Source organism: Xenopus laevis, chromosome 2L (assembly GCF_017654675.1).
Source record: "Xenopus laevis strain J_2021 chromosome 2L, Xenopus_laevis_v10.1, whole genome shotgun sequence".
In the NCBI taxonomy this organism is placed as follows: Eukaryota; Metazoa; Chordata; class Amphibia; order Anura; family Pipidae; genus Xenopus; species Xenopus laevis.
The window spans coordinates 65,403,547-65,547,725 of record NC_054373.1 but is presented as its reverse complement, the minus strand read 5'-3'; positions in this window follow the sequence as shown (position 1 = coordinate 65,547,725).

The following is a 144,179-nucleotide window of genomic DNA, read 5'->3' as shown; positions in this document are numbered from 1 at the left end:
ATTATAATTGTTACTTGAAGTTCCTTAACCTGACTGTTTGCCAAGCTGACTGTCCCTTCTTAACCTGTCAGTTAGAGATTCTAATGCTTACAGACTACTACTGCACAAATAAGGCAGCCCCCTTGTGAATGTGAAAACATCAGGCAAATACTTATGGCAAAAATATAAACAGCATGCAACAACAATGTTATGGTTTAATTTCTGGTGTCAGTATCCCTTTTAGTATTGATCATCCCTTGTATCCACACAAATAATACCATTATACAAATGAGGTATTCTTGTATGTTTCAGAATTAATGGAAATTAATGGAACTACATAATGTGCTTTGAGGTAGTTTCCCTTAAAGGAGAACTAAAGCTTAACTAAATAAGTAGGCTAGAAATGTTCTACATTATGTTTTGGGCTTCTATACTGGCCCAAGGCAACCACAGGCTTTTAACAGTAAAGATCCGTGTATCCAAAAATGCCCCAGTAGCTCCCCATCTTCTTTTCTGCTGATTCACTGCACATGCTCTGTGCTGCTGTCAGTTACTGAGCTTGGGGACCAACTCAAAATATACAGTACACATAGGGGCACATTTACTAAGGGTCGAAGTGAATTCGAAGTGAATTTTCGAATTCAAAAACTTTGAATTTCGAAGTAATTTTTGGGTTTGGGTACTTCGACCATCGAATAGGCCAAATTCGATTTTGATTCGAATTGAAAAACTTTGAATATTCGACCATTTGAAAATCGAAGTACTGTCTTTTTAAAAAAACTTTGACTTCGACACTTCGCCAACTTAAACCTGCTGAATTGCTATGTTAGCCTATGGGCACCTCCTAGAACCTATAGCCAACATTTTTAGAAGTCAAAGGTTTTTTTTGAAAATCGTTCGAATCGAAGGCTTTATTCGATCGATCAAACGATTTTACTTCAATCGCATATTCAATCAAAAAAACTTCGACTTCGAATATCGAACTATTGCAAATCAATGGTCGAATTTCGACGTTTTTTTCACTTCGATATTCAACCCTTAGTAAATGTGCCCCATAGAATATAAATATCACAATGTAAGACTGTAATTAGTAATTAATACAGATAATTACTACATGGCAGCTCAGCACCAGTGCAACTAGCATCAGAATTTAATAATCAGCCATGTAGCATCAGCTTATATTACAGGCCAACCTCATTTTCTGCTTGATAATTTGCTATGACCCCAAGCTTAGCTTCTCAATAGCTGCTTAGAGCCCACTGAGCATGTGAGTGTCGCAGACACTTTCCAAGATGGTGACCCCCTGTGACAAGTTTAAAGCCCTGGATCATTGCTGCTATTGAGAAGCTAAAACTTTAGTCTGGTGCAATAAGTTCAGTATATAAAATATGGAATTTCAAGACATATTCATTTTTAGGGTTTAGTTCTCCTTTAATAGATGTAGAGGTACAGCCAATGACAGGTTACTATAACATCTCTCTGAATGTTGCAGCTCTTATTTGTACAAGTGTAGAAATATTGAAATATCCATAACGTGTTCTTAGTTCTTCACAACTGTAAAGATTGTTGCAGCAGTTAAAGGAAAACTATACCCCCCAAACAATGTAGGTCTCTATTAAAAGATACTGAGTAAAACAGCTCATGTGTAAAACCCTGCTTCATGTAAATGAACCATTATCATAATAATATACTTTTTTAGTAGTATGTGCCATTGGGTAATCATAAATAGAATATTGCCATTTTAAAAAATAAGGGCCGCCCCCTGAGATCGTAAGATTCACTGTGCACACATACAAACCACATGTAAGGTCACATGAGCCAATTAACAGACAGAGTTGTGTCTTTTGCTTCCTCACTTCTTCCTGTTACAGTTAGTGTTGTAGTATTTCTGGTCAGGTGATCTCTGAGGCAGCACAGATAGAGTCACGAAATGGTGGTTCAAGGCAAGAGGTGTAAAAGGGCAATATTTATGTAAATATATATTCCAGTTTGGTAAGATTCTTTAATATGTCATTCAATTTGATATAAACTATCTGTTGCTTAAGTATTCATTTTGGGGGTATAGTTTTCCTTTAAATGGGGCTTAAATGAGGCTGAGGAATGTTTGCACAGATTTGCTATCTTTTAATTATAAATGTAATTTTTGTGTCACCTCTGAGTTATTGTGTTTTTTGGATATATAATGAATAAGCATTCCTTACATTTACAAAGTTGTTACACCACTGGAAGACTGAATTTACTTGTGTTTTTTGTTTAAACTGAAGATAATAAAAAGTATTTTTCTTTAGTTTATAAAATCTATATATAAGTTCAGGGCTTGTTGCCTTATGCTACATTCACTTGTAACAGGGGCAAATATCACTGGTGCCTTACCTGTTGTTAACTCTTGATATAACACGACTTTTTGTGTGGGGGAACCCTTGAGTGAAACACACCAGGCAGAGAGTTGCAGTTCAAACACGTTCTCTCTATTGCCACGGCCTTCATTTAAGCAGTATCACATTCACATTGCTCAATCTCCTAGCTTTTCACATATGACACTTTCGGTAACGGCATTGCCAGGGTGGATGCATGCTCACAAGCACCCCTCCTGGTCGGCTTTCTTTCCGGACCTACCATTTCCTCTCATGCCCTGGCTGGCGGGATTCTCGCTGGGAACACTATGCCCACTAACTCCTAGTTGGGGCCATAGCTGCCCATGCAAGTTACTTCTCTCATTTACACTCCCTAGAGCATACTATTACACCACCAAGCCTCACACTACCTAGACCTCTTCCAAGAGATGACTATACTGTTGCAGTGCCCTCTGCTCATCTTTCTTCCCATGATGCATCTCTAAAAATCACTTCCTGAAACCTTTCCTTATATAACTTATTATTCTCCACCCGCTAGGGCCTTTCCCTTACAACTGTTATCCTCTAGCACCCCTAGTGGCCAACCTAAATATATATATTAACCTTTACTTTAACATTTATATTAAACCATTAACATTTTATCCTATTACATCTCACCCTCCTGAAAACCAGACACGTCCCTGTGTCTGCCAATTAAACTTACTCTACATCTTCACATACTAGGACAAGCTAGGAAGAGGAAATCTCTATATTATGATTATACAGATGTTTTAGGTTGATGTACTGTATCTCTAAGGAAGTTCCAGGATTGCTTTTTCAATTAACATGGAAAACCGAAGAGATTGAACTTCTCCCACTGGATTTTACAGTGCAGTCAGGGAAGTATGCTGACTGCAAGTTGGGAACATGATTAGCATACTGCCCTGGCTGTGCTTCAAAACCCAGTGGGTGAGGTACAGTCTTTAAGGTATTCCACTTTAAATGGAGCTATCCTGGGGCTTCTTTTGTACAATTCCTTCTGCTTTGTTTATACTGTAAGTGACAGATTGCCTCTCTGTGAATCTTTGTAACAATCTTGTAACAATTGTAGAAAAGGTATTATAAAATTATGAACTATGTTCTTACTTATCAAAAATGTACGTGTCTAGTATCACTGTCATATTATCTAACATGAGTACATTCCTACGTGAAGTGTAAATAGCATTTAGGAATTAAAATATTATTTTATGTTATTAGTATTTTGAGGGCTATAATATTGTATGCTTCTGACAGTTTGCATTGTCATCAGTGTAAAGTGACACATTATAATATATATAATGGAGATCAAATCACCTAGTGAGTCATAGTTTTTATAGTAGTAGTATAGTCAGCATAGACTGATTTGGTGCTAAGGTTTGTCATGAACAAATGCAATGTCATTTATCTGAGGAACAAAATTAAATTACTACTTGCATGGGAAATTCTAATTTTACATAAAGGAGGAAAGCATGTGATTGAAAATGCAATTAAATTCCACTTCCCTGCTGAGATAACAAGACAATTCATTGTACATTAAATGAGGTCATTGCTATTACCTGTACCATTCTTAGGTAAGACTCTTACAACATGTAATAATTTTTCAGGCCACAGGTGACAAAAAAAACCCCCCAAAACTTTATGTAGCAAGGAAAAGAATTGTTAAATCAAAAGGGATAAAGTATGTTAGTTATAAAGAAAGCTCACCAAATGTGAAATATTCTAACAGGATAGAAAGGGTCAAAATATGATCTTACTATTATATACCATATTCAGCACAGAGAGCCACCGTGTTGGTGTTAAGTCCCTCTCTATGACTTTACTAGGGTGTTCTCCTAACTCCAGGGTACTTTTTTTTATTTAATGCCTATTGTGCCTTATGTTCCTGGCATCATCCACCTTAGCAAAATCAGTCAGGTAACCTATGAACTGCAGTTTACTAATCATATCCTTCCCAGGCTATATTTACATTACATTTAGCCCCAAACCAGGTGCAGGGAGTTCACCACAGTTAGCGCCGTGCTAACTAAATGAGCTCAAAACAAACTCTATAACCCATTTTGGGAATTAGTGACTCACATAAAATGTTTTTTCATGCTAAGAAGCATGACTGCATATTTTGGCTAGTAAATATGTCTTACTACATTCGGGTTTAGTCATGTGCTCCTTTGTAGTAGCAGGGTAATCAAAACAAAACAGAGAATGTGTCAAAGCTTGTTTCAATTTCAATTCTAACTATTAGTATTCCCTTTCTTTCTTTCTTTCTTTCTTTCTTTCTTTCTTTCTTTCTTTCTTTCTTTCTTTCTTTCTTTCTTTCTTTCTTTCTTTCTTTCTTTCTTTCCTTTCTACTTATCGGTCTCATTCTCTGTCTTTCCACTATCTACTCTTGTGAGATATATTTTACACTTCTCTATAACATGGTCTGTGCTGTCCCTTTTTCACTTTCCATTATGTGGAGCTCAGATACAAATTAGGGAATCACAGTTACTGCTCTCTGCTTACTCATTTACAACTTTTTTTCTGATGTAAGTTTTACATGTAAATAAAAGAGAATGAAATAAAATGAATTCTACTTTTGAATGTACAACTACAACAGCTATTCCTAATCAGATTCTGCAATATCATTTTAGAAACTGAATTGAATGATGGAAATCATTAATTGCTTTATGAAAGAAATCTGATAATCATACAAAGCACTCTAATAAACCAACATTTTAGAAAACTACAGTTTACTAAATATAAAACCTATTTGTCAAAAAGAATTATTAAGCAACCAATACAGTTTAGTGGATTGTTTACTGTTCCTCTTCAATCTATATTAATCATACTGCCTAGATATCTGCCACATATCAGAGACCAGTTATTAAACTAAGAGCTTATTAAATAGAAAATCTCTCAATATGCACCAGAGAAGATCATTGAAATGGGAAGTTCTCCACTGGGTCATTGGTGGCATCTACCTGTCAGTTCACACACAGGGAAGAATTCACCCTGAAAATTCATACTTAATGGATTAGCAATCTCTTTCCTGGCAAAGACGTGGCAGTGGAGAAAAAAGGCTCATGTAACATAGTCATAAAGCTGGCCATATACAAGCAGATATTGACTGCTGACTCTTCACTGTGTTGGGAGCATATTGACCTTAGTATAGAGCCACCACTGATAAATAATCAGGGATTAATCAGACCTGATTTCATCATCAACACAAGGAATGATTTAGTAAGAACAATCGGAATGACCAACTGTGATTAGATGAGATTTTAAACAAATTTTGAATGAATAAATACAGCCATGTCACTGCTGTAAACCTACAGGATTAGCTGACCAAAACTGCCAGTGTATGGGTATTTTATCTATGTACTTTTTAGAAGTTAAAGTTAAAAGCCTTAAGCTACCTGACCTCTTAAAAGAACATATCCCATCTTTTTTAGAACTTTTTTACTTGGGTAGCTGACCATCCATATTAGGGCTAAACCTGGGCAAAGTTAAATGGTATATGGTATTTATTAACCAGGTGCACTGGGTAAGTCAAAATGTCAAAGATTTTTCTTAGAAGAAACCACTTTTGGGATAGGAATGTAGCCCATGGTTTTGGGACCATGCAATGAAATGCAATCAATCCCCCAATACCATTTTCATGGTTATCTGAGATGTGAAATCTGTAGGCAAGTGCAGTTATTTAAAGCAAAACACTCTTCAAGTCTTTACAATTATCAACAGTAATTTATTTTCAGATAGCTAAATATGTTCTTTTTCTCAACAGTGATTCTTGAATGTATGTGTTTCTTTTTGTCTATGCTGAATTTCAACACTACGGGGGCAGTAGGAGGGTTATTTATCAAAGTCCGAATTTATCTCAATATTTTCTGCTACAAACTCCGATCAAATACGCTCTGGGTTTTTCCGATTATTTATTATTAAATTTTACAGAGGATTTACTTTGCAGGAAAAAATCTGATTTCCGTGATTTTTTCTGATATTTTATCCAATTTTCACGATTTTTTTGGATTTTTCATCCGATTTTCATGAATGTTTCTGACTTTTCACCCAAAAACTTCGGGGTATTGCACGGAACCCAGCGCACATCAAAAAATCATTGAGACTTCTCCCATTGACTTATATGCAACCTCGACAGGTCTGAGATGCCGGATTTTCAGATTCAGACTTTTCCATCCTCGGGTTTTAATAAATTCCGAAAAATTCATAATTTTTTTTAAATAAAATCTGACTTTTAAAGAATCACAAATTTTTCGTGATTTTTGCATTCGAAGTTTAGTAAATAACCCCCTAGGAATTCTTTGTTAGTGCAATTTTATTTTTCAAACTACATAAACATATTAATAACTAAACCAGCTAGAACCCAGACTTGAGGAACTCTCAGGATTAACCATAGGTTTATGATAAATTCATTCATTTCTGTTGCTCATAAACGAAGCAAAGAGGTGTTAAAACCTATTTTTTTTTAAAAAAAACCTTTTCGAGTTTCAGAATGTAAGTCAGACTGCAAGCTCTTTAGGCCTAATATTCTAGTTTCTATCATCTTATTTTCCAAACATACAGTGTAACAAAGTACACCGTAGTTAAGGCTCAAAGGATTATTAGGAATACGTTAAAAGTGATACACATTTTGTTTAAGAAAAAAGTATTACAAAATACATACCAAACAACTTAACACTCATCTCCCAGAGATGTATGAACCACATACCCTAAAGGCAGTCGAGACCTGGGTGCTCATGCATAAGTAGCAAGTACAATGTGTAAAGTGATGGCACTTTATACAAAAACAGACAAAAATGTCAAAAAGAAAAAAGGTTTATTCATTATATATATATATATATTCAATAATATGTTCAATAAGTTTAATCATTGCATAGCACCCTTACAAAAAGAAATGCATCCTGCCTGAACTATTCACACTAATCTAAAGTTTCCTGCCTTCCCAAGCCCAGCCCCTCTATAAGGAACTGCCAGCAAAGCAACTGTGTTCAGAATCAAATGAATGTCTCCTCCAAGTGGTAATTTTTCTAAGGCAAATGTGTGAATCTTTCACTAGTTTGGGAGTCTGTGCATGTGTGTGAGAATGACAAACTGTAAGTGTTAATGTTTGTGTGTTTGTGTAAATGCAAGTGTGTTGCGTCTGGAGGTGTGAGAGAACCTGACAACCTCATGTTATGCATGTGTGTGTATGACAAAGGTCAACTTCCTCTAGATCAGTGATCCCCAACCATTGGCTTGTGAGCAACATGTTGCTTCCAGTGGCCTCAAAGCAGGTGCTTATTTTTGAATTCCTGGCTTGGAGGCAAGTTTGGAGGCAAGTTTGGTGTACTGCCAAACAGAGCCTCGTGTAAGCTGCCCATCCACATAGGGGCTACCAAATAATCACAGCCCATAATTGGCACCCCAGGAACTTTCTGCATGCTTGTGTTTTTTAAATTTGAATGAGGCTCTCGGGTAAAAAAGGTGGGGATCGCTGCTCTAGATGATATTTTCCATTTAACAGATTGGCCCATATTATTAACTACATAACAACATCTATATGAATGCAAATTCAAATATGACATTGTTATGCTACTCAATGTTGCTACTAGATTTCCTCATGGGGTATCAGTTGAAATCTCTAATACAGACAAAGCAAAATTCCATTACCCAAGGTGAAAAAGCAATACCTGGATCCAATGAATCTATGGATGGTACCTTTCCTTGCAACCTACACCATACATACTTTACCATCATCACTCTTTGGGATGAGTCCCATGGACCAATCCCATGGGCATGTCGGTCCTACTTTAGGAAATTTTAATTTCTCAGTTGTTGTTGTGATAAATATTAACATGTCATGATTCTGCTAGACCAGAGTTGCTGTGACACTGGCCTTGTCACTTTGTCTGATGCATTCATTTTAGAAGTAACTGGCATGGTAAAGTGGTTTGCAGAATTTCAGAGAGAACAAAATGCCAAAAAATATAGAGATCTGTTTAAACATTACATATATTTGAATATCCATCTCACACAATATAAAGCCTGCAATGTCTACAGCTATTACAGTTCAACAAAGTCCAAGTCTGTCTAGGGATTTTATGCTCAGCCTTTGGAGCAAGGTAAAAACCTATGTGGAGTTGCCACAGCTGTTATGGCTTCATTTGCTGCTTCTGAGAATTCATGATATGCTCTTATTTGACTAGTAGAAAAGAATTATAGCATTATGGTATGTAAAGCTGTTGTGGGGTCTTAGAAATTGCCTCCAACATTTCCATTTTGATTGTTTATCAGTTAGAAATGGAAGGTCCCAATTTCTGATAAATGGGTGCTGCACACTCCAGTGAATCATACAGGCTGTTCACTGTTTATAGTACATCTGTTTGATGTTTAATGATTTATCTGTGGTGGTAACCTGAGTCAAATGTGTCACTTAAAATAGAATTCAACCCTGTGGGAAAAAACCCCATACCCTCCACCCCAGGTAGACCTCCCTCCCTACTCCTCCAAGGCTAACTGCCCCCCCCTGGGGAAATGCCCCATACTTTATACTTACCCCTCAGCGCAGATTCTGCCATCTCCGTCAATTTCAGCACATGCGCAGTTGTCTAAAACCAGCAAATTAATTTTAATTATTTTGTCTTATACTTTTGTCTTTTTATCCCTGTCAGCTGGGGGTCACTTACCCCAGCAGCCAAAAATGATTGCTCGGTAAGTTTATGATTGTATTATTATTGTTTATTACTGTATATTATTACTGCTAGTAGGTCAAGCCCTTGCTGTGTTATTGCATGAGGCAACGTTTCGGGGAGAACCCATTTGTCAAGCACGGTTCTTCTGAAATGTTGTGGTGTTTTTCTCACCATTCATGGTTGGTTTAGAGGTAACCGGTTCCTCTCTCACTGGGCACCAGGTAGTTCCTACTCTGGAGGGCCAGGGTGTGCGAGGAAGACTTTTCGTTTCTACCAGACTCTACCCCTCCCCCTACAGCAGACCCACTAGCTGTAGGGGGAGGGGTAGAGGAGGACTATGGGGATCTGCTTCCTTAGTACTTGCCCAAGAGTTTGACAGCAAGGGGATCACTGGTGAGTCACAATTTCAATCCTGCTGTTGGCCACCCTGGATTGGGAAAAAAGCTTTCACAGGGGGCCTAGGCCTCCAAAGTGACACCCATGAAATTATTCCTTTACTACTTCCATTATGGAAAAGGACATTGGAGTCCTTGTAGATGATAAACTTGGCTGTAGCAAGCAATGGCAGTCAGCAGCATCAAGGGCAAATAAGGTCTTGAGCTGTATTTAAAGGGGCATAGATTCAAGGGAGGAGGGGGTCATTCTTCCACTTTATAGAGCTGGTAAGGCCCCATCTCGTATATACTGTACAGTTTTGGTCTCCAATGCTCAAACAGGACTGAATTAGAGAGGGAACAGAGAAGGGCAACTGGTATAAGGTATGGAAAATCTTAGCCATGGGGAAAGACTGGCCAAATTGAGGTTGTTCACACTGGAGAAGAGGAGCTTAAGGGGTGATATGATAACTATGTATATAAGGGGATCATATAATAATCTCTATAATGCTTTATTTACCAGTAGGTCTTTCCAGCTGACACAAGGTCACCCATTCCGATTAGATGAAAAGAGGTTCCGCCTAAAAATTCAGAAGGGGTTCTTTGCAGCGAGAGCAAGATGTGGAATTCTCTCCCTGAATCAGTTGTACAAGCGGATACATTAGATAGCTTTAAAAATGGGTTGGATGGCTTTTTAGCAAGTGAGGGAATACAGGGTTATGAAAGATAGCTCATACTACAAGTTGATCCAGGGACTAGTCCGATTTTGGAGTCAGGAAGAATCTTGGAGTCAGGAAGAATCTTTTTCCCCCTCTGAGGCAAATTGGAGAGGCTTCAGATGGGGGTTTTTTGACTTCCTCTGGATCAACTAGCAGTTAGGCAGGTTAAAAAAAAAGTTAAAACGTTGAACTTGATGGATGTGTGTCTTTTTTCAACCTAACTTACTATCTTACTATGTTACTTATATTTAATTTACTAAAACAAGCTATATAAAATTAAGTCACAACAAGCAATAATTCAGCCTTGTGGCCTAATGCTTTTACATTTAATTATACTAATTCTGACTCAGCATTTCTCTTGGATATTATAAGGCATGAATATGCAAACTGTATTTTCCAGATTTTTAAAAACCTTTATAACATACCCTTTATTCATTTTCATGGAGAAGGAATACAATTTTACATTTGGGGTGCCAAAAGTTAGGTAACCCCAAGAACACAGGGCCAGTGTCGTTTTCTGCTGAAAGGAGCACAGGCCCGGGGTGTCAGGTAAGTAAAAGTAATCACTTGGGGGTGCCTAACTTTTGGCACCCCCAAGTAGAAAATGATATTCCTTCTCCTTTAATATTTTCTACTCTGTAATTGTAATATGACGTATTTATAGTCAAAGAAAACTTATCAAATGTAACATATTCCTTTTTTAAAAGGGAATCAGACTTTGCATTTTCATATTATTTTCCAGTATGTTGCAACTAAAAGATTCTGCATTTCCTTGTCCCAGACATTAAGGCAAAATGTTGCAACTCTGGTGCCAAACTTGGGTGATGCCTTTATTTTAAAGGAGAACTAAACCCTAAAAAGGGTCACCATCTTGGAAAGTGTTTGCAACAGTCACATGTTCAATGGGCTCTGAGCAGCTGTTGAGAAACAATTAAGGATAAACAAACCAGACTGTATAAAGCTTCAAATTTATTGCACACGTCTTCTCTGTGTCATTAGCCATTATAAACTAAAGTGAATAAATGGGTTGGAATGGATGCCTTATGCCATAAAAATGCATTTTTTTGTATAGTAATTTTTCAAACAAGTACTTTTTTGTCTTCTACTTATTTTTGCCATTAGCGCCCTCTGTAGCAAATGTTAGGTAGGATTGCAATGGGCTGAGTTTGTTAGATTATTACAATTCAAGAAAATATGCTCTGGAGCAGTGGTCCCCAACCAGTAGCTCGTGAGCAACATGTTGCTCTCCAACCCCTTGGATGTTGCTCCCAGTGGCCTCAAAGCAGGTGCTTATTTTTGAATTCCAGGCTTGGAGGAAAGTTTTGGTTGTATAAAAACAAGTGTACTGCCAAACAGAGCCTCAATGTAGGTTGACAATCTACATAGGGGCTGCCAAATGGCCAATCACAGCCCTCATTTGGCAACCCAAGAATATTTTTCATGCTAGTGTTGCACCCCAACTCCTTTTGCTTATGAATGTTGCTCACGGGTTCAAAAGGTTGGGGATCCCTGCTCTGGAGTGTCCAGATGGTTATTTAATCCATTAAAAGAATAGGATCCCAGCATTCAGCCTCTCTTTTAATTTCACTTGGATGTCGGAGAATGGTACTGAATGATATAAGGCAGGGGGCCTCAGTAGGAGGGGGCGAGGGTTTATACGCTGGGGCTAAACTAATGATGATTGAGTAATGCATCTGGCTGTATCTAATGCCCTTTCTAAGTTTGTAAAATTTAGTGATGGGCGAATTTGGGGCGTTTCGCAGAAAAATGTGCAAATATTTCGCCATTTCGTGGTGCAAATTCGCTGGCGAAAATGCCGGCGTACATTTGTTTTTGATGCCGCCGAATTTCGCTGCCAAATTTTCGTGGCGGTTTCGCAAATTTATTTGCTGGCGGGGAATCGCGGGAATTCGCCTGGCGAATAAATTCGCCCATCACTAGTAACATTTCAAGATCTGTGAAACTATTTGAAAGAACATGTTGATGACAGGTAATCAGTAATAAAGCAATGGTTTTGAGAGCCACTGGTACCTAAGTTATTGGATCTGTGATATGTGCGTGAATATCAGTTTGGAAACCATTTACTCCAGTTGTGTATAATATGTGGTCTGCCTGAAACAATAGGGATCCTGCTCTAAATAGTGTTTTTGTTAATTAGTTATCTCGTATATGTTCATAAAATACTTAAATGCAAATAGTTCAGTCCTCAAGGTTTTAGAAAAAGTATAGCAAAGATGCCTTTGTAAGGCACTAGAAAATACTGTCAGACTTTCCTGTGGTTCTTGAAAAATTATTTATTCCTTTGATCAACTCTCTCATTTTACTGAACGAGTAAAAAAAAAGTTTGTTTTTGAGATGTTTTTTAGTTCATAGCAACACAATTCAAATTCCTTTCTTAATGTAACATTGTTTTGTGTTAGAACTTTTGTTAGAACTTTGACTTTTTCTCCATCTTGGCCCATCTGGCCAAAAAAAACATGTTCCACATTGTAACTAGGTCACACCTATGTGTTTTTACATGGGTCTTTGTTTGTTCAGGACCATTTCCAGGCAGTCATTGTATGTGAAATGTGTATGTGAAACAGAGTGGTTTGTAATAAAGTTCCAACACAGAATACACAATCTCAATTTAGAATGCTCCTTTCATTTGAAAATGAAAGCACATCACCTAATTACGTTGATGAGTTGAACATTTAACCATTTTTCCTTGACGTGTCAACCTCACATTAAAAAATTATGATGGACTTTCACCTTGATTTGCTAGATTATTTGCATTGGATGTTATTTTGTAAATGAGTAACTGCCTACAATACCAACTGATGGAAACCTGCTAAAAAGGTAACAAATGGAAAAAAGAAATTTGCATGCGTTATGGTAGTAAAACAAAAAGTTCTGTAATATTTAATAAAATTGCCTTCACAGCTAAATGTGTAATAACCACAAATCTCTTCCAGGAACTGTAAGCTGAAAATTACTTCAATTAGCACACACAAGCTGACAGTTTTGAAATTTGTTTAAAATTAATGTAATTTGCAGCTGTATTTTTATCCAGTAGTTTGTAGACTAATGTTATTTGAGTCACACCGGTTTATTTAGGATAAGTGGACTTGCATTTATCATGGGCTTTTCCCATTTCACTAATTTCACACCCCATTAGAGAAACAGACTTAAAGGAGTGCAGAATTCAGCTGGAGCAGCACTATTAACCAATGTTTTCCAGTGACAGAATCTATTTAAAGGAGAATTCAGCCATGTGGGAAAAAACCCCATACCACCACCCCAGGTAGAATAGTAAAAATCCATGCCCACTAGAAGTTGGAGAAGCAATATCTTAACTGAAAACAGGTTGCCTGCACACCAATATTACAACTAAAAAAACAATATACTTGGATCAAGAATAATATTTTGTATGGTAGAGTGAACTATTTGCAGTGTAAACAATGTAATTTAGAAAACATGACAGAATTCCTTTGATCAGAATGCTGAATGGGGCTAAATTTAATCCCAGTACTAAGTATCCCTTGAACTCCAAGAAAGAGTTTTATTCAACAGTAATGATTAATTATCATGTATGCCCTTTCATTGAGCAGAACTGCTTGCCAGTATGATTAATAATGATCTGAACCAATTGCCATATTTATAAGGGCTCATTTACAACTGCAAGTGCAGTGGGCAACTTCCACATTTCCCCTGCTGCACATAAAACCACTTTCATGAAAGGTGCTATTTGCACTCCCATATAGTTGTGCTCATCATCGCTCATCGCCTTCCATTTGTGTCCAGGTAAAACCTGGAGCTACCGCCACTTCCTGACCAGTTGGTTGCCCCAGGATTTCCACAGCATATAAAGTCAATCACCACATGCAGTTGCTCCAAAACAAGAAGGAGCACACATCACTCGCATGACAAACACTGGAAATGATGTCAGACAGACTTTGAAAACATTCACCGATTTGTACTTGTTATTGAATAAATCTATTGAATTGTCTGTCTTATTAATTGCTGTGTCCAATCTTGCCAATCACAATGTCCTTCTGCACTGATATTTCATTTATGAGGTTATGCTTAATCTACTTCAATATTAACTGAATTTTTCTTCAAGAGGTCAGTTCAAAAGTTTAATACTCAGCAAATAAACATGCACAGTTGGCAATTTGCAATTTGAGTTCATACATTTATTTATAGGTGATTTAAATACGAAAATATTTAAAAGAATTACAATGCATGACAGTGCTCTAATTATGCACTTCTAATTAATCTGAATACAGTATAAAGTAGTATAACAATTTGTTTTACATTCAGTCTCAGAAACCAAATGACAATCATATTGCAGTGAAGTTTTAGTCATTGAAAGACAATTTATCTTGTGAAGCTTCACCCTATTTATTGGAAAGGTTGGTAGAAAAGTCAAATTTCTCAGTGTTCTCATAAAGATCAAGAATCACACTTAATGGAAAGCAGCAGAATGAGTCAGACCTGTGGTTTATTAGCAATTAAGACAATATTTCTCTGCTGACAATTGAGGAAATGAATTTGCCACTGACACATTGCCATCATTTCTTAAGTGTGGTCTTGATATCAGTGTGAGAAACCCACCTGTAGATAAAGAAAGCAACAGGCTTTTATCTAATCATAAATAAATTCTGTGACTGCTGCTTATAATTTATTTAAACAACTTACACTATGCAGATGATTCCCTCCCATCAACTCCTCCACATAGCTTCACTGACAAGCATGGCATCAGCCTGTGTGCATTTTCAGGCTGAAATCCGCTCCGTGGAGCTACACAAAAGATCAGATCCTTTTTAATTTAACCTGCATACAAAATGTGGACAAAATAAAATTGATTATCTGCATAGTAAGCCATTAGCCTTAAAGTTAAAGCTAGTCAATAGGTACTAAAGCACCAAAGCAGCTCCAGTGCATGTAGGCCAAACAAGTTATTTTAAATGCCTGAGCTTTGCTGTAAGGATATAACAAGGCTCGGTTCCACAGCAGTAAAAAAAAGTGATGATTTCAAGAAAAGGGAATTGTATAGTACACACACAACTAAAAAGTGTGTTAAATGTGGGATAACATCACAACATAAATGTATCAGTCATTTAAGGTCTGTTTTATAAATAATAGCTCGCTTCTGAGGTTTATTGAGAAATCTAGGAAAAGTTTTATAAGATGTTAAATTGCTCAATCCAAATGACCTAAGAAAACCTTGAAAAAGCCCAAATTTTGTCTATAGGGCAAAGATATATGGGGAGGCTCATTAATCAAATTTCGAATTTATCTCACTATTTTCTGAAAAATACTCCCATATTAATCAATACGTTTTCCTGAAAATTTCATGATCGGGAAAAAAATGAATTTTTCACCCGAAGACTCTTTTTGCCCAAAAACCACGAAATCTTCGGTTTATTGCACAACCCAGCACAGATCAAGATAGCTTCAGGACTTTTCCCATTGACTTATATGCAACCTCGGCAGTTCTGAGATGCCAGATTTTTGGATTCTGACTTTTCCATCCTCGGGTGTAATAAATCCAAAAAATGTGAGTTTTTTCTAAAAATTCATATTTTATAGTTAAAAAACAAATTTTTTTCTGTTTTTTGGTATTCAGACTTTAATAAATAACCCCCTTAGTGTACTTCCCCCAAGTGGCCACTTGAAAAATGTTTACTCCACCACTATGCTCAAATTTAGGGATGTCTAATTATTATGACCATAAAATATAAAGGTTTTTTCCATATAGAAAATGATGTTAAGAAAATCTTGTCACCCACCCAGGGTTGGCCCGATGACACCCTAGGCACCAGACCTAAACTATATTTATATATATATATTTGTATATGTATTGCTATTGAAGGCAATGTTTGTCTGCCCCTTTCTATTATCTGCTGTGGTGGCAATTTTAGGCAATGTATGACAAGGCAGCTGATTAACAGACCTGTCTTTGCTGGGTAACTAAGATGTTTGTTTAAAAAGTAAAAAAGGCATTGAACAGTTCAATGGCAATTGTTTTTACAAATCACTTTAAAAGCACTGTAATAAATGTATATTGAACTCCATACAGACATTCCCCATTTTAATGCTGAAGACTTAGAACAGCTTAATAGGGTGATATCAGCTGAGGAAGTTCTCTCAACCTTGAAACACCTACCTAACGGAAAGGCCCCTGGCCCTGATGGCCTACCCTATAGTTATTACAAGTTATACAAACATATTCTGGTACCATATTTAGTCCCTTTGTTCAATAGCTATTTGCAGGGACTGCCAATACCCACTACCGACCTTACTTCGTATCTTACTTTACTCCCCAAAGACGGCAAAGATGCTCAGTTTTGCTCTAATTACCGACCTATTGCTTTGCTTAATTCCGATTTGAAGCTTTTTTCAAAATTATTGGCAAATCGGTTGGCCCCGATCCTCCCTAGAATTATTCATAATGATCAGGTGGGTTTCATACAAGGTCGGCAGGCGGGAGATAACATTCACAGGACGGTTGACCTTATTGAAATTGCCAATAAATGTAAGGATCAAATGCTTGTGTTGAGTTTAGATGCCGAGAAGGCGTTTGATCGACTGAGATGGCCTTACCTTTTTTCTCTGCTGCGGCATCTTAATTTATCCGGCCCCTTTCTGACGGCTCTTACAAGCCTATATAGCTTCCCAACGACTTACCTGAAATTTCCTGGCCAGACTGATAAACCTATTTCGATCAAAAATGGGACCCGACAGGGTTGCCCTTTGTCTCCCCTGCTTTATGCAATCAGCATTGAGCCGTTGGCCAGCTATATTAGAAACAGTCCGGATGTTATGGGAGTCTCTGTCAAAAACTGTGACTATAAAATTGCGTTATTCGCTGATGATGTATTACTAACGCTGACCCGGCCTGTCATTTCCCTTCCAAATTTATACACAATATTGGAGAAATATGGGGCGCTCTCGGGCCATAAATTAAATTTGAGTAAAACTGAGGCTTTGCCCTTGAATATCCCACCAGTCGGCTTGAATACTCTGAAGGCAGATTTTCATTTCAACTGGAGGACGTCTTCCATAACGTACTTAGGAACTCAGATAACTCCACATTACAAAGATTTATTTAAACATAATTATGCTCCTTTGATACTTCAGACTAAGAAATTGTTGACGAAATGGGCTGGTCACTCCCTATCCTGGTTTGGTAAAATTGCTTCTATTAAAATGTGTATCTTGCCCAAATTCTTGTATTTGTTTGAGACCTTGCCAATAGCAGTTCCCTATGGTGTTCTCAAAGAAATTCAGACTATCTGCCACCAATATATCTGGAATTACCGTAGACACCGGATATCGCAATCAGTAATGCTTTCGCCGACCGATAGGGGAGGCCTGGGAGTTCCATCTTTTGCCAAATACTATGAGGCCTCACAATTAAGGCAACTCTTGGCATGGTCACATTGGGTACCCTATACCACCTGGGGGCAAATCGAAAACCAGTGGCATGATAGAGGACATTTAAATGCGTTTATATGGAACCCGACTGGGTCTACCCCATCCATGCAGGACTTCCTTTCCTCTACAAAGCTAACTCTGCAGATATGGGAAAGGCTTAGATGGAAATTTAAACTCTCCTCCGATCGGCCCCTAGGCACGATATATCTCAATAATGCCTTTTTTCCACCCAGCCGTTCAGTGGACTTTTGTTCTAGATGGTCTGAAACTCGTATACATACTGTCCATGATTTATTGAACTCAAAAACTAAACGGATTCTACCCTTGGCTGATCTCACTAGGAGAGCTCCCCACATTCGTTTGCATCTATTTGAATATTTCCAGGTCAGACATTTTGTTGCCCCGTATGGTACCAGTGCACAACATACCGCCCTGACCGAATTTGAGAAAGTGGCCAGGGCCGGCCTCCCCCAAAAGGGTTTGATATCTAGGATATATATAATGCTACAAATGAGCCCGACTCGCCACTCTTATGTGCTGAAATGGGACAATATATAACCTCAACCATTGACTGAAGCAGAACGGTTCGCTATCTGGCAAAATGCTAAAAGTATGGTAACATGTGTTAAACAGAGAGAGAATATCTACAAGACATTGATGTTCTGGTACCATACCCCGCAACAACTAAACAAATTTTTCCCTGATCATCTGGATGTTTGCTGGAGAGGATGTGGGGAGGTAGGCTCGCTCCAACATATTTTTTGGTCTTGTCCTATTTTACAACATTTTTGGGAAGAGGTGATGAAGCTATTGAGCTTGGTATTAGGCCAGCCAGTTATGAAGGACATTTCTACTTTTTTACTTGGGAAACCACTCCCCAACATACGACGGAAGGTTCAGAAATTAGTAAACCTGGCAGCTCGCCAGGCAATTGCAGCGAAATGGAAGATGTTTCAACCACCTACCCTGGCTGAAGTGCTTACTAGAGTGGAATCAAATAGGACTTTCGAATCTAGGATTGCTTACATCCGGAACACTATGACACAATTTCTGGAAATATGGTCTCTTTGGGACCTGCGGAATGTAACTTAGTTGTAGAGTCATTTGTTCATTATTGAAAACCAAACCAGGCGAGGGAGTCCTGGTCTATGACCCCACCCCTGTTTCTTGACTGGTCTGCTTCTTCAATTTGGTCATCGTGTTGGCTACCCTTTTGTACCCTATGTGTAAACACTGACTGGCACGATTATATATATACTTATGTATGTATGTATTTCATATGTCTTTTCGTATATCTTATTTTATATATTGCTGACCCACTCATTTTCTTTTCCTTTTTTTGTTTTTTTTTTCTTTTCTTTTCTTTGAATGTTTTTCTTCTTTGTTTTTTTTTTTTTTGATGAAAAATTTCAATAAAACTATAAGTTACAAAAAAAAAATAAATGTATATTGAAAAGTTGTTTGAATTATGTTATCTTTTATCAGGCAAATGTTTATTTTGGGGTTGACTTGCCCTTTAAAAAGGCTGCTCTAAATATTCCAACTATCTCTGAATGATACAACAATGTTTTCATCTGTAACCTGGTTTGGATTGAAAGAGTCTGGAAAACCTGTAAACTAGCAACAAAATATTTAACAAAACTCCAGAGCAGTTGTTAAAGCTTTGCTTAGCAAAAATGCACAATGTAATATTTGCCAGTGACTGATTTTACATTGCGAGCAGTGTTCAACATTCACAAATTTTAAATAGCACTAACAACTTTTAATTACATTCCCGCTTAAGAGTCCACTGGGAGAACGAGTAGGCTAGTATAAGCAAGATGTTCGGCCAGTGTGGTCATCTCAGAATGCATGCAACTATTTCTAAAACCCCTACACTAATTTCATATTTTTGTGACGTTCAGCATTGTAGAATATAGGGAGAATAAAACCAAATGCTATCTTTTGTTCAGAGGAATGCATAGAGTTCAGAATTTAGCAGCGAAACGCCCTATAAAACATCAAGGGTGTTGATGCTGGGAAAGGTACAGACTCCCATGTGGTTATGTCTCAAGATTAGTAAATATTGCAATGATGACTAGAATAGTAAAATGCTATTGCTAAAATTACTGGTGTAAATTTGCAGTACAAGTATGCATCTACTAGAATCATGTGAAGAATGTGTGGGTGGCATCGAGACACCCACATTCAGTTTGCATGTCTTTTCTATGCCAGGAAACAAAGTATAATTAACTACCTTCACTTAAGATATCCCAGTTTACTTAACATGTATTAAAGGGGTGGGTCTCCTTTAAGTTAACTTTTACTATGTTATAGAATGCACAATTCTAAGCAACTTTTCAATTAGCCTTAATTTTTTCTTTTTTTTTATAGTTTTTGAATTATTTGCCTTCTTCTGACTCTTTCCAGTTTTCAAATGAGGGTCACTGACCCCATCTAAAAACAAATTCTCTTTAAGGCTACGTGTGTATTTTTATTCCTACTTTTTATTACTCATCTTTCTATTCAGGCCCTCTCCTATTCATATCAATGTGTGGTTTATAGGGTAATCTGGTCCCTATCAACTGGATTTCTGAAAATGCAAACTTCAGAGCTGCAGAATAAAAAAAGCTAAATAACTCAAAAAACACAAATAATAAAAATTGAAAACAAATTGGAAATTGTCTCAAAATATAACTCTCTGCATCATAATAAATGTTAATTTAAAGGTGAAAAGTCCCTTTACACACCTCAAGATCTAAACCATTTATTTTGTATGTTATTTCCCTGGATAGACAACAATGCAATATTGTGTTTATAGTTTCATTATGGTGACATTAAAGGCTCATTCATTAACCAATACTTGTGTCCAGTGGAACATGACACTCTATATGGCACTGAATATTATGAATATTATGAAAAGCTGTTTATTTTTATGGGTTGTATTCCCATATTACAGACTAAGTAACTCGTATAATTTTTATAGATAGGCAGATATATGCATTAATCTATAGCAATTTATCATTATTAGTATGCAACGTAGTAGTACAGGTATGGGATCCGTTATCCGGAAACCCGTTATCCAGAAAGTTCCGAATTATGGAAACGATGTCTCCCATAGACTCAATTACAACCAAATAACTATTATATAATAATAATTTTCTATAATAATAAAACAGTCCCTTGTACTTGATCCAAACTAATATAGAATTATTCCTTTTTGAAAGCAGAACCAGCCTACTGGGTAAATTTATGTTTACATGATTTTCTAGCAGACTTAAGGTATGAAGATCCAGATTACGGAAAGATCCGTTATCCAAAAAAACCCTAGTCCCGAGCATTCTGGATAACACGTCCCATACCTGTTTTTATAAAAGGCCAACATATTTTGCAGCAAACAATAACCTAGGGGTGCCCAAACTTTTTGCAACTAGGGCCAGATTTGGTGAGGTGAAAATGTGTGGGGGCCGAATATTCAGCCTTACATTCTTTGAACCATTAACATCATTGAACTCATTTAAACAAGGAATTGTGTAGCCGTAACAGTAATATTTGGGTAAATTAGTGAAATTATCTACCACTTGGTCTATACTTCAGCCTGTGTGCTGAAGATGTTGGCAATAGAAGCATACTGGCACGTAGTGATGAGTCGCTCTCACATACTTCTTTAGTATACTGTACTGGCACGTCGATATGTCTATTGACACCTTCAGCCCTAAAGAGTCAATACGTACTTCCGTGCCAGTAAGTGTCTATTGCTAACACCTTCAGCACACAGGCAGCAGTATAGACCAAGTGGCAGATTATTTCACTAATTTGCCCAAATATTACTGCTACGGCTACGCGATTCCTGATTGCTCTATGATGGCGGGCCGCATTATTATTAATTTCATGATGGAGGCTGAGGGCCGGTGTAAATTTGAAAATGGGCCGCAATTGGCCCCCGGGCCTGACTTTGGACATACCTGCAATAAGCAAAACAATAGATGAAGACAGCCCTGTCCAAAACTTCTTACAATCTAATCTAAGATCCAATTAGCAGTTCATTTTGATCAATCTACCACATTTAGAAAATAAAAGTAACAAGCTAATTAAGTACTATGGGTAATTGCACTGGCGCAAACACAAAACAGAATATTAGCATGGATTTAGATAATTTCAATATATATGTCTGTCAATACTACAAATGGATCTTGATATGTTTACAAAGGTTTTTAAGAAATTCTACTCTATAATGTTAGCAACACAAGATAATTAAAGGTTAACTAAAGAATAGTCTAGACATTATGTTTTGGGCTTCTATACCAGCTCAAGGCAACCACAGCCTTTTAGCGGTAAAGATCTGTGTCTCCAAAATGCCCCAGTAGCTCCCCATCGTCTTTTCTTCTGATTCACTGCACATGCTCTGTGCTGCTGTCAGTTACTGAGCTTAGGGACCAGCTCAAAATATACAGTACACATAGAATATAAATGTTACAAAAAAAGGCTGATACAAAATAAGGCTTACTAGCATCAGAATTTAATAATGAGCCCTCTAATATCAGCTTATATTACAGGCCAACCTAAGTTTGTGCTTGATCATTTGTGATGACCCCTAAGCTTAGCTTCTCAACAGCTGATCAAAGTACACTGAGAATGTGAGTGTCACAGACACTTCCCAAGATGGTGACCCCCAGTGACAAGTTTAAAGTCCTGGATCATTGCTGCTATTGACAAGCTGAAACTTTAGTTGGTGTAGTAAGTTCTGTATGTAAAATATGGCATTTTTAGCCATAATAATTTTTAGGGTTTAGTTCTCCTCTAAAGCATTAGGGTAGACAAGGTCAATATATAGATAAATATCGTAATCAAAATTGATTTATGTGCCATATTTAAAATGAACACCAGATGGCATTGTAGAGAACACTGTGTATACTGTATGTCTAACATTATGACCATACATTTCTTTTCTGTTATTTATATACCACTGAGCAGCACCTCCATCAGGGGGGAGTGGGGCCCAGCTGCATTGCGAAGGTTACACAATTTGAGCATAAACTATAGCTAAGCTTATGCAATTTAAGTAACACACAAAAAACAGCGTGACGGGCAGGTAGCTTTTTTTTTCTAAAACTGTTTTATTGTTTTTTTTAAAGAGCAATATAAAAAAAAGGTTCAAGACAGAGTACAAATTTTTGTACACATTTTTGTGATACATAATTTAGTTATGTTCAGAAATTACCATTATACACCACTAGTATTTATGCATCAATGTTGCATATTTTGTAAGTGATGTTTACTAGGTTTGCCGCAGTCAGATTATCATCAAACAATATAATAATAAAAAAACAAAAAAAGAAAGAAAAAATTGAGAAATAAGTAGGAAAAAATGGAAGAGGAGAAATTATGAAGCGGAGGAAGAGAGCGGAAAGAGAGTATCACCATTTACAGATATTGGTAAGTAATATCAAACAATTACCTTAGTGGAGGAGGTGAGGTTATTGATATTTCTTTGTCTCTCCTCTGAGAGAAGCTTCTGCCCACCATTTAGTATATCAGAAGGGGGCTAATAATTTATTTTGTTTTTGTCTTTCAATTATGTTTAATCAAGTATTAATTCCAGATATCATAAAATAAGGAACCTTTAGATTTTTTACCCTGTAGTGCCAAACCCATTGTAGTTGCGTCGTGTACAGTAATTTACTTTCCCATATCTGTTTTGGTGGTAGTCTTGTATCAGTCCAGAATTCCAAAACTATGACCCCCAAACAATGTAGGTCTCTATAAAAAGATATTGCATAAAACAGCTCATATGTAAAACCCTGCTTCATGTGAATAAATCATTTAAGTAGTATGTTCCATTGGTTAATCATAAATAGAAAATTGCCATTTTAAAAAATAAGGGCAGTCCCCTGGGATCGATAGGATTCACGGTGCACACAAACAAACCAAACAAACCATATGACCACCGATGAGCTCTCTTTCTCAGGGGTAAGCCCTCGCAGCGGGGTGGAGGCAAGGGTGTAGTGTAACTGAACCAAGAACAGTATTTATTGAACAATAGCACAGAGATCATTTAGCACATTGATCCACAATGGAGTATAGAACATACACAGCAGCATAAAGGAAGCATATACTCACAGCACTTATAGGCTGAATCCCCACAGGCTAGGGAATATACAGCAGAGAGTAAGTTGACAGCATGTGATGGGTATTGCCCGGTTTTCAGGATATCTTCCAGTGGCAGACTAGGGGAACTCCTGATATCCCTATCTCAACACTTGGTTCCTTACTCTGGGTCAGTAATACCCTGGGATCTTAATCCCTCTAATCTCCTCGGCGGAGCCTTGAGCTGCTCAACTATTTAACCTCTCTATCACTCCTAGAGCGATCTATAAAACGAGTATAGCTGTCTAATTACTAGGGCCAAGGCGCCTAGGGTCAGCACTACCCATTCCCTTCCAGCCTGCTTGGTTGGGCTAAAGCAATGGACCCAGAGCACATGGTTCCTAAACCTTTTATACTCTGGCACAGTGCCACTAGTGTACACTGTGTGAACTGCAGGGGTTACATAAGCACAAGGTCCCCATAAGGACCCACTGAGGTGTCCATATTACTAGGGATGTGCCTGTCTGTAATGTGTAAGGGTGTCTAAGATTTTCACATCCCTACATTTGTTATCCCATTGGCTACACTTTGGCACTGAGGAGAATAGGGGCTGGGCCAGGAGATATTATATATAGTTGTTCTGTCCCGCCAAAGTGCGCAGTTGATGGAGACTGGACAGAGAGGACGTGCATCATGCACAGCAGAGCTCAGGACAGTGGTGATGACTGTGTGCAGCAACATAGGTGAGCATGGTGAGACAAGTCTGACGACTACTGCGGTTACCCGCTTCTTTTCCCTCTGGTCTGCCCACAGTCTGCTCTGCTTTATGTTCTGCCTGCGCCTGCGGTGCGGTCCGGTTGATTATCTCGACAGGGAGATAGGATAGGGCTAGGCAGAGTAGGGGTAAGAGGAGCAGCTGCCTGTGGCATTGGCAGGCTGTGTGTGTGCATGGGGCACCTGGGTTGGGACTGGGACTGGGACTAGGTCCTGACCTGGCTTACTCATTCTGCCTCTGCCTGGCCCTGCAGCAGCGCATGCGGTCTGGAGTCCGAATCTGATCTCTGTGTGTCAGAAGGGAGATAGGGCCACGCAGGGTGGCGGGGGGGGAGAAGAGGAGCAGGCGCAGGCTCTGTAGCTGACTGCACGGTGCACGGGTGCACACTGCACCTGCTTTACTTCACTCTGAGGAGAGGGAGAGTCAAGAACAGTAACTAACTGCTCTACTGCAGGCTCTACCGCAGACAGTGGCGTAACTACCGGGGGAGCAGGGGTGCGATTGGGCCAGGGCCCGCACCCCCTCAGGGCCCCCGGCAGCTCACACGCCACGAATTCCAGGCTGATTCCCGGGCGGTTCCGGGTGTACGGAGGGGGGCGGGGGGCCCGGCTGCGTGTCCCGCGCCAGGGCCCGCCCCCTCTAGTTGCGTCACTGACTGCAGGCACTGCAATTGGTGTGGCCACTGCATTCCAATTATGCTAGCTAGAGCATGGTATGTCAGTTTAGTTATGTTTTAGTATGGCTAATTATAAGCAAATAAAAAACTATAAAAAAGAAAAACAATTAAAAAGTTGCTTAGCAACCTTTCTATTGGTCTTCCATTTTTTTATAGTTTTTTTATTTGCATTATTCTGACTCTTTCCAGCTTTTAAAGAGGGTCACTGTCCCCATCTAAAAACAAATGCTCTGTGTAAGGTGACAAATGTTATTGCTACTTTTTATTATTCATCTTTTCAGGCCTCTTTTCCTATTCATATTCCAGTCTCTTATTCAAATCAATTCATGGTTCCTAGAGTAATTTGGACCTAGGTTGAAATTGCAACCTGGAGAGATGCTGAATAAAAAGCTAAATAACTCAAAAACCACAAATAATGAAAAATGAAAACCAATTGCAAATTGTCTCAGAATATCCCTCTCTCTCTACATCATACTAACAGTTCATTTAAAGGGTACCAACTCCTTTAATAGAGCCAGTGATCTACACCTGTGTGTATATAAAGCTGCTGCAGCTGCAGTGCATTGGAGTTTTAGGCAGAGGTGTGTATATATAAAGGGTTAATATCTGTAACAGGCCATATAGCTTCTAAAAAACATAAAAGGGCACAGCTGTCCCAAGCTGGTACTTCAAAACACTTTTTTTAAAAAAAAATTGTTACCTAATAAAAGTGATGACTATGAAGATTTTCATTCATCCAGGTCATAGTATATCTAGTATAGGTCAGAACACTTCACACATCCATTCATGCAACTCTCACAAGTAACACCTGTATCTAGGAGTTGCATGACACATTGGATAATCCTATCACAACTACACAGAATCAACACCTCTGTGAGTTTCTTCAGATGTCACCTCTTTGAAGAGTTACAATGTGCCATTGTAAATGGATTAGTGGAAGAGTTTATATGCCGAGAATTTCCCACACCAGTCAGTTGAACTGAAGAAGCTGCTCGGATGAGTAGTGAAACGTCTTCATTGATTACTCAGCAAGTCCAGTTGTTTTTAGATTGACCTATACTAGATACTGATAAAAGTGAGTTACACTTGGCACTTCGAGAAGGAACATATGCATTCCATACAATAAAGCATCATCATAGTTTTAGGTCAATGGACCGTTCTTCACATTTAATTAAGAAATGAGAGCAAATTTAGTTGTTCTAGAACAAAATGTGAACTAATTGTAACTAATGTGATGACTAGGTGGGCAACTGAAATGGTTAATCAAGATTTAGAGAAAACTTATTACTGAAATATGCTTCAAACCATAGCCATATAAAACTTTTTTCTGTACTGTTGAGATATGTCCTTGTAGGTAATGAGTCACAGGGTAGTGGTCAAGTGCAGATACACACTAAATTGGTTGACTTTTTTGAGCTTGAAGGAGAAACTGCTGAGAGAAAACCCTCCAGGTTATTAGTAGTTTGCATATAGAAAACAAAGTAATTGGCATTTCTGCTGATAACACTAACACTAGGTCCATATTTGGCCAAATTCGAATCATATGAATCGACGGAACATTGCATTCAATCGAATTTGATTCAAAGTTTTTCCCAAAGAAAGTACACAATAAATAGCTTGAAAATTCAAATTTTTTTCATTCAAAAATTCACCTCGACCTTTGATAAATCTGCCCCTTAGAGTTGAACTCCTCAAAGAATTTTGTGATTTTGTTGGGCAAGAGTGGAAGGAAGTTCTTAGCTCCAGCAACATCAGATGGTTATCTTTGTTGACCTTTACCCAGCATTAAAATCTTTTTTCTTATCTGAAGACAAATGTCCACTTGTCTTAAAGAGATGGTGCTCTGATCCTTGCACTGCGCTTTGGCTACAGTTTTCTAAAGCAACCCTACTTCTTTTTCATGATGCTATTAAGAAGGTTGAAACACAAGAAGAAACTGCTGTTGAGTCTTCATTGATTGTAAATTAGTTCAAAGGATGACTGCACGAAGAGATGAGAATATTATCCCATCTGTGGTTAAAGCCACACTGACTTGTCTTGAAGAAGATGACTTGTATACCAAAGCTGACTGCCTTCATGTTTCTAATGAATTTTACAATACAGGCGTAGATTACTTGAATGCTTGGTGTGCTCATTTTGATCACATTGATAAAACTTAGTGTGTTTTACTAAAAAATGTACCTGCAGTCCTTTGAGCAGGCTGTTCACTTTTTTAAGATTAAGTCAGATCTATTAGAAATAAAGGAGGATGATTTGTTTGATGAAATTAGCTGTTTAAAATGTTTTACAACAGATACAAAATTGCAGGAATGGAACTCTGATAATCTGTCAACTTGTGAGAGGTGGAGTCTGATGTTTTCCCATTTTAAACAAAAGAAGGTTCCTTGTCTGGAGTTACAAAAATTGATACAGATAACACTTTGTTTGCCTGGAAGCAATGCACCTGTGGAGAGAGTATATTTCTGCTATGAACATGATGTGGACCTCCAATCCATCACGTTTAAGTATACAGTCTGTTAATTCGATGCTTACAGTATTGGTAAACTTTCCAATGACATACCCGGAATTTGCTGTTGAATTAGCAAGTAGAAAAGGCATTCTTGAAAAGATACCTAAATGTTAGGTATTATGACTTTGTCAGAGGAATCCTTTTACTAAGCAAACACAATGTATACAGGGCTATGCCTAAATGGTATATTCAAATTTTATTCTGGTTGTAAGCATCTTGGTCTACCTCAACAGCTGAACTTGTGTATTTAAGCTGTTTTCTAAGTATCTTCACATTCTCAAGCATTTGATATGTGAATGTGTATTCAGGCTCTATAGCCAGGCAGCAGAAACACTGGTGTATGTATCTGTTTTCTAATTCAAAGTTTTCTCAGGTTCAGCTTCTTTAAAGGACCAGTAACATAAAAAAAAAAATGTTTAAAAATTCGTTAGACCACAACAAAAAATTAACACCAAGACAAATGAAACTTTTAAATAGCAAAGACTTTATTAAGAAATAACTTACAGAAAGTCCACTTCCTGTCCTCTTCAGAAAAGGCGACCATCCACACTGCAGCGATCGATTTATCCTCCCTGGCCATTCACTGACATCTTCCTACCGGCATCCAGCAGCAGCAGTGTCTGTCACAGGCTCTTCTCTCCTTCACCGTAGATCGGCTTCCCTCCTCCGCTCCGCTCTCCTCACCTCCCTCTTACAAAAGACGTCTGAAGAACCATCAGAAGTGGCGCCTGCTGAGGGATCCTGATCAGTTAGCAGCGATAGGGTTAATCCCAGGCCAGTTCCCATGTGGGAGTGGAGGGCACAGACAAGGATCGCTCACTGCTCTCGTGGGCTGCTTGCTCACATTTGGAATATTCCTGCGTATGAAAGGCCTTTGCTGAAGAGTTTACCCGAGTTATAAAACTTGCCCATGTCACGGAGGAGGGAAGCTGATGCACGGTAAAGGAGAGCCTCTGACAATGCTGCTGGCTGCTGGACGCCTGTAAGTAACCTGCGGCTTTCTGTTCTGCCTATAACTGGAATGTAACCAGGCGCCGCATGTCTCTCTCTGAGAGTAGGCGAGCAGGAGGGAGGTGAAGGAGAGAAGAGCCTGTGACAGACACTGCTTCTGCTGGACGCCGGGAGGAAGACGTCCGTGAATAGCCAGGGAGGAAAAATCGATCGCTGCAGTGTGGATGGTCGCCTTTTCGCCGTTTCTGAAGAGGACAGGAAGTGGACTTTCTGTAAGTTATTTCTTAATAAAGTCTTTCCTATTTAAAAGTTTCATTTGTCTCTGTGTTCATTTTTTGTTGTGCTCTAACAAATTTTTAAACTTTTTTTTTTATGTTACTGGTCCTTTAAGCTTCTTTAAGTATTTGAAATGTGAATATTTATCCAGGCTCAAGTGCCATAGCCAGGCAGCAGAAACACTGGTGTATGTAACTGTTTTAACTATAATTCTAAGTATCTTCAAGTCTAATTCTAAGTATCTTCAAGTTCAGCTTCTTTAAATATTTGAAATGTGAATATTTATCCAGGCTCCGGGGCCATGGCCAGGCAGTAGAAACACTGGTGTATGTAACTGTTTTCTAATTCTAAGAATGTTCAAGTTTTGCTTCTTTAAGCTTCTTTAAGTATTTGAAATGTGAATATGTATCCAGGCTCCATGACCATGGCCAGGCAGGAGAAACACTGGTGTATGTAACTGTTTTCTAATTCTAAGTATCTTCAAGTTCAGCTTCTTTAAACATCAACTGGCAGATAGGTAGTTAATAAAAAAAAAAAACGGTTGAACTCGATGGACATGTGTCTTTTTCAACCTTACTTACTATGTTACTATGAAATGTGAATATTTATCCAGGCTCCAGGACCATGGCCAGGCAGCAGAAACACTGGTGTGTGTAACTGTTTTCTAATTCTAAGTATCTTCAAGTTTAGCTTCTTTAAGCATCTTTAAGTATTTGAAATGTGAATATTTATCCAAGCTCCATGGCCATGGCCAGGCAGCAGAAACACCGGTTTATGTAACTGTTTTCTAATTCTAAGTATCTTCAAGTTCAGCTTCTTTAAACATTTGAAATGTGAAATTGTAACAGAGCCTGTTTTCCATGCTTATTGTAAGTGCTGCAGCTTTTGATGACAAAAGTTAATAAAAATTGGAAAAGGAATTACATTACTTGAATGGACTCGTGTTTCTTATATATTGATGTAGCCCAGCTAGCTAACTTTATTTTTCTAATTCTAAGTAGCTTCAAGTTCAGCTTCTTTAAACATTTGAAATGTGAATATTTATCCAGGATTCTGTGTCGTTACTCAGTTCCTTAAGTGATCCAGACTCTGGGCCTCAAATCCACACAATTCCGGGAGCAGTTACAGTTCTTACTTCCACAGACTCCTTAGGATGTTTTTATTGATCTTATGAGTGTAACTTTTTATTTGGGGATTGTACAAAAACAAACTAAACTACTACAGCTGGAAAGACCAACTGGTAAATAAAGCATTAGAGAGATTATTATATGATCCCCTTATAAATTTAAACATAGCTATCCTATCACCCCTTAACCATCTCTTCTCCAGCATGAACATCTCCAATTTGTCCAGTCTTTCCTCGTAGCTAAGATTTTCCATACTTTTTACCAGCTTAGTTGCCCTTCTCTTTACCCTCTCTAATACAATAATGTCCTGTATGAGCACTGAAGACCAAAACTGTATGGCATATTTAAGATGGGGCCTTACCAGTGCTCTATACAGTGGAAAATGACTCCTTCCTGCCATGAATTAATGCCCCTTTAATACAGCTCAAGACCTTATTTGCCCTTGATGCTGCTGACTGGCATTGCTTGCTACAGCCAAGTTTATCATCTAAAAGGACACCAAGGTTATTTTCCATAATGATTTGCCTAGTGCAGTCCCATTAAGGGTATAAGTGGGTTGGATATTTTTACATCCCAGGTGCATGACTTTACATTTATCAACATTGAATCTCTATTTCACTGCCCACAGATTGCCGGTTTGTCAAGATCCTGTTGCACGGATGCCACGTCCTGAATGGAATTAATTGGGCTGGATAGTTTTGTGTCATCTGCAAACACTGATAACTTAACTACAGTACCCACCCCTAAGTCATTAATGAACAAGTTAAATAAAAGTGGACCCAATACTGAGCCCTGAGGGACCCCACTAAGAACCTTACTCCAAGTAAAGACCACCCTCTATAACTGATCCTGTAGCCAATTTCCTATCCATGTACGATCCAAACGACTTTATTAAGACCAACAGACCAGATTGCTGTTTTACAACATTTATTATAGTGTTTATATTGATTACATGCAGCTTCTGTCCCAACAGACTTGTAGTTTTTAAATGCCTTTCTCTCCTTTCCTATTAACTTCTTTAATTTTTAGTGTGTCTACATGTACTCCTTAAGGGAATACATTGAGAATAGTAATGATTTAATATTTTAAATGACAACTGTTTCTGTTCTGTTTTTTTTTGCTGAAAACATAATGCCCCAATAAATGCTCTGAAGGGCAGCCCTCAAATTACTAAAATGATCTTTTTTGAAATTCATGATTTTGTTGCCCCAGTGTATAATTGTTTTTGCACCAGACATTAAATGATATAACATTATGGTCACTATTACCAATGGGTTCAATGACTTAAGTTCTGGGTCATTAGAGATCACTAGATCCAGTATAGCATTTTTTCTGGTTGGCTCCTCAACAACCTGTGCCATAAAATTGTCATGAAAAAGTATATAAACTTGTTCCCATTAACTGATCTGGCAGTACTGTTGCTCCAGTCAATATCTGGGTAATTAAAATCCCCCATTATCATTATTTTACCCAAACTAGCAGCCTTTTCTATTTGCCTCCTCCTCCTCATTTACATTAGGGCAGGGGTGCCCAGGACGTAGATCACGGTCAACCAGTAGATCCCCGGCATAGGTAGACAGCGACCTAGGGCCCGATGTTAGAGGCAAGATGGTTGGCTGGGCTTAGTGGAGAAGAGCGGGCTCAGAGGAGAAGGGCGGAAGGGCGGGCTCAGAGCAGTACATGCAAATATGAAGGAAAGAGAAGGTGACATCATTAGAAAGGGACGGACGAGCAGTGTTAGTTGTGTTCGCTTCATCAGCACAAAATGAGCAGACTAGTTGTAGCATGCAGAGAAGAGCAAAGAGCTGCAGGACATCTATTATCTGGTCAGACTGTGGCATGTAACCCCAACAGTGAGTCATCTGTAATACAAATACTGCTTGCTTCTAAACAAAAGGGGAGCTTCACCGAAAATCTTCCTTTCGCATAATGAAAGAGTAGATGTGAATCCAATCAACTTTGCCATATCCGTTCCATTACTCTTTTTTTTTTTCATTTTAAAGGTCAAGTATAGCATCATTTCTTTTTTAATTGTGAAGGTTTATCTCTTTATGCACCACCTTCAAATAACCTATTTCTTGATATATAATGTCCTGTTTTATTTGTTATAAAAGAAGGTATGTTATGGTTACTTTGTTACAGTAGTGATGTATGTCACCCAGATTAGGGCCAACTGATTGCAGTTGGGATACGGGCAGATTCTCCGCCATGCCATCCTTACAAACCCAGACCAACCATCTTGCCTCTTTTAGGCGCTCCTGCCCTGTTGCATAAATGAGGTGGGTGAGGGAAGAGACTGTGATGGTGGGCCAGGTTGGGCCCACCACTTATCGCTAATGTACAAGGGTGTTGGTGGAGACCAGTGTATTCACGGGTCCTATAACTCATTCTCTGCAAACAATGTAATATCTGAATTAATAACAGTAAAAAGAGTGCTGGCATCATAGATGGTGTGCTTCTGAAAAGTAATTGTGGACTGTGTTCGACAACCTACACATGATTCATTTAAGCACGGACACAGAGGGGAAGGCTGCAATAAGCATGGACACCGAGGGGATGGAAGGGAGGGCTGCAACAAGCACGGACACAGAGGAGAAGGGAGGGCAGGCTACAGGCATGGACACTGAGGGGAAGGGAGGGAGGGCAGGCTACAGGCATGGACATGGAGGGGAAGGAGGGCTGAGAGCAGCAAGCACGGAGGGGAAGGAAGTGTGTTCAAACTTTCATAACCTGCCAAATTTTGTAAAATGAACATTGTAATTAGGGGGTGTGGGAAAAAATGGGCGTGGTTAAAGAATTGCGTTCGCAAGGTAGATCTCATGATGGGGGCCAGGTGTCGAGAGTAGATCCCAGTGTAACAAAGTCTGGGCACCCTTGCATTAGGGGGTCTGTAGCATACTACAATTAATTTGCTGGACTCTTTACAGTTGATGAAGAACTCCATCCATAAGACTTCTGCCCCCTCATTTTCTAACATGACCTCCTCCTTTATAAAAGCTTTTTAAATCCTGCATAACAAATAGATATACCCCTCCTCCTTTTCTATTGCCTCTGTCCCTCTGAAACAAAGTATAGCTGCTGATATTAACTGCCCAGTCATGCGACTCATTCAGCCATGTTTCGGCTACACCAATAACATCAGATGGAAACATGTTACACATATAAGAATCACCTGATTAAACAGGTGTCCAGGTGCCCAGAGGCCCCGGACCGGCACTAGAGGAGGGGAACCAAAAATCCTGGTATTTAGAAAAAGTTTGCTCATCTGAAACAGTACTGAATATGAAGTAGTTCTTTAAGTTACTTAGATAGAGCAATATAAATTACCTAGAAAGACAGGTGTCCGGGTGCCTATGGCCTCGGACCGAAGCTTGTGTGAGGGAGACAGGTTCCCAATAGAGAGAAAGAAATCTCCCAGTAGTGTTGTAAGCGCTCACCTGTACAGTTCAGTGTCCGGGTGCAGTGGGCCAAGGACCTGTCGCTTTTGGTAGCTTGCCCTCAGGGGCAATCCTGGCCCCTCTGCTGCCTGAGGTGAGGCAACAGCAGTTGCTGCTGCCCCCCCTTCCCTGGAAATTCGCTCTTAAAGTACCAGGAGCAGCATTTTTGCTGCCCCTGGTACCTAGTGGGGCGCTGCCGCCTGAGGCGACAGCCTCAACACGCCTCATTGGCGGAGCACCCCTGCTTGCCCTTCAGGTGATAGTATGTGGAGGTACTGCACGGCTGCTTGTTTCAATTCACAGGCGGAATGAGCCTCACGTATCAAAGGATGTGTCCTCCTCATCTGATTGTTGTTGTGGTTGTCATGGATTCTTGCACAGGTGCAGATTTGTCCAGTTATGAATATAGCATCATCATTGATCACTTTAAAGGGGTGGTTCACCTTTAAATTAGCTTCTAGTATGTTAAATAATGGCTAATTCTAAGCAAACTTTTCAATTGGTGTTCAGTTTTTCCTTTTTATAGTTGAATTATTTTCCTTCTGTTTCTTTGCAACTTTCAAATGGGGGTCACTGACCCACTGACCTAATCTTAAAAAACAAAAGCTCTGCAAGGATAAACATTTACTGTTATTACTACTTTGTATTACTCATCTTTCTGTTCAGGCCCTCTCATATTCATATTCCAGTATCTTATTCAAATCAAATCAATGCATAGTTTATATTCAAATCAATGTCTGGTTGCTAGGGTAATCTGGGCCCTAGCAATCAGATTGCAAAATTGCAAATGGAAGAGTAGCTAAAGAAATAGCCAAATAACTCAAAAACCACAAATAATAAAAAATGAAAACCAATTTCAAGTTGTCTCAGAATATCACTCTCAACCTCATATTAAAACTTAATTTAAAGGTGAACAACCCCTATAATACTGCTACATAACGTAAAGACTGGATCAGCTTTGAATTAACTTTTAGTATATTGTACGCAGTTATATGCTAAAACTATTTGTAATTGGTCTTCATGTTTTGTGATTTTTGAATTAATGAAAGTTATGTTTAGCAGCTTTCTGCTTGATAAGGGTCATATGTATCCTAGTAACCAAACAGTAGCTTGAGTGAAAGACTACATTTTTGATGAAAAGTTTATATACCTGAAGTACAATAAATTGAAAAAAGTTGTGCATTTATAGTATTACCAGTAAGTATTACCATTTCACTATTTTGCTCTTCTCAATAAAACCAAAGTATACATTTTTAAAATGATTATTTTTGTTTTACTGTACCATATGATTATTTGAAATAGGATGAACTTAACTATTGTTTGTCTTTGTCTTTACTCTCTTTCTACTGTAGGTCTATACTTACTAGCACCTGTTCAGTAACAAGCAGTTTAATAGTCAAAGTAAAACAAAATACTTGGTGTTCACAGTGTAACTAAATGGACAGTGGATGAACTCATTGAAAAGAGGTTCTTAACCGACATATAAAAAGAATGCCTTTAATGCCTTTAATTTGAAGCAACATTTCAATATATTTGAATGATTTTAAAATTGCACTACTGGTTGGGACAATATTTACCATTGAAACAATGTTACAGTATTACAGTATTACATATAGGTGGATTTATCTGGGGTTTTTTGGGGGTTCAGTTGCAAAAAACATGCAATTTGTGCCAAGAGTTATTATTTATTCCCTTCTAACCGTACTTCACTGCAATGCAAAAATAATTTTGCTTACTCATTGGTCCTGAGCAGCAATGGGAAACACTCATCACTGCAAATTTGATATATGTCCTCCTGTGCCACACACCTGCCGCTGTTTAACTTTTCAGGAAATGCGTGTTTGTGGTGAGAAGTGTGAGTCAGGTGAGGGTATATGACTCAACTGGGTCTGTTTTGTTTGTTTTCAGTGTTCCACACAACAAGAAACTTCCTGTAAAGCAATTTCATATGTGCACCCATTGGCAACATTCAGTTCAATGTCTTAAGTTTTAAGTAAACAAGGCTATAATATATATATATATAGTTACATAAACTAAATAATAATTGCCATTAGACACTTTGTATAATCTTTATAATATTGCAAACAAACCTATTTCAAATTAATGAAATAACTACCCAACAAAATCAAATCAAAAACTTTTAAAACAGCAGTATATGAGAGGGCGTATTTGCTAACACTGTATATGTGCTAAATGTTTCCATTGCAGGTAGCTTATATTGCTAAATTGTTATTTGCAACTGCACTTAAAGGAATTCTCTCATGAGAAAAGTTTTTTCAAAAAGCATCAGTTAATAGTGTTGCTTCCGCAGATGTCTGCACTGAAATCACTTTTTCAAAAGAGCAAAAAGATTTTCTTATATTCAAATTGGAAATATGACATGGAGGTAGACATGCTGTCAGTTTCCCAGGTTCCCTCAGTTATGAGTTATGTCACTTGTGTTCTGATAAACTTCAGTCACTCTTTATTGCTGCACTACAACTTGGAGTGATATCATCCCACGACCCACCCCCCCAGCAACCTATCCACAGAGCAAAAGAAATGCAACAATATAACAGCTCCCTGACACAAGTTAAAGTTCCCTGGCAGATGTGAGATTAGCACTCAATGGTAAAAGTCCCACTACAACTCCTTGTTTGAGAAACAATTGCTTATCTGAAAGCAGTCCCGTCATGAAGTGCTAGCTCTTTCTGAAAGCACAGGATCAGACACAATTCACTAACTTGGCTGCTTCCACACCAAAAAATACACTTGTTGGTTCAGGAATAACATTGATATGGAAAAGTGAATTATAGGCAGTGTAAACAGTGTAATTTAGAAATTAAAACTATATATATATAGTCAGCTATAGTCAGATGATCTCGCTGGCGTCTAATAAAAGGGCAGCCAAGTTTGGGAGTTTTACTTTAAAAGCAGCTTGTAAGTTGCAATAAATATATTGATAATGGGTTGAGTGCAGAGGACCTCTTGTATTTGTGTATATACTGTATATATTTCTTCGACCTAAAAATTGTTCAAAAGCCTAAAGTAGCAAAAAAAATAATTCGAAATTCGAAGTTTTTTTTATTCTATTCCTTCACTCGAGCTAAGTAAATGGGCCCCAATGTGTGTGTGTGTGTGTGTGTATATATATATATATATATATATATATATATATATATATATATATATATATATATATAATAAACAAAAAAAGTCCAGACGACTTGCTTCTTGTAATTAAAGGAAATTTTTTATCAAGCAAGAATATGCAATGTTTCGAAGCTCCCGCTTCTTTATCAAGCAATAAAGTGTACAATGATCTCACATCCTTAAAAGGTTGCAGCTTTAAACACGCCCACAAAGGGGTGGTATAAATTCAACCTCAGTATATGACCAATTTAAATAAAAGGAAAAAGTTCAGCCTTAACATCAAAGTATTCTCATGTGAAAACATATTAGCCAATTGGTCAATCAAAATATATTGCAGTATAATTGTAAAACAACACAGTATAAAGATACATCATATATAAAGGATGTGTATTAGTATCATAGTCCCAACCTCTACCCAATATGCATAAGTTACCTAGTTTACTGCACTAGATGAAAGCATACAGGTCATACTCTCTATTTAACCCCTTGGGGTGTAATGTTTGTAATGTATGTATCCAAAATGTTTCTCTTTTCTGGAGTTGCAGGAGTCTATTGCTCCCCCTATGTGGGGGTGCAATAGCTTCCAAAACAAGAAATCTGAAGGTTGCAACAGAATGCTGTGCTAGGTGAAAATGAGCTGGAACAGGTAATTTAAGTACCTCCTTCCTTATCGTGGATTTGTGTTGGCTGATGCGATAACGTATAGGTTGGACCGTTTCTCCAATGTAAGCAAGACCGCATGGGCATTTAAGCATGTACACCATGAACTCAGTGTCACACGTAAAATGACCTTGCAACTCAAACTTCCTCCCTGTTTGTGGATGAGTAAACACATTTGTACGAATCACACTAGAACTTTGAATACATCGCCCGCATGGAAACATACCGTTCCTTAAGGGTGCTAAAACGCCTCTGTGTTTGGACCTTCTGGGTACCTAGATCTGTCTTAACCAATCTATCTCTGAGATTCCTCGTGCGCTTGTAAGATAGTAGTGGTGGTCCCTGAAATTCTGGAAAAGTAGGATAGGCCTTGCGCAGTAATGGCCAATGTTTATATATGATATGGTGAATTTTGCGAGTACATGGGTGATACGTATGAACAAACGGTATACGAGTCTTTTTGGACATATCCCGTGTCCTTTCCTGTATAATGGAATCACGATCCAATTCTATCACGCTTGCTACCTCTTGATCAAGTATCTGTCTAGGGTACCCTGATCCGTTGTGACGAAGAATCTCCTGATCCACTCGAGTGTCTTGCCGCCTGGGTCGATGCACCTCACGTGTCCCTCGTGGTGCAAACGGCTGTGCGCGCTGTTTCCGGAAGAAGGTAGAGGTTCAGGAGATTCTTCGTCACAACGGATCACAGATTCATCTAGATCCTCTTTTTTAGAGGACAGAGCTCCCTCGAGCGGTGGGGAGCGCGAAGGACCCGCAGAAGAAGTCGGCGCAACGGCAGCAGGGAGAACGCGTCCAACTCGGACAGGGAGCAAGACAGTGTACAAGAAGCACAATCGCTAGTGATTAACATCTCCAAAAAGGTACTAACTGGGGCTGAGGTTTCTGTATTGCAGAAGGGATTATCATTTTGTCCCTCCACTCGCCTAGATACTTTTTCGTTAGACATTGACTTGCAACGCTTCTATAGGTTATTGAGACTGAAGGTACAGTTGAAGGATAGAGATAAAGGGGTTACACCTATACAGAGCAATATTCTTACGACACAGGAATTCCAGCTGTATAAAAAGAGTCGATTTTTACCACCTACCTCTTTCCATCCAGTGGAGACTGTAATTGATCTTATCTCTCGGGACATTGACCATTTAATGCAGGACTCTAAAGGGTTACGTACCCTTAGATTTTCTAACAATATGACCAAAGCTGAACGTATATCATTAAGTGCACTAATGGATGATAAAAGTGTGGTGTATAAATCAGCAGATAAAGGAGGGGCATTGGTGATACTTGATAAAGATTACTATGTACAAGAGATACTGGGTCAATTACACGACACCAATACATATGTAAGCCTAACAGGGGATCCAACAAAGGAATATGAAAGAGCCATTAGCAAAATATTATGCAGATACCAGGAAATGGGGATACTGAGTGAAGGGTTAAAGGAATATTTAACACAGGATTTTCCATGTATACCAGTTTTCTATACCCTACCGAAAGTTCACAAAAATTTACAATTCCCACCTGGGCGTCCAATTGTAGCTGGGGTTAATTCTATTTTCTCTCCAATAGCAACTTTTCTGGATAAGGTATTGGATCCATTTGTACCTCTAGGCCAATCATTTATCAAGGACACCTCCCATTTCTTACGTTCAATACAATCTTTGAACTTAGGGGAGGATATGGCCCTGTTGGCTGCGTTCGATGTGTGCAGTTTGTATACATCAATACCCCACGATTTAGGGTTAACAGCGGTGCGCACAACATTAGAGAATTCACATTATGACACCCCACGTATTAACTTTTTTATGGAGTTATTAACATTGGTGTTGAAATGCAATTATTTTCTCATTCAGTATACTTTCTTTCTTCAACTCCAGGGGACAGCGATGGGATCTAACCTCGCCCCCACTTATGCCAACATATTCATGAATCAATTTGAGAATGAGTTTGTATACACGCATGCTCTATATAAAAAGCATTGTATCAGATGGTGGCGCTATATAGACGATCTGTTGGTCATTTGGGGGGGCAACGTGGAATCCCTTTTAGCATTCAAAGATTACCTAGATGGTTGTGTCACTTCGATTAAATTTACAATAACCCATAGTGAGGAATGTGTGACATTTCTGGATACTAAAGTGTACCGGAAGGGAGAGTGTCTGTTCACTGATTTATTTGTAAAACCTACGGACCGTAATAATCTATTGAGATTTGAGAGTGCACATCCGCAAGCTGATATATTCTCTCTCCCCAGGTCACAATTTCTGCGTGTGAGAAGGATAGTGACTGAAAGTGAACAGTTACCCGTACGATTGACAGAAATGGCATCTAAATTCACACAGAGGGGGTATCCTTCTGATATGTTACAGCATGAAATGACACAGATACAGAGTTTAGATCGTGACTAGGGATGTAGCGAACGGCGGAAAAAATGTTCGCGAACATATTCGCGAACTTGCGTCAAAAATGCGAACGGTTCGCGAACGTCGCGAACCCCATAGACTTCAATGGGAAGGCGAATTTTAAAAGCTAGAAAAGACATTTCTGGCCAGAAAAATGATTTTAAAGTTGTTTAAAGGGTGCAACGACCTGGACAGTGGCATGCCAGAGGGGGATCAAGGGCAAAAATGTATCTGAAAAATACATTGTTGACACAGCGCTGCGTTTTGTGCTGTAAAGGGCAGAAATCACACTACGTCACTCAGGTGATGTTTCTGGACACGGAATGTGAAAAAGCTCACACAGCTAGGTGGCACTTGGTTAAAGACTGGGCAAACAATGCCTGCAAGGGCAACGTATACAGTAGTGGATACGGAATATATTATTGCTGCTGTAAAAACATCACTCAGGTGATGTTTACGGACACGGAATTATTATTGTTATTTAGACAGAATGTGAAAAAGCTCACACAGCTAGGTGGCACTTGCATACCTCCCAACTGTCCCTCTTTTGACCACTCAACCCCCTGTCCCTCTTTTGTACTGGAAAGTCCCTCTTTTCTCTGCACTGAACAGCCAGAAAAAAAACAGTTTCTAACTTAATTAGCTTTTGGCAGAGAGCTCAGAACAGCTAACAGGTGCAAATAAGATACTTTGTAACAATTTTGACTCTGGTTGGTGCTGGTAGTGGTGAACTACTAGGAGGAGCAGCACACCAGTCCCTCTTTTCTCTGAACTGAACAGCCAGAAAAAAAAACAGTTTCTAACTTAATTAGCTTTTGGCAGAGAGCTCAGAACAGCTAACAGGTGCAAATAAGATACTTTGTAACAATTTTGACTCTGGTTGGTGCTGGTAGTGGTGAACTACTAGGAGGAGCAGCACACCAGTCCCACTCCCCAACACAGCTAGACTAATAGCACTGGGCTCTTACAGTAGCAAAGTAAAAAAAACAAAAAAGAAAATAAAAGCAGTCCTTACAAGGACTATTGGGTTACAGGCAGCAGTCAGCAGATGAGAGATCAGAAGCAGTGCCCACAGCAGCGACATACAGAGCACTGCAGTAGAAGGTAGATTACTAGCCAGCAAAGCTACCTAACCTAAAATGTCCCTCAAATCCCTGCAGAGTTCTGTCCCTACAATACAGAGCAGTATCAAGTAGATTACTAGCCAGCAAAGTTACTATCAACTGTCCCTCAAATCACTCAACAGCTCTCTCCCTACACTAGCTCTTCCAAGCACACACAGGCAGAATGAAAAAACCCTGCAGGGCTTCAGTTTATATATGGAAGGGGAGTGGTCCAGGGGGTGTGGGGGTGGTCCAAGAGGGAGAGCTTCCTGATTGGCTGCCATGTATCTGCTGGTCTGGGGTGAGAGGTCAAAAATAAGCGCCAGCTAAGGCGAACCCAAATTGGCGAACGTCGCACGACGTTCGCGAACATTCGGCGGACGCGAACAGTCGATGTTCGCGCAAATTAGTTCGCGGGCGAACAGTCCGCGACATCCCTAATCGTGACAGCATAATTCAAGAGAGGTCACAAAGTACGCAGAAAAAGCAAACGCATACCGTTCACACACACATATCATCCATGTATACGCAAGATACACAGTGTTATACATAAACATTGGCCTTTGTTAAAGCAAGCCTATCCAGATATCCCGGAGTTTCTAGAACCTCCACTTTTGTCCTATAAACGTCCTCGTAATTTGAGAGACAGGTTGGTTAAAGCGGATCTAGGCACTACAAAAAAGAGTACACAGAGGTTACTAGTACCCCTACGCAATGGCATGTATCCCTGTGGCAGATGTAACCAATGTTCTAGTGTTATTCGAAATGACACATTCACACATCCATATTCAGGAAAAAGAATTTCGATACAGGGACACTATACATGTGATTCTGAATACGTGGTCTATATGTTGAAATGCCCTTGCGGCTTGGCCTATATAGGGGAGACCATACAACCCATTCGAGACAGGATAAGCCAACACAAATCCACAATAAGAAAAGAGGTACTTAAGTTGCCGGTTCCATCACATTTTCATTCAGCACGACACTCAGCAGCAGCCTTGAGATTTCAGGTTATAGAGTCTGTTGCCCCCCCACGCCCGGGGGGGCAACAGTCTCTTACAACTCCAGGAAAGGGAGAAGTTTTTGGATTCATACTTTACAAACAGTACATCCCAAGGGACTTAATAGGGAATATGACCTGTATGCCTTTATATAATATTGATACTAATGGGTGTGGTTTGGGACTTTGTTGACTTTAACACACATTGTATCTAGATGTAGCTAGCTGATAGTTTTACCAGAGGTTTCAATATTGTTATATACTAAAGAATGATATATGCTGTAATATGATAGAAGCTGTAACGTGTAATATGATGTGTAAAAGCTATAACATAAAATGTGATGTATATAATATGGGTGAAACCTGATTTACATGTTCATAGAATCCTGATTGGATCAGCCTTGATTTGTTTCACGTGTCAGGTGTGTTAATGCATAGCCTTTACATATTTGATGTATACTGCTTGAAAAAGAAGTTTCAGATAAAGCAATTTTCTTTTATTCACTATATTGGTCTGGACTTTTTTGTTTTGATATATATTTTGTCCTGGATATGGACTAAGTCTGAGACAGGGACACCGCTCCACTCCAGTTTGTACAAATATATATATATATATATATATATATATATATATATATATATATATATATATATATATATTTTTTTTTTTTTTTGTATTCTGTGAGGAACCAGCACTCCCATATATAAAAATATCAGTTTTTATTTCTGTTGACCGAACAGGGACCGAAACGGGACCGAAACGTTGGAATGCAACAGAATTGGCTGTGGATGACTTACACAAACTGGAATTGGCTGTGGATGACTTACACAAACTTTGAGGAGCAGCCAGAGAAGGACCCAGAGGTGGTATGGCATCAGGGGTTGGAGAGGCCCCATGTTGGGCATACTGAACCCTGCAATGTAAAGTTCTTTTAGTGGACTGCCTGGAGTGATGATGATGTGTAGAACCTCTGGAGGATGCAAAGTTCTATGTCGATGAGGAACCTATATCTTCCGACTCTGCCATAGATGACTGAGAATTGCTGTGTCTGGCGACACCCTTGTGTTGTGCAGCCATGCGCTGACCAGAACTCCAGGTATCGGAGTCTCTATGAGAAGAGTGGGCCCTACTCTTTCGAGATCGTCTGTGTCTCCTGCTAGACAAAGGAGGAGCACTAACTGGGGGGGGGGGAAGGACAACCTTGTACATGTAGAACAGGGGGAACATTCCCCGAAATGCTCGTAGGCACAGCAAGTGGGGTATGAGCAGCACCTTGCACCCCTGTGGCAGATTCAGAGACCTCAAAGAAGGGGAGTTCACCCTTCTTCTGAGCTAGATGGAAATGTCTGATCATATCATATCATTTGCCATCCTATTAATTGCAAATGTCTAGTGAAGCACCTATTTTGGGGTGGGGAAGTAATAGTAGTTGAAGAAGCACCCCCCATAGTACATGCCAAGGGACTGCTAATCTGATGTATGATAGCGGTAACTGTGTGGGTCCTAGCTGATGCCACCACTGAAGCATACACTGCAGAATCCTCAGTAGCAGTGGACAGGGAAGCAGTCGACTTGGCTGCAGAGGTGGAAGGTGAACCTGTCTTGACCTAGGTGGGCTAGGGCACAACCTAGAGTGTGGGCGCGATCCGCGGGCCAGTCAGATAGTAGCCCCTTTAGTCACTTTTCTCGCCGGTCTTGTAGCTGGCTGTTGCCTTGGTTTGGTAATGTCCTGCAGCCAATCAACTCCATCTGCGGCAATCTGGGCACAAAGATGTTCAAGCAATTGATCAGCTATGATGAGTGGGAGGGGGCAGAGGTGGGTTACTATAAGGGTAAGGCCAGACAAGGAGATTAGGGGAGATTTTGTCGCCTGGCGACTTATCGCCACGTCTTTTGCGCGACTATCTCCCCGAACTGCCTCAGCGTTTTTCCCCATAGGCTACAGCGCAAAATCGCCTGCGCTAATGCACACGCGGCAATCTCCCCGAATCTCCTCGTCTGGCCTTACCCTAACGTGTAAAGTAACAATGACTCAACTAAGATGACAGACCCGAGGTAATTAACAGTGGAAACTTAAGTGTAAAGGTTAATGAATCTTGCAAGGCAATCACCTCACCCACTATTAGAGAGAGATACACAAAAATACATAAAATACACAAAAGCCATGAATATCTTGTAAATTATATCCTTATAAACGGTGAGTTCTGTCATTTCTGTTACATGACTCACTAAAATGTGTGTATTATAATAAATAAAGCACCCCCAGTTGCAAAATATGAGGATATTAGAAGTTACCTCCGAGTTCCATGACCTGTTTTTATATGGTCATGAAACTCCTTTGTAACTTATAATAAATATATATATATATATATATATATATATATAAATCCTTATAATTTACAAAAGGGGGTACTTTATTCACTATATAATGCCCAAGAGCCATGTAAATTACTGTATGTCCTTATAAACGGTGCTTAGTGATGTCATTGGTTATAATCAGAGCTTAGTAATGTCATTTCTGTAACATGACTCACTGACACTTGTGTATTATAAAAAATAAAGTACCCCATGTTGCAAAATATTAGGATATTAGGCCTTTGGCCTCCTGTTTTTATATGGTCATGGAACTCCTCTGTTATTTATAATATCCTTATATTTTACAATTGGGGGTACTTTATTCATTACATATATCACTTCCTATCTGCCTTCCTGTTAATGTGTGTGCTTGTCTGTCACGATAAGCAAGTTTATTACTAACAGGCTGTAGTACATGTGTTGTGCGATGTGCAGAATACCTGCAGCTATTTTAATGCATTACCAGGTAATCAATCACAAACCGTTGAGGTATATACTTGAGGATTCATACTTTGCATGTTCTGTTATTAACAGACCTGTAAAGAAGCATGCAAGATATTGTCAAGAGAGTCAGGAGACGCAGTACAGGCAATATGAAGGCACAGACAAATGTTACTTATATTTGGCAATAGAAATAACCTTAACATCACTGAACATTTTAAATTAATGAACTTGCTTTGAATTACGTTTTATTTTGTAATACAAAATTAAATTATTTTCATAATTTGTCCCCCGTTAAAGGAGAACGAAAACCCATAAAATTAATATGGCCAAAAATGCCATATTTTATACTGCATTTATTGCACCAGGCTAACGTTTCAGCTTCTCAATAGCCGCAATGATCCAGGACTCAAACCTTGTCAGAGGGGGTCACAATCTTGGAAAGTGTCTGTGACACTCACATGCTCAGTGGGCTCTGAGCAGCTGTTGAGAAGCTAAGCTTAGGGGTCATTGCAAAATATCAAGCATAAAATGAGGTTAGACTGTAATATAAGCTGATGCCACAGGGCTGATTATTAAAATCTGATGCTAGCTGCACTGGATTCTGTGCTGCCATGTAGTAATTATCTGTATTAATTATTAATCAAAGTCAAATTAAACTTTATTGTCATCTCAGCAGTATACGAATACACAGTAAGACGAGACTACGTGGCTCCTGCTAGTACAGACATCAGAGTGTCTCTGAGGTAGTCCAGGTGTGACACAAAATAAAGCCTTAAAATGAGACATTTATATTAAATGTGTACTGTATATTTTGAGTGGGTCCCTAAGCTGAGTAAGTGACTCTGTGAGTAGCACAGAACATGTACAGTGAATCAGCACAAATAAGATGGGGAGCTACTGGGGCATCTTTAGAGGCACAGATCTTTACTGCTAAAGGGCTTGGGTTGGTATAGAAGCTCAAAACATAATGTACAACATTTTTTAGCCTACTTCTTTAGTTAAGCTTTAGTTCTCCTTTAATCCCCTTTTCATATTTGAAAAGTGATTGCATGATGCTCTTGCAGTGTCTTCATTTACTTAAGAACAATCATCATGGCAAATCTTTCCTTCCTTGGTGCTTAGTGATGTCATTTCTGCCACATGACTCACTGATACTTTGATGATTTTAAGATTTTATAACAGGAGGACTTTATTGACTATATATTCTCTAGGTTCCCAACCATAAAACTGAATAAATTATGGTTTTACCATTAAAAAGCTAGTGTTTGCTTATGTAATGATTTCATTTTACTGTTATGTTCAAGTTACATGCATTCATGTTACATAACGCCATACCAAAAAATACAGTTAATGTTATTGAAAAATGCCTTTCTAGATAAAAAACGTAACAGGTGAACAATAGTGAGTCTGGGGATTTTCTGGTTGTAAAGGCTAATGATGTCTTTCTTCCCACTAGCTCATCAATTTCCCACTTTATCATTTTCATAAAGTTTTTTAAGTTTTTTCCTGCCATGAACCTATTTCCTTCTTCTTTTGGAACTTACAAAACAAACCATGCTTAACTTCCCGACTTAGTTTCATGCACATGAGAAAGTCTAAGGCTGTTTTACTGTCAATATAATTTTCCTGTGCTTTCTTTCTAATTTATAGGAAATGTCAGTGCCTGAGGTTTACTGCGCAGAGATCTTGGGTGTACATTTAGTAGCCTAGAAGGGGCCTTGTGGATGTAGCCTAGGGGTCTCACTTTTGAATAAAATATAATTCACCTCCTTACAAGTTAAGCTTATGTGTCTACATGTGCTGTTGTTTTATATTGACATTGAATAGTTAGTTCCTTTCTGATGTAAAGGTTACTGTTGTTGCTATAGCTTTGTGTTAGTAATTTTATTCCTAGAGGTATTTTTCACCAATACCATGCAGGGTTCCCATGTTTGCCTGATCACCAGCATGTAGCTACCCTGAATATTACTAAATCTATACACTAAAATAACACAAATAACCATAGCCCAACCAAATTAATATGATAATATCTCTTTGTAACTAAAAAAATTAAAAAGATTAGTTACAGTATATGGAACCATTAGTCACTGAAGGATGAATAAAACAACAACAGCTTTATCTATCTTAAAATAAATTAGCATTAACCTCTTAAACAGGTAAATTCAAAGCTATGACAAAGTCATTGCCTTCTGACTCATCTCCTACCATGCCTCCTCACCAATAAGATAACCCTAAGCCTGCTCCTTACATATCACACCAGCACCTTAACATACTTCACCCCCCCCCCCCCCACAATTTTCAGTTTACTTATACCTTAAAGGAGAACCAACCCCTTGCTAATAAAAACCCCTACCCTACATAGTAAACCTCCCTGCTCCCCCCAGCCTAGGTGGTACCTTTGGTAAATGCCCCTAACTCATTACTTACCACTTGGTGCAGATTCAGGGCATTGGAGTTCACAGGCACCATCTTCTTCTCTTCACTAATCTTGGGGAAGACATTGGCATAACGTTGCATGCGCAGTTGGGGCAATCTTCTGCTTCGTGACAACTGCCCATCTGCCAGAAATTGCAGAATTGCCGGAAGAAGACCCGAAGATTACCAAAGAGAAGAAGGTGGCGCCCGTGAACTCTGATGTCCTGACTCTGCACCGAGGGGTAAGTAAAGAGTTAGGGACATTTGCCAAAGTTATCACCTAGGCTGAGAGGTAACGGGGAGGGGGTCTATGTAGGGTAGGGGTTTTTATTAGCAAGAGTTTGGTTCTCCTTTAACGCCAATGCCACAAAGGGCAGATTCACAGTCTACTGATAATTGTGTGAGAATGCATTTTGGCAGCAAAATCTACTCTATGCTTCTGTACCATGTCCATCTGAGTGGCTCCAGGTGCAGTCACAAGGGAAAGCTCATTCCAGCAGATGCCAGTGTGGCATTAGCCTCAAGCTGCATCAACTGTTCTTTTAAATTAATGGTCCACCTTTAAGGTAACGTTTAGTATATTAAAGAATGGCTAATTCTAAGCAACTTTTCAAATGGACTTAATTTTTTTTTTATATAGTTTTTGGATTGTTTGCCTTCTTCTTTCCAACTGACCCCATCTAAAAACAAATGCTCTGTAAGGCTACAAATGTATTGTTAATGCTAGTTTGTATTACTCATCTTTCTATTCAGGTCCTCTCATATTCATATTCCAGGCTTGTATTTAAATCAGTGCATGGTTGCTAGGGTGATTTGGACCCTAGGAACCAGATTGCTAAAATTTGTAACTGGAGAGTTGCTGAACAAAAAGCTCAATAACTAAAAAAATTAAAAACAAATGATAATTGTCGCAGAATATCACTCTCTACATCGTACTAAAAGTTAATTCAAAGATGGACAACTCGTTAAATACGTCTTGCTCCAACATTCCAACACCCTGCCTTAGGGGTGGGTGGATACACTGCTACCGGCTCCACTATTAAACCAGGCATCTAACAACCCACTTTCTGTTCCTGTGTTTAAAATCTTATGCCCTCATGCCAAATCCTCCCTTGAAAAACTACAACACTATCATTCTTCATACACTATTCACCCCACAAGTCATGCCCTTGCCACTCTACCAGTCCCTGGATCAATTTTCAGGGGTCCCTATGCTTTTCTGTTCAAGGACAGGGTCTCAAAACAATATTAATATAAAGAAGGTTTTAAAGTTGTACCAAAGCAGAGTGTAATAATTTTATACTTTACACATAATCGTTTCAAAATCTCCATACTCACCAATTTAAAAATAAAATAGAACTTTTATTCCACAAAATTAGCACACATTTGACAGGGAGTTTCATATACAGGTATGGGACCGGGTTTTCCGGATAACGGATCTTTCCGTAATTTGGGTCTTCATGCCTTAAGTCTACTAGAAATTCATTTAAACATTACATAAACCCAATAGGCTGGTTTTGCTTGCAATAAGGATTAATTATATCTTATTTGGGATCAAATACAAGCTATTGTTTTATTATTACAGAGAAAAAGGAAATCATTTTTAAAAATTTTGATTATTTGGATAAAATGGAGTCTATGGGAGACAGCCATTCTGTAATTCGGAGTTTTCTGGATATCGGGTTTCCGGATAAGGGATCCTATACCTGTACAAACATGCTACAGAAGGAAGTAAAATACAGTTTTTTTCTTTTTAATAGAAACAATGTGATTATCTGTTTGTACAGTACTTTTTTCTCAGCTGTCACTACATTTGGAAATATCTAGTCAAGTCTTTACAAGAAAGGAGATATAATCATGCTATGGCTTCACACCCTAAAAATAGCAAAAATTAAACTAATACTTTTTTTAAAGTGTTTATTTATGCATTTTGTAAAGACAGTAAAAGTGAACCATCACAATAAGCATCTCTCAACAACACAGAAGTGCATACGCTAAGTAATCTGTAGCGGTAATTAAAAGGTTTAGCCCAGTGGGTGGGATAGGAAGTTTCAGGGGCTTAAGGGCCCACTAAGGTCCCTGCAGATGGGGGGGGGAGCAGATGACCATGATCAGGGTTTACATCCAGCCAAGGGGTCCAAATCTGAGTAAACTTCTCCGGACATCCCCTGCCTTCGTATGTTAATTTAATCAGGGGAAGTGCCTTGTTGGTCAGTTGGATCCATGCTTGTTTCGTAGGTGACTGCGGGGCCATCCATTTAGTCATCAGCAGTTTCTTTGCATAAAATAGTAGGGCGCGGAATAAGAGTCTGGACCTATTGGTAGGTACAATTTCGTCAATCAGCCCTAGGAGGCATATTTCTGGCGTGCATGGACCAGGGAAAGCCAGTTCCTCAGACAGGTATAGAATAATGGAGTTCCAAAAGGATCGGATCCTAGGGCATGACCAGGTCATATGGGCAAAATCCGCCCCTCCCTCAGCACATTTAGGGCAGATGGCTCCCGGATTTCTGCCCATTTTCTCCAGTTTGCTGGGCGTGATATATATTTGGTGCAGGAATTTAAGTTGGACAAGCTTGTCTTTCAAGGCAATTAAGCCAGAGTAGATAGATTCCTTGGCCTCCTCCCACGTTTCATCTGTTATTGCTGGAAGCATGATCCGCCACTTGGGCAAGGCCTTGTCAAAGGGAGCAGTGCCCGTTTTGAGCAGGGCTTTATAGAGTCTAGATATCAACCCCGTGCGCTGAGGGTTTCGGAGGAGAAGTTCAAAGGAGGGAGTGACATACTGTATTGTTAACCCCGAGAATTGGGATCGGAATGCATGGCGAAGTTGCATATACCGGTATAATTGGATATCTTGATGGCCGGTTTTGTCTTTAAGCTGAGAAAGAGTGGGGAATTGCATGTCCACTAGTAGCTCCCCCAGTAACTTGATGCCCCGATGAGGCCAGTAGCTAAAGTCTTGTAAGTCCCTGAGGTGAGCGAGGTTGCTGTTCAACCAAAGTGGCAAGTGGGGGGAGAGGAGAGGGGGATCACACTGTAGTAACTTGGATGCAGCTCTCCAAGCTTTAAAGGGAGTCGTGATCGTAGATGGCAGCCTATTGTAGTCAGTCAGGCATCTATAAGGAAGGTTGCGGATCCCAGCCCAGGAGCCCACAAGAAGTGCCAAGAGGACTACACCCGGATCCTCCTCCTGCAGATTGAACCATGCATGAAGATGGTATAGTTGGCCAGCCAGAAAGTATAGTTGCAGGTGCGGGAGAGCCAGGCCACCCTGATCCACGGAAGCCGTCAAACTTTTCCAAGACAGACGGGGCGCTTTATTAGCCCAGAGGAAGGAGGAGAGCAAGGACACAATTTGAGCGAAGAATTTCTGGGGAATCCACACTGGCGAGTTGTGCAATCGGTACAGCAGTTTCGGCAGGAAGATCATTTTGTAAAGATTCACTCTCCCCCAAAGAGTAATTGGTAAAGGGGTCCATCTGGTTAGAGACAGTTTGAGTTGTTGATGAAGGGGATCTAAGTTATCAGCCAAGTATCGTGAAATCTGAAGTGAAATCACTATGCCCAGGTATTTGAAGCTCGTGACCCATGGTATCTCATTTGCTTCCGGAGGTGAAGCCGGGATCGGATCAATCGGCATAAGGACTGACTTAGATTTATTAATTTTGAGACCTGAGTAGGTACCGAAGCTGTCCAGAATAGCAAGAGCTGAGCTAAGGGAATCATATGGGTCTGCCAAAAACAATAGGAGGTCATCGGCATAGAGAGCTAACTTGTCCTCCAGCGGTCCCCGTCTCAGGCCCGACACCTGAAAAATTAAACTAATACTTATACGTGGCATGCACATTACCTTTTGTGCTAGATGCTTGATTTTAAAAGGAGATTTGTATTAGGGTCAGTCCTATCCAATCAGACTTATGAAGTGTGTAAATATAAATTAGTAGACCTACACAATGAAGAGTTCAAGCATTGGTTACATAAGAAACATTTAATATGATATGCAATGTTCAATCATTTTTGCTTTAATTTTTCAAAAGTTAATTCTATGGAGTGTCCCGTGCAGTCCCCTTTTGGAAAACTTCCTTGTGGCCAGTGTTTCATGATTGGACACAAACATAGCAATAGGTGTTGTTAATGCAGGGGAACCCTGTGTGTGTTTGTGTTCCCTGTTTCAGTCTTGGGCCTCACTGTATTCCTGTAACTCATTGTCCAATGAACTGCAACGTCATTAAAACTACATAAAGTGCATACTGATCTCCAAATATTGTTGCTATCTTGATGGTAATGATGGTACTTGATTCTATTATTAGTAGCTGATAAAGGTAGGGAACAATGTTTTTTTAGGAAAGGTAGCAACCCTATCTATAATATTTAGCATTATAAATGATAACTATGGCCACACTTTCAAAGGTCTACAACTTTTGTTTTCATACTTTTTTTTCTTTGTCTGGCATTCAAACCTTTTAGATAAATCATCCTTGGCCTATTCTCGTGGACTGACATCCTCCACCATAATCTTTCACAAAAAATGGTCAATTGGGGATGAAGGTATTGGGACTGGCCTCTTCCCTCGCTAGCTGTAAGTATACTAAAAAATAAATGATACCAATACCTGTAGCTCAAAAGTGGGGTGTTCCCAAGTTTATTGAAGTGCTCTAGACACACAGGATATGATCAAACGTTTCGGGACAACAATATGCCCTTCCTGAATGATAATCCACCATAGAGATTCCCATTGTTTATATAGCAGGTATTGGTATAGCAGGTTTATACTACAGATATTGGTATTATTTATTTTTCAGTATCCTCCAACATAATGTCAGTTACAAGAAATTAAAGTCCAAATTCCTGCTGTGCAGCATATCACTAATTCAACCTAGAAAAAGTCTGTATCCTAGGATAACCTTGAACTGATCTGCTTTCTGCTTTGGATCAATATGCCTAAAGTCTGCTAAAAGCAAATATGAACATCAAATAAATCTAAATAACCTATATTTCCCCCGTTACTGTATCTTCCAATGCATTCTGTTACATTAATATACCATAATCTGTGTTTCCCATACACTGAAACCAGACTCCAATCCCTACCTTGCTTGGACTTCTATTACTGCATAGCCCAAGTGCAGTTTTTATCAATAATACACTATCAAATTTATTTAAAGTATGGGACCTGTTATCCAGAATGTAATAATAAAACAGTAGCTTGCACTTGATCCCAACTAAGATATAATTAATCTTTATTGGAAGCAAAACCAGCCTATTGGGTTTATTTAATGTTTAAATGAATTTCTAGTAGACTTAAGGCATGAAGATCCAAATTACGGAAAGATCCATTATCCGGAAAATCCCAGGTCCCGAGCATTCTGGATAACAGGTCCCATACCCGTATTTAACAATTTGAATTATTTGATTAAAACAAAGTCTATGAAAGATGGCCTTCCCGTAATTTGGAGCATTCTGGATAATGGGTTTCCAAGTAACGGATCCTATATCTGTATTAGGGCTAGTCCACACGAGGCAGTTTGGGGAGATAGTCGCTCAAAAGACGAGGCGATTAGTCGCCAGGCGACAAAATCTCCCCGAATCTCCTCGTGTAGCCTTACCCTTAACTAGCAGTAAGGCAGGTTATATATAGACTTAAAAGGTTGAACTTGACGGACGTGTGTCTTTTTCAACCTAACTTACTATGTTACTTTATTAAAAAAGCAACAGAGAATATTCATTCCTTTTATCTCTGTTTTGGTAAATCAGCCACTCATTCTTACTCTCACTTTTCAAGGCTCAAACCAGTAATCTATAAACCAAAGACCTGTGTGATCTCAAGGCAAAATACTTTCGAAAATCACCAAAAATATTGAAAACATAATAAATACAAAAGAGACGCTATCAGACCCACTGGTTAAGCCAATGCAAGTTAAATTGACAGAAAGGAAAGATTTGTGGGATCTGGTATTTGGCCTGTAAACTCTCTTTGGTGGGTCAAACAGGTGAATCAGACATACCTAATCTGCACTGAAGGCAGAGGGTCCATGGCAATAGCAAAGATAATATGAATGGTGCAGTGTCAAGCTGCCTGGTCATCCTGAATTCTATTACCATTACACATCCTACACCCACCAATACAACACAGGAACCAAAATGACCACAGCTTTTGTTAACAAGAGTACAGATGATTTACAAAACATTAAAATGAATATATGTATATATTGTAATTAGATATCTGCCATGCTAGGCACCATCTTCAGCTGCATTTGATGGACTTGTAGGACAGGAAATCATAAACCATCCTCACAGAATCCTGACCAGCAGAAAGGCAAATGATCAAAACTGAATGATTGCCATTTTTTACATAAGCCCAATATTGCTCTCAACAAGCAATCCACCTCCTGACCTTGCCAACAGTGACAAGCAAGCACAAATTTGCACCAACAGACTTCTAAGGTAGTATATTGCTATTCTACATTCTAAACGAGAGGTGATGTATTCCTGCTTTTCACTGCTGTATTTCACAAACTTCCTCCACAACCCCTGAGACCTTTCTGCTTCCTGACCCAAATCAAGGCTCTTCCCCCTACGTCCAGAACTACAGGTACAGAGCTCCTTCAAGAGATCAAAAGAGCATACAGCTTAAAGTAACTAAAAGGGCTTCAGCAGGTCCAGAATACAGAAGGCAGCTTAAGCACAGTTAAGATAAAAGAGACTCCTATTAAAGGGAACCACATGATGTGTGTGCACCCTGAAGCACCAGTAATTACCAAACGACACCTAAACACAACACAGATATCATGGGACAACAGCAAAGTGGAGAACTTAACAAATTCCTAATAAACATAAATAATTCTGAATGCATAGAACCCCATTTTACATTTTTAGAGGGCCAGAAAAAAGGTGTATCCAGGAAAATGTAAAATCAGGGATATGTGTTATGTATTGGTGCAAATACAAAAAAAATGAAAAATGCAGGAAAAGGGATACTGTTATGGGAAAACATGTTTTTTTCCAAAATGCATCAGTTAACAGTGCTGCTCCAGCAGAATTATGCACTGAATCCATTTCTCAAAAGAGCAAACAGATTTTTTTATATTCAATTTTGAAATCTGAGATGGGGCTAGACATATTGTCAGTTTTCCAGCTGCCCCAGTCATGTGACTTGTGCTCTGATAAACTTTAGTTACTCTTTACTGCTGTATTGCAAGTTGGAGTGACATCACCCCTCCCTTTCCTCCCCAGCAGCCTAACAAAAGAACAATGGGAAGGTAACCAGATAGCAGCTCCCTAACACAAGATAACAGCTCCCTGGTAGATCTAAAAACAACACTCAATAGTAAAAGCCAAGTCCCACTGAGACTGATTCAGTTACATTGAGAAGGAAAAACAGCAGCCTGCCAGAAAGCATTTCTCTCCTAAATTGCAGGCACAAGTCACATGACATGGGGCAGCTGGGAAATTGACAATATGTCTAGCCCCATGTCAGATTTCAAAATTCAATATAAAAAAATCTTTGCTCTTTTGAGAATTGGATTTTAGTGCAGAAGTCTGCTGGAGTAGCACTATTAACTTTTTAAAAAAAACATGTTTTCCCATGACAGTATCCCTTTAAAATCAAGGGATGTCAAATTAAAGGAAACAATAACCCAAAATGAATACTTGAGTGACAGATAGTTTATATCAAATTAAGTGGCATATTAAAGAATGATATATATATATATTTTTTTTTTGTAAATATTGCTCTTTTACATCTCTTGCCTTGAACCACCATTTAGTGATGGTCTGTGCTGCCTCAGAGATCACCTGAGCAGAAATACTACAACTCTAACTGTAACAGGAAGAAGTGTGGAAGCAAAAGACAGCAAACTATGTCTGTTAATTGGCTCAAGTGACCTAACATGTTTGGTTTGTTTGTATTCACTGTGAATCATACGATCCCAGGGGGCAGCCCTTATTTTTTTAAATGGCAGTTTTCTATTTAGGATTACCCAATGGCACATACTACTAAAAAAGTATATTAATATGAAAATGGTTTATTTATATGAAGCAGGGTTTTACATATGCGCTGTTTTATGCAATATCTTTTTAAAGAGACCTACATTGTTCAGGGGGTATAGTTTTCCTTTATCATCTATCTATCTATCTATCTATCTATCTATCTATCTATCTATCTATCTATCTATCTATCTGCTACCATCTGTCTATTTATTTCATCTCTTTCTAGATATATATGTTTTTATATAATTTAGAAAAAGTTAACATTTTAAAAAAAAGAAAAATAAGAAACCTAGTCTTTTTTTGAAACTGAAATAAATTTGCATTAAAAAGTATAACTGCAATTTTCCTGAAAACGCATTATTTCCTGGAATCTCTTACTCCATAGTACTCTACCACATCATCAGTTGGAGGAAGTCTACTTATTCACAAGCTAACTGATGCAAATTTTTGGAGCTGTAATACATTTAGGGGCAAATTTATCAAGGGTCGAATTTCGAAGTACAAAAAACTTCGAAATTCGACCATTGAATTAAAAAACTTCGAATTCGAATATCGAATTCGAGGTTTTTTCAACAAATTTGGCAATCGAATAAAAAATCGTTTGTTCGATCGAACGATTATATCGATTTTAGCGATTGATCGAAGGATTTTTATTCGATGTGTAAAGACTTAGAAAAATGTTTTAGAAGCTCCCCATAGGCTAACATAGCACTTCGGCAGGTTTACTTTGGCAAAGTATTAAAGAGAGTACTTCAATTATTGAATGGTCGAATATTCGAACGATTTTTACTTCAAATCGAAGTCAAAGTAAATTCGAATTCACAGTATCCTATTCGATGGTCGAAGTATCCAAAAAATTACTTTGAATTTCGAATTTTTTTACTTAGAAATTCACTTCGACCCTTAGTAAATCTGCCCCTAAAATTACAAGCAACTACTTGCTATTTCCTAGTCTGAATGGCATTTCATCACTACTGGAAGCAAGGCTTGTCATTTTAGAAAACAGCTTCTAGAAAATTATATATATACAGTATATACAGCCTCCGCATTACCTTAGATGAATCTGCATCAATCTTATTGTTTGCTTCAGGACCTCCTGACATAGCTGTTTCAGCATCCTCTTCTTCATCTTCTTTTTCTCTTGTACTTGGTTTGAATTAAGGGTTCTTCATTAGACATACAGAAGATTTGCATCAAAGCGCATAGCTAGAGGATATTTGGCCCTTCAACAAACTAGAAACTGAGGTCCAGGGCCTACTTGGTACTGTGGCAGGCCACTCTGACCCTATCCCTAAATATCCAGGTACATGTTTCTCCTTGCACATATATTTCTTGATCTTCAACAGACTCAAAGTAATTTTTTCCTATTATTCTGCCCTGGTTTTCAGAATTTCCAGCTCTATAAATGAATGAATGAAAATGTGCCTCTGCTGCCTAGCTCTAGGTCCTGCCCTGTGCAAAAGCTTCTGACCAGGGGAAGCAATAGTGTATTATTTATACAAGTCCCTGATTCATAATATTTCGAGTTCTGTGTTCTTATTAGCCCTTTCTAGTATACTTACGGACATTACCTTGGATTATGCATTTGTTACCATGTCTAGTTTCATTTTGTTTTGCATATTTTTTGTCTTTGGCTCTTGGCACAGTCATCTCAAACGAAACACAGTTATCTGCTTTCCAAAGGGCTACTATGGTTTATGGTTTCCTCTCAATATGATAAATCATGTATGTCTGTGTTTATATAGCTTTTTATAAAATTTATATTTTTGCAAGTTCAGATAGTGTTTATGCAACTTTTTTTTTTTTTTTTACAACTCATGTCAAAAGGAACGGGGGAGTATTTTATGGCAGCACTAAAGTTCCTAATCTAACCCCAGACATAGGGTCAGACTTTGTAAAGCAGAATGGTAGTAAAGAGCAAGCATGAGGAGACATATGCTGCTATATAATATGATATTAAAATGCAATGTAGGAACAAATAACAGGTCATGTGAAGATTATTACTTATAATAACAATGGAAATGTATGATTACAATACTAGTTGTTGGCTGATGATATTATAATATAAGCAGGACAACAGCCCAGGACCCAGAGATCCAGAAGGCCCAAATAAATAATAAATAAGGACAGTAAAAATCAAGCCATGATGCCCCTGATATAATTTCATTAGCTTGGTGACATACAATAAACAGGCCAGTCCACAATAATTGTAACACACTGTGGAATAAGTCTACTTCTGGAAGTAGTCAAATAGTAGTAGATAGTTAAAAGCATAAAAAAGAAAATTGTTATGTAGTGTGTAAGTTGAATAGCTGAGATGTGTGGGACTGTGCCTGATTTTTAGATACTGATGGGAACAGGTGAGTACCACTGAAACTGAAAGTGATTCCTCATTCAGTTGCTAGATGGGTTGTACCTGAAGGAAATTCCTGTAAGTACTTATGTATATGTTACCGGCGTTCTGTAGTGACAAGTGCAGACAAGGGCCACAATGCAACCAACAGCATCTGTTTTAAACAGAGGAGTAACACAGACATGTGGCTCAGTTGATGTCCAACTTTAATATGAGCCTCAGGCCCTGGATCTCCTCAGAACATTGCAATAATAACAGAGCTCCCTCTAGTGGCAGCCTTATCATTGTGCTGTTTGGAGGTCTGAGTTTAACCCTGTCACACACTCCCCCTCTTCCATTAAATGTCTCCTGACATTTCACAAATACAGTTCAATCATAGTTCAGATCATAGCAATCAGCATATGTTCTTGGCAAAAAGTATGAACAGGAGGGTATTGTTAAAGGTATATAGTTAGGCCTATCTGTTTCTGGGGAATTACAATGCTGTTTGATCACATTTGCCTGAACATTCCATTTTTGAAAAGAGGGTTTTCCAAGGGTCTCATATGTGAATATCTCCTTTGGTTTCCTTGTTCTCTGGGGATAGTCTGATTGTCGTGGAGGACTGTCCTTTCTCTGTTCTTCCAGGACATTTGGCATAACTGTGTCGTAGTCACATTGTAACTCTGTTTGTTGTAAAGATGGTGCTCTATTCCCTTCTGTGGATTCTACAGGCAAGTCTTGGACTTCCTTATCCGATAGGCTGTGGCGTTCCAGCTGTTCTTGTACAAATTCCACAGGCAGGTCTTGAGCATTTTCCTCTGTCATTATATGGTTTTCCAGCTGTTCTTGTGTGTCATTACAGTCCCTAGGATAAAATTCTTCAGCCTCAGCTCGTAGCTGCGGAGTAACACATTGCTCGCTATGTTGGAAAAGTTCAGGACAGAAGTAATACCCTTCATCTGAGGAATCTGACTCTGCGTTCTCTGAATTGTTATTTACTTCAGCTCTAACCACTGGTCTGGTGAGAGTCCTCTTCTGTGATTCCTTTGGCTTATTTTCCAGGGGTAACTCTCTGACAGGAAGCAGCAAATTGCGATGAATCACTCTGGTTCGTTTATTACCTTTCTCTGATTCAACTTTATAAATATGTTCTGGCCCTATCTGTTCAATCACCCTGCATACTTCTTTCTCCCAGTAAGTGCGGAGTTTTCCTGGCCCTCCCCTCTCTGACAGATTTCTTACAAGAACACGGTCACCAGGCTGTAGAGCAACTCCTTTGACATGCTTGTCATAGTACCTTTTCCCCTTTTGAGATGACTTTTGGCTGTTCTCCGAGGCAATTCTGTAAGCTTCCTTCATTTTTGAAGCCCATTTCTCAGCATAGTGTTGAGGTGATGCCGCTCCATTCTCATCATCCAGGTCAAATATCAGATCTATTGGTAGACGAGGTGCCCTACCATATAGCAGGTAGTAAGGGGCATAGCCAGTTGCAGCATGCCTGGTACAGTTATACGCATGAACAATGTGTGGTAGATACTCTTTCCACTGAGCTTTCCTCTCCTCTTCTAAAGTCCGGAGCATTTGTAAAAGTGTTCTGTTCAATCTCTCTACTGGGTTGCCTTGTGGATGGTACGGTGTTGTCCTAGAATGGGCTATTCCTGACAACTGCCTCAATCTTCTAAAGAGGTGGTTCTCAAATTCTTTGCCTTGATCATGATGTAATTTTTCAGGATATCCAAATATAGGGATGAAATTGTCGAAAATCTTCTCTGCAGCTGTTTTTCCTGCTTTGTTTCGAGTAGGATATGCCTGGGCAAAGCGAGTGAAATGATCCATGACTACCAGTATGTATTCATAGCCACCTCTGCTCTTCTCTAGGTGAAGGAAATCCACTGAGACAAGTTCAAAGGGGGCACTTGTGTTAATAGAACCCATCGGTGCCCTATCCGGTACTGTTGGACGCTTCTGTTGAAGGCAGCTACATCTTTTAGTAACATAGTCCGTTATCTGTTTCTGCATGAAAGGCCAGTAAAATCTTTCTCTTGCAAGCTGCATCACTTTGTCTACGCCACAGTGGCCCATGTCATTATGTAAGTGTTTCAACACTATTGGAGTTAATTTCTCTGGAACCACTATTTTGTTCTGCCGTAGTAAGAGGTTCTCTTTCACACTCAGTTTGCCCCAATCATGTACAAGTTGTTTTCCTCTCCTGTCCAGGTTCCTTTTGTCTTCCTTTGAGGGTACTTTCTTCTTCATTTTTAGATCCATTACCACTTGGATAGCTTTGTCTTCTGACTGAGCAGTTCTGAGCTTATCCCTTGTAATAATTTCCTGAGGGTCAATATCTTGAAATTTTTCTTCAATTTGTGGTTCTAGGGCTAATGACATGGCCCAAAGATCTGCTTCATCACTCCCTGCCTTGCTTCCTGTCCATATAGCAGAGATAGTCTGTGGCGTGATCACGTTTATGAATTCATCTTCATCTTCAGCAGTGTTTAATGGCATTCTAGACAGAGTATCAGCATCCGCATTTTTCTTACCTGGACGATATTTAATATCAAAATGAAAATCAGCTAACTCCCCTACCCATCGGTGTCCCACACTATTTAGTCTTGCTGAGCTGAGAACATAGGTCAGTGGGTTATTGTCTGTAAAAACAGTGAAAGAGGGAGCATAGTACAGATAGTCCCGAAACTTATCACAAATGGCCCACTTCAAGGCCAAGAATTCCAGTTTTCCTGAGTGTAAGTGATAATTTTTTTCAGTGGGTGTCAGTGTCCGTGAACCAAATCCAATAATACGCAGTTTATTCTCCTGATGTTGGTAAAGCACTGCACCTAGCCCATCTTGTGATGCATCAGTATGCAAGATAAATGGCAGATTAAAGTCTGGATAAGCAAGAATTGGAGGTTTGGTTAGCAACACTGTTATCTTGTCAACAGTTTCCTGATGCTTTGCTGTCCACCGAATGGAGGTTCCTGATGGTAACTGTTGTTTTCTTCCTATCCTCACATGCCGTTTCTCATTCGCTACATCATTTTTACTTATTTTCTTAGATTCGTTCTTTGTTTGCAGCGAGTCATACAGAGGTTTAGCAATTCTGGAGAAGTTCTGAATAAAACAGCGGTAATAACTTAGGAACCCCAGTAGTTTCCTCACATCTCCCACTGTCCTTGGTGTTTTCTCTCTGACTGCCTGAATTGCTTCTGTATCCTTTGGGTCCATTCGAATTCCTTTGCCTGACACAAGTCTTCCTAGGAACCTCACTTCTCTTTTGAAAAGTTCACACTTATTTGGTCTCAACTTGATTCCATATGCACGCATTTTCTGAAAAACCTTTCTTAGAACTTCAATATGTTCTGGAAATGTCTTAACACAGAACATCATCTAGATAGGGCGAGCAACATTCATCTCTCAAATCTTCCAGAGTCTCTTCCATACACCTTTGGAATGCTGCTGGGGCATTCGTCAAGCCAAAAGGGATTCGCACCCATTCATGTAACCCCCATGGTGTACTAAATGCTGTCATGTGCCTTGACTCTTCAGAGATAAAGCCTTGATGGTAAGCACTTCCCTGATCCAAGATTGAGAACCATGAGAATCCACTCAGATTATCTAGAAGATCTTGAACTCGTGGTAGGGGATGCTTATCAGGTACAGTCTTCTTATTTAGCTCTCTGAAGTCGATGCACAGTCTCAAGCTGCCATCTTTTTTCCGGACACATACCACAGGTGAGGAGTAAGATGATTTTGACTTGCGTATCCACCCCCTCTTCATTAGCTTCTGAATATAGTCCTTCACTTCCTGATATAAGGGTCTTGGTATGGAGTTGTAGGACTTCTGTACTGGTATCTTGTCTCTTAAATTAATCTGCAGATTCAGATTAGGAATACACCCAATTTCTCCCTCCTCTCTTGCAAAAATGTCAGACTCCTCAGATAACATCTGCCTAGCAAGCGTCTGCTCTTCTTCCGTGAGATGCTGTAAATCCACTGGCGGATTCCATTTCTTGCCCCGGGAGCTTTGGGCCTTTGCTTGCATCATGGATACTTCATGTTTACTTCTTTTCTGTACCGCTTGTTTTGCAGGTTTAATATAATCCACAGAGATCTCTTCCATAATTGGGTAGATCATGCCTAACTCAGTCCTTGGTTGAATGTATACAGTATGCTTAGTGGTATTCTGAACGGGAATTTTTATCTGTTTTGTTCGCCCTCTGTGCATCTTCACAAGTATAGGGAATGCTTCCAAACCCTCAGGACATTGACTGGGCAATAATGGCTCAAACAGCACTGTTTCCTCTCCCGGCCAGGAGCGAATATTACACAGAATCTCACATGATTTCCCTTTCCGAACCTTAATGCTTTGACTTCCCGTATATATGCTACGTACCAACTCTTTATCTTTTACTCGTGGATGACAATACAAGACCCACCAAAGCATTTGCTTTACATTTTTTTACATGCAATGCCTCACTTAATAGTATTGTGACACTATTTTCATCAGAGTTAGCACGGTCAGCATTTTCTTTAATCAATTCTTCTATTGCATTAAACCCTATGATTGGAGTGAGCGAGCAGTGTTGGCTAACTAGCATGGGTACAAACATGGTTACCTTTTTACCATTATTCTCAATTTTAAGTTCCAGCTCAACCCACCCATCATAGGGAACAACAGAATCATTTGCCGCTCTAATTGTTAAGCATTCATTTTCTCCTAACAATTTTTCAATAGGTTGTACTGTAGTGTGCTTTTGGTATTGTTTTAGCCAGTTTGCAGCTACAATACTTATTTGTGACCCTGTGTCAACAAGTACTTTTGTGGACACACCTCCCAAATTACAAGTAAGCAAACATTTATTTCCTATGAGCCTGGCTACTTTCCTTCTGTCCCAACTCTTTGGTGGGTGAGGCATTTCACTGGGTTGTGTAATGGTTTGGGACTTGTCTTGAGAACTGATCACTGGTTGTCCCTCACCTGTGACCATTCCTCGTTTCCCGAGAACCTTTTCTGTTTCATGCAGCCACGTGCACTGTGACCATCCTGACCACATTTAAAACAATGCCAACATTTATCTTTACCCTCATGCACACATTGTTTACATTTATACACTGTCTTGGTTTTAACACTGTCATTTAATACCTTCATAGGTCCAGGTTCATTCTTTTTTTCAGCGCCTGCCTGTAGCAGAGATTGTACATGCTTTGTAAGAGCAGCTACTTGCGCTGTTAATTTTACCAATGAGGTTTGATCGTCACTAGTATGGTTTATGGACTCTCTTACATCCTGTACCTGAATAACATTTGTGGTAGTCAGCTTGGATCTGCCTGTGCTACTTAATCTGACTTGCCTCTCTGCTTCTATTCTGGCTAGTTTAGTGACTGTTTCTAGGAGCACTTCATCACTTGTTAATAAGTCTGAAATATATGGCTTAATCTCTCTTCTAATGTCACTATATTCCTCACTTAACCCCTGATATAACGTGTGGAGAAACACTCCTTGCACCAAGTTCTTATCATAAGTAACTGCAGCACCAACTTGTTGAGAAGACCACAATACTTTCTGTTTTAGTCCCATAATTCTATACACAAAGTTTCTTTATCATGCTGTTTAGCATTCATCAGTTCCTGGAACAAGTCAGTGCTGCTCCTGTCCTGGAGATGTGAGCGCAAAAACCTTTTAAGCTCAGCAACAGAAAGATCCTCCTTGTTTACCAGCATTTCCTTAAAAGTTCCCGGTTTCACAGCTTTCAGCACAGTTCTAATGATTTCTGACTCTGAGTATCTTTCTTGTATACCTTCATCAATCTGTTTGCATACACTGCTATATGTAAGTTCAGAGTCCCAGTCTGAAATTTGACCGCCATAAATTTTAAACTCTTTTCTTGGCAGGTAAGCTGCTAAGTCCTTTAATGTAAACCCACTTTCTGTCATTTGCAGTGTTCTTTCCTGTGTGTGGATTGTGCTGTGCTCTCTGTCCCTGCTTACATGGGGGGTGTCAGAGTTTCTTTCTCCTAGCAAAGACTCAGCCAGCTCTCTAATCTGGAGCAGATATGCCTTACCACTGTCCTCCATGCTGCCCACTGCTTCTCCCTGTATGTGTTCCAGAATGTACTCACAGATCTCCTGCTCACTTGAACCTGTAGCTTGGGGAACTTCTTTCCCAGCATCTCCCTGAATCTGTACAGCAAGTGAGTGCAACTGATCCTCAGACAATGTGTGCAGAAGCTTCTGCACCTGCCACTGCAGCTTCTTTACTGAAGTAGTGTCAGCCATCTCAGAGCCTGTGTAGCTTGCTTGAAGCCTTTTTCTCTCCCACTTTGCTGTAATGGCCAAATTCTCCCTCTGTGACTGCCTTGCACGATGATTACAGAATCCCGGACGAGCCCCCAAATGTTACCGGCGTTCTGTAGTGAAAGTGCAGACAAGGGCCACAATGCAACCAACAGCATCTGTTTTAAACAGAGGAGTAACACAGACATGTGGCTCAGTTGATGTCCAACTTTAATATGAGCCTCAGGCCCTGGATCTCCTCAGAACATTGCAATAATAACAGAGCTCCCTCTAGTGGCAGCCTTATCATTGTGCTGTTTGGAGGTCTGAGTTTAACCCTGTCACATATAGAATAATTTTCTATTCATGTTAGTTATTTGCAATTGTTGCCCTTACCCTTATTTTTAAAGTAATTTTTTATGTGACCGGTAACTCAAACTGTGCATGCAATACAATATACCACCTTCAACTGCCTCCATGAAATATTACCTGATATTAGAAACAAATTAAAAGCCTATTGTGCTTAATAGCAATGAGTGAAAAAAAATTGAGAAGCAGTGAAAATCAAATCAATTTGTGTGATTTTTCGCAGCAAGTTTTTCAAATTTTTTTTCAGTCGATGGGCATTTTTTTTCATGGCAAAACTTTACAAACAATTCTGCTCATCATTTGTGCTCAGTTGTTAGATTAATCAATGGTAAGTTACACAATGCACTTAAATATTTTGGTTTGTTTTTTAAGAAACTCACTTTTTACGAGGACTTAGTTCGGAGCAATTGATACCAATGACGTAGATAGAAAGAATGGGTTTCTCAACCCATGTTACGTGATGCCATTAACACTATTTATCACACACCGCAAAGTCATAGTTTAGACTTTGGAATATTTGTTTATCACATTATTTTTACCATATTTGTTTATCACATTATTTTTACCATACTTTTTCAACCACCTTCTCCTTTAGTTATAGCAAAGCCGCTATATAGATTGTCATTAATCCACCAGAAAAAATATTGCCACCATAGTGTTTTCAGTACAATATAATGCACTAAAGGTTTAAGCAACTGTAAACCTTTGCTCCTAACCTGGCTACAAAAGGAAATATCGACTCATTTGCTGTTGGTAGTCAAAAGGGTGCATTTTAGCTCCATTTGGCCACTAATTTGGGGAGCTCATGTAAACCCATAAAACAGGATTTTCCAGCCAAGCTGACCATTATATTTGACACTTCAGCTTTCTGTTCCTGCATATGGGGGTTTTTGCTAGAAAAAATAGAATCTTTCTTACTAACAGGAAAAAAGCAAATCCTAATGAAGAAATGCAGGAATGGTGTGTGTGTGGGGGTGAATTATTTTAATCAAGGCTTCCTTCCTGTGTCAACTTTTTAGAAGAATAATTAAATGAAGAATTGCAAAATTGTGATGTCTGCTATTCCAGTGGAATGCTTCAATCAAAAGTTATTGCAGTTTAAATTGCTGGTGGTGGCAGTAGTAGTAGTATGTAGTAAAATGTATGGGGCCTATGCATGTATACATGAATATGCATGTGTCACGAAACTTGGTAGTTCCTCAGCAAATGCCCCTTTTGCCCATTTACACAAGAGGCTCTGTTTTATAATGCAGAGTATTTTAGACACACTCTAGCATAATATGCAATATAGTGCAATTTAGTAGATAAGCATCTGACTTGTATAGTTACATAGTTATAGTTACATAGTTAAATTGGGTTGAAAAAATACAAAGTCCATCAAGTTCAACCCCTCCAAATGAAAACCCAGCATCCATACACACACCCCTCCCTACTTTTAATTAAATTCTATATACCCATACCTATACTAACTATAGAGCTTAGTATCACAATAGCCTTTGATATTGTCTGTCCAAAAAATCATCCAAGCCATTCTTAAAGGCATTAACTGAATCAGCCATCACAACATCACCCGGCAGTGCATTCCACAACCTCAATGTCCTGACTGTGAAGAACCCCCTATGTTGCTTCAAATGAAAGTTCTTTTCTTCTAGTTTAAAGAGGTGGCCTCTGGTACGGTGATCCACTTTATGGGTAAAAAGGTCCCCTGCTATTTGTCTATAATGTCCTCTAATGTACTTGTAAAGTGTAATCATGTCCCCTCGCAAGCGCCTTTTTTCCAGAGAAAACAACCCCAACCTTGACAGTCTACCCACATAATTTAAGTCTTCCATCCCTCTAACCAATTTAGTTGCACATCTCTGCACTCTCTCCAGCTCATTTATATCCCTCTTAAGGACTGGAGTCCAAAACTGCACTGCATACTCCAGATGAGGCCTTACCAGGGACCTATAAAGAGGCATAATTATGTTTTCATCTCTTGAGTTAATGCCCTTTTTTATGCAAGACATAACTTTATTTGCTTTAGTAGCCACAGAATGACACTGCCCAGAATTAGACAACGTGTTATCTACAAAGACCCCTAGATCCTTCTCATTTAAGGAAACTCCCAACACACTGCTTTGTATAACTTGCATTTATATTATTTTTGCCAAAGTGCATAACCTTGCATTTATCAACATTGAACCTCATTTTCCAGTTTGCTGCCCAGTTTTCCAATTTAGACAAATCACTCTGCAAAGTGGCAGCATCCTGCATGGAACCTATAGTTTCTGCACAATTAAGTATCATCTGCAAAAATAGAAACAGTACTTTCAATGCCCACCTCCAGGTCATTAATAAACAAGTTGAAAAGCAAGGGACCTAGTACAGAGCCATGCGGTACTCCACTAACAACACTGGTCCAATTAGAAAATGTTCCATTTACCACCACTCTTTGTAGTCTATCTTTTAGCCAGTTCTCTATCCAGGTACAAATACTATGTTCCAGGCCAACATTCCTTAATTTAACCAGTAACCTTTTGTGTGGCACTGTATCAAATGCTTTAGCAAAGTCTAAGTAAATCACATCCACTGCCATCCCAGAATTGAGGTCTCTACTTACCTTATAAAAAGAAATTAAGTTAGTCTGGCAAAATCTATTACGCATAAAACCATGCTGGCACAAACTCATAGTATTATGATTAGCTATGAAGTCCAGTATCTTATCCTTTATTAACCCTTTGAAAAGCTTTCCTATCACTGACGTCATAATAATATGTTATATACAAGGTAGTCAGCACAGCCTCCTGGCTTTTTCTTTCTTGTGGTGCAAGTTATCCAGTGGCCACTTTTCCACGGGTATACACTTTGTAGTACAAGACGAAACAGCACCACCTTCTTTTTAAAAATTAAAATGCCTTTAATATGTTACCTATCACATGTTATGTATCAACCACTAGGTGGAGAGTTGGGGGTATAAATAGGTGTGTTGTAAAATGTCAGTTAAGCTTGACAAAGGGTCAGGTGTGACCCGAAACGTTGCTGTAATGCCCTAAAGGGTTCCAATAAAGGCATTTTAATTTTTAAAAAGAAGGTGGTGCTGTTTCGTCTTGTACTATCACTGACGTCAGACTAACTGGCCTATAGATTTGAGGCTGAGAACGGTATCCTTTTTTGAATAGAGGCACCACATTAGCAATTCGCCAGTCTCTCGGCACTATGCCAGATCTCAATGAATCCTTAAAAATTAAGTAAAGAGGTTTGACAATCACAGAGCTAAGCTCGCTAATTACCCTGGGATGAATACCATCTGGCCCCAGACCTTTGTTAATCTTAACATGTTCTAGTCTCTTTTGAATTTCATCATGTGTGAACCATGCATCATTAGTTGTATTACTAGAATTGGTACTGTTAAGAAGGAAACCTTCACTTACTGGTTCCTCATTTGTGTAGACAGATGAAAAATATGAGTTCAGAATCTGCGTATAGATGTGTAAGTAAAAGTATGGTTTACAACTTTGCCCTTCCCAACATACGATCTCCAGAATTGTGCTTGAGGTGACTATTCCCCACCTAAAACCTGCCGAATTACTGTATAAGTCATTTGGAGAGGTGCAGTGACCAATTTGGAGTTGTTTGTTGCATTCCTGGCTCACAAGAATTCGAAAATTGACCCTTAATAAATGTGCCTCACAGTGTATGAATGACCAGTAAAATATAAACTTTATAAACATTGCAATAAGGTATCACCTGTTAAAACGTACAGAAGAGAACAATGACCTGAATAAAAGCCCCTTTATATGATCATGAAATTCTTATTAAAGTAATAGCATTGACATTAACATGGCGGTGGGGTATTATTTACAATCTAACCATGTAGGGTATATATAAATGAAATCGTTAAGCGAAAACTAAACCTGATTCTTCATCATGCCTGCAAAGCCGAGGGTCATGCTCATGTGCCAGCCAAGGGAGCCATATTTTGTCATATGCTTCCAAGTCATTTTTTAACGTATATGTGAGTTTCTCATTGGTAGCAATGGAGATGATCTTTGCTTTTAGGGAACCCAGAGGTAGGTCTGGTTTCTTCCAGTGTCCTGCAATAATTAGTCTGGCTGCCATCAATATATGTTGGCTCAGTCTATGGACCGAGTTGTTATAGTCGTGCGTTTTTTTACCGAGTAGCATTATTAGAGGGACTTTAGGAAATGGAGCGTGAAAAATTCTGGAGAGAAGATTTGCCACAGCTTTGCAAAATTGAGACACAACTGGGCATGTCCACCACGTATGAAGTAGCGACCCGGGCATCCTCGAAAACATTGTGGATTATAAGCGGGGTAGAGTTTGTGTAGCCGTGTAGGGACTAGATAAGTCCTATTGAGCAGCTTAATAGAAGTCTCTCTGACAGTCACACAAGTGCTCCCTTTATGTGCGGTCAAGCTGCAATGAGACCACTGTTTGTTTGTGAGCATAGTACCAAGATCTGTTTCCCATTTTAACATATATCCTAATTTCTGGGACTGTCGAGGAGGCTGGGTTAATAATTGGTATATTATACTGAGGATACCTGGCTGAAGAGGACTCTGTGTACTGATGGTTTCCAGAGCCGACGTTAAAGTGCCATTGGTGATCTTCCTCAGTTGCTGTCTAGCAAAATGAAGTAGTTGAGTGGCCTGGAAAACCTCTAGTATGGGGGGTTATATGTGTCCAAAAGTTGTTGCAGTGATAATGGTTTCCCAAGTCTTGTCAATGATTGGAGTGGTCAATCCATTTGCTGACCACCACGCAAACTGTCGTCTTGACTGGCCCGGTAAATAATCCTGGTGTTAAAGACGAGGGATTAGATATGAGATGAAACCTCTTCCGCAACGTGTTCCACAAACGTAACATTTCCAGCGTTATTGAGGATGGGTCCAAGAGGTTATTAAATGGTATCTGTGGTAGCCAGATGATTTGGTGGGATAAGTATGGGTATAGAAGATCATTCTCTATCTGTACCCAAATTGGGGCCATAGATCCTGCATGCAGTGTAACGAGCTGTGCTAAACATGCCTCCCACTAATATTTTACCGGATGGAGTACCGCTAACCCTCCATTAGCTTTATGTAAGCACATCGTTTGCTTTGAAATCCTAGGATGTTTGTGTTTGCAGATAAAGGCATTTATTCTAGATTGCAATGTGCATAAATCAGGTAGAGGTACTTTAATTGGTAGCGTTCTAAACAAATAGAGGAGTTTGGGTAGCAGCACCATTTTAACACAGTGGATTCTACCGATCCACGATATTTTGTGTTTGTCCCATTTTAACAAGTCTTGTGTAGGGATGTAGCGAACTGCCGATTTGGTGTTCGCGAACGCCGTTCGCGAACACCGGCAAAAAATGCGAACGTTCGCGAACAGTTCGCGAACTTCGAACACCGCTAAAATCGTTCGATTCGAACGATCGAAGGATTTTAATCGTTCGATCGAAGGATTTTCATTCGAATCGAAGGATCGAAGCCATTCGATCTAATGCTTTTCATTGAATCGAATGCTTACAATCGTTCGAACGAATGGAAATCGTTAGATTTTTAGCGGTCGAAGGAATTCGAATGGTCGAATGGTCGAAAGATCGAACGCGAACTCAAAATGCGAACGTTCCCAAACGTTCGCGAACATTCGGCGGACGCGAACGGTCGAAGTTCGCGCGAACTAGTTCGCGGGCGAACAGTTCGCTACATCCCTAGTCTTGTGTCAGAGAGTGGAACATTGGCTTGAAGTTAGCTTTATATAGAGAGGGTATCGGGTTAGTTATCTTAATACCTAAGTACTGTAGAGAGTCAGTTTGTACATGAAAACCAAAGTTAAGTTCTAACAATTTGACAACATGTTTCGGCACATTACAGGGTAGCATCTCAGATTTATCAGGGTTAATCTTTAAACCCGATACCTTGGCAAATTCAGATAATGAGTTCTGTAGGTTAGGAAAAGAAGTAAGGGGGTTTGTCACATGCAACAACAAGTCGTCCGCAAACATCGAGAGCTTGTATTCCTTACCCTTGATTTGCAAGCCTTTAATATCGGGCTGCTCTCTAATGGCCCTTGCCAGTGGTTCCATCGCTAGGGCAAATAACGCTGAAGAGAGCGGGCATCCTTGCCTGGTGCCCCTTTTGATATTTATATATTTCTGTGAGTCAGTAGACGGGAGGTTAAGCTTGGCTTTTGGGTTATGATAGTAGGTTTTTAACGTATTCAAAAAATTGGAGCCTATACCTATTGCTTCGAGTAGGGTGAAAAGATATCTCCAGTTCAGGGTATCGAACGCTTTCTCAATATCAAGCGCTAGAAGACATAGAGGTGTTCTAGATTTATTTGCATGTGCTATTAGATCTTTAGACCTTGTTCAATCGGTTAGCCAAAATAGATGTGAGCAATTTCACATCTTAATTCAATAGAGATATAGGTCTATAATTTTTTGTAGATAGGGGGTCTTTATTTGGTTTGGGAATTATAGTTACTCTAGCCTCGTTCATCTCTGGGGGCAAGGGGTGGCCAGTAACAATATGTCTGAATAGTGCTTGTAAGTGGGGGATTAGCTGATTCTGGAATTTTTTATAATAAAGGGAAGACAAGCAGTCTGGTCCGGGGGCTTTATTTGACTTTAGGTTCTTAATAGTATTTTCGATTTCCTGGTACGTAATTTCTTCTTCTAACATGGCTGCCATCTCTTCTGTTACTGGGGCAGGGGCATGTTGTTTAATGTATCGATATAAAGCTTTATCATTCAACTGGGGTGGTGAGTCATAAAGGTTTTGATAATAATTTTGGAATGTCGAGACTATATTATTTGGGTCCGAAGTGATGCGACCAACAGGTTGTCTAATCTTATGAATGGAGTTGCGTTTGTTATAAGCCTTTAATAGGTTTGCCATCATTCTATCTGGCTTGTTGGCATATAGGTAAAATCTGTGGTTACTTTTACGGATGGCACGTTCTGCCGTATTTATTTGACAGGCTCTTATTTTCTGTTTTGTTTCTTCTATAAGGCGTCTAGTTCGGATATTGGGGCGTAATCATAAACATAGTTAGCGTCCTTAATATTTCTCTTTTTCTTTTTGCTGCATATTGAATTAGGCAGCCCCTAATGTACACCTTCTTCGCAACCCATAACCAAGCTGGGGTCGTATCCAATGTGCAATTTTCTGTAAAAAATTGTTTTAGCTCTTTCGTAATGTAGCTAATACATTCTGGCTCAGCTAATAGGCTTTCATTTAGTCGCCCAGTAGGCCGTACAGTAGGGGATGTCTGCAAATCCAGTGCAGTTAACATAATATCGTGGTCCGACCAAGCACAGAGGGAAATTTTAGAATCAATTATCTTAGAGATATCTTGCGTATTGACCAGTATATAATCTATCCTAGAATAGCTGTGATGCACATGTGAATAATGGGTATATCCCCTTTTAGTATTGTTAATCTCTCACCAGGAATCAGCTAAACTATGTGTGTAAAAGAGTCCCTATCTGTTTAGTGGTTCTCTTGTCTTGACGTGCTATCAAGGGAGGATCTAGGGTGTGGTGAAAGGATAGATTGAAATCTCCTGCCCATACAATTCGTGCTGTTGGAATATCAGACAATTTATGCAGTAGCATTTCAAAGAAGAGAAGCGGTGTGTTGTTCGGGGCGTAGGAAGAGACGATTATATAATTTGTGTCATATATAGGGATGTAGCGAACGTCGGAAAAAAAGTTCGCGAACATATTCGCGAACTTGCGTCAAAAATGCGAACGGTTCGCGAACGTCGCGAACCCCATAGACTTCAATGGGAAGGCGAATTTTAAAAACTAGAAAAGACATTTCTGGCCAGAAAAATTATTTTAAAGTTGTTTAAAGGGTGCAACGACCTGGACAGTGGCATGCCAGAGGGGGATCAATGGCAAAAATGTATCGGAAAAATACATTGTTGACACAGCGCTGCGTTTTGTGCTGTAAAGGGCAGAAATCACACTACATTTCTAAACCTGTGTAATAAAATGCTTTAAAACGTCCGGCGTCTACATGTAAAGGTTACAGCCTGTTCACACGCAAAGACGAAACGCGGCGCTTACTGCAACGCAAAAAAACGCAAAGAGCTTTAATGAATGATACCGTCAAGTGAGCAAATGATAGTTGTTAATTACTAGTTGAGCTTGTCACCTCCAGGATGTTCGTCCTGTTGGTGGCAATATTTCTGTAGTGGTGTGTTTAGCAGTCACCGTGCTTGTGCGCACGTGCACGGTCAGGCAGAGGTAATTCAATGTACAGTGAAGTGAACCAAAAAACACTGATTCTGCAGTGTGGGCCCAGTTTTGGTCTACTTTATTGATCACCTGCGGTGACCATAAAAGATGCGATTTTGCCACTGTTGCAGAACCCTGAAAAATTAGGCATGTGTACTTTCCTGAAAAATTATGTTTTTTTTGTTGCAGCCACTGAACCAGAAGGCCAGAAACAATATGCCATATAAATGCTGAAAATATTCATTTTTTTTGTCGCAGCCACTGCAGCACAGAGGCCAGAAAAAATATGCCATATAAATGCAAACAATATTAATTTTTTTTTGTCGCAGCCACTGCAGCACAGAGGCCAGGAAAAATATGCCATATAAATGCAAACAATATTAATTTTTTTTTGTCGCAGCCACTGCAGCACAGAGGCCAGGAAAAATATGCCATATAAATGCAAACAATATTAATTTTTTTTTGTCGCAGCCACTGCAGCACAGAGGCCAGAAAAAATATGCCATATAAATGCAAACAATATTATTATTTTTTTGTCGCAGCCACTGCAGCACAGAGGCCAGAAAAAATATGCCATATAAATGCTGAAAATATTCATTTATTTTTGTCGCAGCCACTGCAGCACAGAGGCCAGGAAAAATATGCCATATAAATGCTGAAAATATTCATTTATTTTTGTCGCAGCCACTGAAGCACAGAGGCCAGAAACAATATGCCATATAAATGCTGAAAATATTCATTTTTTTTTGTCACAGCCACTGCAGCACAGAGGCCAGAAAAAATATGCCATACAAATGATGAAAATATTCATTTATTTTTGTCGCAGCCACTGAAGCACAGAGGCCAGAAACAATATGCCATATAAATGCTGAAAATATTCATTTATTTTTGTCGCAGCCACTGAAGCACAGAGGCCAGAAACAATATGCCATATAAATGCTGAAAATATTCTTTTTTTTTTTGTCGCAGCCACTGAAGCACAGAGGCCAGAAAAACTCAGGATTTACCTGGATTCAAATTAAACCAGTAGGGTTTGCACCCTAGTTTGTAACGGTGGTGGAGGGAGGAGGACGCTAAAGGACAGCTGTGTGTGGAGTCATGAGGCGTGCAGAGAAGGACAGCTGCATGGGGAGTCAGAAACTCAGAACAAGTCTTCCGGCGTGCAGTAACCCTCCGAGATCCACCCCTCATTCATTTTAATAAAGGTCAGGTAATCCACACTTTTGTGACCTAGGTGAGTTCTCTTCTCAGTTACAATCCCTCCTGCTGCACTGAAGGTCCTTTCTGAGAGGACACTTGAGGCGGGGCAAGACAAGAGGTTCATGGCAAATTGTGACAGCTCTGGCCACAGATCAAGCCTGCGCACCCAGTAGTCCAGGGGTTCATCGCTCCTCAGAGTGTCGATATCTGCAGTTAATGCCAGGTAGTCCGCTACCTGCCGGTTGAGGCGTTCTTTGAGGGTGGATCCAGAAGGGTTCTGGCGCTGCCTTGGACAAAAAAACATTTGCATGTCTGACGTTACAGAGTGGCCAAAGTGCTTTGTCCTTGCAGGTGCGCTCGTGGCAGGATTACTGGCACCTCTGCCCCTGGAATGTTGATGAGTTCCTGAAGTGACATCACCCTTAAAAGCATTGTACAACATGTTTTGCAGGCTGGTTTGTAAATGCAGCATCCTTTCAGACTTGTGGTATGTTGGTAACATTTCTGCCACTTTATGCTTGTACCGAGGGTCTAGTAGAGTCGCGACCCAGTACAGGTCCTTCTCCTTAAGCCTCTTGATACGGGGGTCCTTCAACAGGCATGACAGCATGAAAGACCCCATTCTCACAAGGTTGGATGCAGAGGTATCCATCTCCGCTTCCTCGTTATCAAGGACTGCATCATCCACGGTCTCCTCCCCCAGCCACGTACAAGACCAGGGGTCCCCAAAAGGTCACCACTAGCCCCCTGTGAAGCCTGCTCCTGTTGGTCCTCCTCCTCCACAAAGCCACCTTCCTCCTCTGACTCCACTTCTGACACCTCTCCCTGCGTTGCAGCAGGTGCCTGGGTTCGTTCTGGTGATTCCGACCAGAAATCGTGCGCTTCCTGCTCCTCGTCACGCTGGTCTACAGCCTCATCTGTCACTCGTCGCACGGCACGCTCCAGGAAGAAAGCAAAGGGTATTAGGTCGCTGATGGTGCCTTCGGTGCGACTGACCATGTTTGTAACCTCTTCAAAAGGGCGCATGAGCCTGCAGGCATCGCGCATAAGCACCCAGTAACGGGGGAAAAAAATCCCCAGCTTTGCAGATCCAGTCCTACCACCCAGTTCAAACAGGTATTCGTTGACGGCTCTTTGTTGTTGCAGCAGACGTTCCAACATGAGGAGCGTTGAATTCCAGCGAGTCTGGCTGTCGCAAATCAAACGCCTGACTGGCATGTTGTACCGCTGCTGAATGTCAGCAAGGCGTGCCATGGCTGTATAGGAACGTCTGAAATGGGCCGACACCTTCCTGGACTGCCTGAGAACGTCCTGGAATCCTGGGTACTTTGAGACAAAACGTTGGACTATTAAATTCAGAACATGTGCCATGCAGGGCACATGTGTTAAATTGCCCAGTCTCAGTGCTGCCAACAGATTGCTTCCATTGTCACACACCACTTTTCCGATCTTCAGTTGGTGTGGGGTCAGCCACTGATCGGCCTGTGACTGCAGAGATGACAGGAGTAGAGATCCGGTATGGTTTCTGTTTTCCAGGCACGTCATCCCCAAGACAGCATGACAACGGCGTACCTGGCACGTCGCATAGCCTAGGGGGAGCTGGGGGTGCACAGGTGTGGAGGAGGAGGACCCAGCAGCAGAGGAAATGACCCATTTTGTGCACAATTGACGTCAAGGACCTGTATACATCTATCAGGCATGACGAAGGGATTGAGTGCTGTAGAGAATATTTGTCTAAAGAAAAATTGCCCATGCATGAAGTCAACTTTTTATGTGATTGTATGGAACTTATCCTCAAACGGAATTATTTCCGTTTTGATTCTGATTTTTATCTACAGATACAGGGAACAAGTATGGGGGCAAACATGGCGCCCGCGTACGCGAATATGTACATTCACCAATTTGAACATACACATGTATTAAAACATCCAGTGTACAAGCAACATATCGCCATGTGGCAACGCTACGTGGACGATATGTTTCTGATATGGACAGGGAGTGAGGAAACATTATCTGACTTCTTCATCTATTTAAATGGAATACATGACACCATAAAATTCACTATGACTAAGGGCCCCCTAACAGTCAACTATCTAGATGTGCAGGTGACATTTTCGGAAGGAAGGTTTATTACAGACCTGTATAAGAAATTGACAGATAGAAATAACCTATTGAGGAAAGATAGTTTTCATCCAGTAGGGGTCACCAGAGGGTTGCCTAAAAGTCAATTTATACGTGCTAGAAGAATTACCTCTTCTAATGAATTAGAAGAGGTAAAATGAATTAGAAGAGGTAAAAAAGGGCTTGTGCAACAATTCCAAGAGAGGGGTTATGGGGGAAAGGACCTGCAGGCTATAAAGGATGAAGTCAAGGGCATTGACAGGAAATAACTTCTGGAAACTAAGAAAAAAGAGAGGAATAACAAAAAACAAAATACGGTTTGTGTAACTACTTTTGGCCCACACTCTGCTTTTATTAGAAAAACTATATTACAACATTGGCCGATCTTACAGAGGGATAAAACCTTTGGTAAACTCTTTGATGATAAACCCCTTTTTAGCTATAAAAAAGGAAAGAGTATAGCTAATGGACTCACTAAAACTGATTTTAGAAAAATTATAAAGAAACCAATATCTAATAGGAAAGGCACTTATCCATGCTTTCAGTGCGGGCATTGTAATGGAGTCATTAAAGGGGAAATTTGCCAACACCGCACTATGGGTCACGATATTAAATTAAAACAATACGCTACGTGTGACACTGAAGGGGTGATTTATCTGTTAAAGTGTCTGTGCGGCCTATGTTATGTGGGACAGACTTCCAGAGCGTTTAAAACTCGGATGAATGAACATAAGAGTAGAATAAGGAATTATAAACCTGAAGAGAAGGGAGAAGGGGCTATTATAGGCCAAAAAAAAAGAGAAAGAGAAATTTAAAAAGGAAACCCTCCTGGCGAAACATTTTTTTGAAGCAAAACATAACATTTCTCAACTCAGATGGCAAATATTAGAGGTTATACACAGGCAGAAAGGTGAAATAGATAAGAGGTCATTGTTGAGACGGGAGGCCTTTTGGATTTGGCAGCTAAAAACACTCACACCAAAGGGCCTTAACGAGAATTTTAGTTATACGTGTTTCTTATGAGAGAAAAACTGTTTTTAACCTTCTTGCATGTTTTTATTCATTTCTTACAGATAAGAACTGCTGAACGATCACATATAATATTAAGGGTTATTAGAAAATCCCAAGGGCAGTAAGGTATTATAATACAACACATGGATTTTTGCAATATGGTGTTTAATGTATGTGTTTTTTTTAGAAAAAGTTGTTTAAAATAATGTTTTGATACCATATTTTATAATAATGATTGCACATGGGCACTTTAAGAAAGAAAAAGATCATTTTGTGGACTGTCGTATCAAATTGATTGCTTTATTGTATGTAACATATAGGTCGAATTTCCTGTATCCCACATAAGGGTTAACTTTTATGGCAAATTGCATGATGGGAAAAGAAGGCGTGGGAAGTTGGGTTTAAATGGGTGACTGCACAAATAATTGTATCCTGATGAAGGGTGGGTGTTCCCCCCCGAAACGTTGATGTTTGGTGGCTGAATAAAAGGGGATAATCCCCGACTGCACTAATCGGTGTGTGTGCGGATCCGTTTCTTTTACACATTGGTTGCTAAGGGACCCAGCCGGGTCAACGGAAGGAACGCACCACCAGCTTGCAGGATTGGTGAACTACAGGTGTGCGGTAGGAGAATTACATTGTGAAGAAAATCTAACACATGAGTAACCGTTACTTGTTCTGGAGTGAGTGACTCCTTTTTCAAGTAACCATGGCAGAAAAACTTTCCACACTCTCTGATACGTTTTCTTTGAAGAAGATTTTCTAGAAGCCAACATTGTCTTAATGACTGTTTCTGAAAGACCTTCTCTCCTCATCCTATTCCCTTCAATCTCCAAACCTTCAGAGATAATTCCTGTGGGCATGGATGCATTACTGGCCCCTGTCTCAAAAGGTCCATTTTCTTCGGAAGAGTGTATGGATCGTCTATCATCATGGATATCAGCAACGAATACCATACCCTCCTGGGCCAGTCTGGAAGGACTGCTATCACATTGGCTTTCTCCCTGTTTATCTTCCAAAGTACCCTCGCAATCAAGGGATAGGGGGGAAATATGTACAACAGACCCCGACTCCAATCCTGCGCCAGAGCATCCATCGCCACTGCCTGGCCACAGTATGTTCTTGAATAAAAACGATCCACTCTCCGATTCTTGACAGTCGCCATCAGATCTAATACTGGTCGACCCCATCTCTGTATTATTTGTGAAAATATTTCCTGACTCAACTCCCATTCGTGTTTGCTGACTAATGTACGGCTCAAGAAATCCGCCACTTGATTCTGCTTCCCCGGAATATATAACACTGAAAGGGTCTGCAGGTATTTCTCTGCCCATTCCATAATGGGGTTCAATTCCTCCAATAGACTTGGGCTGCGAGTACCTGCCTGCTTCTTTATATACATAGCTGCTGCTAAATTGTCTATTCTCACCAATAAACAAGTTCCTTTTATTTGGTCCTCCAAGCTCTGGATCTCCTTCCAAACTGCTCTCAATTCCAAGACATTGGACGAAAGGTGTTGTTCTTCTCTTTTCCATCTCCCTTGACGATAAGTTTGATTTACATATGCTCCCCAGCCCCACGGGCTGGAGTCTGTTGTCAATACTGTCCACTGAATATCGTCTAGTGATTTCCCTACGGAAAGATTCTCCAATGACCTCCACCGTTCCATATCTTTCCTTACTTGATCTGGAATCATTACTTTCTGACTCCAAGAACAAGTTGATCGATTCCACTGCTGAATGAAGTTCTGTTGCAACGGTATATATGCCACCTGGCCCATCTGACCATTGGCACTACTGAATTTAATAGCCCTATTAGACTGGCTATTTCCTTTGCTGGAAAAACTGCTGTTTGCAGAAACTGTTTCACTCTGCTTCTTATCTTGGACTTCTTGTCCTCCGGCACAAGAGCTTGTTTTGTTAGGAATCTTGCTCCTAGATAGATCAAATCCTGTAAAGGTGAGAGTTGACTTTTCTCCATATTGAGCCTCCACCCATGCTCTTGTAACATCTTTATCACCAAATCCCTGTGACTTCTTAAAGTTTTCGGATCCTTTGCTTTCAACAAAATATCGTCTAAGTAGTGAAAAATTAGAATGCCCCTTTTTCTTATCTCTGATATTAAGGCTTGTAACACTTTCGTGAATACTCGAGGAGATGTCGCTAGACCAAACGGTAGGCATGTGAACTGAAAATGTTCTTCTTCTCCCACTGTGAATCGGAGAAACCTTTGATGTCTCTGCGCCACTGGAATATGTAAGTATGCATCTTTTAGATCCAGAGATAACATCCAATCTCCTGGTAGAATCTCTGCAATAATTGTCTGCAATGACTCCATCTTGAACTTCTTTACTCTTAGATATGAGTTTATCTTCCTTAACTCCAAAACTGGATGATAATCTCCCGTCTTATTTTCTAAAAGAAACATTACTGAGTAAAAACCTTTTCCTCTGAACTCCTGAGGCACTGGGACAATGGCTCCGTCAACTAGTAGTTGCTGCACATAAGTTAACATAATCTGTCTCTTTTCTCTTTGTACAGGAATTTCGGATGTCTTGAAAAAACTGTGCCTTGGCGTTTCCTTGAAGTCTAGGAAATAGCCTTCTTGTATTACATTCAATAACCATTGATCCTTCACTGACTTTGTCCAGACCTCCAAAAAATGTTCTAGTCTTCTGAATATTAAGGAAGGCTGAACTGCCAAAACTTCAAAACGACTTCTTATTTTGTCCTCCAAAACTGGTCCCTCTTCCTCTATTCTGTCTAAACAGCGAGCTCTGACCACCTCTCCAGCGCTCACTTGTGGAGCCTTGTCTTGTTGTTCTATTAAATCTCTGTTCTCTAGAGAACCTTCTGTCTTTTTGTTCTGATTTCCTTCTCTTCTTATTGTCGTCCTATCCTGTGGGAGAAACACACTTTTTCCTCCAGTGACTCTTTTAATGATTTCTTCCAATTTCTCACCAAACAACATTGTACCTTCAAACGGTAAATTACAAAGGCTCATTTTTGATGCTTTGTCGGCTGTCCATGACCTCAACCATAACACCCTTCTTGCTGCGACTGACAACGTCATGGCTCTAGATGATGCCTTGACTAGATCCACCGAAGCTTCTGCTATAAAGTCTACCGCAAGCTTGACTTGTGAAAAGGAATTTAGAATGTCATTTCTATTCACTCCTTCCTTCAAATCTTTCTCTATATTCTGTAGCCAACATTGCAACGCCTTGGATACTGATGTTAGCGCCAATGATGGTTTTGTAGTGGCTCCAATAGCCACATATGACTTTCTCAAAGATGTTTCTATCTTTTTATCCATTCGGTTCTGGAATACTACCAGATCTTCCACTGGTAATGCTGTTCTTCTGGACAACCTGGCTACTGCAGCATCTACTTTAGGAGGCTTATTTAGAACCTGTTCTTCCTGCAATGGAAACGGATACTTCTTAAGCACCCTAGCCGGAATTGGGTACCTTCCTTCCGTCTTCTCCCATTCTTTTGCTACAATTTCCTTAATCACTTTGTGTACTGGAAAAGTAGCTCTCTTTCTTTTCAAGGATTTGAATGGATTAAATGACGATGAGTGTGGCTCCTGCGTCTCTGGTAATTCCAGTTCAGTTCTCACTGCTTTAATCAATGGTTCCACCAGCGAAATGTCAAAAGAAGACCTAGTTTCATCTTCCTCTGAATCCTCTTCCATTGATTCATATGATATATTTTCTATACACAACTGACGCCCACTCTTTTTACTTGCCATTTCTGGTTCTTCAAATTCACTTCTGGATCTTTTTGTGGCTGCTTGCACTCCCTCTGATACTGCCTCTTTAATCCATTTTAAGATATCAGCTGTATCAGCTGCTGCATCCCCAGCTAATCTTCTTGAACATCTATCACAAAACTTTGAATGCTTTTGAGCTGGATTCTGACAAGCCACACACACTTTGTTTTTCTCCTTACTGGTTCTCTTTCTGGATGCAGGCATACTGAATAAGACAACAATTAAAAAATACCCATGAATGCTCTCTTTTGATCCTCTGATGCAAACAAACCTACCTTAAACATGGCTCACCTCCTAACACTTTGGGCAGAAATTTCTGGGCTACTAGGCACCTCAGGCTCCATAGTGAGCAAACTAATCAACTCTAGAAAGAAAAGGAAACCACATGAGCGCTTTTAAAATAACAAAAGCTCCCATAAAACAGAAAAGTCTGTTACTTACTTGAATTAGGAACAGCAATGCGGATCAAAACGCTGAAAACACAGCACTCCATGCAGACACAGGACGCGCTCCCCTGATGCGCATGTAATCTTAATGCGCCTGGTGACGTCATCACCCCGCGCCTGCACCAAGCGCGCATTCACTTGCGTTCCACAGTACAATGCATTCCACTGCCTTGCTACTAATGCGAAAAGAAAAGAAAACAAGCGAAACAAATCCCTGGTGCCGCCCTAGACCTGGTGTAACACTCAGGTATCAGCAATTCTCCTTATTTTCCTCTGCTTTTGATTGTATCATAGCATGGAGACAATTTTATATAAAGTTTCAATCCTGGGCTGCCTAAAAACAGGATTGCTGGTCAGCATGCTCCTCTGAGAGGCAGCATTTGCAAAACCCTTCCAGGGAGAGAGGCAAAGAACTCCCCAGGCTAATGGATCCCATAATGGGTCCCGGTGAGCCATAAAAGAAAATATTAGGACCCTCAAGAGTCCCCAAAAAAAATAAATCCACTGTCAGGCTTACCAGGAATCTGGAACCAATATGCTGATAGAAGGCCGCTCCTACAGTACCCCACACGGTATACCCTCGATATGAACAGAGGAGAGACTGGTAGGGGAAGGTATGAGAGCCGATTAGCAGTTGGATGTTGAAGCACAGCTCCCAGCGGAGAACAAGAAGATTGGTCAGGCAGGCCGGGTCAGGAACGGAGAGGTCAGCGAAGTCAAGGTCAGGCAGGGTCAAACCAGAAAAACAGCAACCGGAACGTCAAAACAGGAGGAGTAGGCAAGAGGCGTAGTCAAGTGGATCAGGTCGAAAAGAATCAAGCTTGGATAATTCACAGGAATCTTCAGAGTAGCAAAGACGATGTCTGAGCAAGGTCCTGCTCTAAAAAGATGGTTTAAATAGGCCCAGCGTCCAAATGGCGTCAGCGTCACCGCGCCGGCGTCAGTACCGTCGCGCTTGCGTCAGTGCCGTCGCACTTGCGCCGGCGTCACCGCGCTTGCGTCGACGTCACCGCGCCTGCGTCGCTTCTGACGCGCTGCGTGACTGCGCCTGGAATGACTCGAGGGGCGGAGCCAGAACCCTTACGATCCTGACAGTGCCCCCCCCCCTAGGCGCGGCCTCCGGACGCGGTCCTTAGTAGTATTACCAGACCTCCGAGACTGAAAGATTTCCACCAGTCTAGGGGCGTGAACATTAGCTGCTGGTTCCCATGAATTCTCTTCTGGGCCAAAGCCCTTCCACTTTATGAGGTACTGAAGTTTACCTCCTCTACGTCTGGAATCCACGATAGACTCAACCTCGAACTCCATATGATCTTCCAACAGGATAGGATCAGGAGTAGACTTCCTCCGCCCCGGAAATTGATTTGGTACTACAGATTTCAGCAATGAAGAATGAAAAACTGGATGTATCCGAAAGGAATCAGGTAATCGTAACCTAAAGGCTACTGGGTTGATTCGTTGTATAATCTCGAAAGGCCCCAGAAAACGTTGCGCCAATTTCTTGGATGGACAATTCAGCTTCAGGTTTTGAGTAGACAGCCACACCTTGTCTCCGACCACAAACTCCGGATCTGGATTTCTGCCTTTGTCAGCAAAGTATTTGGTATCAGCCTGTGCCTTTAACAAATTCTCGTGTAACATCTCAATATTAGATCTTAACAGGGCAAGTCTATCTTGTGCAGCAGGAACAGATTCCTCCTTGAGTAACCCAGGAATCATGGAGGGATGATAACCAAAATTAGCGTAGAAGGGAGTTTGCTTGGTGGATGAATGTACGGAATTATTATAGGCAAACTCCGCCATAGGTAGGAGTTTGACCCAGTCGTCTTGAAGAAAGCACGAAAAGCATCTTAAGTATTGCTCTAAGGTCTGATTAGTCCTTTCAGTCTGACCATTTGACTGTGGATGGTATCCAGACGAAAGGGATAACTTAATTTGTAATCCCCTACAGAGAGCTTTCCAAAACCTTGAAGTGAACTGGACTCCTCGATCAGACACAATGTCTTTTGGTAGCCCATGAAGTCGTACCACCTCTCTAATGAAGGTGTCCGCTGTCTCTGCTGCCGTTGGAACTCCAGATAGAGGAATAAAATGCGCCCATTTAGTCAACCGGTCTAAGACTACAAATATAACTGAGCAACCTTGGGAAGGAGGAAGATCCGTAATGAAATCCATTGAGATGGAAGTCCAAGGACAATTTGGGATGGGTAACGGATGAAGAAGTCCAATTGGTTTCCCCGTAGAAGACTTACAACGGGCACAGATGTCACAAGATCGAATAAATCTGGAACAGTCACTGCCCAATTTTGGCCACCAGAAATGCCGCCGTGCCAAATCTAGAGTCTTACGTAACCCAAAGTGTCCAGCCAAAGGAGAATCATGGATGGCTTCTAATGCTTCAGTCCTTAAAGTTTCAGGAACAAATAGTCTTCCTTTATTGAAGTAAAGTCCTTCCCGAAGGTGTAAGGGAACTTCTGTAGAAGGGGGAGAACTCCCCGACTTCTCTCGAATCTTATGTAACAATGAAGATTGTAACAGTAAGAAGCTGTTGGCTGAGAGAATAGTTTCGGGGGACTTTACTGGAGCTACTTCTTGAGAACCCAAACGGGACAAAGCATCAGCCTTGTTGTTTCGTGAGCCTGGACGATAGGTAATGTGTAACTGGAACCTCGAAAAGAAAAGGGCCCACCTTGCTTGTCTAGGTCTTAATCTTTTGGCAGTTCGCAAGTATTCAAGGTTCTTATGGTCTGTATACACCAAGATAGGATGGACTGCACCCTCCAGCAAGTGTCTCCATTCTTCTAGAGCCAATTTAATTGCTAACAGCTCTCTATCTCCGACGTCATAGTTACATTCAGAACTGGAAAATTTCTTTGAAAAGAAGGCAACCGGGTGAAGAAGGTTTTGGGTCCCCAGACGTTGAGATAGAACTGCCCCTACGGCAACTTCAGAAGCATCCACTTCCAGAACGAATGGTTGGGAAGGGTCAGGATGTGCAAGAATAGGGGCCGAAGTAAAACTCTTCTTCAAGGTGTCAAATGCTTCCTGCGCTTGGGAAGACCACAGAAATTTAGAACATTTCTTCGTTAGGTCAGTAATTGGTCGGATAATCATGGAAAAGTTTTTAATAAATTTACGGTAGAAGTTGGCGAACCCCACAAATCTTTGTACTGTTTTACGATCTGTAGGAATAGGCCAATCTAGGATTGCCGACGTCTTCTTTGGATCCATGATGATTCCATTAACAGAAATAATGAACCCCAAGAACTCAATGGTGTCTTTTTCAAACTCACATTTCTCTGCCTTCGCTATCAGATCATGAAGGCGTAAACGACGAAACACTTCTCTCATGTGACAACGGTGTTCCTCCAGTGATGAGGAGAATACTAAAATATCATCAAGATATGCAACCACATAAATGTCCAGAATGTCTCTGAAAATGTCGTTAATGAAATGTTGGAACGTTGCTGGAGCGTTACATAACCCAAAGGGCATAACGAGATACTCGAAGTGTCCGTATCTGGTTCTGAAGGCTGTCTTCCATTCATCCCCTCTCCTAATTCGGATGAGATTATAAACTCCCTTCAAATCCAATTTTGAAAATACAGAAGCAGAACGAAATCTCTGAAACAGTTCGTGGATCAACGGAAGCGGATAACGGTTCTTGATGGTTACCTTATTAAGCTCCCGATAATCTATGCAAGGACGAAGAGAATGGTCCTTCTTCTCTACAAAAAAAATTCCAGCTCCGGCAGGTGACGTGGATGGTCTAATGAAACCTTTCTTTAAGTTTTCGTTAATGTATTCGAGAAGGACCCCTAGCTCCCTTTCTGAAAGAGGAAAGATACGTCCAAACGGTATAGGAGCACCGGGCAGCAAGTCGATCGGACAATCGTATGCCCTATGGGGTGGAAGGACATCAGCACTCCTCTCATTAAAGATGTCCAAGAATTCATGGTAAACCGCAGGCACTGTCAACAGCAGTTTTTGTTCAGTTGTAGTACAAGCCACAGTCTTAGGAGGGGCCTGTGGATGAAAACAATTTTGGAGGCAATATGGAGAAGAAAATGTTACAGTTCCTAATGCCCAATCAACCACCGGGTTATGTGCCTTTAACCATGGCAGTCCAATAATAATTGGAAATAAAGGAGAAGAGACCACATCAAAGCGAATAAACTCAAAATGCATCTCATTTATTGAAGAAAATAAAGGTGAAGTCTCTAAAGTAACTGGACCAGAACGAAGAGGAGACCCATCGGCCATCTTGATAAGGATCGGCTGAGACTTCGTCATTAATGGAACTTGATGGTCCCTTGCGAAAGTTGAATCCATGAAACAACTGCTAGCGCCTGAGTCAAGGATTGCCGCCACTTGCAGACGGTTTGTTCCCCACTGCAAAGAGATAAACAGAGAAATATGGGCACTTGAAAATTGGAGCTGGGACTTAATTTCAGTCTTTGTAGGACCATTACCCTCTGGGCGAACAGGACAAGTGCGCAGAAGGTGATCAGCCGAGCCACAATAGAGGCAGAGGTTACGGCGTCGTCTTCTCAACTTCTCCTCAGGGGACAAACTTGGCCGAATTAACCCCAGTTGCATTGGTTCAGCTGCAGGAAGTGAAGAGGTGCTAGGAATCGGTGGAGGAGCCTTGGGCATGACCCACGAAACTTGAGGAGAAAACTTCTCAACCTGGCGTTCCCTTAACCGCCGATCCAATTGGATGGATAATTGTATCAGCTCTTCCAGGCTGTCCGGAACTCCAATTCTTGCTAGCTCATCTTTCAACGGAACAGACAGACCGAACCGGTAGTGATGTCTTAATGCCGATTCATTCCATGAGGTGTCAACAGCCCACCTACGGAATTCAGCCGCATAGTCCTCGACGGGTCTCTTGCCTTGGGTCAAATACTGAATGGCGGTTTCGGCAGTAGTTGGCCTCTGTGGGTCATCGTATAGGGAGGCCATAGTAGCAAAGAAAGTCTTAGCATCAGCCAGGAGCGGGCTGTTGAGCTCCAATAGGCGATGGGCCCAGATCTGTGGCTCTCCCGCAAGGAAAGAGATCACTGCCCCGACCTTAGTGCGTTCGTCATAGTAGGTTCTAGGCTGGAGCGAAAACAGAAGTCTGCAGCTGTTCCAGAAGGTCCGAAATTGGCTTCGGTCACCCGAAAATTTATCCGGCAGCGCAATCTTTGGTTCAGGGTGTATCTCCCCTGAAGCTGCTTGGGAAGGAGTGGCGCTGGATGTGGAAGCCGAGGCAGTATCTGGATCAGAAGGTGGAAGTTCGGTAAGCCGAGCTTGCAAACCATGATACCCCCCTTGAAGTTCTTGCACTGCTTGTGTGAGGGCTGCGATCTGCTGGGCTAAAGTCTCTAAAGCAGTTACTTCCTCAGCTGGTTCCATTCTGCTTGGCTCAGACATACTGTCAGGCTTACCAGGAATCTGGAACCAATATGCTGATAGAAGGCCGCTCCTACAGTACCCCACACGGTATACCCTCGATATGAACAGAGGAGAGACTGGTAGGGGAAGGTATGAGAGCCGATTAGCAGTTGGATGTTGAAGCACAGCTCCCAGCGGAGAACAAGAAGATTGGTCAGGCAGGCCGGGTCAGGAACGGAGAGGTCAGCGAAGTCAAGGTCAGGCAGAGTCAAACCAGAAAAACAGCAACCGGAACGTCAAAACAGGAGGAGTAGGCAAGAGGCGTAGTCAAGTGGATCAGGTCGAAAAGAATCAAGCTTGGATAATTCACAGGAATCTTCAGAGTAGCAAAGACGATGTCTGAGCAAGGTCCTGCTCTAAAAAGATGGTTTAAATAGGCCCAGCGTCCAAATGGCGTCAGCGTCACCGCGCCGGCGTCAGTACCGTCGCGCTTGCGTCAGTGCCGTCGCACTTGCGCCGGCGTCACCGCGCTTGCGTCGACGTCACCGCGCCTGCGTCGCTTCTGACGCGCTGCGTGACTGCGCCTGGAATGACTCGAGGGGCGGAGCCAGAACCCTTACGATCCTGACATCCACATCCTATCAGCTAGCGAGGACAGGAAAAAAGACAAGGATAAAAGGGAGAGAAGGGTGTATATAGGGTTAATATGGTAATTGTAGGAGGGATTTTGGAGTTAACCTGTCCTATCGGCTTGAGGGGGTGGGGAATTACCCTTAGTGTGAAAGCTGCCATAGTGACCAGGGAAATGTATTTATACCAAGTACGAAAGGATCCAAAATAAATAAATATGCCACTAAAGTTTATTGTTTAGTATGCCACCATTTTTTCCTGTTATCAGTTTTTCAGTTTTCATTTGTTCTTTAATGGTAATAATGACATTTTATAACTTTATTGGATAGACTTTAATGAGTAAAATGGTAACTGAAGAGCTATAGATCAGTTAGCTTCAGACTGCCTATCTGCCTATCTGTATCTCTTATACTAAAGAGTTTTGTTGTCTTAGCACACACTTCCCTCTAGTGTTTACTCTGTGTGCATTGCTCCCTTATCTCTTTCATTTTCCATGAATATATTTTTCTGTTTTTCCCCTCTATTTGGCTTGGCTATAATGATTAGTGAAGCCAGTGTTTAACTGGGGCCAAACTTAATGGACCTTATTAACTAACAGTACTAAAGGTAAACAACAGATTCTTCCACCACTAAGAGCAAGCAATATCACAGCAAAAAACATTATGGGCAGATTCACTAAAGGGCGAAGTGACTAACGCTGGCGAAAATTCGCCAGCGTGACGTCATTTCGGCACTTCGCCAATTAACTAAAGGTAGCTGGCGTAATTTCGCCAAGGAGATAGATTCTGGCGCAACCTCGCACTCTAACGCCAGGCGAATTTAACGGCTGGCGAAAGAGCGTTACTACGCAAATTCACTAAGTTTTTGATTTTACTGACCCTTACCTCTATCACCAGACTTGCCTTCGCCACCTCAGGCCAGGCGAAGTGCAATAGAGTAGATAGGAATTCCTAAAAAAAAAGTTTAAAAGTCCCAAAAAACACTGGCGTTTTTTCCTACTTAAAGGGTGATAGATCCTCCTTCCCCCCTACATTTGCTAACATATGGCACCTAAACTATACTGTGGGCACATGTGTAGGGCATTATAACAACTTTTATATAATTTTATTAAGGTTCCCTGGCCTTGTGTAGTGTAATGTATTTGCTGCAGCATATACGGCCATTGTACTTTAACTGCACGCCGTATGCTAATTAGCCAACACTAGCATAACTTCGAACTGCTGAGCGTAATTTCACTGGCGACAGCGTTCGGTATCCTGTGCGCAACTTCGGATCTTCGTGAATTAGCGTTGTCCAGGCGAATTTACGCCTGGCGAAATATTGCGATGTGCGCAAAGCCATCGCTGGCAAATTTTCGCCCGTTAGTGAATTTGCCCCTATGTTTCGGGACTCACATTCCTGTCTCAAACCATCAAGTTGAAACTCTGGGAAATGAATAGAGGTGATTTATACAGCTTGAATGAATGAAAATTGGTGCTGTTCTCCTCCTAAACCTAGATAATAGGTGAGAGACAAGCGAATTGCTATTTAGTCTATGTATTGAATTCTATGTATACTTGATGGTTTTAAAAAGGGACGTGAGTCCTGAAACATCACTTTTTTTGCTATGATGCAATAAAGTGCCTTTTTTAGTGTTAAAGTAGGCATTTTCACTACATTGGTAAAAAATAAATATATTTAAAAGCCCAGATTAGTAGTATAAATCTGCTAACATCTTTAAAAAACAAGTAAATAGTAAAAGTAGAAGAGCACTTATTAAACAAACTTATTTAAATTTTTACATACAGGTATGGGACTTATTATCCAGAATGCTCGGGACTTGGGGTTTTCCGAATAAGGGATCTTCCATTATTTGGATCTCCATACATTAAGGGTGTTATTTACTAAAATCTGAATTTATCTCATATTTTATTGAAAAAACAATGACAAACTCGCATGCCCGATTTTAGCTTATTTATTAATAAAAAATCTCGACTTAATTGGATTGCGGAAAAACTTGATAAAATTGAGGGAAAACCTGAATTGCTAAAATTTTTTGGCCTTTTTCCTGAATTGCTTGAATTTTTTGCCCTTTTTTTCCCAAATTGCTTGAATGTTTCAAGTTTTTGCCCGAAAACCCTGCAAAAGTTAGATTTTCGGGCTAAACCCAGACACAGACCACAAAAACTTCAAATTGAGATATGTGCATCTCCTATTGACTTATACAAGACCTCTACAGGTCTGAGATGGAGCATTTTCATATTCCAGCTTTTTGCAGCATCAGGGTATAATAAATCTCGAAAAATTTAATTTTTTCTTCTAAAATTTGAGTTTTCTAGTGAAAAAACTTGAAATTTTCAAGATTTTAACTTTCGATTTTAATAAATCACCCCGTAAGTCTGCTTCAAATTAATTTAAACATTAATGGGGTTATTTAATAAACCTCTAATTTTTCTGATCAAGCTTTTTGGGGCAAAAACTCAAATTTTCCATGGAGATGATTTTGATTTTAGTAAATAACCCCCTATTTAAACCCAAAAGGATTGTTATGCCTCTAAGTAGTTACAGTATAGTTTGGATCAAGTACAAGGTACTGTTTCTTTATTAGAGAGGAAACGGAAATCAATTTTAAAAATCTGAATTATTAAAATGAGGTCTATGGGAGATGGGCTTTCCATAATTCGGAGCTTTCTGGATAATGGGTTTCCGGATAACAGGTCCCATACCTGTACAAGGAACATTGCTACATGCTGCACACAGCATTCCACTGCCCTTGAGAAACTCAGGATACTGACAAAATGCATTGGAAACACATTGAATTGACTTTTCTGATTGAGTGATTTAGGCGGCCGATGCATCAAGGGTTGAATATCGAGGGTTAATTAACCCTCGATATTCGACTGGGAATTAAAATCCTTTGACTTCGAATATCGAAGTCGAAGGATTTTGCGCAAAAATTGTGATTGAACTATCCCAGGAATAATCCTTCGATCGAACGATTAAATCCTTCGAATCGAACGATTCATAGGATTTTAATCCAACGATCGAAGGATTACCCTTTTAGGTGGCGAACTAGGGGGTCGAAGTTTTTTCTTAAAGAGACAGTACTTCGACTATCGAATGGTCGAGTAGTCAAACGATTTTTAGTTCGAATAGTTCGAAGTCGAAGGTCGAAGTAGCCAATTCGATGGTCGAAGTAGCCCAAAAAACACTTCAAAATTCGACGTTTTTTTACTTCGAACCCTTCACTCGAAGTTAATGAATTGGCCCCTTATTCACTTCTACATTGTAATTGCAATACAGCCTTATTTGAACAAAGGTTTTGGTACAATTTTACACAATGGTAGCTCACTCCTTCTTTCATGTTTTTGTGCTGCACACAGGCAAGAAAGCAATGTAAATGCAACAAACATATACATACATAATAATAAAAAATTCTATCTTAAGTGGTTTAATGAACAAATTTACACATATTTCAAAGCTCATTAAATTATATTTTAATGGAAGTGTGACCACAAACAGAAGCAAAAAAGGATATTCATTAGTGCCAATTGCTAGTATATTTTAAAGAGCCCTGCACTGATTGCACCTGCATAGGGCTGCTCCGAACTTGGTGCACCACCTCAAGTCAAGCCAAGTGGCTTTATTTGTCATTTCAGTCATATACAGGAATACATTACATAGTAGAAACGAAATAACGTGTCTCCAGAACCCTTAGTGCTACACATAAGACTATAAGAGGTTTATCAAGTGTATATTTCTATTTCTCTTCATGTGTGTATATTTTTTCTTGAGGTGAACAATACACGGTCCTGCTGGACTTCACCCTGATCACAGCCACAAGGAGAAAATAAAAAGATATGCTGGCAGGCCCCAGACGCCCCAGTCTGGTACTGTTACTGCAACAATCCATTTTCAGCAAACTACCCTTAGAACTATACCCGCACTTACTTAAACTGTACATTCTATAGGCAGGGACCTTCCTCCTTATGTGTGCTAACTTTGTAACTTCATAGAATACACAAAAGGCATGAATATCTTGTAAATTATATCCTTATAAACGGTGAGTTCTGATGTCATTTGAGTCACATGACTCATTGAAACCTGTGTATTATAATAAAGTACCCCCAGTTGCAAAATATGAGGATATTAAAAGTTACCTTGAAGTTCTATGACCTGTATAATAACACTCGGCCTATGGCCTCGTGTTTTTATATAGTCGTGAAACTCCTCGGTATTATAAGGTATGATATCCTTATAATTTACAAGAGGGGGTACTATATTCACTATATATATTTCACACAAATGGCAGAAGTGGCAATACGTTTTCCAAACTAAGAGATAGGGACACACAGTGTAATTTTCAAGCAGGTATACACCCATGTTTTATTCAAGGAAGTCAACTGGCTAGCCTATGAGTAAGTGCCCCAGTAGGCACGCATGCGTTAGGCGGTCATTTGTATGTCCCAATAAATTATTTGAATTTTTACTCATAATTTTGGTCTTTACTTTTTGGAGAAAACTCACAACTTTTTGCTGTTTTGAAGTCAACTGGCAGCCTGAATACATCAGAAACCTTTTTGTCAGTGCCTCAGTCCCTATTAAGACAGCTTAATCCAGGAAAATTACCCCTTTTCCACAGAGGACTCACCATCAGTTCCAACATCTATGCTTGTTTTTCCTGCCCCTGTTATTTACTCATAAGGGCATTCTGGGAGAGATATTTTTCCCTCAAACACTATACAGTATTTCTTATTATTGCAATGTTTGCTTACTCTGTTTGTACAGGTATAGGACCTGTTATCCAGAATACTCAGGACCTGGGGTTTTCCGTAATTTGGATCTTCATACCTTAAATCTACTAGAAAATCATGGAAAAATTAAATAATCCCAATAGGCTGGTTTCACCTATAATAACGATTAATTATGTCTTAGTTTGGATCAAGTACAAGTTACTGTTTTATTATTACAGAGAAAAAATAAATCTTTTTTAAACATTTGGATTATTTGGATAAAATGGAGTCACGACCATTCCGTAATTTGGAGCTTTCTGGATAACGGGTTTCCCTATAAGGGATCCCATACCTGTACTACTATTTATTTTTAGTCAGAATGTATTGCCCACTTCATAAAGTTATACATGCATATTAACTAAAGATAATAATTACACAATTTGCAATGCATATCCTAGAAAAGTCCAGAACATGCGGCAGGCTATAGGAGTAATTTACTGATGTGCAAGAGGACTAATGGGGAGAAAACCTGCTTGTCTTGGTGCTCAGTCCAAAAGCACCTGTGTCCAGGCTGTGGTTGCGCTCTGCAGTCATCATTGTTGCACTCTGCACATTGCAGCACTGTTTTTTTTATCCACCACGAGCTGGCGAGCTGCAAAACGCATCAGTGGCTGCAGTACAGCCCTGACTTTACCACCTACCATGGGACATAATGTGAATACTGACAAAAATAAGAAATAAGCACATTCCATTGGAAAGATTGAATTGTATATGTGAGTATGGTCCAGTGGGTCTGTAAGGAGTTTTCTTTGCCTCTCTTCATCTGCCCATAGATGATATAACTTTGGGATTTATGATGAAGTCGCTTCTGGACTATTTTGATGTCACATCAGGCTTTCATGTTTGGCAGTGGGCTGTGGACAAAACTGGACTGCTTGGTGCATGGAAATGCGTTTAAAGGGCAACTAAAGTCTAAAATAGAATAAGGCTAGAAATGCTGTAATTTGTATACTAAACATAAACACGAACTTACTGCAACACAAGCCTTATCAAACAAATTATTTATGCTTTCAAAGTTGGCCACAGGGGGTCACCATCTTGTAACACAATAACAATAGGGGTGACACAGTACAGAAGAGAACCAAATGTTGCTAGGGATCAATTAGCAAAATGTATATCCCTCAAGTGGATAATGTACAAATATTTTAAAAATATGTGTAGATACTCCAGAATTTATTAATGAATGGTTATTTTTTAGAAAAAAAATCACAGAAATGTGTTAAAAACAACAGATTCATACAAATCATCAGTTACATCAAAGAATAATTCATTCAGGTTAAAAATACCAAAACAGTCAGTGTGGTGTTTATATTCCAAGTAATTTTTAGAAAAATGCACTGGATCCAATGGGCATTTGGGCATATTTTGCAGTTTTTTTCATGCAAAATAAATTCATGGGCATTTTTTCACACCTAATTTTGTGGGGGTAAAATACATTGAAGCAAGTGGGTGTAGTATTTTTGCTCCATGAAAAATGCATTGAAGTAAATAGGTTTTTTTTTTTTGCAGCATTTTCGCTGCATTTTCTAGCACATTTTTTGCAGTGGAATTTGACCAGTTACACAGAAAATCCTTAGTCACAAGATGAAAATATTTCTGCGTATCTATTCCTGCTGAAAATGTGCTCATTATATATAATATATAACACACTCACTATCGACTACTTGCAGATTATATGAATCTGTTGTCTTTTGACACTTTTTGTGATTACTAGGCTGACCAGCCACTTTTTAAATGGATGTATTAAATTATTGAGAATGCAGTAGACATTTTTTTAATGGTTGATAAAATCATCATCATCATCATCATTTATTTATATAGCGCTGTCAAGATACGCAGTGCTTTACTGCAGTTATAGCAAACAGGGAATAAATGGTGGATAACAGACAAGGATTACAGAGTACAATAGGGTTTACAAACTAAAAGGTTAGGGTACAATTGAGACATTAGGATTATATAAACACTTTGTCATTTTTGATACAGCAATGATTAATTAAGGTACATCGAATAGGCCTCTTTAAACAGATGGGTCTTTAAGGAGCGCTTGAAAGTTTGGAAGGAAGGAGAAAGTCTGACAGCTTGTGGCAGAGAGTTCCAGAGAAAAGCAGAAGCCCGAGAGAAGTCTTGTAGACGAGAATGGGCAGAAGTGACCAGAGGAAAAGTGAGGCGAAGATCAGAAGCAGAGCGTAGGTTTCGTGAAGGAGTGTATTTAGAGATTAGAGATGAAATATAGGGAGGGGTTTCATTATTAAGGGCCTTGAATGTTAGTGTAAGTAATTTGAATTTGATTCTAGAAGAGATTGGGAGCCAGTGAAGGGACATACATATGGGAGCAGCTGATGTTGAGCGGCGAGCTAGATGAATCAGTCTAGCGGCCACGTTTAGAATAGATTGCAGTTGTGAAAGGTGACTTGTTGGAATACCTGTGAGGAGTAAGTTGCAGTAATCAAGGCGGGAGATGATGAGAGACTGAATCAGTGTTTTAGTTGATTTTGAACTGAGATAGGGTCGTATTCGAGCAATGTTGCACAGTTGAATATGGCAAGATTTTGCAAGTGTTTGAATGTGTGGTGAAAAAGACAGATGAGAGTCTAAGATGACTCCTAGGCAGCGTGCCTGTGTGGTGGAATGAAAGGTGGTGTTGTTTACGGTGAGTGATATCTGAGGGACAGGGGAAGATCTTGGAGGAAATATGAGGAGTTCTGTTTTAGAAAGGTTCAGTTTCAGGTGGCGCTATGACATCCAGGAGGAGACAGCAGAGAGACAGTCTGTGACTTGGGAAAGGACAGAATTAGAAAGATCAGGAGTAGACAAGTAGAGCTGGGTGTCATCAGCATAAAGGTGATACTGAAGTCCAAATGACTGAATGAGTTTTCCTAGTGAAGTTGTATAGAGCGAGAACAGCAGGGGGCCAAGAACAGAGCCTTGAGGAACTCCAACAGAGAGTGGGAAAGTAGTAGAAGTAGAGTTAGAGAAGGAAACTTTAAAGGAACGGTCAGACAGATAAGATGAAAACCATGAAAGAGCAGTGTCCCGAATGCCAGCTGAGTGTAGAATGTCAAGGAGGAGTGTGTGGTCAACTGTGTCAAAGGCTGCAGAGAGATCTAGAAGGATTAGAATGGAATAATGACCTTTAGACTTTGCCAATAGAAGATCATTGGTTACTTTGGTGAGTAATCATACCATAAGTATTAAAAACTATCTGGATAACAGATCCTATTACTGCAGGAAGTGTAGCATCCATCTTCTAATTAGCTTCTAATCAGCTTGGTATATGGCAATATTGTCATATAATGTATTTATAATGCATGCTTTAAAATAGTACAAATATGATCTTATTTTGAATATTTGCATCTCCCCAAATTTGTCTTTCTTCATGCAGCTTGCACAAAAACATGTGCTTGTTAATGCAGCTCAGAAACAGACCTGAGGTTGTTAATGCTGCTGAGTGCTTCCCATGTATACTGTACTAGATAGTGAAAGGAATGCTTTTTAAGTGCAAAGGATAGCTCATTTGATAGCTCTGAATAGGGATGGGCGAATAAATTCGCCATAGTTAAATTTGCGGCGAATTTCTGCGTTTCGCCGCGGGCAAATTTTTTGCGAAATTGCGGCAAAAATTTGCCTCGCGACTCATTTCGCCGCGCGTCGAAATTTTCGTCGCGAATGCGCGTCAAAAAAAAAAGACGTGCGACAAACTGAACGTCACCCACAGCAGCCAATAAGATGTGAGCCATCCCACTGTCTATATAAGGAGCTGCAGAGGCGGCCATTACTTGTGGCGTTTCTGGTAGAGGTAGAGAGAGCAGGATAGTGAGAGATTTGTGTGTGATTTAGCTAGTGGAGTTTGTGTAGAGAGCTTTTTTTTTTCTGAGTCAGTGCAAGTGGAGGTTGTGGATTTCAGTTTACTGTTTTCCCTCTTCTGCTTGCCTGCTCACCACCCAATAGCGCTTTTTAGGGCTAACTGTCTTTGTCTTTGTCAGTGCTGGTGTGTGTACTCCTTGTGGGTGCACACTTCTGCTGAGGGGATTTAGTTGAGGGTTTTATTTTTTTCTCCTTTCCTTCCCCGAAATATCCAAACCCCCCCTTATATTTTATTTTTTTTTAGTTTAGTTGCCCAATATGACGGGCCGTGGGAGAGGGGGTGGTGGTGGTGGGAAGAAGGGTGGATAGGGAGGGGTGGCCGAGGAAGAGGCCGTGGTGCTGGCCGTGGGCATCCAACCCCACAACAGCCCAGCCCATGTGCCGCCCAGTATGGGCACTGTAGCGCAGCACAAGCTGCCATCAAAGCAGCTGCCATCACAGCAGCAGCTGCAACAACAGCAGCAGCAGCAGCTGCAACAACAACAGCAGCAGCAGCCGCAACAACAGCAGCAGCAGCAAATGCCACAGCAGCAGGTGGCTTTGGGTCGCAGTCGGGCAACTGGCACACGTAGGACTGTGCCAGATTTTTTTGCCACTGCTTTGCGACCCATACGCTCGCAGCAGGCAGAGGCAGTGGTAGACTGGCTGACCCAGGCTACCTCGTCTGCAGCGGGCACCAGTGAGCGGCAGGAGGTGGCATCACAGAGGACCAGGCAGTAGCAGTGTGCCAGCTCTGCCGGCAGAAGGTTCGAAGGGTGCAGGCAGGGTCACATATGGGAACATCAGCTTTAAGTTCCCATATGAAACGTCATCACAGGATGACGTGGGAGCAGCACCAAAGTGGCAGGGCACCGGGGGGCAGTGGTGCTTCCTGTCCACCTCCTCCCATTCCTCAGGGAAGAGGTGCTAGCTCCCCAGACCCTGCAGCAAGGGAAGAGGATTCTGGGGCTCACAGTCGGAGGCAGCCACTGTGTAGCTCAGCCTCTTCTGCAGCCTCCTCAATGCGGCCCCTATCCAGCCAGGTTTCCCTCCCCCAGTTCCTCACCCGCAAGACGCCTCTCTCCCCCAGCCACCCCCAAGTGCAGAGGCTTAATGGCTGCCTGGCAAAGCTTCTGGCAGTGCAGCTGCTGCCCTATCAGCTAGTCGAAGCAGCCCCCTTCCGACAGCTGATGGCTTGCGCTGCCCCTAACTGGCGGATCCCCAGCCGCCATTATTTTGCCAGGAAGGCCGTCCCTGCCCTCCACCAGCAGGTGGAGAATGTGTCCCTGTCGCTGTTGGCAGCAGGGTGCACTGCACCACTGACATGTGGACCAGCAGGCATGGGCAGGGGAGGTACATAACCTACACTGCGCACTGAGTCACCCTCACGAGTGCTGGGGAGGGTGCAAGCCGGGGCGCTCCCCTCAGGCTACAGGTGCCTCCCCGTGGGGTACATGGCAAACCCCACATGTCCACTTCCTCCTCCTCCTCCACTATGGATGAGCCACCCCTGAAGCGTCCCCGCAGCTACGCTTCAGTGCAGTACAGGCGATGTCAGGCTGTGCTGCAACTCCTCTCCCGGGGACGAGAGGAGTCATACTGCACCTGAGCTCATGGCTGCCTTCCAGACTCAGGTGCAGCGGTGGTTCACTCCCCGCCAGCTCCAAGCAGGTGACATTGTTTGCGACAACGGTCGCAACCTGCTGGCCGCCATCCACCTAGGGCACCTGACCCACGTGCCTTGCTTTGCACATGTCCTCAACCTTGTGGTGCAGAGCTTCCTCAAGAGCTACCAAGGGTTGGGTGACATGCTGGAGAAGGTACGTAGGGTATGTGCCCATTTTTGCAGGTCCCCCACCGCCAGCACGTCTTTGGCACGGATGCAGCGGCAGCATAGTCTGCCACCCCACCGGCTCATCTGTGACCTGCCGACGCGCTGGAATTCCACCCTGCACATGGTGGAGCGCCTCGTAGAGCAGCGCTGGGCGGTCAGCAATTACCTGCTGGAGCACAGTGCCAGGGGTACTCAGGGGGCGGATTTGGGGTACTCTAGTGCAGAGTAGTGGCAGCAAATGAGGCAGCTCTGCCAAGTACTTGCCCTCTTTGAGCAGGCGACACGCTTTGTTAGCAGGGACAATGCATGTCTTAGTGATGTGATACCCCTGGTGTTCCTCCTCAAGCGCACATTGGATGGGCTGCTAGAGGAGGGTGATGTGCCTGAGGAGGAGGAGAGTAGGCCCCATAGGCAGGCAGAGGGGGCTGAGGAGGAAATGGTGCCCGATGAGGAGGATGAGGGAGAGGAGGACTGGGTGCCTGCGCAGCATGGGGAGCAGGGCACATGCCACCCAACCACCCCAGCTATTGTCCGCGGCTGGGAGGGTACAGAGCAGGGGCAGGTTGAGCCAGATGACCTGCTACATCTGGAGGGCAGTCAAGAAGAGATTGGTCGGGGGCACCTCTTTTACATGGCTGCCCATGTGCAGACTTGCCTCCGAAGCGATCCCCGGGTCTGTTCTATCAAAGACCGGGAGGATTATTGGGTGGCTACTTTGCTTGACCCACGGTACAAGGGAAAGGTGGGGGAGTTCCTTGTACCCAGCCAGAGAGAGAGGAGGATGGGTCAATTGAGGAAGGCTCTGTGCTCAAAATTAGTGGAGGCCTTCCCCCAGTCTGACACTTCTCAGGCCTCCACTACTCCACACACCCAGCAGAGACGGGGGCCTAGCAAGGGCGGAGATCTCATGGGTGTGTGGAAGAGCTTTTTCGAGCGTCAACGGCCAGCAGCAGGCCCAGTCAGCACCCAAAGCCACCACCAGCAGCGGGTGGAGCATATGGTGGCTGACTACATGGGGTCAGTCAGCGTGCAGGATGCCATTCGCCCTGACGATGACCCCATGCATTATTGGGTCTCGAGGCTCGACCAGTGGCCAGAACTGGCACAGTACGCTCTGGAGGTGCTGGCTTGCCCCCCTGCCAGTGTCCTGTCAGAGCGTGTCTTCAGTGCCGCAGGTGGGGTGGTCACTGAGAAGCGGACACGGCTATCCACTGGCAGCGTGGATAAGCTGACGTTCATTAAAATGAATGAGGCATGGATAAGCGTGGATATCCAAGTGCCCATTGCAGACAGCAGAGACTAGCCTCCTCTCCTCCTTCTCCTCCACAGATTTAGCCTCCTCTCTCCATTGCTGCCCATACTCTCCTCCTCAGTAGTATTGCCCATTCCCCATCTGTCTGCAGCTGCTGCCCTTGCTGCTGCTGCTGCTGTAGCCTGCTACTAGCCCTAGTAGTACTGCTGCTGTGCTGCATTGTCGGCAAATTTTTTTAGTAGTTGAGGCCTAACATGGCCTCTAAATATGTTTCTTCGAATACTGCCACATTGTTGGCTAATTTCTTCTGGTTGAGGCCTAACATGGCTTCTAAATATGTTGCTTATAATTTTGCCGCTAAGTTAGCTAATTTCTTCTGGTGGTTGAGACCTAACATGGCTTCTAAAAATGTTTCCTCGAATACTGCCACATTGTTGGCTAATTTCTTCTGGTTGAGGCCTAACATGGCTTCTAAATATGTTGCTTATAATTTTGCCGCTAAGTTGGCTAATTTCTTCTGGTGGTTGAGGCCTAACATGGCTTCTAAAAATGTTTCCTCGAATACTGCCACATTGTTGGCTAATTTCTTCTGGTTGAGGCCTAACATGGCTTCTAAATATGTTGCTTATAATTTTGCCGCTAAGTTGGCTAATTTCTTCTGGTTGAGGCCTAACATGGCTTCTAAATATGTTGCTTATAATTTTGCGGCTAATGTCTTCTGTTTGAGGCCTGCCTCATTTAATTCTTCTGGCTCTAATATAGAGTTGATTAAAAGTTACAACATGACTGTTGTTGCCGCTGCTGTTGCTACTAATGCCTCATTATTTGGCAAAAGTCTTTTCTCTGTTTGAGGCCTGCCTCATTTAATTCTTCTGGCTCTAATATAGAGTTGATTACAACATGACTGCCGCTGCTGTTGCTACTAATGCCTCGTTATTTGGCCAAAGTCTTCTCTGTTTGAGGCCTGCCTCATTTAATTCTTCTGGCTCTAATATAGAGTTGATTACAACATGACTGCCGCTGCTGTTGCTACTAATGCCTCGTTATTTGGCCAAAGTCTTCTCTGTTTGAGGCCTGCCTCATTTAATTCTTCTGGCTCTAATATAGAGTTGATTACAACATGACTGCCGCTGCTGTTGCTACTAATGCCTCGTTATTTGGCAAAAGTCTTCTCTGTTTGAGGCCTGCCTCATTTAATTCTTCTGGCTCTAATATAGAGTTGATTAAAAGTTACAACATGACTGTTGCTGCCGCTGCTGTTGCTACTAATGCCTCATTATTTGGCAAAAGTCTTCTGTTTGAGGCCTGCCTCATTTAATTCTTCTGGTTCTAATATAGAGTTGATTTAAAGTTACAACATGACTGTTGCTGCCGCTGCTGTTGCTACTAATGCCTCATTATTTGGCAAAAGTCTTCTGTTTGAGGCCTGCCTCATTTAATTCTTCTGGCTCTAATATAGAGTTAATTACAACATGACTGCCGCTGCTGTTGCTACTAATGCCTCGTTATTTGGCAAAAGTCTTCTCTGTTTGAGGCCTGCCTCATTTAATTCTTCAGGCTCTAATATAGAGTTGATTACAACATGACTGCCGCTGCTGTTGCTACTAATGCCTCGTTATTTGGCAAAAGTCTTCTCTGTTTGAGGCCTGCCTCATTTAATTCTTCTGGCTCTAATATAGAGTTGATTAAAAGTTACAACATGACTGTTGCTGCCGCTGCTGTTGCTACTAATGCCTCATTATTTGGCAAAAGTCTTCTCTGTTTGAGGCCTGCCTCATTTAATTCTTCTGGCTCTAATATAGAGTTGATTTAAAGTTACAACATGACTGTTGCTGCCGCTGCTGTTGCTACTAATGCCTCATTATTTGGCAAAAGTCTTCTGTTTGAGGCCTGCCTCATTTAATTCTTCTGGCTCTAATATAGAGTTAATTACAACATGACTGCCGCTGCTGTTGCCACTAATGCCTCGTTATTTGGCCAAAGTCTTCTCTGTTTGAGGCCTGCCTCATTTAATTCTTCTGGCTCTAATATAGAGTTGATTACAACATGACTGCCGCTGCTGTTGCTACTAATGCCTCGTTATTTGGCAAAAGTCTTCTCTGTTTGAGGCCTGCCTCATTTAATTCTTCTGGCTCTAATATAGAGTTGATTTAAAGTTACAACATGACTGTTGCTGCCGCTGCTGTTGCTACTAATGCCTCATTATTTGGCAAAAGTCTTCTGTTTGAGGCCTGCCTCATTTAATTCTTCTGGCTCTAATATAGAGTTGATTACAACATGACTGCCGCTGCTGTTGCTACTAATGCCTCATTATTTGGCAAAAGTCTTCTCTGTTTGAGGCCTGCCTCATTTAATTCTTCTGGCTCTAATATAGAGTTGATTTAAAGTTACAACATGACTGTTGCTGCCGCTGCTGTTGCTACTAATGCCTCATTATTTGGCAAAAGTCTTCTGTTTGAGGCCTGCCTCATTTAATTCTTCTGGCTCTAATATAGAGTTGATTACAACATGACTGCCGCTACTGTTGCTACTAATGCCTCATTATTTGGCAAAAGTCTTCTCTGTTTGAGGCCTGCCTCATTTAATTCTTCTGGCTCTAATATAGAATTGATTTAAAGTTACAACATGACTGTTGCTGCCGCTGCTGTTGCTACACATGCCTCATTATTTGGCAAAAGTCTTCTGTTTGAGGCCTGCCTCATTTAATTCTTCTGGCTCTAATATAGAGTTGATTAAAAGTTACAACATGACTGTTGCTGCCGCTGCTGTTGCTACTAATGCCTCATTATTTGGCAAAAGTCTTCAGTTTGAGGCCTGCCTCATTTAATTCTTCTGGCTCTAATATAGAGTTGATTAAAAGTTACAACATGACTGTTGCTGCCGCTGCTGTTGCTACTAATGCCTCATTATTTGGCAAAAGTCTTCTGTTTGAGGCCTGCCTCATTTAATTCTTCTGGCTTTAATATAGAGTTGATTACAACATGACTGCCGCTGCTGTTGCTACTAATGCCTCGTTATTTGGCCAAAGTCTTCTCTGTTTGAGGCCTGCCTCATTTAATTCTTCTGGCTCTAATATAGAGTTGATTAAAAGTTACATGACTGTTGCTGCCGCTGCTGTTGCTACTAATGCCTCATTATTTGGCAAAAGTCTTCTCTGTTTGAGGCCTGCCTCATTTAATTCTTCTGGCTCTAATATAGAGTTGATTAAAAGTTACAACATGACTGTTGCTGCCGCTGCTGTTGCTACTAATGCCTCATTATTTGGCAAAAGTCTTCTGTTTGAGGCCTGCCTCATTTAATTCTTCTGGTTCTAATACAGAGTTGATTACAACATGACTGCCGCTGCTGTTGCTACTAATGCCTCATTATTTGGAAAAAGTCTTCTCTGTTTGAGGCCTGCCTCATTTAATTCTTCTGGCTCTAATATAGAGTTGATTTAAAGTTACAACATGACTGTTGCTGCCGCTGCTGTTGCTACTAATGCCTCATTATTTGGCAAAAGTCTTCTGTTTGAGGCCTGCCTCATTTAATTCTACTGGCTCTAATATAGAGTTGATTATAACATGACTGCCGCTGCTGTTGCTACTAATGCCTCGTTATTTGGCCAAAGTCTTCTCTGTTTGAGGCCTGCCTCATTTAATTCTTCTGGCTCTAATATAGAGTTGATTACAACATGACTGCCGCTGCTGTTGCTACTAATGCCTCGTTATTTGGCAAAAGTCTTCTCTGTTTGAGGCCTGCCTCATTTAATTCTTCTGGCTCTAATATAGAGTTGATTAAAAGTTACAACATGACTGTTGCTGCCGCTGCTGTTGCTACTAATGCCTCATTATTTGGCAAAAGTCTTCTGTTTGAGGCCTGCCTCATTTAATTCTTCTGGCTCTAATATAGAGTTGATTACAACATGACTGCCGCTGCTGTTGCTACTAATGCCTCGTTATTTGGCAAAAGTCTTCTCTGTTTGAGGCCTGCCTCATTTAATTCTTCTGGCTCTAATATAGAGTTGATTACAACATGACTGCCGCTGCTGTTGCTACTAATGCCTCGTTATTTGGCCAAAGTCTTCTCTGTTTGAGGCCTGCCTCATTTAATTCTTCTGGCTCTAATATAGAGTTGATTACAACATGACTGTCGCTGCTGTTGCTACTAATGCCTCGTTATTTGGCCAAAGTCTTCTCTGTTTGAGGCCTGCCTCATTTAATTCTTCTGGCTCTAATATAGAGTTGATTACAACATGACTGCCGCTGCTGTTGCTACTAATGCCTCGTTATTTGGCAAAAGTCTTCTCTGTTTGAGGCCTGCCTCATTTAATTCTTCTGGCTCTAATATAGAGTTGATTAAAAGTTACAACATGACTGTTGCTGCCGCTGCTGTTGCTACTAATGCCTCATTATTTGGCAAAAGTCTTCTGTTTGAGGCCTGCCTCATTTAATTCTTCTGGTTCTAATATAGAGTTGATTACAACATGACTGCCGCTGCTGTTGCTACTAATGCCTCATTATTTGGCAAAAGTCTTCTCTGTTTCAGGCCTGCCTCATTTAATTCTTCTGGCTCTAATATAGAGTTGATTTAAAGTTACAACATGACTGTTGCTGCCGCTGCTGTTGCTACTAATGCCTCATTATTTGGCAAAAGTCTTCTGTTTGAGGCCTGCCTCATTTAATTCTTCTGGCTCTAATATAGAGTTAATTACAACATGACTGCCGCTGCTGTTGCTACTAATGCCTCGTTATTTGGCAAAAGTCTTCTCTGTTTGAGGCCTGCCTCATTTAATTCTTCAGGCTCTAATATAGAGTTGATTACAAGATGACTGCCGCTGCTGTTGCTACTAATGCCTCGTTATTTGGCCAAAGTCTTCTCTGTTTGAGGCCTGCCTCATTTAATTCTTCTGGCTCTAATATAGAGTTGATTACAACATGACTGCCGCTGCTGTTGCTACTAATGCCTCGTTATTTGGCAAAAGTCTTCTCTGTTTGAGGCCTGCCTCATTTGATTCTTCTGGCTCTAATATAGAGTTGATTTAAAGTTACAACATGACTGTTGCTGCCGCTGCTGTTGCTACTAATGCCTCATTATTTGGCAAAAGTCTTCTGTTTGAGGCCTGCCTCATTTAATTCTTCTGGATCTAATATAGAGTTGATTACAACATGACTGCCGCTGCTGTTGCTACTAATGCCTCATTATTTGGCAAAGTCTTCTCTGTTTGAGGCCTGCCTCATTTAATTCTTCTGGCTCTAATATAGAGTTGATTTAAAGTTACAACATGACTGTTGCTGCCGCTGCTGTTGCTACTAATGCCTCATTATTTGGCAAAAGTCTTCTGTTTGAGGCCTGCCTCATTTAATTCTTCTGGCTCTAATATAGAGTTGATTACAACATGACTGCCGCTGCTGTTGCTACTAATGCCTCATTATTTGGCAAAAGTCTTCTCTGTTTGAGGCCTGCCTCATTTAATTCTTCTGGCTCTAATATAGAATTGATTTAAAGTTACAACATGACTGTTGCTGCCGCTGCTGTTGCTACACATGCCTCATTATTTGGCAAAAGTCTTCTGTTTGAGGCCTGCCTCATTTAATTCTTCTGGCTCTAATATAGAGTTGATTAAAAGTTACAACATGACTGTTGCTGCCGCTGCTGTTGCTACTAATGCCTCATTATTTGGCAAAAGTCTTCAGTTTGAGGCCTGCCTCATTTAATTCTTCTGGCTCTAATATAGAGTTGATTAAAAGTTACAACATGACTGTTGCTGCCGCTGCTGTTGCTACTAATGCCTCATTATTTGGCAAAAGTCTTCTTTGTTTGAGGCCTGCCTCATTTAATTCTTCTGGCTCTAATATAGAGTTGATTTAAAGTTACAACATGACTGTTGCTGCCGCTGCTGTTGCTACTAATGCCTCATTATTTGGCAAAAGTCTTCTGTTTGAGGCCTGCCTCATTTAATTCTTCTGGCTCTAATATAGAGTTGATTACAACATGACTGCCGCTGCTGTTGCTACTAATGCCTCGTTATTTGGCCAAAGTCTTCTCTGTTTGAGGCCTGCCTCATTTAATTCTTCTGGCTCTAATATAGAGTTGATTAAAAGTTACATGACTGTTGCTGCCGCTGCTGTTGCTACTAATGCCTCATTATTTGGCAAAAGTCTTCTCTGTTTGAGGCCTGCCTCATTTAATTCTTCTGGCTCTAATATAGAGTTGATTAAAAGTTACAACATGACTGTTGCTGCCGCTGCTGTTGCTACTAATGCCTCATTATTTGGCAAAAGTCTTCTGTTTGAGGCCTGCCTCATTTAATTCTTCTGGCTCTAATATAGAGTTGATTACAACATGACTGCCGCTGCTGTTGCTACTAATGCCTCATTATTTGGCAAAAGTCTTCTCTGTTTGAGGCCTGCCTCATTTAATTCTTCTGGCTCTAATATAGAGTTGATTTAAAGTTACAACATGACTGTTGCTGCCGCTGCTGTTGCTACTAATGCCTCATTATTTGGCAAAAGTCTTCTGTTTGAGGCCTGCCTCATTTAATTCTACTGGCTCTAATATAGAGTTGATTATAACATGACTGCCGCTGCTGTTGCTACTAATGCCTCGTTATTTGGCAAAAGTCTTCTCTGTTTGAGGCCTGCCTCATTTAATTCTTCTGGCTCTAATATAGAGTTGATTACAACATGACTGCCGCTGCTGTTGCTACTAATGCCTCGTTATTTGGCCAAAGTCTTCTCTGTTTGAGGCCTGCCTCATTTAATTCTTCTGGCTCTAATATAGAGTTGATTACAACATGACTGCCGCTGCTGTTGCTACTAATGCCTCGTTATTTGGCAAAAGTCTTCTCTGTTTGAGGCCTGCCTCATTTAATTCTTCTGGCTCTAATATAGAGTTGATTAAAAGTTACAACATGACTGTTGCTGCCGCTGCTGTTGCTACTAATGCCTCATTATTTGGCAAAAGTCTTCTGTTTGAGGCCTGCCTCATTTAATTCTTCTGGCTCTAATATAGAGTTGATTACAACATGACTGCCGCTGCTGTTGCTACTAATGCCTCGTTATTTGGCCAAAGTCTTCTCTGTTTGAGGCCTGCCTCATTTAATTCTTCTGGCTCTAATATAGAGTTGATTACAACATGACTGCCGCTGCTGTTGCTACTAATGCCTCGTTATTTGGCAAAAGTCTTCTCTGTTTGAGGCCTGCCTCATTTAATTCTTCTGGCTCTAATATAGAGTTGATTTAAAGTTACAACATGACTGTTGCTGCCGCTGCTGTTGCTACTAATGCCTCATTATTTGGCAAAAGTCTTCTGTTTGAGGCCTGCCTCATTTAATTCTTCTGGCTCTAATATAGAGTTGATTACAACATGACTGCCGCTGCTGTTGCTACTAATGCCTCATTATTTGGCAAAAGTCTTCTCTGTTTGAGGCCTGCCTCATTTAATTCTTCTGGCTCTAATATAGAATTGATTTAAAGTTACAACATGACTGTTGCTGCCGCTGCTGTTGCTACACATGCCTCATTATTTGGCAAAAGTCTTCTGTTTGAGGCCTGCCTCATTTAATTCTTCTGGCTCTAATATAGAGTTGATTAAAAGTTACAACATGACTGTTGCTGCCGCTGCTGTTGCTACTAATGCCTCATTATTTGGCAAAAGTCTTCAGTTTGAGGCCTGCCTCATTTAATTCTTCTGGCTCTAATATAGAGTTGATTAAAAGTTACAACATGACTGTTGCTGCCGCTGCTGTTGCTACTAATGCCTCATTATTTGGCAAAAGTCTTCTTTGTTTGAGGCCTGCCTCATTTAATTCTTCTGGCTCTAATATAGAGTTGATTTAAAGTTACAACATGACTGTTGCTGCCGCTGCTGTTGCTACTAATGCCTCATTATTTGGCAAAAGTCTTCTGTTTGAGGCCTGCCTCATTTAATTCTTCTGGCTCTAATATAGAGTTGATTACAACATGACTGCCGCTGCTGTTGCTACTAATGCCTCGTTATTTGGCCAAAGTCTTCTCTGTTTGAGGCCTGCCTCATTTAATTCTTCTGGCTCTAATATAGAGTTGATTAAAAGTTACATGACTGTTGCTGCCGCTGCTGTTGCTACTAATGCCTCATTATTTGGCAAAAGTCTTCTCTGTTTGAGGCCTGCCTCATTTAATTCTTCTGGCTCTAATATAGAGTTGATTAAAAGTTACAACATGACTGTTGCTGCCGCTGCTGTTGCTACTAATGCCTCATTATTTGGCAAAAGTCTTCTGTTTGAGGCCTGCCTCATTTAATTCTTCTGGCTCTAATATAGAGTTGATTACAACATGACTGCCGCTGCTGTTGCTACTAATGCCTCATTATTTGGCAAAAGTCTTCTCTGTTTGAGGCCTGCCTCATTTAATTCTTCTGGCTCTAATATAGAGTTGATTTAAAGTTACAACATGACTGTTGCTGCCGCTGCTGTTGCTACTAATGCCTCATTATTTGGCAAAAGTCTTCTGTTTGAGGCCTGCCTCATTTAATTCTACTGGCTCTAATATAGAGTTGATTATAACATGACTGCCGCTGCTGTTGCTACTAATGCCTCGTTATTTGGCAAAAGTCTTCTCTGTTTGAGGCCTGCCTCATTTAATTCTTCTGGCTCTAATATAGAGTTGATTACAACATGACTGCCGCTGCTGTTGCTACTAATGCCTCGTTATTTGGCCAAAGTCTTCTCTGTTTGAGGCCTGCCTCATTTAATTCTTCTGGCTCTAATATAGAGTTGATTACAACATGACTGCCGCTGCTGTTGCTACTAATGCCTCGTTATTTGGCAAAAGTCTTCTCTGTTTGAGGCCTGCCTCATTTAATTCTTCTGGCTCTAATATAGAGTTGATTAAAAGTTACAACATGACTGTTGCTGCCGCTGCTGTTGCTACTAATGCCTCATTATTTGGCAAAAGTCTTCTGTTTGAGGCCTGCCTCATTTAATTCTTCTGGCTCTAATATAGAGTTGATTACAACATGACTGCCGCTGCTGTTGCTACTAATGCCTCGTTATTTGGCCAAAGTCTTCTCTGTTTGAGGCCTGCCTCATTTAATTCTTCTGGCTCTAATATAGAGTTGATTACAACATGACTGCCGCTGCTGTTGCTACTAATGCCTCGTTATTTGGCAAAAGTCTTCTCTGTTTGAGGCCTGCCTCATTTAATTCTTCTGGCTCTAATATAGAGTTGATTAAAAGTTACAACATGACTGTTGCTGCCGCTGCTGTTGCTACTAATGCCTCATTATTTGGCAAAAGTCTTCTGTTTGAGGCCTGCCTCATTTAATTCTTCTGGTTCTAATATAGAGTTGATTACAACATGACTGCCGCTGCTGTTGCTACTAATGCCTCATTATTTGGCAAAAGTCTTCTCTGTTTGAGGCCTGCCTCATTTAATTCTTCTGGCTCTAATATAGAGTTGATTTAAAGTTACAACATGACTGTTGCTGCCGCTGCTGTTGCTACTAATGCCTCATTATTTGGCAAAAGTCTTCTGTTTGAGGCCTGCCTCATTTAATTCTTCTGGCTCTAATATAGAGTTAATTACAACATGACTGCCGCTGCTGTTGCTACTAATGCCTCGTTATTTGGCAAAAGTCTTCTCTGTTTGAGGCCTGCCTCATTTAATTCTTCAGGCTCTAATATAGAGTTGATTACAAGATGACTGCCGCTGCTGTTGCTACTAATGCCTCGTTATTTGGCCAAAGTCTTCTCTGTTTGAGGCCTGCCTCATTTAATTCTTCAGGCTCTAATATAGAGTTGATTACAAGATGACTGCCGCTGCTGTTGCTACTAATGCCTCGTTATTTGGCCAAAGTCTTCTCTGTTTGAGGCCTGCCTCATTTAATTCTTCTGGCTCTAATATAGAGTTGATTACAACATGACTGCCGCTGCTGTTGCTACTAATGCCTTGATATTTGGCAAAAGTCTTCTCTGTTTGAGGCCTGCCTCATTTGATTCTTCTGGCTCTAATATAGAGTTGATTTAAAGTTACAACATGACTGTTGCTGCCGCTGCTGTTGCTACTAATGCCTCATTATTTGGCAAAAGTCTTCTGTTTGAGGCCTGCCTCATTTAATTCTTCTGGCTCTAATATAGAGTTGATTACAACATGACTGCCGCTGCTGTTGCTACTAATGCCTCATTATTTGGCAAAAGTCTTCTCTGTTTGAGGCCTGCCTCATTTAATTCTTCTGGCTCTAATATAGAGTTGATTTAAAGTTACAACATGACTGTTGCTGCCGCTGCTGTTGCTACTAATGCCTCATTATTTGGCAAAAGTCTTCTGTTTGAGGCCTGCCTCATTTAATTCTTCTGGCTCTAATATAGAGTTGATTACAACATGACTGCCGCTGCTGTTGCTACTAATGCCTCATTATTTGGCAAAAGTCTTCTCTGTTTGAGGCCTGCCTCATTTAATTCTTCTGGCTCTAATATAGAATTGATTTAAAGTTACAACATGACTGTTGCTGCCGCTGCTGTTGCTACACATGCCTCATTATTTGGCAAAAGTCTTCTGTTTGAGGCCTGCCTCATTTAATTCTTCTGGCTCTAATATAGAGTTGATTAAAAGTTACAACATGACTGTTGCTGCCGCTGCTGTTGCTACTAATGCCTCATTATTTGGCCAAAGTCTTCAGTTTGAGGCCTGCCTCATTTAATTCTTCTGGCTCTAATATAGAGTTGATTAAAAGTTACAACATGACTGTTGCTGCCGCTGCTGTTGCTACTAATGCCTCATTATTTGGCAAAAGTCTTCTTTGTTTGAGGCCTGCCTCATTTAATTCTTCTGGCTCTAATATAGAGTTGATTTAAAGTTACAACATGACTGTTGCTGCCGCTGCTGTTGCTACTAATGCCTCATTATTTGGCAAAAGTCTTCTGTTTGAGGCCTGCCTCATTTAATTCTTCTGGCTCTAATATAGAGTTGATTACAACATGACTGCCGCTGCTGTTGCTACTAATGCCTCGTTATTTGGCCAAAGTCTTCTCTGTTTGAGGCCTGCCTCATTTAATTCTTCTGGCTCTAATATAGAGTTGATTAAAAGTTACATGACTGTTGCTGCCGCTGCTGTTGCTACTAATGCCTCATTATTTGGCAAAAGTCTTCTCTGTTTGAGGCCTGCCTCATTTAATTCTTCTGGCTCTAATATAGAGTTGATTAAAAGTTACAACATGACTGTTGCTGCCGCTGCTGTTGCTACTAATGCCTCATTATTTGGCAAAAGTCTTCTGTTTGAGGCCTGCCTCATTTAATTCTTCTGGTTCTAATACAGAGTTGATTACAACATGACTGCCGCTGCTGTTGCTACTAATGCCTCATTATTTGGCAAAAGTCTTCTCTGTTTGAGGCCTGCCTCATTTAATTCTTCTGGCTCTAATATAGAGTTGATTTAAAGTTACAACATGACTGTTGCTGCCGCTGCTGTTGCTACTAATGCCTCATTATTTGGCAAAAGTCTTCTGTTTGAGGCCTGCCTCATTTAATTCTACTGGCTCTAATATAGAGTTGATTATAACATGACTGCCGCTGCTGTTGCTACTAATGCCTCGTTATTTGGCAAAAGTCTTCTCTGTTTGAGGCCTGCCTCATTTAATTCTTCTGGCTCTAATATAGAGTTGATTACAACATGACTGCCGCTGCTGTTGCTACTAATGCCTCGTTATTTGGCCAAAGTCTTCTCTGTTTGAGGCCTGCCTCATTTAATTCTTCTGGCTCTAATATAGAGTTGATTACAACATGACTGCCGCTGCTGTTGCTACTAATGCCTCGTTATTTGGCAAAAGTCTTCTCTGTTTGAGGCCTGCCTCATTTAATTCTTCTGGCTCTAATATAGAGTTGATTAAAAGTTACAACATGACTGTTGCTGCCGCTGCTGTTGCTACTAATGCCTCATTATTTGGCAAAAGTCTTCTGTTTGAGGCCTGCCTCATTTAATTCTTCTGGCTCTAATATAGAGTTGATTACAACATGACTGCCGCTGCTGTTGCTACTAATGCCTCGTTATTTGGCAAAAGTCTTCTCTGTTTGAGGCCTGCCTCATTTAATTCTTCTGGCTCTAATATAGAGTTGATTACAACATGACTGCCGCTGCTGTTGCTACTAATGCCTCGTTATTTGGCCAAAGTCTTCTCTGTTTGAGGCCTGCCTCATTTAATTCTTCTGGCTCTAATATAGAGTTGATTACAACATGACTGTCGCTGCTGTTGCTACTAATGCCTCGTTATTTGGCCAAAGTCTTCTCTGTTTGAGGCCTGCCTCATTTAATTCTTCTGGCTCTAATATAGAGTTGATTACAACATGACTGCCGCTGCTGTTGCTACTAATGCCTCGTTATTTGGCAAAAGTCTTCTCTGTTTGAGGCCTGCCTCATTTAATTCTTCTGGCTCTAATATAGAGTTGATTAAAAGTTACAACATGACTGTTGCTGCCGCTGCTGTTGCTACTAATGCCTCATTATTTGGCAAAAGTCTTCTGTTTGAGGCCTGCCTCATTTAATTCTTCTGGTTCTAATATAGAGTTGATTACAACATGACTGCCGCTGCTGTTGCTACTAATGCCTCATTATTTGGCAAAAGTCTTCTCTGTTTCAGGCCTGCCTCATTTAATTCTTCTGGCTCTAATATAGAGTTGATTTAAAGTTACAACATGACTGTTGCTGCCGCTGCTGTTGCTACTATTGCCTCATTATTTGGCAAAAGTCTTCTGTTTGAGGCCTGCCTCATTTAATTCTTCTGGCTCTAATATAGAGTTAATTACAACATGACTGCCGCTGCTGTTGCTACTAATGCCTCGTTATTTGGCAAAAGTCTTCTCTGTTTGAGGCCTGCCTCATTTAATTCTTCAGGCTCTAATATAGAGTTGATTACAAGATGACTGCCGCTGCTGTTGCTACTAATGCCTCGTTATTTGGCCAAAGTCTTCTCTGTTTGAGGCCTGCCTCATTTAATTCTTCTGGCTCTAATATAGAGTTGATTACAACATGACTGCCGCTGCTGTTGCTACTAATGCCTCGTTATTTGGCAAAAGTCTTCTCTGTTTGAGGCCTGCCTCATTTGATTCTTCTGGCTCTAATATAGAGTTGATTTAAAGTTACAACATGACTGTTGCTGCCGCTGCTGTTGCTACTAATGCCTCATTATTTGGCAAAAGTCTTCTGTTTGAGGCCTGCCTCATTTAATTCTTCTGGATCTAATATAGAGTTGATTACAACATGACTGCCGCTGCTGTTGCTACTAATGCCTCATTATTTGGCAAAAGTCTTCTCTGTTTGAGGCCTGCCTCATTTAATTCTTCTGGCTCTAATATAGAGTTGATTTAAAGTTACAACATGACTGTTGCTGCCGCTGCTGTTGCTACTAATGCCTCATTATTTGGCAAAAGTCTTCTGTTTGAGGCCTGCCTCATTTAATTCTTCTGGCTCTAATATAGAGTTGATTACAACATGACTGCCGCTGCTGTTGCTACTAATGCCTCATTATTTGGCAAAAGTCTTCTCTGTTTGAGGCCTGCCTCATTTAATTCTTCTGGCTCTAATATAGAATTGATTTAAAGTTACAACATGACTGTTGCTGCCGCTGCTGTTGCTACACATGCCTCATTATTTGGCAAAAGTCTTCTGTTTGAGGCCTGCCTCATTTAATTCTTCTGGCTCTAATATAGAGTTGATTAAAAGTTACAACATGACTGTTGCTGCCGCTGCTGTTGCTACTAATGCCTCATTATTTGGCAAAAGTCTTCAGTTTGAGGCCTGCCTCATTTAATTCTTCTGGCTCTAATATAGAGTTGATTAAAAGTTACAACATGACTGTTGCTGCCGCTGCTGTTGCTACTAATGCCTCATTATTTGGCAAAAGTCTTCTTTGTTTGAGGCCTGCCTCATTTAATTCTTCTGGCTCTAATATAGAGTTGATTTAAAGTTACAACATGACTGTTGCTGCCGCTGCTGTTGCTACTAATGCCTCATTATTTGGCAAAAGTCTTCTGTTTGAGGCCTGCCTCATTTAATTCTTCTGGCTCTAATATAGAGTTGATTACAACATGACTGCCGCTGCTGTTGCTACTAATGCCTCGTTATTTGGCCAAAGTCTTCTCTGTTTGAGGCCTGCCTCATTTAATTCTTCTGGCTCTAATATAGAGTTGATTAAAAGTTACATGACTGTTGCTGCCGCTGCTGTTGCTACTAATGCCTCATTATTTGGCAAAAGTCTTCTCTGTTTGAGGCCTGCCTCATTTAATTCTTCTGGCTCTAATATAGAGTTGATTAAAAGTTACAACATGACTGTTGCTGCCGCTGCTGTTGCTACTAATGCCTCATTATTTGGCAAAAGTCTTCTGTTTGAGGCCTGCCTCATTTAATTCTTCTGGCTCTAATATAGAGTTGATTACAACATGACTGCCGCTGCTGTTGCTACTAATGCCTCATTATTTGGCAAAAGTCTTCTCTGTTTGAGGCCTGCCTCATTTAATTCTTCTGGCTCTAATATAGAGTTGATTTAAAGTTACAACATGACTGTTGCTGCCGCTGCTGTTGCTACTAATGCCTCATTATTTGGCAAAAGTCTTCTGTTTGAGGCCTGCCTCATTTAATTCTACTGGCTCTAATATAGAGTTGATTATAACATGACTGCCGCTGCTGTTGCTACTAATGCCTCGTTATTTGGCAAAAGTCTTCTCTGTTTGAGGCCTGCCTCATTTAATTCTTCTGGCTCTAATATAGAGTTGATTACAACATGACTGCCGCTGCTGTTGCTACTAATGCCTCGTTATTTGGCCAAAGTCTTCTCTGTTTGAGGCCTGCCTCATTTAATTCTTCTGGCTCTAATATAGAGTTGATTACAACATGACTGCCGCTGCTGTTGCTACTAATGCCTCGTTATTTGGCAAAAGTCTTCTCTGTTTGAGGCCTGCCTCATTTAATTCTTCTGGCTCTAATATAGAGTTGATTAAAAGTTACAACATGACTGTTGCTGCCGCTGCTGTTGCTACTAATGCCTCATTATTTGGCAAAAGTCTTCTGTTTGAGGCCTGCCTCATTTAATTCTTCTGGCTCTAATATAGAGTTGATTACAACATGACTGCCGCTGCTGTTGCTACTAATGCCTCGTTATTTGGCCAAAGTCTTCTCTGTTTGAGGCCTGCCTCATTTAATTCTTCTGGCTCTAATATAGAGTTGATTACAACATGACTGCCGCTGCTGTTGCTACTAATGCCTCGTTATTTGGCAAAAGTCTTCTCTGTTTGAGGCCTGCCTCATTTAATTCTTCTGGCTCTAATATAGAGTTGATTACAACATGACTGCCGCTGCTGTTGCTACTAATGCCTCATTATTTGGCAAAAGTCTTCTCTGTTTGAGGCCTGCCTCATTTAATTCTTCTGGCTCTAATATAGAATTGATTTAAAGTTACAACATGACTGTTGCTGCCGCTGCTGTTGCTACACATGCCTCATTATTTGGCAAAAGTCTTCTGTTTGAGGCCTGCCTCATTTAATTCTTCTGGCTCTAATATAGAGTTGATTAAAAGTTACAACATGACTGTTGCTGCCGCTGCTGTTGCTACTAATGCCTCATTATTTGGCAAAAGTCTTCAGTTTGAGGCCTGCCTCATTTAATTCTTCTGGCTCTAATATAGAGTTGATTAAAAGTTACAACATGACTGTTGCTGCCGCTGCTGTTGCTACTAATGCCTCATTATTTGGCAAAAGTCTTCTTTGTTTGAGGCCTGCCTCATTTAATTCTTCTGGCTCTAATATAGAGTTGATTTAAAGTTACAACATGACTGTTGCTGCCGCTGCTGTTGCTACTAATGCCTCATTATTTGGCAAAAGTCTTCTGTTTGAGGCCTGCCTCATTTAATTCTTCTGGCTCTAATATAGAGTTGATTACAACATGACTGCCGCTGCTGTTGCTACTAATGCCTCGTTATTTGGCCAAAGTCTTCTCTGTTTGAGGCCTGCCTCATTTAATTCTTCTGGCTCTAATATAGAGTTGATTAAAAGTTACATGACTGTTGCTGCCGCTGCTGTTGCTACTAATGCCTCATTATTTGGCAAAAGTCTTCTCTGTTTGAGGCCCTGCCTCATTTAATTCTTCTGGCTCTAATATAGAGTTGATTAAAAGTTACAACATGACTGTTGCTGCCGCTGCTGTTGCTACTAATGCCTCATTATTTGGCAAAAGTCTTCTGTTTGAGGCCTGCCTCATTTAATTCTTCTGGCTCTAATATAGAGTTGATTACAACATGACTGCCGCTGCTGTTGCTACTAATGCCTCATTATTTGGCAAAAGTCTTCTCTGTTTGAGGCCTGCCTCATTTAATTCTTCTGGCTCTAATATAGAGTTGATTTAAAGTTACAACATGACTGTTGCTGCCGCTGCTGTTGCTACTAATGCCTCATTATTTGGCAAAAGTCTTCTGTTTGAGGCCTGCCTCATTTAATTCTACTGGCTCTAATATAGAGTTGATTATAACATGACTGCCGCTGCTGTTGCTACTAATGCCTCGTTATTTGGCAAAAGTCTTCTCTGTTTGAGGCCTGCCTCACTTAATTCTTCTGGCTCTAATATAGAGTTGATTACAACATGACTGCCGCTGCTGTTGCTACTAATGCCTCGTTATTTGGCCAAAGTCTTCTCTGTTTGAGGCCTGCCTCATTTAATTCTTCTGGCTCTAATATAGAGTTGATTACAACATGACTGCCGCTGCTGTTGCTACTAATGCCTCGTTATTTGGCAAAAGTCTTCTCTGTTTGAGGCCTGCCTCATTTAATTCTTCTGGCTCTAATATAGAGTTGATTAAAAGTTACAACATGACTGTTGCTGCCGCTTGCTGTTGCTACTAATGCCTCATTATTTGGCAAAAGTCTTCTGTTTGAGGCCTGCCTCATTTAATTCTTCTGGCTCTAATATAGAGTTGATTACAACATGACTGCCGCTGCTGTTGCTACTAATGCCTCGTTATTTGGCCAAAGTCTTCTCTGTTTGAGGCCTGCCTCATTTAATTCTTCTGGCTCTAATATAGAGTTGATTACAACATGACTGCCGCTGCTGTTGCTACTAATGCCTCGTTATTTGGCAAAAGTCTTCTCTGTTTGAGGCCTGCCTCATTTAATTCTTCTGGCTCTAATATAGAGTTGATTAAAAGTTACAACATGACTGTTGCTGCCGCTGCTGTTGCTACTAATGCCTCATTATTTGGCAAAAGTCTTCTGTTTGAGGCCTGCCTCATTTAATTCTTCTGGTTCTAATATAGAGTTGATTACAACATGACTGCCGCTGCTGTTGCTACTAATGCCTCATTATTTGGCAAAAGTCTTCTCTGTTTGAGGCCTGCCTCATTTAATTCTTCTGGCTCTAATATAGAGTTGATTTAAAGTTACAACATGACTGTTGCTGCCGCTGCTGTTGCTACTAATGCCTCATTATTTGGCAAAAGTCTTCTGTTTGAGGCCTGCCTCATTTAATTCTTCTGGCTCTAATATAGAGTTAATTACAACATGACTGCCGCTGCTGTTGCTACTAATGCCTCGTTATTTGGCAAAAGTCTTCTCTGTTTGAGGCCTGCCTCATTTAATTCTTCAGGCTCTAATATAGAGTTGATTACAAGATGAATGCCGCTGCTGTTGCTACTAATGCCTCGTTATTTGGCCAAAGTCTTCTCTGTTTGAGGCCTGCCTCATTTAATTCTTCTGGCTCTAATATAGAGTTGATTACAACATGACTGCCGCTGCTGTTGCTACTAATGCCTCGATATTTGGCAAAAGTCTTCTCTGTTTGAGGCCTGCCTCATTTGATTCTTCTGGCTCTAATATAGAGTTGATTTAAAGTTACAACATGACTGTTGCTGCCGCTGCTGTTGCTACTAATGCCTCATTATTTGGCAAAAGTCTTCTGTTTGAGGCCTGCCTCATTTAATTCTTCTGGCTCTAATATAGAGTTGATTACAACATGACTGCCGCTGCTGTTGCTACTAATGCCTCATTATTTGGCAAAAGTCTTCTCTGTTTGAGGCCTGCCTCATTTAATTCTTCTGGCTCTAATATAGAGTTGATTTAAAGTTACAACATGACTGTTGCTGCCGCTGCTGTTGCTACTAATGCCTCATTATTTGGCAAAAGTCTTCTGTTTGAGGCCTGCCTCATTTAATTCTTCTGGCTCTAATATAGAGTTGATTACAACATGACTGCCGCTGCTGTTGCTACTAATGCCTCATTATTTGGCAAAAGTCTTCTCTGTTTGAGGCCTGCCTCATTTAATTCTTCTGGCTCTAATATAGAATTGATTTAAAGTTACAACATGACTGTTGCTGCCGCTGCTGTTGCTACACATGCCTCATTATTTGGCAAAAGTCTTCTGTTTGAGGCCTGCCTCATTTAATTCTTCTGGCTCTAATATAGAGTTGATTAAAAGTTACAACATGACTGTTGCTGCCGCTGCTGTTGCTACTAATGCCTCATTATTTGGCCAAAGTCTTCAGTTTGAGGCCTGCCTCATTTAATTCTTCTGGCTCTAATATAGAGTTGATTAAAAGTTACAACATGACTGTTGCTGCCGCTGCTGTTGCTACTAATGCCTCATTATTTGGCAAAAGTCTTCTTTGTTTGAGGCCTGCCTCATTTAATTCTTCTGGCTCTAATATAGAGTTGATTTAAAGTTACAACATGACTGTTGCTGCCGCTGCTGTTGCTACTAATGCCTCATTATTTGGCAAAAGTCTTCTGTTTGAGGCCTGCCTCATTTAATTCTTCTGGCTCTAATATAGAGTTGATTACAACATGACTGCCGCTGCTGTTGCTACTAATGACTCGTTATTTGGCCAAAGTCTTCTCTGTTTGAGGCCTGCCTCATTTAATTCTTCTGGCTCTAATATAGAGTTGATTAAAAGTTACATGACTGTTGCTGCCGCTGCTGTTGCTACTAATGCCTCATTATTTGGCAAAAGTCTTCTCTGTTTGAGGCCTGCCTCATTTAATTCTTCTGGCTCTAATATAGAGTTGATTAAAAGTTACAACATGACTGTTGCTGCCGCTGCTGTTGCTACTAATGCCTCATTATTTGGCAAAAGTCTTCTGTTTGAGGCCTGCCTCATTTAATTCTTCTGGTTCTAATACAGAGTTGATTACAACATGACTGCCGCTGCTGTTGCTACTAATGCCTCATTATTTGGCAAAAGTCTTCTCTGTTTGAGGCCTGCCTCATTTAATTCTTCTGGCTCTAATATAGAGTTGATTTAAAGTTACAACATGACTGTTGCTGCCGCTGCTGTTGCTACTAATGCCTCATTATTTGGCAAAAGTCTTCTGTTTGAGGCCTGCCTCATTTAATTCTACTGGCTCTAATATAGAGTTGATTATAACATGACTGCCGCTGCTGTTGCTACTAATGCCTCGTTATTTGGCAAAAGTCTTCTCTGTTTGAGGCCTGCCTCATTTAATTCTTCTGGCTCTAATATAGAGTTGATTACAACATGACTGCCGCTGCTGTTGCTACTAATGCCTCGTTATTTGGCCAAAGTCTTCTCTGTTTGAGGCCTGCCTCATTTAATTCTTCTGGCTCTAATATAGAGTTGATTACAACATGACTGCCGCTGCTGTTGCTACTAATGCCTCGTTATTTGGCAAAAGTCTTCTCTGTTTGAGGCCTGCCTCATTTAATTCTTCTGGCTCTAATATAGAGTTGATTAAAAGTTACAACATGACTGTTGCTGCCGCTGCTGTTGCTACTAATGCCTCATTATTTGGCAAAAGTCTTCTGTTTGAGGCCTGCCTCATTTAATTCTTCTGGCTCTAATATAGAGTTGATTACAACATGACTGCCGCTGCTGTTGCTACTAATGCCTCGTTATTTGGCAAAAGTCTTCTCTGTTTGAGGCCTGCCTCATTTAATTCTTCTGGCTCTAATATAGAGTTGATTACAACATGACTGCCGCTGCTGTTGCTACTAATGCCTCGTTATTTGGCCAAAGTCTTCTCTGTTTGAGGCCTGCCTCATTTAATTCTTCTGGCTCTAATATAGAGTTGATTACAACATGACTGTCGCTGCTGTTGCTACTAATGCCTCGTTATTTGGCCAAAGTCTTCTCTGTTTGAGGCCTGCCTCATTTAATTCTTCTGGCTCTAATATAGAGTTGATTACAACATGACTGCCGCTGCTGTTGCTACTAATGCCTCGTTATTTGGCAAAAGTCTTCTCTGTTTGAGGCCTGCCTCATTTAATTCTTCTGGCTCTAATATAGAGTTGATTAAAAGTTACAACATGACTGTTGCTGCCGCTGCTGTTGCTACTAATGCCTCATTATTTGGCAAAAGTCTTCTGTTTGAGGCCTGCCTCATTTAATTCTTCTGGTTCTAATATAGAGTTGATTACAACATGACTGCCGCTGCTGTTGCTACTAATGCCTCATTATTTGGCAAAAGTCTTCTCTGTTTCAGGCCTGCCTCATTTAATTCTTCTGGCTCTAATATAGAGTTGATTTAAAGTTACAACATGACTGTTGCTGCCGCTGCTGTTGCTACTAATGCCTCATTATTTGGCAAAAGTCTTCTGTTTGAGGCCTGCCTCATTTAATTCTTCTGGCTCTAATATAGAGTTAATTACAACATGACTGCCGCTGCTGTTGCTACTAATGCCTCGTTATTTGGCAAAAGTCTTCTCTGTTTGAGGCCTGCCTCATTTAATTCTTCAGGCTCTAATATAGAGTTGATTACAAGATGACTGCCGCTGCTGTTGCTACTAATGCCTCGTTATTTGGCCAAAGTCTTCTCTGTTTGAGGCCTGCCTCATTTAATTCTTCTGGCTCTAATATAGAGTTGATTACAACATGACTGCCGCTGCTGTTGCTACTAATGCCTCGTTATTTGGCAAAAGTCTTCTCTGTTTGAGGCCTGCCTCATTTGATTCTTCTGGCTCTAATATAGAGTTGATTTAAAGTTACAACATGACTGTTGCTGCCGCTGCTGTTGCTACTAATGCCTCATTATTTGGCAAAAGTCTTCTGTTTGAGGCCTGCCTCATTTAATTCTTCTGGATCTAATATAGAGTTGATTACAACATGACTGCCGCTGCTGTTGCTACTAATGCCTCATTATTTGGCAAAAGTCTTCTCTGTTTGAGGCCTGCCTCATTTAATTCTTCTGGCTCTAATATAGAGTTGATTTAAAGTTACAACATGACTGTTGCTGCCGCTGCTGTTGCTACTAATGCCTCATTATTTGGCAAAAGTCTTCTGTTTGAGGCCTGCCTCATTTAATTCTTCTGGCTCTAATATAGAGTTGATTACAACATGACTGCCGCTGCTGTTGCTACTAATGCCTCATTATTTGGCAAAAGTCTTCTCTGTTTGAGGCCTGCCTCATTTAATTCTTCTGGCTCTAATATAGAATTGATTTAAAGTTACAACATGACTGTTGCTGCCGCTGCTGTTGCTACACATGCCTCATTATTTGGCAAAAGTCTTCTGTTTGAGGCCTGCCTCATTTAATTCTTCTGGCTCTAATATAGAGTTGATTAAAAGTTACAACATGACTGTTGCTGCCGCTGCTGTTGCTACTAATGCCTCATTATTTGGCAAAAGTCTTCAGTTTGAGGCCTGCCTCATTTAATTCTTCTGGCTCTAATATAGAGTTGATTAAAAGTTACAACATGACTGTTGCTGCCGCTGCTGTTGCTACTAATGCCTCATTATTTGGCAAAAGTCTTCTTTGTTTGAGGCCTGCCTCATTTAATTCTTCTGGCTCTAATATAGAGTTGATTTAAAGTTACAACATGACTGTTGCTGCCGCTGCTGTTGCTACTAATGCCTCATTATTTGGCAAAAGTCTTCTGTTTGAGGCCTGCCTCATTTAATTCTTCTGGCTCTAATATAGAGTTGATTACAACATGACTGCCGCTGCTGTTGCTACTAATGCCTCGTTATTTGGCCAAAGTCTTCTCTGTTTGAGGCCTGCCTCATTTAATTCTTCTGGCTCTAATATAGAGTTGATTAAAAGTTACATGACTGTTGCTGCCGCTGCTGTTGCTACTAATGCCTCATTATTTGGCAAAGTCTTCTCTGTTTGAGGCCTGCCTCATTTAATTCTTCTGGCTCTAATATAGAGTTGATTAAAAGTTACAACATGACTGTTGCTGCCGCTGCTGTTGCTACTAATGCCTCATTATTTGGCAAAAGTCTTCTGTTTGAGGCCTGCCTCATTTAATTCTTCTGGCTCTAATATAGAGTTGATTACAACATGACTGCCGCTGCTGTTGCTACTAATGCCTCATTATTTGGCAAAAGTCTTCTCTGTTTGAGGCCTGCCTCATTTAATTCTTCTGGCTCTAATATAGAGTTGATTTAAAGTTACAACATGACTGTTGCTGCCGCTGCTGTTGCTACTAATGCCTCATTATTTGGCAAAAGTCTTCTGTTTGAGGCCTGCCTCATTTAATTCTACTGGCTCTAATATAGAGTTGATTATAACATGACTGCCGCTGCTGTTGCTACTAATGCCTCGTTATTTGGCAAAAGTCTTCTCTGTTTGAGGCCTGCCTCATTTAATTCTTCTGGCTCTAATATAGAGTTGATTACAACATGACTGCCGCTGCTGTTGCTACTAATGCCTCGTTATTTGGCCAAAGTCTTCTCTGTTTGAGGCCTGCCTCATTTAATTCTTCTGGCTCTAATATAGAGTTGATTACAACATGACTGCCGCTGCTGTTGCTACTAATGCCTCGTTATTTGGCAAAAGTCTTCTCTGTTTGAGGCCTGCCTCATTTAATTCTTCTGGCTCTAATATAGAGTTGATTAAAAGTTACAACATGACTGTTGCTGCCGCTGCTGTTGCTACTGATGCCTCATTATTTGGCAAAAGTCTTCTGTTTGAGGCCTGCCTCATTTAATTCTTCTGGCTCTAATATAGAGTTGATTACAACATGACTGCCGCTGCTGTTGCTACTAATGCCTCGTTATTTGGCCAAAGTCTTCTCTGTTTGAGGCCTGCCTCATTTAATTCTTCTGGCTCTAATATAGAGTTGATTACAACATGACTGCCGCTGCTGTTGCTACTAATGCCTCGTTATTTGGCAAAAGTCTTCTCTGTTTGAGGCCTGCCTCATTTAATTCTTCTGGCTCTAATATAGAGTTGATTACAACATGACTGCCGCTGCTGTTGCTACTAATGCCTCATTATTTGGCAAAAGTCTTCTCTGTTTGAGGCCTGCCTCATTTAATTCTTCTGGCTCTAATATAGAATTGATTTAAAGTTACAACATGACTGTTGCTGCCGCTGCTGTTGCTACACATGCCTCATTATTTGGCAAAAGTCTTCTGTTTGAGGCCTGCCTCATTTAATTCTTCTGGCTCTAATATAGAGTTGATTAAAAGTTACAACATGACTGTTGCTGCGCTGCTGTTGCTACTAATGCCTCATTATTTGGCAAAAGTCTTCAGTTTGAGGCCTGCCTCATTTAATTCTTCTGGCTCTAATATAGAGTTGATTAAAAGTTACAACATGACTGTTGCTGCCGCTGCTGTTGCTACTAATGCCTCATTATTTGGCAAAAGTCTTCTTTGTTTGAGGCCTGCCTCATTTAATTCTTCTGGCTCTAATATAGAGTTGGTTTAAAGTTACAACATGACTGTTGCTGCCGCTGCTGTTGCTACTAATGCCTCATTATTTGGCAAAAGTCTTCTGTTTGAGGCCTGCCTCATTTAATTCTTCTGGCTCTAATATAGAGTTGATTACAACATGACTGCCGCTGCTGTTGCTACTAATGCCTCGTTATTTGGCCAAAGTCTTCTCTGTTTGAGGCCTGCCTCATTTAATTCTTCTGGCTCTAATATAGAGTTGATTAAAAGTTACATGACTGTTGCTGCCGCTGCTGTTGCTACTAATGCCTCATTATTTGGCAAAAGTCTTCTCTGTTTGAGGCCTGCCTCATTTAATTCTTCTGGCTCTAATATAGAGTTGATTAAAGTTACAACATGACTGTTGCTGCCGCTGCTGTTGCTACTAATGCCTCATTATTTGGCAAAAGTCTTCTGTTTGAGGCCTGCCTCATTTAATTCTTCTGGCTCTAATATAGAGTTGATTACAACATGACTGCCGCTGCTGTTGCTACTAATGCCTCATTATTTGGCAAAAGTCTTCTCTGTTTGAGGCCTGCCTCATTTAATTCTTCTGGCTCTAATATAGAGTTGATTTAAAGTTACAACATGACTGTTGCTGCCGCTGCTGTTGCTACTAATGCCTCATTATTTGGCAAAAGTCTTCTGTTTGAGGCCTGCCTCATTTAATTCTACTGGCTCTAATATAGAGTTGATTTAACATGACTGCCGCTGCTGTTGCTACTAATTGCCTCGTTATTTGGCAAAAGTCTTCTCTGTTTGAGGCCTGCCTCATTTAATTCTTCTGGCTCTAATATAGAGTTGATTACAACATGATCGCCTGCTGTTGGCTACTAATGCCTCGTTATTTGGCCAAAGTCTTCTCTGTTTGAGGCCACTGCCTCATTTTAATTCTTAATGGCTCTCAATATAGAGTTGATTACAACATGACTGCCGCTGCTGTGCTACTAATGCCTCGTTATTTGGCAAAAGTCTTCTCTGTTTGAGGCCTGCCTCATTTATTCTTCTGGCTCTAATATAGAGTTGATTAAAAGTTACAACATGACTGTGCTGCCCCGCTGCCTGTTTGCTACTAATGCCTCATTATTTCGGCAAAAGTATTCTGTTTGAGGCCTGCCTCATTTAATTCTTCTGGCTCTAATATAGAGTTGATTACAACATGACTGCCGCTGCTGTTGCTACTAATGCCTCGTTATTTGGCCAAAAGTCCCTTCTCTGTTTGAGGCCTGCTCATTTAATTCTTCTGGCTCTAATATAGAGTTGATTACAACATGACTGCCGCTGCTGTTGCTACTAATGCCTCGTTATTTGGCAAAAGTCTTCTCTGTTTGAGGCCTGCCTCATTTAATTCTTCTGGCTCTAATATAGAGTTGATTAAAAGTTACAACATGACTGTTGCTGCCGCTGCTGTTGCTACTAATGCCTCATTATTTGGCAAAAGTCTTCTGTTTGGAGGCCTGCCTCATTTAATTCTTCTGGCTCCTAATATAGAGTGATTACAACATGACTGCCGCTGCTGTTGCTACTAATGCCTCATTATTTGGCAAAAGTCTTCTCTGTTTGAGGCCTGCCTCATTTAATTCTTCTGGCTCTAATATAGAGTTGATTTAAAGTTACAACATGACTGTTGCTCGCTGCTGTTGCTACTAATGCCTCATTATTTGCAAAAGTCTTCTGTTTGAGGCCTGCCTCATTTAATTCTTCTGGCTCTAATATAGAGTTGATTACAACATGACTGCCGCTGCTGTTGCTACTAATGCCCTCGTTATTTGGCAAAAGTCTTCTCTGTTTGAGGCCGGCCTCATTTAATTCTTCTGGCTCTAATATAGAGTTGATTACAACATGACTGCCGCTGCTGTTGCTACTAATGCCTCGTTATTTGGCACAAAGTCTTCTCTGTTGAGCCTGCCTCATTTATTCTTCTGGCTCTAATATAGAGTGATTAAAAGTTACAACATGACTGTTGCTGCCGCTGCTGTTGCTACTAATGCCTCATTATTTGGCAAAAGTCTTCTCTGTTTGAGGCCTGCCTCATTTAATTCTTCTGGCTCTAATATAGAGTTGATTTAAAGTTACAAATGACTGTTGCTGCCGCTGCTGTTGCTACTAATGCCTCATTATTTGGCAAAAGTCTTCTGTTTGAGGCCTGCCTCATTTAATTCTTCTGGCTCTAATATAGAGTTGATTACAACATGACTGCCGCTGCTGTTGCTACTAATGCCTCATTATTTTGGCAAAAGTCTTCTCTGTTTGAGGCCTGCCTCATTTAATTCTTCTGGCTCTAATATAGAGTTGATTAAAAGTTACATGACTGTTGCTGCCGCTGCTGTTGCTACTAATGCCTCATTATTTGGCAAAAGTCTTCTCTGTTTGAGGCCTGCCTCATTTAATTCTTCTGGCTCTAATATAGAGTTGATTAAAAGTTACAACATGACTGTTGCTGCCGCTGCTGTTGCTACTAATGCCTCATTATTTGGCAAAAGTCTTCTGTTTGAGGCCTGCCTCATTTAATTCTTCTGGCTCTAATATAGAGTTGATTACAACATGACTGCCGCTGCTGTTGCTACTAATGCCTCATTATTTGGCAAAAGTCTTCTTGTTTGAGGCCTGCCTCATTTAATTCTTCTGGCTCTAATATAGAGTTGATTTAAAGTTACAACATGACTGTTGCTGCGCTGCTGTTGCTACTAATGCCTCATTATTTGGCAAAAGTCTTCTGTTTGAGGCCTGCCTCATTTAATTCTTCTGGCTCTAATATAGAGTTGATTATAACATGACTGCTGCTGTTGCTACTAATGCCTCGTTATTTGGCAAAAGTCTTCTCTGTTTGAGGCCTGCCTCATTTAATTCTTCTGGCTCTAATATAGAGTTGATTACAACATGACTGCCGCTGCTGTTGCTACTAATGCCTCGTTATTTGCCAAAGTCTTCTCTGTTTGAGGCCTGCCTCATTTAATTCTTCTGGCTCTAATATAGAGTTGATTACAACATGACTGCCGCTGCTGTTGCTACTAATGCCTCGTTATTTGGCAAAAGTCTTCTCTGTTTGAGGCCTGCCTCATTTAATTCTTCTGGCTCTAATATAGAGTTGATTAAAGTTACAACATGACTGTTGCTGCCGCTGCTGTTGCTACTAATGCCTCATTATTTGGCAAAAGTCTTCTGTTTGAGGCCTGCCTCATTTAATTCTTCTGGCTCTAATATAGAGTTGATTACAACATGACTGCCGCTGCTGTTGCTACTAATGCCTCATTATTTGGCAAAAGTCTTCTCTGTTTGAGGCCTGCCTCATTTAATTCTTCTGGCTCTAATATAGAGTGATACAAACAGACTGCGCTGCTGTTGGCTACTAATGCCTCGTTATTTGGCCAAAAGTCTTCTCTGTTTGAGGCTGCCTCATTTAATTCTTCTGGCTCTAATATAGATTGATACAACATGGACTGCCGCGCTGTGGCTCTAATTGCCTCGTTATTGGCAAAGTCTTCTCTGTTTGAGGCTGCCTCATGTAATTCTTCCTGGCTCTAATATAAGGTTGATAAAGTCTACAACTATGATGTTGGCTCCGCTGCCGGTTGCTCACATAATGCCTCATTATTTGGCCAAAGTCCTTCTGTTTGAGGCCTGCCTCATTTATTTTGTTTCTGTAGTTCTAATATTAGAGTTGATTTTAAAGTTACTAAACATGACTGTTGCTGCCGTGCTGTTGCTACTAATGCCTCATTACTTGGCAAAAGTCTTCTGTGGAAGGCCTGGCCTTCATTTAATTCTCTGGCTCTAATATAGAGTTAAGGGTACAACGATGACTGCCGCTGCTGTCTGCTACTATGCCTCGTTATTTGGCAAAAGTCTGTTTCTCGTTTGAGGCCTGCCTCATTTTAATTCTTCAGGCCTCTAATATAAGAGTTGATTAAACATGACTGCGCTGCTGTTGCTACTAATTGCCCTCGTTATTTGGCAAAAGTCTTCTCTGTTTGAGCCTGCTCAGTTAATTCTTCTGCTCTATATAGAGTTGATTAAAATTAAACAACATGACTGTTGCGGCCGCTGCTGTTGCTCCTAATGCCTCATTATTTGGCAAAGTCTTCTCTGTTTGAGGCCTGCCTCATTAATTCTTCTGGCTCTAATATAGAGTTGATTTAAAGTTACAACATGACTGTTGCTGCGCTGCCTAGTTGCTATAATGCCTCATTATTTGGCAAAAAGTCTTCTGTTTTGAGGCTGCCCTCATTTTAATTCTTCTGGCTCTAAATAGAGTTAATTCACAACATTGGACTTGCCGCTGCTTTGCCACTAATGCCTCGGTTAGTTGGCCAAAGTCTCTCTGTTTGAGGCCTGCCTCTATTTAATTCTTCTGGCATCTAATATAGAGTGATTACAACATTGACTGCGCTGCTGTTGCTACTAATGCCTGTTTTGCAAAAGTCTTTTCTCTGTTTGAGCCTGCCTCATTTAATTCTTCTGGCCTTCATATAAGTTGGATTTAACAGTTACACATGACTGTTTGCTCCGCTGCTGTTTGCTAAAACTTAATGCCTCATATTTGGCAAAAGTCTTCGTTTGAGCCTGCCTCATTTATTCTTTGCTCAATATAGGTGGATTAACAAACATGACTGCCGCTGTGTTGCTACTAATGCCTCATTATTTGGCAAAGTCTTCTTGTTGAGGACCTGCCTCATTTAATCTTCTGGCTCTAAATGAGTATTTAAGTTACAACATGAACTGTTGCTGCCGCTGCTGTTGCTACTAATGCCTCATTATTGGCAAAAGTCTTCTGGTTTAGGCCGCCTCATTTAATTCTTCTGCTCTAATATAGAGTTGATTACAACATGACTGCGCTTACTGTTGCCTACTAATGCCCATATTTGGCAAAAGTCTTCTCTGTTTGAGGCCTGCCTCCATTTAATTCTTCTGCTCTATATAACATTGATTTAAATGTACAACATGACTGTTGCTGCCGCTTGCTGTTGTACACATGCCTCATTATTTGCCAAAAGTCTTCTGTTTGAGCCATGCTCATTAATCTTCTGGCATCTAATATAGAGATGATTAAAAAGTTAACAACATACTGTTTGCTGCCGCTTTGCTGTGCTACTAAGCCTCATTATTTGGGCAAAAGTCTTCAGGTTTGAGGCCTGCGCTATTTAATTCATTCTGGCTCTATATAGAGTTGATTAAAAGTACAACATACTGTTGCTCCGCTGCTGTTGCTACTAATGCCTCATTATTTGCAAAAGTCTTTCTGTTGAGCCTGCCTCATTTAATTCTTCTGGCTTTAATATAGAGTTGAGTACAACCATGACTTGCCGTGCTGTTGTACTATGCCTCGTTATTTGGCCAAAGTCTTCTCTGTTTGAGGCCTGCTCATTTAATTCTTCTGGCTCCTAATATAGAGATTGAATTAAAAGTTACATGGACTGTTGCTGCCCGCTGCTGTTGGCTACTAATGCCTCATTATTGGCACAAAAGTCTTTTCTGTTTGAGGCCTGCTATTTTAATTCTTCTGCTCTAATTAGAGTTTGATAAAAGTTACAACATGGACTGTGCTGCCGTGCTGTCTGCTACTAATGCCCTCATATTTGGCAAAAGTCTGCTGTTTGCAGGGGCCTGCCTCATTTAATTACTTCTGGTTCTAATACAGAGTTGAATTACAACATGACTGCCGCGCCTGTTGCTACTAATGCCTCATTATTTGAAAAGTCTTCTCTGTTTGAGGCCTGCCTCATTTAATTCTTCTGGCTCTAACTATAGAGGTGATTTAAAGATTACAACATTGACTGTTGCTGCCGTGCTGTGCTACTAATGCCTCATTATTTGCAAAAAGTTCTTACTGTTTGAGGCCTGCCTCATTAATTCTACTGGCTCTAATATAGAGTTGATTATACATGACTGCCGCTGCTGTTGCTACTAATGCTCGTAGTTGGCCAAAGTCTTCTCTGTATTGAGGCCTGCCTCATTTAATTCTATCTGGCATCTAATTATAGAGTGATACAACATGACTGCCGCTGCTGATTGCTACTAATGCCTCGTTATTTGGTTTCAAAAGTCTCTCTGTTTGAGGCCTGCCTCATTTATTCTTTCTGGCTCTAAATAGAGTTGATTAAAAAGTTACACATGACTGTGCGTGCCGCTGCTGTGCTAGTATGCCTCATTATTTGCAAAGTCTTCTGTTTGAGGCCTGCCCATTTAATTCTTCTGCGCTCTAATAAGACGTTGATTAACAACATGACTGCCCTGCGCTGTTGCTACTAGAATGCCTCGTTATTTGGCCAAAAGTCTCTCTGTTTGAGGCCTGCCTCATTATTCTTCTGGTCTCTAATATAGAGTTGATTACACATGACTGCCGCTGCTGTTGCTACTAATGCCTCGTTATTGGGCCAAAGTCTTCTCTGTTGAGCGCTGCCTCATTTTAATTCTTCTGGCTCTAATATAGGTTGATTACAACATGACTGTCGTGCTGTTGCTACTTAATGCCTCGTTATTTGGCCAAGTCTTCTCTTTTGAGTGCCTGCCTCATTTAATTCTTCTGCCTCTAATATAAGGGTTGATGACAAACATGCTGCCGCTGCTGTTGTACTAATGCCTCGTTATTTGGCAAGTTGCTCTGTTGAGGACCCTGCCTCATTTAATTCTTCTGGCTCTAATATAGAGTTGATAAAAAGTTACAACATGACTGTGCTGCCGCTGCTCGTTTGCTACTAAGCCTCATTATTTGCCAAAAAGTCTTCTGTTGTGAGGCCTGCCTCTTTAATTACTTCTGGTTTATATAGAGTTATTTACAACATGACTGCCGCTGCTGTTGCTACTAATGCCTCATTATTTGGCAAAGTCTTCTCTGTTTCAGGCCTGCCTCCATTACTTCTTCCGGCTTCTAAATATAGAGTTGAGTAAAGTTACAAACAATGACTGTTGCTGCCGCTGCTGTGCTAACTAATCCTCATTATTTGCAAAAAGTGCTTCTGTTTGAGGCCGCCTCATTTAATTCCTTTCTGGCTCTAATATTAAGTTAATTACAACATGACTTGCCGCTGCTGTGCTACTAAGCCTCGTTATTTGGCAAAAGTCTTCTCTGTTTTGACCCTGCCTCATTTATCTTCAGGCTCTTAATATAGAGTTGATTACAAGATGCAACTGCCGCTGCTGTTGCTACTATGGCCTCGTATTTGGCAAAAGTCTTTCTCTGGTTGACGCCTGCCTCATTTAATTCTTCTGGGCTCTAATATAGAGTGTGATTACAACAGACTGGCCGCGGCTGTTGCTACTTCCAATGCCTCGTATTGGCAAAAAGTCTTCTCTGTTGAGGCCGGCCTCATTTATCTTCTGCGCTCCTAATAAGAGTTGATTTAAGGATACAACATGACTGTTGCTGCCGCTGCTGTTGCTACTAATGCCTCATTATTTGGCAAAAGTCTTCTGTGTTTGAGGCCTCCTCATTAATTCTTCTGGATCTGAATATAGCAGTTGATTACAACATGGACTGCCCGCTGCTGTTGCTACTCAATGCCTCATATTGCAAAAGTCTTCTCTGTTGGAGGCCTGCCTCATTATAATTCGTCTGGCTCTATATAAGTTTGATTTAAAGTTACAACATGACTAGTTCTGCGTGCCCGCTGCTGTCTTTACTAATGCCTTCATTATTTGGCAAAAGTCTTCTTTTGAGGCCTGCCTCATTTAATTCTCTGGCTTCTTAAATAGAGTTGATTACAACATGACCTGCCCGCTGCTGTTTGCTGACTCAATGCCTCATTATTTGGCAAAGTCTTCTCTGTTGAGGCCTTGCCCTTCATTTTAATTCTTCTGCTCTAATATAGAATTGATTTAAATTACAACATGACTGTTGCTGCCGCTGCTGTTGCTACACATGCCTCATTATGTTGGCCAAAAGTCTGTTTGAGCGCCTGCCTCATTTAATTCTTTCTGTCTAATATAGAGTGATAAAAGTACAACTGACTGTTGCTGCCGCTGCTGTTGCTACTAATGCCTATTATTGGCAAAAGTCTTCAGTTTGAGCCTGCCCTCATTTAATTTCTTCTGGCTCTATATAGGTTGATTTAAAAGTCTACAACATGACTGTTGCTGCGCTTGCTGTGCTACTAATGCTCATTATTTGGCAAAAGTCTTCTTTGATTTGAGGCCTGCCGCATTAATTCTTCTGCTCTAACTATAGAGTTGATTAAAGTTACAACAGACTGTGCTGCCGCTGAAACTGTTGCTACTAAGCCTCATTATTTGCAAAAGATCTTTTCTGTTTGAGGCCGCGCTCATTTCGAATTATTCTGCTCTAATATATAGTTTGATTAGCAAACATGACTGCCGCTGCTGTTGCTACTAACCTCGTTATTTGGCCAAAGTCTTCTCTGTTTGAGCCTGCCTCATTATTCTTCTGGACTCTAATATAGAGTGTAAAAGTTTACATGGAACGGTTTTTTTGCTTTTGGGCCCGGGCTTTGCTTGGTTGCCTACTAATGCCTCTTATTGGCAAAGTCTTCTCTGTTTGAGGCCTGCCTCATTTAATCTGTCTGGCTCTAATATAGAGTTGATTAAAAAGTACAACATGACTTTGCGCCGCTGCTGTGCTACTAATGCCTCATATATTGGCAAAATTTCTGTTGAGGCCTGCCTCATTAATCTTCTGGCTCTAATAGAGGATTGATTACAACATGACTGCCGCTTGTTGTTGCTTACTAATGACCTCATTATTTTGCAAAAGTCTTTCTCTTTTGACCTGCCTCATATTAATTCTTCTTGGCTCTAACTGTAGAGTTGATTTAAAGTTACAACATGACTGTTGCTGCCCCTGCTGTTGCCTACTAATGCCTCATTATTTGGCAAAAGTCTTCTGTTTGAGGCCGGCCTCATTACTTCTACTGGGCTTCTAACTTATAGAGTTTGATTAATAACATGACTGCCGCTGCTGTTGCTACTAATGCCTCGTTATTTGGCAAAAGTCTTCTATGTTTAGGCCTGCCCTCAATTAATTCTTCTGCTCTAATATAGAGTTGAATTACAACATGACTGCGCTGCTGTTGCTACTAACTGCCTCGTTTATTTGCCAAAGTCTTGTGTTTTGCCTGCCCTCATTTAATTCTTCTGGCTCTAATTAGAGTTGATTACAACCATGACTGCCGCTGCTGTGCTTACTTAATGCCTCGTTATTGTGGCCAAAAGTCTTCTCTGTTTGAGCGCCTGCCTCATTTTAATTCTTCTGCTCTAATATAGAGTTGAATTAAAGTTACAACATGACTGGTTGCTGCCGCTGCTGTTGCACTAATGCCTCATTATTGCAAAAGTCTTCTGTTTGAGCCTGCCTCATTTAATTCTTCTGGCTTCTAAGTATAGAGTGATTACAACATGACTGCCGCTGCTGTTGCTACTAATGCCTCGTTATTTGCCAAAGTCTTCTCTGTTGGGCCAATCGCCTCATTTAATTCTTCTGCTCTAATATAGAGTTGATTACAACATGACTGCCGCTTGCTGTTTGCGGATACTATGCCTCGTTAGTGGCCAAAAGTCTTCTCTCGTTTGAGCCTGCCTCATTAATTCTTCTGGCCTCTAATTAGTAGATTGATTTAAAGTTACAACATGACTTTGCTTCCCGCTGCTGTGCTACTAATGCCTCATTATTGGCAAAAAGTCTTCTGTTGAGGCCTGCTCATTTATTCTTCGTGCTCTAATATAAGTTGGGATTTACAACATGACTGCCCGCTCGCCTGTTGCTACTAATGCCTCATTATTTGGCAAAGTCTTCTCTGTTTGAGGCCTCCTCATTAATTCTTCTGCGTCAATTATAGAATGAATTTAAAGTTACAAACGATGACTTGTTGCTGCCGCTGCTGTTGCTACACATGCCTCATTATTTGGCAAAAGTCTGTCTGTTTGAGCCATGCCTCATTTAATTCTTCTGCTCTTAATATAGAGTTGCATTAAAAGTTCTACAACATGACTTTGCTGCCGCTTGCTGTTGCTTACTAATGCCTCATATTTGGCAAAAGCTGCAGTCTTGAGGACCTGCCTCATTAAATGGCTTCTGCTTAATATAGAGTTGATTAAAAGTTACAACATGACTGTGCTGCCGCTGCTGTTGCTAACTAGATGCGCTCCATTACTCTTGGCAAAGTCTCTTTGTTTGAGGCTGCCTCATTTAATATCTTCTGGCCTCTATATAGAGTTGATTTTAAGTATACAACATGAACTGTTGCTGCCGCTGCTGTTGCATACTTAATGCCCTCATTATTGGTCAAAAGTCTTCTGTTTGAAGGCCTGGCCTCATTTAATTCTTCTGCTCTTAATATAGGAGGTTGATTACAACATGCGACGCCGCTTGCTGTTGCTACTAACCCGTTATTTTGGCCAAATCTTTCTCTGTTTGAGGGCCTGCCGCATTTATTTTGGCTCTAATATAGACTAGTTGATTAAAAGTACATGACTGTTGCTGCCGCTTGCTTGTTGCTACTAATGCCTCATTATTTGGCAAAAGTCTTCTCTGTTTGAGGCCTGCCCTCATTTAATCTTCTGGCTCTAATATAGAGTTGATAAAAGTTACCAAACATGACGTGTTGCTGCCGCTGCTGTGCTACTAATGCCTCATTATTGGCAAAAGTCTTCTGTTGAGGCTGCCTCATTTAATTCCTTCTGCTCTATATAGAGTTGATTACAACATGACTGCCGCTGCTGTTGCTACAATGCCTCATTTATTTGGCAAAATCTTTCTCTGTTTGAGGCCTGCCTCATTTAATTCTTCTGGCCTTTAATATAGAGTTGATTTAAAGTTACCAACATGACTGTTGGCTGCCGCTGCTCTTGCTACTAATGCCGCATTATTTGGCAAAAGTCTTCTGTTTGAGGCCTGCCTCATTTAATTCTACGGCTCTAATATGAGTGTTGATGTATTAAACATGACTGCCGCTTGCTGGTTTGCTACTAATGCCTCGTTATTTGGCAAAAGTCTTCTCTGTTGGAGCCTGCCTCATTTAATTCCTTCTGGCTTCTAATATAAGAGTTATTAACAACATTACTGCGCTGCTGTTGCTACTAATGCCTCGTTATTCTTCTTTTATTTTTTTTGGCCAAAGTCTTCTCTTTTGAGGCCTGCCTCATTATTCTTCTGGCTCTAATATAGAGTTGATTACCAACATGACTGCCGCTGCTGTTCTACTAAGGCCTGTATTTGCAAAATCTTCTCTGTTTGAGGCCGCCTCATTTAATTCTTCTGGCCTCTAATATTAGAGTTGATTAAGGATACAACTGACTGTGCTGCCGCTCTGTTGCTACTAATGCCTCATTATTTGGCAAAAAGTCTTCTCTTTTAGGCCTGCCTCATTTAATTCTTCTGGCTCTAATTATAGAGTGATTTACAACACTGACTTGTCCGCTGCTGTTTGCTACTAATGCCTCGATTGCCCAAGTTCTTCTCGTTGAGGCCTGCCTCATGTATTCTCTCTGGCTCTAATATAGAGTTGATTACAAATGACTGCGCTCTGCTGTTGCTAACTAATGCCTCGTTATTTGCAAAAATGCTCTTCTCTGTTTGCAGGCCTGCCCTTCATTCTAATTCTTCTGGCTCTAATATAGAGTTGATTAAAAAGTATACAACATGACTGTTGCTGCCGCTGCTGTTGCCTACTAATGCCTCATTATTTGCCAAAAGTGCTTCTGTGTTAGGCCGCCTCATTTAATTCTTCTGGTTCTAATATAGAGTTGATTACAAACATGACTGCCGCTTGCCTGTTGCTACTATGCCTCAATTATTTTGGCAAAAGTCTTCTCTGTTTGAGCCTGCCCTCATTTAATTTTCTGGCTCTATAGTTTAGAGTTGATTTAAAGTTACAACATGATGTTGCTGCCGTGCTGTTGCTACTAATGCCTCATTATTTGGCAAAATTCTTCATGTTTGGAGGCCGCCTTCATTTAATTCTCTGGCTCCTAATATGAGTTAATTACAACATGACTGCCGCTGCTGTTGCTACTAATGCCTCGTTATTTGCAAAAGCTCTTCTCTGTTTGAGGCGCTGCCTCATTTCAATTCTTCAGCTCTAATATAGAGTGTTACAAGATGACTGCCGCTGGCTGTGCTACTTAATCCTCGTTATTTGGCAAAGTCTTTCTCTGTTTGAGCCTGGCCTCATTTAATTCTATCAGGCCTCTAATATAGAGTGATGACAAGGAGTGACTTGCCAGCTGCTGTTGCTACTAATGCCTCGTGATTTTGCGCCAAAGTTCTTCTCTGTTGAGGCCTGCACTCATTTAATTCTTCTGCTACTAATATAAGTTGATTTACAACATGACTGCCGCTGCCTGTTGCCTTTACTAATGCCTTGACTATTTGGCAAATCTTCTCTGTTTGAGGCCCTGCCTCATTTGATTCTTTCTGCTCAATATAGAGTTGATTTAAAGTTAAACATGATACTGTTGCTGCGCTGCTGTTGCTACTAATGCCTCATTATTTGGCAAAAAGTCTTCTGTTTGAGCCTGCCTCATTTAATTTCTGGCCTCCACCCCCCCCTACCCCTCGCCCCCTCCCCTCCCCCCCTCCCCTCTGCGAACCACTTTTATATCCTTTTTGTTACATTACAAAGATTACTTGTTATATTCATCAAGTCTGGTGAAATTCTGTTGGTTTGTATAGAGTTGATTACAACATGACTGCCGCTGCTTTTGCTACTAATGCCTCATTATTTGGCAAAAGTTCTTCGGCTGTTTGAGGCCTGCCTCATTTAATCTTCTGGCTCTAAATAGAGTTGATTTAAAGTTACAACATGACTGTTGCTGCCGCTGCTTGTACTAATCCTTCATTATTTGGCAAAAGTCACTTCTGTTTGAGGCCTGCCTCATTTAATTCTATCTGGCTCTAATATAGAGGTTGATTACAACATGACTGCCGCTGCTGTTGCTACTAATGCCTCAATTATTTGGCAAATTCTTCTCTGTTTGAGGCCTGCCTCATTTAATTCTTCTGGCTCTAATATAGGATTGATTTAAGTCTACAACGATGACTGTTGCTGCCGCTGCTGTTGCTACACATGCCTCAGTTTATTTGCGCAAAGTCTTCTGTTTGAGGCCTGCCTCATTTAAATTCTTCTGGCTCTTTAATATAGAGTTGATTAAAGTCACCAAATGAGCTGTTGCTTGCCGCTGCTCTGTTGCTACTAATGGCCTCCATATTTGGCCAAAGTCTTCAGTTGGCCTGCCTTCATTTAATCTTCTCTGGCTCTTATATAGATTGATAAAAGTTACAACATGACTGTTGCTCGCCGCTGCGTTCCTACTAATCCTCATTATTTGGCCAAAGTCTTCTTTTTTTGAGGCCTGCCTCATTTAATTCTTCTGGCTCTGAATATAGAGTTGATTTAATGTTACAACATTGACTGTGCTGCCGCTCCATGCTGTTGCTACTACATGCCTCTTATTTGCAAAAGTCTTCAGTTAGGCCTGCCTCATTTAATTCTTCTGGCTCTACATATAGAGTTGATTACACCATGACTGCCGCTGCTGTGTACTATGCCTCGTTTATTTGGCCAAAGTCTTCTCTGGGTTTGAGGCCTGCCTCATTTAATCTTCTGGCCTATAAGAGTTGATTAAAAGTTTACATGGACTGTTGCTTGCCGCTGCTGTTGCTACTAATGCCTCATTATTTGCAAAAAGTCTTCTCTGTTTGAGCCCTGCCTCATTTCCAATTCCTTCTGGCTCTATATAGAGTTGATTCTAAAAGTTACCAACATGGACTGTTGCTGCCGCTGGCTGTTGCTACTAATGCCTTCATTAATTGGCACAAAAGTTCTTCTGTTTGAGGCCGTGCCTCATTGTAATTCTTTCTGGTATCTAATACAGAGTTGATTAACAACATGACTGCCGCTTGCTTTGCTTACTAATGCCTCATTATTTGGCAAAAGTCTTCGTGTTTTTTGAGGCCTGCACTGCATTTAAATCTTCTGGCGCTAAATATTGAGTTTCGATTTAAAGTTACCACATGACTGTTGCTGCCGCTGCTTTTTGCTAACTAATGCCTCATTATTTGGAAAAGTCTTCTGTTGCAGCCGCCTCATTTAATTCTACTGGCTCTAATATAGAGTTGATTATAACATGACTGACCGCTGCTGTTGCTTACTATGCCTCGGTTATTTGGCAAAAGGTCTTCTCTTGTTTGAGGCCTTGCCTCATTTAATTCTTCTGGCCTCTTGAATATTAAGGTTGATTACAACATGACTGCCGCTGCTTGCCCTACTAATGCCTCGTTATTTGCCAAAGGTCTTTCTCTGTTTGAGGCCTGCCTCCATTAATTCTTTGCTGGCTCTTAATATTAGAGTTGATTACCAAACATGGACTGCCGCTTGCTTGTTTGCTACTAATGCCTCGTATTTGGCAAAAGTCTTCTTGTTGAGGACCTGCCTCGATTTAATTCTTCTGGCTCAATATAGAGTTGATTAAAAATTACAAACATGACTGTTGCTGCCGCTCGCTGGTTGCACTAATGCCTCATTATTTGAAGCAAAATCTTCTGTTTGGGCCTGCCTCATTTAATTCTTCTGGCTTCTTAATATAGAGCTGATTACAAGCATGACTGCCGCGGCTTATGCTACTAATGCCTCGTTATTTGCCAAAAGTCTTCTCTGTTTGAGGCCTGCCTCATTTATCTTCTGGCTGTCTAATATAGAGTTGATTACAACATGACTGACCCGCTGCTGTTGCTACTAAATGCCTCGTTATCTTGTCCAAAGTTTCTCTGTTGAGCCTGCCTCATTTAATTCTTCTGAGCTCTAATATAGAGTTGATTACAACATGACTGTCCTGCTGTTGCTACTAATGCCTCGGTTATTTTGGCCAAAGTCTTCTGCTGTTGTGAGGCCTGAAACCTCATTTAATTCTTTCTGGCTCATAATATAGAGTTGATTACAACATTGACTGCCCGCTGCTGTTGCTTACTAATGCCTCTTATTTGGCAACAAAGTCTTCTCTGTTGAGGCCTGCCTCATTTAATTCTTCTGGCTTAATATGAGAGTTGCAATTAAAAGATTACAACATGACTGTTGCTTGCCCGCTGCTGTGCTACTAATGCCTCATTATTTTGGCAAAAGTCTTAGCTGTTTGAGGCCTGCCTCATTTAATTTTCTTCTGGTTCGTATTATAGAGTTGAATTACAACATGACTGCCGCTGCTGTTGCTACTAAAGTGCCTCATATATTTGGCAAAAGGTCTTCTCTTGTCAGGCTGCCTTCATTTAATTCTTCTGGCTCTATATAGAGTTGATTTAAAGTTACAACATGACGTTGCTGCGCTGCTGTCATTGCTACTATTGCCTCATTATGTGGCAAAAAAGTCTTCTGTTTGAGGCCTGCCTCATTTAATTCTTCTGGCTCTAATATAGAGTTAATTACAACATTGGACTGACCGCTGCCTGTTGCTTACTAATTGCCTCGTATTTAGGCAAAAGTCTTCTCTGTTTGAGGCCTGCCTCATTTAATTCTTCAGGCTCTAATATAGAGTTATTACAAGATGACTGCCGCCTGCTGTTGCTACTAATGCCTCGATATGTTGGCCCAAAGTCTTCTCTGCTTTGAGGCCTGCCTCATTTATTCTGCTGGCTCTAAGTATAGAGTTGATTACAACATGGACTGCCGCTGCTGTTGCTACTAATGCCTCGTTATTTTGGCAAAAGTCTTCTCTGTTTTGAGGCCTGCCCTCATTTGATTCTTCTGGCTCTATTATAGAGTTGCATTTAAGTAGTTACAACATGACATGTTGCTGCCCGCTGCTGTTGCTACTAATGCCTCATTATTGGCAAAAGTCTTCTGTTTGAGGCCGCCTCATTTAATTCTTCTGGATCTAAATAGAGTTGATTAACAAACATGACTGCCGCTGCTGTTGCTACTAATGCCCTCCATTATTTGGCCAAAAGTCTTGGCTCTGTTTGAAGGCCTGACCTCATTTAATTCTTCTGGCTCTAATATAGAGTTGATTTAAAGTTACAACATGACTGTTTCTGCCGCTGCTGTTGCTAACGTATGCCTCATTATTTGGCAAAAGTCTTTCTGTTGAGGCCTGCCTCATTTAATTTTTCTGAGCTCTTAATATAGAGTTGATTACAACAGAAATGAACTGCCCGCTGCTGTTGCGTACTAATGCCTCATTATTGGCAAAAGTCTTCTCTGTTTGAGGCCTGCCTCATTTTAATTCTTCTGGCTCTAATATAGCAATTATTTTAATTACAACATGGACTGTTGCTGCCGCTGCTGTTGCTACACATGCCTCATTATTTGGCCAAAAGTCTTCTGTTTGAGGCCTGCCTCATTTAATCTTCTGGCTTCTAATATAGAGTTGATTAAAAGTACAACATGACTGTTGCTGCCGTGCTGTTGCTGTACTAATGCCCTCGATTATTTGCGGCAAAATCTTCAGTTTGAGCCTCGCCTTCATTTAATTCTTCTGGCTCTAATATAGAGTTGATAAAAGCTTACAGACATGACTGTGCTTGCCGCTGCTGTTGCTACTAATGCCTCATTATTTGCAAAAGTCTTCTTGTCTTGAGGCCTGCCTGCATTTAATTCTTCTGGCTCTAATATAGAGTTTGATGTAAAGTTACAACATGACTGTTGCTGCCGGCTGCTGTGCTACGAATTGCCTTCATTATTGGCAAAAGTCTTCTGTTTGAGGCCTGCCTCATTAATTCTTCTGGCTCTAATATAGAGTTGATTACCAACATTGACTGCCGCTGCTGTTGCTACTAATGCCTCGTTATGGCCAAGTCTTCTTTCTGGTTTGAGCCTGCCTCATTTAATGCTTCTGCCCTAATATCTAGAGTTGATTTAAGTTACACTGACGTTGCTGCCGGCTGCTGTTGCTACTAATGCCTCATTATTGGCAAAATCTTCTCTGTATTGAGGCCTGCCTCATGTAATTTCTTCTGCTCTATATATAGACTGATTAAAATTACAACCAATGACTGGTGCTGCCGCTGCTGTCCTACTAATGCCTCATTATTATGGCAAAAGTCTTCTGTTTGAGCCTGCCTCAAAATTTAATGTCTTCTGGCCTCTCTTAATATAGAGTTGATTACAACCATGACTGCCCGCTTGCTGTTGCTACTGATCTCATTATTTGCAAAAAATCTCTTTCTGTTTGAATGGCCTCGCCTCATTTAATTCTTCTGGCTCTAATAGAGGTTGATTTAAAGTTACAAATGACTGTTGCTGCCGTGCTTTGCTACTTAATGCCCTCATATTTGGAAAAGTCTTCTGTTTGAGGCCTGCCTCATTTAAACTTCTACTGGACTCTAATATAAGTTTTATAACATGACTGCCGCTGCTGTTGCTACTAATGCCTCGTTATTTTGGCCAAGTCTCTCTGTTTGAGCCATGCCTCATTTAATTCTTTGCTCTAATATGAGGTGATTTACAACAGACTGCCGCTGCTGTTGTACTAAGTGCCTCGTTATTGGCCAAAGTCTTTCTCTGCTTTGAGGCCTGCACTCATTTTATCTTCTGCTCTAATATAGAGTTGTATTACAACATGACTGCCGCTGCTGTGCATACTAATGCCTCGTTATTTGCAAAAGTCTTCTCTTGTTGAGCCTGCCTCATTTTAATTCTCTTTCTGCTCTAATATAGAGTTGATTAAAAGGTACAACATGTGACTGTTTGGCTGCCGCTGCTGTGCTACTAATGCCTCATTATTGGGTGCAAAAGGCTTCTGTTTGAGGCCTGCCTCATTTAATTTCTTCTGGCTCTAATATAAGTTGATCTAAACATGACTGCCGCTGCATGTTGCTACTATGGCCTCGTTATTTGGCCAAAGTCTTCTCTGTTTGAGGCCTGCCTCATTTAATTCTTCTGGCTTCTAATTATAGAGTTGATTACAACATGACTGCCAGCTGCTTTGCTACTAATGCCTCGTTATTTGCGCCCAAAAGTCTTCTCTGTTGAGGCCCTGCCTCATTTATTTCTTCGGGCTCTAATACTGAGTTGATACAACATGCACTGCCCGCTGCTGTTGCTACTAATGCCCTCATTATTGGCAAAAGTTTTCTCTGTTTGAGGCCTGCCCTCATTTAATTCTTACTGGCCATCTAATATAGAATGATTTTAAAGTACAAACATGACTGTTGCTGGCCGCTGCTGTGCTACACATCTGACCTCATTATTGGCAAAGTCTTCGTTGAGGGCCTGCCTCATTTTAATTCTTCTGCTCTATATGAGAGTTGCATTTAAAAGTTACAACAACTCGTGCTTGCCGCTGCTGTTGCTGACTAAGCCTCATTATTGGCAAAAGTCTTCCAGTTGAGGCCTGCCTCATTTAATCTTCTGACTCTAATATAGAGTGATTAAAAGTTACAACATGACTGTTGCTGCGCTGCTGTTGCTACTAATGCCCTCATTATTTGGCAAAAGGTCTTTCTTTGTTTGAGCCTGCCTCATTTAATTCTTCTGGCTCTAATTATAGAGTGATTCTAAGTTACAACATGACTGTTGCTCGCCGCTGCTGTTGCTACTAATGCCTCATTATTTTGGCAAAATTTCTGTTTTGAGGCCTGCCTTCATTTAATTCTTCTGCCTCTAATATAGAGTTGATTACAACCATGACTGCCGCTGCTGTTGCTACTAATGCCCGTTTATTTGGGCCAAAGTTCTTCCTTGTTTGAGGCGCCTCATTTAATTCTTCTGGCTCTAATATAGAGTTGATTAAAAGTTACAATGACTGTTGCTCCGCTGCTGTTGTGCTACTAATGCCTCATTATTTGGCAAAAAGTCTTCTTCGTTTGAGGCCTGCCTCATTTAATTCTTCTGGCTCTAATATAGAGTTATTAAAAGTTACAAGACATGACTGTTGCTCCGCTGCTGTTGCTACTAATGCCTACATTATTTGGCAAAAGTCTTCTGTTTGAGGCCATGCTCATTTAATTCTTCTGGCTCATAATATTAGAGTTGATTTACAAAGGACTGCCGCTTGCTGTTGCACTAATGCCTCTATTATTGGCAAAAGTCTTTCGTCTGTTTGAGGCCTGCCTCATTTAATTCTGCTGGCCTCGTTAATATAGAGTTGATTTAAAGTTACAACATGAACTGTTGCTGCCGCTGCCGTGTTGCTACTAATTGCCTCATTATTTGCAAAAGTCTTCTGTTTGAGGCCGCCTCATTTAATTCTACTGGCTCTAATATAGAGTGATTATAACATGACTTGCCGCTGCTGTTGCTACTTAATGCCTCGTTATTTGGCAAAAAAGTCTTCTCCTGTTGAGGCCTGCCTCACTTAATTCTTCTGGCTCTAATATAGAGTGATTACAACATGACTTGCCGTGCTGTTGCTACTAATGCCCTCGTTATTTGGCCCAAAGGTCTTCTCTGTTTGAGGCCTGCCTCATTTAATTCTTCTGGCTCTAATATAGAGTTGATTACAAACAATGACGGCCAGCTGCTGTTGCTACTAATGCCTCGTTATTGGCAAAAGTCTTCTCTGTTGAGGGCCTGCCTCATTTAATTTCTTCTAGGCTCTAATATAGGAGTTGCATAAAAGTTACACATGACTGTTGGAATGCCGCTGCTGTCTTGCTACTAATTGCCCTAATTTGGCAAAAGTCTTCTGCTTTGGGCCTGCCTCATTTCTAATTCTTCTTGGCTCTAATAGTAGAGTTGATACAACAATGACTGCGCTGCTGTTCGCTACTAATGCCTCGTTAAATTTGGCCAAAGTCTTCTCTGTTTGAGGCCTGCCTCATTTAATTCTTCTGGCTTCTAATTATAGAGTTGTACAACATGACTGCCCGCTGCTGTTGCTACTAATGCCTCGTTATTTGCAAAAGTCTTCCTCTGGTTTGAGGCCTGCCCTCATTTAATTCATTCGGATCTAATATAGAGTTGATTAAAACGTTACAACATGACGTTGGCTGCCCCTGCTAGTGCTACTAATGCCTATATTTGGAAACAGTCTTCTGTTGAGGCCTCCTCATTTAATTCTTCTGGTTACTAATATAGAGATGTTACAACATGACCTGCCCCGCTGCTGTTGCTAGCTATGCCTCATTATTTGGCAAAAGTCTTCTCTGTTGAGGCCTGCCACTCATTAATTCTTCTGGCCTCTATATAGAGTTGATTAAAGTTACAAATGACTGTTGCTGCCGCTGCTGTTGCTACGAATGCCTCATTAATTGGCAAAAGTCTTCTGTTGAGGCCTGCACTCATTTAATTGCTTCTGGCTCTATATAGAGTTAATTACAACATGACTGCGCTGCTGTTGCTACTAATGCCCGTTATGGGCAAAAGTCTTCTCTGTTGAGGGCCTGCCTCATTTAATTCTTCAGCTCTAATAAGAGTTTGATTACAAGATGAATGCCGCTGCTGTTTGCCTACTAATGCCTCGTTATTGGCCAAAGTCTTCCCCTTGTTTGAGGGCCTGCCTCATTTAATTCTTCTGGCCTCTAATATAGAGTTGATTTACAACCATGTACTGCCGCTGCTGTTGCTACTAATGCCTCGATATTTGGCAAAAGTCTTCTTTGTTTGAGGCCTGCCTCATTTGATTCTCTGGCTCTAGATATAGGTTGATTAAGATTACAAACATGACTGTTGCTTTGCCGCTGCGGTTGCCTACTAATGCCTCATTATTTGGCAAAAAGTCTTCTTTTGAGCCTGCCTCCATTTAATTCTTCTGCTCTAATATAGAGTTGATTACAACCAGACTGCCGCTGCTTTGCTACTAATGCCTCATTATTTGGCAAAGTCTTCTCTGTTTGAGGCTGCCTCATAATTTTCTACGCTCTAATATAGAGTAATTTAAAGTTACAACATGAACTGTTGCTGCCGCTGCTGTGCTACTAATGCCTCATATTTGCAAAAGTCCTTCTGTTTGAGGCCTGCCTCATTTACATTCTTCTGGCTGCTAATATAGAGTTGATTACAAAACATGACTGCCGCTGCTTTGCTACAATGCCTCATATATTGGCCCAAAGTCGCTTCTCTGTTTGAGGCCTTGCGCCTCATTAATTCTTTCTGGCGTCTAAATAGAATTGCATTTAAAGTTAACAACATGCTGTTGCTGCACGCTGTGTTGCCTACACCATGCCTCCCCCCCATTATTTAGGCAAAAGTCTTCTGTCTTGAGGCCTGCCTCATTTAAGTTTCTTCTGGCTCTATATAGAGTGATAAAAGTTACAACATGACTGTTGCTGCCGCTGCTGTTGCTACTCAATGCCTCATTATTTGGCCAAAGTTTCAGTTTGAGGCCTGCCTAACAGTTAATTCTTCTGGCTCTATATAGAGTTGGTATTAAAAGTTTACAACATGACTGTTTCTGCCCGCCTGCTTTGCCCTACTAAGTGCCTCATTATTTGGCAAAAGCTTCTTGTTTGAGCCTGGCCTCATTTAATTCTTCTGGCTCTAATACTAAGTTGATTAAAGTTACAACATGACTGTTGCTGCGCTGCCTGTTGCTAACTAATGCCTCATTAATTTGCAAATCTTCTGTTGAGGCCTGCCCTCAATGTAGATTCTGGCTCTAATATAGAGTTGATCTACAACATGACTGCCGCTGCCTGTTGCTACTAATGACTCGTTATTTGGCCAAAAGTCTTCTCTGTTGTGAGGCCGGCCTCATGAATTCTTCTGGCTCTAACTATAGAGGTTGGATAAAAGTTTACATGGACTGTTGCTGCCCGCTGCTGTTGCTACTATGCCTCCATATATTTGGCAAAAGTCTTTCTCTGTTTGAGGCCTGCCGCTTCATTAATTCTTTCACTGCTTAGCACCGCTTTAAATAGAGTTGATTAAAAGTACAACATGACTGTTGCTCCGCGTGGCTGTGCTACTAATGCCTCATTATTTGGCAAAAGTCTTCTGTTTGAGGCCTGCCCTCATTTAATTCCGGGTTCTTAATACAGAGCTGACTCTACAACATGACTGCCGCTTGCCTGTGGCTGACTAATGCCTCCATTATTTGGCCAAAATGTTCTTCTGCTGTTTGAGCCTGCCTCATTTGATTCTTCTGCTCTAATATAGAGTTGATTTAAAGTTACAAGCAGACTTGTATGCTGCCGCTGCTGTTCTATCACTAATGCCTCAATTTGCTGCCGAAAGTCTTCTGTTTGAGTCCTGCCTCATTTAATTCTATACTGCTTAATATAGAGTTGATTATAAACATTGACTGCTCGCTGCTGTTGCTACTAAATGCCTCTTATTTTAGTAGCAAAAGTCTGTCTCATGTTTGAGGCTCTGCCTCATTTAATTTATCTGGCTCTAATTATTAGAAGT